General features: G+C 35.5%; 13 protein-coding genes and 1 long non-coding RNA gene across 18 annotated transcripts; 5 read left to right on the top strand and 9 right to left on the bottom strand.

The window, feature by feature from the left end:
- The first annotated feature begins 4,515 nt into the window (after window positions 1-4,515).
- LOC114745019 (exocyst complex component SEC8) lies at window positions 4,516-32,075 on the top strand. Of its 3 annotated transcripts, none has more exons than XM_028933164.1 (28): window positions 4,516-4,842; window positions 5,635-5,698; window positions 5,987-6,093; window positions 13,176-13,388; window positions 15,525-15,698; window positions 16,254-16,358; window positions 17,159-17,268; window positions 17,964-18,119; window positions 18,717-18,870; window positions 18,966-19,072; window positions 19,816-20,123; window positions 20,213-20,376; window positions 21,252-21,367; window positions 22,206-22,276; window positions 23,095-23,225; window positions 23,558-23,607; window positions 24,014-24,120; window positions 24,617-24,729; window positions 24,940-25,047; window positions 25,261-25,458; window positions 26,920-27,005; window positions 27,670-27,847; window positions 27,916-27,993; window positions 29,282-29,383; window positions 29,511-29,585; window positions 31,386-31,481; window positions 31,567-31,616; window positions 31,730-32,075. In XM_028933164.1, the coding sequence occupies exons 3-28, from the start codon at window positions 6,052-6,054 to the stop codon at window positions 31,815-31,817; spliced, it is 3,180 nt and encodes a 1,059-aa protein (XP_028788997.1). In that variant the 5' UTR covers window positions 4,516-4,842; window positions 5,635-5,698; window positions 5,987-6,051; the 3' UTR covers window positions 31,818-32,075. The 3 variants fall into 3 exon arrangements, with proteins under 3 accessions (XP_028788997.1, XP_028788998.1, XP_028788999.1); XM_028933165.1 differs by having other exon boundaries at window positions 5,645-5,698; XM_028933166.1 differs by lacking the exon at window positions 5,635-5,698.
- A 469-nt stretch (window positions 32,076-32,544) lies between these two features.
- LOC114745013 (pentatricopeptide repeat-containing protein At5g66520-like) lies at window positions 32,545-34,413 on the bottom strand. The gene has a single exon (XM_028933156.1). It carries the CDS (start codon window positions 34,411-34,413, stop codon window positions 32,545-32,547), a length of 1,869 nt encoding a protein of 622 aa, XP_028788989.1.
- Window positions 34,414-35,300: 887 nt separating this feature from the next.
- Window positions 35,301-39,558, bottom strand: LOC114744985 (putative ribosomal large subunit pseudouridine synthase SVR1, chloroplastic). Of its 2 annotated transcripts, XM_028933122.1 has the most exons (10): window positions 39,073-39,558; window positions 38,563-38,642; window positions 38,276-38,376; window positions 38,112-38,184; window positions 37,851-37,944; window positions 37,706-37,754; window positions 37,437-37,587; window positions 36,752-36,808; window positions 35,986-36,041; window positions 35,301-35,880 (listed from the first exon to the last, which is right to left on the bottom strand). In XM_028933122.1, the coding sequence occupies exons 1-10, from the start codon at window positions 39,548-39,550 to the stop codon at window positions 35,829-35,831; spliced, it is 1,191 nt and encodes a 396-aa protein (XP_028788955.1). In that variant the 5' UTR covers window positions 39,551-39,558; the 3' UTR covers window positions 35,301-35,828. The 2 variants fall into 2 exon arrangements, with proteins under 2 accessions (XP_028788955.1, XP_028788956.1); XM_028933123.1 differs by lacking the exon at window positions 35,301-35,880 and having other exon boundaries at window positions 35,982-36,041.
- Window positions 39,559-40,355: 797 nt separating this feature from the next.
- LOC114744982 (glycerol-3-phosphate dehydrogenase SDP6, mitochondrial) lies at window positions 40,356-45,481 on the bottom strand. Its single transcript, XM_028933119.1, has 6 exons — window positions 44,912-45,481; window positions 43,812-44,285; window positions 42,846-43,177; window positions 42,353-42,513; window positions 41,870-42,128; window positions 40,356-40,836 (listed from the first exon to the last, which is right to left on the bottom strand). The coding sequence occupies exons 1-6, from the start codon at window positions 45,282-45,284 to the stop codon at window positions 40,537-40,539; spliced, it is 1,899 nt and encodes a 632-aa protein (XP_028788952.1). The 5' UTR covers window positions 45,285-45,481; the 3' UTR covers window positions 40,356-40,536.
- Window positions 45,482-46,250: 769 nt separating this feature from the next.
- Window positions 46,251-51,193, top strand: LOC114745006 (protein FLOWERING LOCUS D). Its single transcript, XM_028933153.1, is given in 7 exon segments — window positions 46,251-48,130; window positions 48,132-48,186; window positions 48,261-49,031; window positions 49,140-49,185; window positions 49,288-49,412; window positions 49,769-49,829; window positions 50,930-51,193. Coding segments are annotated over 6 exon segments (2,727 nt in total). The 5' UTR covers window positions 46,251-46,432; the 3' UTR covers window positions 49,801-49,829; window positions 50,930-51,193.
- On the bottom strand, window positions 50,992-51,688 carry LOC114745007 (uncharacterized). Its single transcript, XR_003740156.1, has 2 exons — window positions 51,200-51,688; window positions 50,992-51,067 (listed from the first exon to the last, which is right to left on the bottom strand). It is a non-coding gene; the product is annotated as an uncharacterized LOC114745007 (long non-coding RNA).
- Window positions 51,689-53,388: 1,700 nt separating this feature from the next.
- Window positions 53,389-55,644, bottom strand: LOC114745017 (uncharacterized). The gene is made up of 2 exons (XM_028933159.1): window positions 55,459-55,644; window positions 53,389-54,606 (listed from the first exon to the last, which is right to left on the bottom strand). The coding sequence occupies exon 2, from the start codon at window positions 54,568-54,570 to the stop codon at window positions 53,818-53,820; it is 753 nt and encodes a 250-aa protein (XP_028788992.1). The 5' UTR covers window positions 54,571-54,606; window positions 55,459-55,644; the 3' UTR covers window positions 53,389-53,817.
- A 6,506-nt stretch (window positions 55,645-62,150) lies between these two features.
- LOC114744990 (protein MOR1-like) lies at window positions 62,151-84,082 on the top strand. Its single transcript, XM_028933128.1, is given in 57 exon segments — window positions 62,151-62,548; window positions 62,704-62,809; window positions 62,928-63,051; window positions 63,717-63,796; window positions 63,885-64,062; window positions 64,147-64,211; window positions 64,470-64,552; window positions 64,665-64,750; window positions 64,909-65,022; window positions 66,524-66,643; window positions 66,861-66,963; window positions 68,390-68,526; window positions 68,968-69,033; window positions 69,116-69,233; window positions 69,321-69,361; window positions 69,853-69,924; window positions 70,007-70,114; window positions 70,215-70,320; window positions 71,566-71,678; window positions 71,783-71,870; window positions 72,047-72,147; window positions 72,853-72,960; window positions 73,074-73,179; window positions 73,256-73,335; window positions 73,423-73,575; window positions 73,711-73,786; window positions 73,990-74,114; window positions 74,206-74,316; window positions 74,386-74,535; window positions 74,656-74,730; window positions 74,826-74,904; window positions 75,006-75,121; window positions 75,200-75,298; window positions 75,389-75,463; window positions 75,559-75,654; window positions 75,759-75,860; window positions 75,960-76,061; window positions 76,249-76,431; window positions 76,513-76,624; window positions 76,899-76,975; window positions 77,052-77,131; window positions 78,281-78,352; window positions 78,444-78,581; window positions 78,764-78,875; window positions 78,990-79,067; window positions 79,166-79,178; window positions 79,181-79,323; window positions 79,430-79,588; window positions 81,145-81,242; window positions 81,364-81,520; window positions 81,598-81,615; window positions 81,617-81,682; window positions 81,684-81,719; window positions 82,518-82,624; window positions 82,737-82,804; window positions 82,944-83,213; window positions 83,303-84,082. Coding segments are annotated over 57 exon segments (6,072 nt in total). The 5' UTR covers window positions 62,151-62,388; the 3' UTR covers window positions 83,566-84,082.
- A 793-nt stretch (window positions 84,083-84,875) lies between these two features.
- LOC114744989 (uncharacterized) lies at window positions 84,876-88,634 on the bottom strand. The gene is made up of 8 exons (XM_028933127.1): window positions 88,430-88,634; window positions 87,913-87,986; window positions 87,512-87,553; window positions 87,086-87,127; window positions 86,321-86,404; window positions 85,825-85,912; window positions 85,308-85,405; window positions 84,876-85,226 (listed from the first exon to the last, which is right to left on the bottom strand). Exons 1-8 carry the CDS (start codon window positions 88,602-88,604, stop codon window positions 85,209-85,211), a joined length of 621 nt encoding a protein of 206 aa, XP_028788960.1. The 5' UTR covers window positions 88,605-88,634; the 3' UTR covers window positions 84,876-85,208.
- A 991-nt stretch (window positions 88,635-89,625) lies between these two features.
- On the bottom strand, window positions 89,626-93,549 carry LOC114744986 (serine carboxypeptidase-like). The gene is made up of 9 exons (XM_028933124.1): window positions 93,199-93,549; window positions 92,809-92,977; window positions 92,067-92,186; window positions 91,565-91,708; window positions 91,334-91,487; window positions 91,141-91,229; window positions 90,456-90,714; window positions 90,197-90,330; window positions 89,626-89,981 (listed from the first exon to the last, which is right to left on the bottom strand). Exons 1-9 carry the CDS (start codon window positions 93,528-93,530, stop codon window positions 89,853-89,855), a joined length of 1,530 nt encoding a protein of 509 aa, XP_028788957.1. The 5' UTR covers window positions 93,531-93,549; the 3' UTR covers window positions 89,626-89,852.
- Window positions 93,550-94,689: 1,140 nt separating this feature from the next.
- Window positions 94,690-96,939, bottom strand: LOC114745015 (probable cysteine protease RD19D). Its single transcript, XM_028933157.1, has 4 exons — window positions 96,469-96,939; window positions 96,150-96,287; window positions 95,816-96,059; window positions 94,690-94,988 (listed from the first exon to the last, which is right to left on the bottom strand). The coding sequence occupies exons 1-4, from the start codon at window positions 96,937-96,939 to the stop codon at window positions 94,690-94,692; spliced, it is 1,152 nt and encodes a 383-aa protein (XP_028788990.1).
- Window positions 96,940-100,558: 3,619 nt separating this feature from the next.
- Window positions 100,559-106,022, top strand: LOC114744987 (glycine-rich RNA-binding protein RZ1C). Of its 2 annotated transcripts, XM_028933126.1 has the most exons (5): window positions 100,559-100,693; window positions 100,867-101,001; window positions 101,917-103,893; window positions 104,455-104,948; window positions 105,397-106,022. In XM_028933126.1, exons 4-5 carry the CDS (start codon window positions 104,458-104,460, stop codon window positions 105,638-105,640), a joined length of 735 nt encoding a protein of 244 aa, XP_028788959.1. In that variant the 5' UTR covers window positions 100,559-100,693; window positions 100,867-101,001; window positions 101,917-103,893; window positions 104,455-104,457; the 3' UTR covers window positions 105,641-106,022. The 2 variants fall into 2 exon arrangements, with proteins under 2 accessions (XP_028788959.1, XP_028788958.1); XM_028933125.1 differs by lacking the exon at window positions 101,917-103,893 and having other exon boundaries at window positions 100,561-100,693.
- An 11,970-nt stretch (window positions 106,023-117,992) lies between these two features.
- On the top strand, window positions 117,993-121,171 carry LOC114744994 (uncharacterized). The gene is made up of 2 exons (XM_028933132.1): window positions 117,993-118,515; window positions 119,408-121,171. Exons 1-2 carry the CDS (start codon window positions 118,116-118,118, stop codon window positions 120,841-120,843), a joined length of 1,836 nt encoding a protein of 611 aa, XP_028788965.1. The 5' UTR covers window positions 117,993-118,115; the 3' UTR covers window positions 120,844-121,171.
- Window positions 121,172-129,355: 8,184 nt separating this feature from the next.
- On the bottom strand, window positions 129,356-131,501 carry LOC114744995 (uncharacterized). The gene has a single exon (XM_028933133.1). The coding sequence runs from the start codon at window positions 131,298-131,300 to the stop codon at window positions 129,510-129,512; it is 1,791 nt and encodes a 596-aa protein (XP_028788966.1). The 5' UTR covers window positions 131,301-131,501; the 3' UTR covers window positions 129,356-129,509.
- Window positions 131,502-142,032: the final 10,531 nt, after the last annotated feature.

Here is a 142,032-nt window from a genome sequence, read left to right on the forward strand (position 1 = left end):
CTAGCATATTTTTTATTTGAAAAAAATTAAGCAATTATTTATGTATATTATATCAAGTTCTTTAAACCAACGTGGCCATAACTATTTTTTGTTTCATATGAGTGAATAATTAAATACTATTAAATGTTAATATTTTAAAAATAGAACACATTGTTATGTATGGTTAAAGAACTTGACATATAATAAATATAAAGAATTTGATATAAGTATTATCCTATTTATTTTAGCTGAGTAATAATAATTATCTCACATTTAAAATTTTGCTCTGTTTTTTAACTGGGCAAACCAGTGGCAAAATTATGAGTGCGCGCTCACGAATCAATTAATTTTTGAGATAAAAAAGTTTAAGGGGAGAAATCAATCAACAAGCATATAATCTATGATAATTTATGACAAACAATTAGTAACAATTTATTAGCTGTATGTTGGCCCCAAAAAAAAAAAAAGAAAAGAAATTTGTAACCTGTGTTGATCAAAAAAAACTCATGAGCTGTAATTTGTAGTGTATTTTTAATTAATCCGGGTCATAATAATTACTACTTCTGGTCTTTAATATAAGAGTTAGTTTAACTTTTATTTTGATCATAAATATAAAACATCAATTCACTTTGTCCCTCATATTTATCTATTTTTTTCCAAAGGTAGTATTTGCAATAATAGTAGTTCTAACCAATATATTTGAATAGTAAGAATATTTTATAATAAAAATAATACCTATTTATTATAAATAATTAACTTAACTAATTTTTTTAATATATTCTAATTACTCGGCTAATTCTTATATTAAGGATCGAAGCTAATATCTAGTATTTTAATTTTTGTTCTTTTTGTTGAGAAAGTCAATGGTAAAAACAAGTGATCATAAATTAAAGGGAAAATGACAAATAAAAAAATTGAAAAATGTAATATTCCAAATCAGATACCTAACGCTTCAAAATCCCAATTAAAAAAATGGTGTCTGCTCTTATATTTTGCAAATAATGGTTAAACAACTAAAATGCTCTTATAAAAAAAATTTATTAACAAGTTATAAACTAACATAATGCTTTATCACACAACTAGTAATAGTTCATGAGCTGTATGTTGGCAAAAAAAAAGCAAAGAAATTTGTAAACTGTTTGTTCGTCAAAAACCTCATGAGCTGTACTTATCTAGCGTATTTTTTTATTAACCCGAGTCATAATATTTATTTAATAGCTTTTTTTTAAGTCTGATATAAAGATATTTTAGTTATTTAACTATATTTGTAAAATATTAAATTAAGCAGTACTTCCTTCTTTTTAAGTACCTGAACTGAAAAATGATAACTTCAGAGTATTTTTCCTGAAATTTTTCTAAATTAAACAATTTTTTACTTTTTTTTTGGTGGAAAAGGTTATAAGAAGATATCAATCAATAATCAATAAATATCTAATATATGATGAATTTTAACAAAACGGCTACTAATAGCACATGAGAAGTATGGTGGCTAAAAAAATTATATGAAAAATCATTTCGTATGTACTTATATTTTTTCAATAAGTTTTCAATTTGTTTTTTTTTTAATTACATCTTTTAGTTTTGTTTTGTTTCGAGAGGCTAACAGTGTTGACAGACCAAAAGTTATATGTTAAATTGAGGAATGCACCTAATTCAAAGGAAGGGCGATCATTCAAGGATACACAAAAAAAATGATGGGAAAAATAAATCAATTGAAAGAAGAAAGAACATCCTCACAGAAAACACCTACAAGAGATAAAATATTCTTCATATAAAGTCTCAAGTATGAAAAGTAATCACTAAAAAAATCTTAATAACAACGTAGCAGTTTACAGTGATAAGTTATAGACTACGTAATGACAACTATTCATTTGGTATTGAGATTCATTGATAATTATTTTCTCCCTATTTTATATTTTAGAAATGGGATACAACGGGGATATGTGAATTTCATCATTTTTTTTTGTATAACTCAAAGTATTCTCAAGTCACTTTGATTTGAAATTGATCTCTGTAGGGTCAAAAACATTAATGTTAAAATTCTTCCAATAAGTACACTTTTCAAGATTCAAATTTATATTTTTCTTCTTACAATATGATGCTGCTTACCATCTTAACCAAGAGTCTGTTGATAGTAAACTTCATCCCTTAATTCTATTATGTTCCTTAATTACTATCTCTAGTCCTTGATATAAGAATTATTTTGACATGTAATTTGATTCTAAATATAATACGCTAATCTATTTTGTTTCTCGTATTTATTTATTTTTTTAAAAATAGTTTTTATAGTAGCTGCACATGTTAAATATTTCATTACATGGTAATTCTAACTAATATATATGATTAATAAAGGTATTCTAGAAAAAATAACAAATATTTATTATAAGTAACTAACTTAATAAATTTTTTTAATTTACTCAAATTGGTTAATTAGTTCTTATATTAAAAGATTGGATGTAGCATTAAAGAAGAACAACAGCGAGAAAAAAATATGGGAGCGTGCTCAGCTCAACTGGTCATCAATCAGCCAATTTTGGGGAAAAGATCAATCATCATTAATGCAATTAAGGAAAAATCAATCGATCAAATCTAACATATGATCCCAATTTTTTTTCTGGGGCCAAAATATACGATCCCAAATTAAATTCATGACCAAAGGTCCATGATGATTTCGGAGTTGTAAATAACAATCTAACGCTTATGATTTTGTTTTGTTCGTAGTTATAAATAATTTTTTAATTATGACTTATAAAATATAAGATAAGTATGTAAAAAATTTTATCTCGATTTATATAAAATATAATATCAAGTAACTGTTTATTATGCCAAACATGACCATTAACCCAGGAAAAAGACTGAAACTCATCGAGTGTTGCAATTATGACCAACGGCTAGCACGAATGGCCGTACGTTGGGGCAAAAGGGTTCATGAGCTGTAATTATTTATTTTTTGGGCTATCTATCATGAGCCGTAATTACTTACACAGGTGGAGTATTTTCACCCCCTGATATCAGGCATTTTATTATATGAATATTCAATTTTATTTCCTGTCTATTATTTTTTCCCAACCTCTAGTCTATTATTATATCCACTGTTATTCTCTTATAATATATATAAATTAAATAAAATTTAACCTGAAAATTTGTTTCATAGATTTTTACTTACAGCATTGGACACCTAAATTTTTTTTGGTGCAAATTTGCCTCAAAAATTTAAATTTGTATCAATATTAACCACTACCACTAAAATATTAATAATTAACATTACTATTTTAATAACGACATTGTTGGTTTTTTAATGATAAAAGACAAACAATCCTCAACCTTTTTAATGTTAGCAGGTAACATTTATATGAATTTAAGCTTTGTAGGCAAATTGGTATCCAAAAAGCCTTTCTAGTGACTGACGTTTTTGAATAAAAACTTTCGTGATAAATTTATACCTTAACTTGTTAATTAAATAAATGTAAAATTAAAATATTAGTGAAATTTAAATTTGAATTAATAGAATTTAAGATTTTTTTAATTTGGATAAAATGTGCTCACGCAAGAACAATATTTACGACAAACGGCCAGTAGCGACTTCTTGTGACTCGTGAGTAATTGTATGTTGTCTAAAATCAAAACTTTTTAGGGAAAATCGTCAATCATATCGGAAAAAATAAATCAATTTACAATCTTTTTTTTTCTCTGCCAATAAATCAATTTACAATTTAATATAAACGCATGATACTAAAATTTATAACAATTTTTTCCAACAAATTTATAACAAGTTAAGCTATTAGTAACTCATAAAATGTATCTTATAGGAAAAAATGCTCATTAGTTAAAATCATAATCATGAAAAAAAATGAGCGTACTTATGAATTGATTAAACAATCACTAGCAATAAAAAAGCCAATCATCATATATTCGCCTACAGCCTCTTGGCGCCTTTTGTGCCCACAGATATACGAGTTGGATCTCCCCCCAATCAGTAGCTTGTGCTTTTTTTAAAAAAAAAAAAAGAAATTATCAAATATTCATATGAAACAAGCTTTTTGGCCAATTATCAAAAATACCAAATAAAAATAAAATATAATGTAAAATTTATAAAATTGTAAGGAAAAATGTTTTAAATTGTAGTTTCAAGTTATAATGCGTGAACTTTTTCTAATCATGTTTTTATAATACTTCCACCTTAAAAATATATCTAAATGAGCATAAAACCCTTAAATTTAAATATGATCTATATAGCTTTTTCCGCAGTTAAAAAAAAATTAAGTAATTAACCTTTATCCCTAGTCATAATTGTTCCACGAACTGTCAGGTTAAACAGTTTACTCCCATGAATATATTAATAATTTTTTCTCAAAAAAATTACGGGCATCATTTAGATAATGGCGCTTTTTGTTTTGGGAAAAAAGGACTATAAGGGCTTAATTTCAGAATTTTGGAGATTTTTTATTATTAAAATTTCCCCTAGTTTTGATTTTTTTATTGAGACTTTTCGATCCAATACACGCGCTTAACATTTTCGAGGGTCAGTCTCCTTTCAATGTTTAATTCCCAGTCAATTCAGATTTGGGCAGCTTTAATCGAGCTCTCGTATTCCTTCCTCACGCGCTCACGCCCTCCGCTGCGACGCCCATCTGTGCTCAGGCCGTCGTTAACCGTGTCTCTGAAATCCTCACCACCCTCCGTTGCATCTCACTTCCATCGCCAACTTCACTTGGCCCACTGTGAATTCCGATTCTGCTGCGCGTGCCACCCTCAAACCCACAATTTTCTTCATTCGCCGCCATTTACGCACTGCTTTCACAGTGGGCAACGACGGTGGCATTGGGTTTTTGAGTTTCGGCTCCATCCAGCTTCCTTGCACGAGTAAGATTACATTTGCTGTATAAATGTATTTGATTAACGCAATCAATTGTTTGATTTGACGTGGATAATAAAAGGAGCGTCTTTAAATGAATCCGGATATGAAGTAAAATTCTCGTGATCTTTGAAGTGCAATGTATATTGAATTTTTTATCTGTGTAGGTTGTGAATTGTCAAATGCCTATGGAATTATCGGGAATTATGAGAGGGGGCGCATAGGAAGCAGTTTTGTGGCATATTATGCTGGGCAGGGGAGGAACTGTAGGGAATGAACTAAATTACCATAGACCTCAACTAAGTATACGCATGAAGAATTAACATGGATTTATCTCTGCTTTTGATAGCAGAGAAGATTTTTGGCCCCTTTGGCAGGATTCCGTAATTATACATTGATTGTTGGAATCTTCGATTCACCGTATCAGGTTTTATCAGAAGCTAAATATGAGAATGAATAAATTATTATGCATGCAACTGCTGATAGTAATGTTATTAGAAAACCGAAATTTGTAAAGTTAAGTTTATTGGACGCAAATGATTGTGAAAAATTAACTGATGAAATTCTTGCCTATTCGCATCTTTTGTTTGAAAAGATACTTGGAAAAGACCCTTAATCTGATAATGAAATGTGGCAACAATACGTAAGAGAATGATGATTCTGTTGTATGTCGCGTAATAGGTATTCTGATGTGTTCAAGAATCTAATCAAGTTCTTTTTTTTTTTTTTTTTTTACATGTTTTAATTGGAAACGATTTTCTGTTCTTTCTTTAATAATCTCTTGATGCTGTTTGTTCCAGGTTATTGAAGTAATTTTATTTCAAGAAAATAACACTTCGCTGCAGTTGGAGCTGGACTTGGGAGGTATTCTTTTGAATCTTTGCATTGCTTTTCTTTTCTGGCCAAATTACTCTTTGGTTGGTGACTTAACCGTTTTAACAAGTGGAAGGGATATAGATTTGAATTACTGTATTTGGTATCATCTACCATTGCAATTTTAAACCGGAGGCGCATATTACATAAACATACATATAATTGAATTCTTTAGTGGTGAAAATATGCAGTGCCTTTCTTTTTGGCGCACCTGGGATTCTTAATTAAATTCTTTATTTCACTAAGAGTAGCTGAATATTCGTGTATTTTTCAATGCAGTTGGGATTCTAGATTTGCTAGCATGAGTTAATCTTTATGGTGTCTGGAGACGTTGAAGGCTCAAGATGGGACTTTTTGATGAATTGCCAGTTCCTCCAGAGAAAGAAGTAAGCTTTACTTTGTTACTTTTGATATTAGTATTTTGGGGGGTTCACAGCCTTCTTGCTGGCGGGATTCATTGACAGTGGTTCCTTCTATAGATCTTTTATGTTTGCAGCTGAGTGATTATTGAGTGTCGAGTGAAATTTCTCTTTTCTTGCGAGTTCCTTCTGTGTAAACAAAGTAACTTATGTTCCGAGGTAGGTGGCAGAATAATTTTTGGCTTGATGTTTCTATTGTTACTTTGTTAGCATGTATCATCTTGTTTCATCAGAAGGGTCATTGTAGATGCAGATACTTCAAATGTATCATCTTGTTATTTTTCTTTCTTTATGCCTTGCGTTTGATGCAATCACTTGCTTACATTATCTGTATACGGGTTGCGGACCCTCTGGGCTGTTATTTAACACGCTAGCTTTGGGGACTAACGCTCATTCCTGGTGGCCTTTTACTTCAGGAGTTGTAATCTGTAAAATATGTGTGTTTATTTTGCTGAATATTTCATGCTCATATCTTATTCCATATGATTGGGTTACAATATATAAAGTCCGGATGAGAAATAATATCCGGTTACAATCAATCAGTCATAAATTACATATATTGCAATATCTCAATAAATCAGGAAATATATCTTCTAGCTAATATCATGGGCAATTAATGGAGAGAATCAAGGGAGATAATCAGGGGCTTTCTAACACTCCCCCTCAAGCTGGAGAGTAAATGTCAACCATTCCCAGCTTGCTTCGAAGCCCTTCAAACTTGACTCTGGCTAAAGGTTTGGTCATGACGTCAGCAATCTGATCAGTTGAGCGCACATAGCTCAGGTTAATTGTGCCATCTTCAACCTTTTCTTTGATGAAGTGCCGATCAATGTCAACATGCTTTGTTCGGTCATGATACACAGGATTCTTGGTCATTTCAATGCTGGCTTGGTTGTCACACCAGAGGTTCATAGGTCCTTCATAGGAAATTCTCAATTCCTTCAGAAGTCTGATCACCCACATTCCTTCACATACCCCCAGGGCTACAGCTCTTAGCTCAGCTTCAGCACTACTCCTTGAGACTACTGTCTGTTTCTTGCTTCGCCAAGTGACTAGGTTTCCCCAAACATAAGTGCAGTATCCTGTGACAGATCTTCTGTTATCCACAGCTCTCCCATGATCTGCATCAGTGTAGACCTCTATGTTCCTTGTACTCCCCTTTTTAAAGAATATTCCTCTTCCAGGATTGAGTTTGAGGTAGGTCAGGATTCTGTATACTGCTTCCATATGTTCTTCCTGGGGTTGATGCATAAATTGGCTTACTACTCCAACAGCATAGCTAATGTCAGGCCTTGTATGAGTCAAGTAGATCAGTTTACCTACAAGTCTTCTGTACCTTTCTGAGTTGACTGGTACCCCGTCTGGTTTCACTTCCAGATTACATGATTCTTCCATAGGCGTCTCACTAGGTTTAGCCCCAAGTATTCCTGTTTCGTGGAGCAAATCAAGTGTGTACTTTCGTTGAGACACACTTATACCCTTTTTGGATCTAGCAACCTCCATTCCAAGAAAGTACTTCATTTGTCCTAGGTCCTTCACTTGGAATTCCCTAGCTAGAGCTTTCTTGAGTTGGGAGATAGAAACTTCATCACTGCCAGTTATGACTATATCATCCACATACACAATTAGGATCGTTACCTTTCCATTACTGTGTTTAACGAAGAGAGTGTGATCAGCTTGTCCTTGGACGTAGCCAAACCTTTTGATTGCCTTGGCAAACCTGTCGAACCACGCTCGTGGAGACTGTTTCAGGCCATATAGTGATTTCTTCAGTTTGCAAACTGAGTTGGGTGGAGCTATTACTCCATCTGGGATTTCCATGTACACTTCCTCCTCCAAATCTCCATTTAGGAAAGCATTCTTCACATCTAGTTGATGTAGAGACCAATCAAGGTTAGCAGCTAGAGACAGGAGTACCTGGATGGTGTTGAACTTTGCCACAGGAGCAAACGTTTCTTGATAATCAATCCCATAAGTCTGGGTGTACCCTTTTGCAACTAATCTTCCTTTGTACTTGTTGATACTTCCATCAGGATTGAATTTAGGGGTGAAGATCCACCTGCAACCCACTGCTTTCTTGCCCTTAGGAAGTGTGGTAATATCCCACGTGTTATTTTCCTTTAAGGCTCTCAACTCCTCATATGCGGCACGTTTCCAATTAAGATCTTTCATAGCCTGTTGAAATGTTTCTGGAATCTTCACCTGTGAGCTATTCACCACAAAGGTTTGCATTCTAGCAGATAAATTGCCATAGGAGACAAATTTTTGAATAGGATGCTGAGTACATGATCTTACCCCCTTTCTAAGTGCAATGGGCCATCCTAGCTCTTCAGGATCCAACTCTGGATTGGAATCATGTTGCTGCCTTGGAATGGAAGGAACCCTACTACTACTATCCTGCTCACCTGATTGAGGACTTGAACGCTCTGTCACCCCTGCATCAATTTCAGCATTCGTTTCCATTGGGTGAGTCGGGTGAGGAGTGTTTGTGGGGTTTTGGTGCTCTAGTGGAGGTGTAGGACTAGGGGTTTTTGGTTCCGGTTCAGGGACAGTGATTTCTTCTTGTGGTATGGCAGGTTCAAGAGGGGTGGTAAGATGTGTGTTGGGATTGGTCATAGGTTCAGGTGTAATTAGCCATTCTACTCCATAGTGCTCCCCCTGAATGGGTAATTTGGGATAATAAGCATCATCCTCATAAAAAACTGTGTCTTTGGAGATTATGAGTTTTCTGGTAGTGGGACAATAACACTTATACCCCTTTTTGGTGGAGGAATACCCGAGGAAAATACATTTTTCTGCTCTAGCATCAAGTTTGCCCCCATCATGTTTATGAACAAAGACGACACACCCAAAGACCTTTTGAGGGATGGTATTGATGATAGGTGAGGTGGGGTAGGTCTCGAGGAGTTTTTGAATGGGGGTAGTGAAATGGAGAATTTTTGAGGTCATTCGATTGATGAGATAAGCAGCGGTTAGCACAGCATCTCCCCAAAACAGACTTGGAACATTTCTTTCCATCATAATAGCTCGGGTTACTTCTAGAAGATGCCTATTTTTCCGCTCAGCAACTCCATTTTGTTGAGGAGTATAGACACATGAGGTTTGGTGATGGATTCCTTCCTGCTCAAGAAATTCCCTAAAGGCTCCACTCACATACTCTTTGGCATTGTCACTTCTCAGAACTTTGATGGGAGTTTGGAATTGGGTTCTCACAAAAGAGTGAAAGTTTTTGAAAATTTGTAAAGCTTCGGATTTTTCTTTCATAAGGTAAACCCATGTGACCCGGGTGTGATCATCGATGAATGTAATAAACCACTTTGTGCCTGTTCGGGTGTTGATTTTGGCTGGTCCCCAAATGTCAGTATGAATCAATGTAAACGGGGCAGTAGGTTTGTAAGTATGTTTGGGATAAGAGGCGCGAGTTTGTTTGGCAATTTGACACGTTTCACATTGGAAAGGAAAAGAATTTTTATTGAATAAAGTTGGAAACACATGCTTCATATAATCAAAGCTGGGGTGGCCTAATCTTTGATGCCACAACATTACATTTTTATTCTGAGAATTAGAGCTAACCATAGCTTTCTTTGCTCCTGCAGTCTTCATATCTTTTCCTTCAAAGTAGTAGAGTCCATCCCATTCTTTAGCAGTCAAAATCTTCCTCCCCGAGGTCGAATCCTGAAAAACACACTTAACATCATCAAAGATTACCCGACATACTTGTCCTTTAGTCAATTTGCTCACAGATATAAGGTTGCAGGTAAGAGCAGGAACAAACAAAACATTATGGATTTCCAGATCATCAGATAGGGCCACAATGCCAACACCCTCAACTTTAGTATATAGTCCAGTTGCTACTTTTACCCTAAGGTTCTCATGGCAATATTTGAGGGTTTTGAAGAAGGACTTATTACCAGTCATGTGGTCTGTAGCACCGGAGTCAACAATCCAGGTTTCATCACTAGTTACCATTGCATTAAGGGCTATAATAGAATTACCTGACTGGATCAAGTTCACGTTGGGAACAGATTTTGATTTGTTTTGTTTTTCAAGTATCTTACGAAGCATTTGAAGCTCTTCTCTGGTCAACTGGTCTCCCTCATCACCTTTTTCTTCAGAGGAGGTGTGGTGGCTTTTTCTATCTTCCCGTTGTTTCTGCTTCCCTTGGGTTGGTTTCCCATGTAGTTTCCAACATTCGTCTCTGGTGTGGCCTTTCTTGTTACAGTGATTGCACCACTTGTTCCCTTTCTTCTCAGATCCCTCGAATGTTGGGGACCTCCTCGTGACTAATGCTGAGCCATCTACTGGGGTTTGGTTACCCTGAGTGAGGTGTCTCCGGCTTTCTTCAAACTTGACCATACTGAAGACTTCAAATAGGGAGGGAAGCGGTTTTAGACCCATAATTCTGCCTCTTACTTCTTCAAAGACATCATTCAAACCCAATAGGAAGTCATAGGTTCGTCCTTTTTCCACCAGTTGTCTGTAGTAATTAGCATCATCCATGTCCTTCCAAGGATGAACTTCAAAGAGATCCAACTGCTGCCATATCTTCGTTAAAGTGCTGTAATATTGTGTTACAGTTAAGTTTCCTTGCTTCAGATCTTTGAGCTGCCTCCTTAGATCCAATAGGGCTGCAGTGTTGTCTAGTGTGGAGTAAGTCCTCTTAGCAGCGTCCCAGATTTCCTTAGCTGTGCTTGCCAAGAGGTATCCTTCACTGATTTCAAGAGTCATTGAGTTGCACAGCCAAGACATCACCTGATTATTTTCAGCAAACCAGGTGTCAAATTTGGGATCATTATGTGAAGGTTGTTTTGCCTCTCCATTGATATATTTCTCCTTACGCTTCCCACGTAGATACATTAATACACTTTGAGACCATTGGAGATAGTTGCTACCATTAAGTTTGTGAGCCACCACCATAGCTTGATGTTCAGAGGTTAGGGATGGTTCTGGATCAGAGGCTTGAGAGGTGACTAAAGGTGAAGAGGAGTGCTTTGAGTATTTGAGGATGTACCGGACATAAGGGCCATTGGAATATTACGAACGGACCCAAAAAGGGGTGGCAATTCTGATGGGTTCATTTTCTGGATCTCTGGGAGGCACTGTTGGTTTTCCGGCGGCGGCGCGTGCAATTCACGCGCAGAGGCAGTGACGGCGCGTGGGCTTCACGCGCGGAGCTTGTGACGGCGCGTGGGCTTCACGCGCAGCTCCGTTCGACGTCGTCTTCAAGGGATGCGCCGATCTGAGGGCGCCGGTGAGGACTGGAGGGGCGGTGTCGTCCACGGTCTGCTCCTGGCTTCAGATCTGGGACGCCTCACTCTCTCTCTCTCTCTCCTCGCGTTCTCTCTCTCTATCTCACGGCAGCAACGCACGAAGTTTTCTGGGTTCAGGAGGAACCCTACGCTCTGATACCATGTTTATTTTGCTGAATATTTCATGCTCATATCTTATTCCATATGATTGGGTTACAATATATAGAGTCCGGATGAGAAATAATATCCGGTTACAATCAATCAGTCATAAATTACATATATTGCAATATCTCAATAAATCAGGAAATATATCTTCTAGCTAATATCATGGGCAATTAATGGAGAGAATCAAGGGAGATAATCAGGGGCTTTCTAACAATGTGCTACTATTTAAATTCAATTCTATCAGCTAATTTTCAGAACTTATTCATGTTCCCCTTTCCTTATTTTCTGTTGATGTGCTTTGGTACATGGAAAATTCTAATACTTATAGGACAAAAATGATTGGTACCAATTAAAAGGTATAATTTAGATGATAAATAAATTTAATGGAATTAATCAACATTTTCCTCATCAACCTCTGCTTGAAAAAAGGAGAAGTAAATGCCAGTAAAACTATTTTCCAAATCTGCTCTTGAGAATTTGTTCCCTAATAGCAGAAGGTAATTTATAATGAGTATGATTTACATAAAATAAGTTGGATGCCTACTTGATGCTCTCTGCATCTTATATAGGCATGGAAATTTATTTCTTTGGGTGATGATACATTCCTTCTACTAATTTCTTTGAGATTGGGAATTGGTCTTCTTGTAAGATTTTTGGAGTTTTCTGGGTGGGGTTGCCTCCTTTATATTCTAGATTTAAATATAGCTTGCAACTTTCACTTTCTTTGGAACCCTAGCAAGAAGATTGCTTCGGACCTTAAATTGCCTGAGCTTCTCTTAGGCTCCACTCATCTTCCTCTAATAATGGATAGGAGAATTTGGATATTTAATTCATCTGGTGTCTACTCTTATTAGCCCATGTTTCAATTTGTTCCTTATTCTCTTATAGTGATAGGCTTCTTATTAAGAAATCCATTTGAAATATGTGGTCTTTCAAGGTCTAGTTGTTTGTTTGGGCTGGGTTACTCTATGGTTAATTCTAATGACTGTTGTATGTTTGCAGGCCGCAGAGTGTTATTTCTTTTGATGTTATAGCAATCAATCATGTTATGATACATTACTGAATAATTTCCTTCATTGGGGAATTGCTGCATTTATATGGTCTAACATATGGAAATGTATCCATACAGATAGTGCCTGAAATTGCATTCTTTTAGTGCAATCTAAATTCAGTACTGCATCCGGTCTTAAACGCAAGACATTTGTTGGGGTGTTTTGGTAGTCCAAAATATAAGACGCTTCCTGGGTCTTTAAATTATTTTTTCCCCTCAAATGCCCCTTATTAAATAAAGTACGAGAGAGAAATCTGAGATTCATAATGAGAAATGTCAACTATTAATTGAGAGCAAATTTGGAAAAAAATATGTTTTGCTACAAATTTAATTAGCCGAACCTACCTTGTTAACCAGTGTGGGGTAGGTACTAGTATCTTACTTTCTTATATTTGAGACTGGAGGTAGTATATTGTTTTACATAGTGAGCCTTTGAGAGTGCTTTGACTACAAATACACATAAATCTGAAGTCATGTATCTGAAGTTTTCATTAATGGCTTTCTACTTTTTAACCACCTATATAGTCATGCACACCATGTATTCTATATTGAATAATGAACCTATGTGCTTCATTTGAGTGCAGTATTTGAGGGAAGAGCTTTCTAGAGTTGATGAGCTTTGGGCAGCTGCTCGTTTTGATTCTTTACCTCATGTTGTCCACATTTTGACATCAAAAGATCGTGAAGGCGAGGTCCAATATTTGAAGGAGCAAAGTGATGTTATTGAAGAAGTTGTTGATGAAGTAGTACACTCGTATCACAGTGGCTTCAACAAAGCTATCCAAAACTATTCCCAGGTTTCTGAAAATTGTCACTTTTCCATTGAAAACAATGTGATTGTTCGTTTTGATTTCACTGGATGTCATTGTATGCTTGGGCTGTACAAAATATGTGTAGTCAGGTGATTCCTTTTTTTTTTTTTAAATAAATTTTCTCCAGTTTTTATGCTAGTTTAGACCCCTGATAGTGGCTGCTCATTCCACTGTATAATGTTGTCCCTGTGGCATCTCTATTTGATAATTTATTTAGTCCTTTTTTATTATTGCAGTTACAGTTTTGTATTTGTTCTCTGTCAATAATCATTTTGATCAAAAATTTTAACAGTTAGGGGAAGGCCCACAAATGGTTTTGACATTTGACGCATGCCTCTAAACCGACCTATACTTTCTAATTCTAGCCCTTTCGGTCCATTTCTCTCCATTTCTTTATGTGAAAATCCTTTAAGCACGAAGCAAGGATAAAACACAATTTCATTTCTCCTTATACTGAAATTTGATGAGAAGAATGGGGGAGATTGAACTGTTGATTGCTTGATCATGAAGGCTGTTAAAAACATATTAGAGTGATTTCAGTGCAAATGCTAAAGATGTTGAGGGAAGGGCCGGGAATTATTGATATATATATATATATATATCTGTCAACAACAGCTTCATTTTAGCCATTTTGTTTATATATTTGCTTATTGTAACCCATTCTATATTTTTTCACACCTCTTCTACATTTGCAAATTATAATACACTAATGCTTGCCTTTTCGTACTATGTTTCTTAGCATTTAATGTAGTCTTTTGTTAATTCCTGTTTTGTAATATCTTCGTTACAATCTTAAGAATATTCCTCTCATATGATTTAAAGTGACAAGTTGAAAAAAGGGATAAAAGAAATGATCTTGGAAGGGTGTTCTTTGTTTTTTATGAACTTCAAATTGATAAGGTGTGGTTAGATGTGCATGGAATGAAAAGCATTTATCTTTAATCTTCTTTGACTAGCAATATCTTAATAGCTATAACTGAAACTGTTTGTGGTTCCTAACTTTGATTTTTATATTTAAATTTGTACAATGTCCATGATTATTTTTCCCTGATTCCATTGTTTAAGTACTGGAATTTATTGGCTTTTGTTGTGATTTAAAATTTTTGATTGGAGCAAAATGATGATATTCACAATTGTGTCTCCTTGTCCTTTGATGCCTTGTTTATTGGACAGCAGAAAATTTATTGATGAGAAGAGAGAATAGTATGAAAAAGAAGCAAGAGGTCTGCCTCAGTCAAAAAGGGGGAAAACACTAACTGAAGTGCTTTCCAATCCCTCATAAGGAACATCCCCCTAAGAAAGCCATCCATTGATATCCACTTGGAAGCCATGAAATTAATCCTTACCTGGAAAAGACGATGAGAAGGAATAAATGTTTGATTCAAAATCTTGCATTCTGTTTTAACCAAATGCATCACTATCCTGCTACAAAAGCTTGCTGCCTTGAACACCTATAAATTAGCTGGACAAATCCAACTCTCGTTCAAGATGCCAAAAAACTTGTTCCAAAGCCACCAAGCCACTTTACCTTGCAGAAAAAAGTGACTATTTGTCTTTGACGATGTAGTCATGTAGAGCTGATTGGGCTAAAAGTGCGATGGTATTATTCACAGAGGAATAGAGGTTAAATAGATTACAAGGAGGAAATCCTCAATGATCACTATGGGATTTGAAAGAACTATCCCATGATACTCTCTGCCATCGTATCCAACATATACTCCTAATATCTTCCTAAATATAATTATTTACATAATTACTATATTTACATAATTACCACAGACGAACTGAAATACGTCTCTCAAACTTCGGGTGAAATAGCCACATTGAGCAGCCGTTATGTTTGTGGCTTCTGTTTGGTGTTTGGCTCATCTTTTCAAAGGGAGTTTCTTTCTCTGTTAGTTATAGAAAATGATTGTACAGTTCTACTGGATTTTTAAATCTGTGCTTGATTTTCTTGTGTTGTCATTTCTTTTTCTTCCCTTTGGTTTTCAAAATTTATTCCCGCAGGATTAGAATTTCCCATAGTTTCAGTCTTTTCCAAAAAAATTTTGAAATTAGAAAGTTTAAGATTGGCCCCTCCCTGTGATTTTGCTTTTTATGATTACTTGTCTTTCTCTGCAGATCTTGAGGCTGTTCAGTGAGTCCACTGAAAGTATTGGTGTCTTAAAGTTGGATTTAGCAGAGGCAAAGAAGCGGCTTAGTGCACGCAATAAGCAATTGCATCAGTTATGGTATCGGTCAGTGACACTGCGACACATAATCTCCTTGTTAGATCAAATTGAAGGCATTGCTAAGGTCTGTCTTTTGGTGTTATGGTTTAATACAATTGCAGATTATAGATTTTTCTTCTGTTGTGAAGAAAGATAATTCTTGATTCAGCTGCAAAAGTTTAGTCAGTTGGTGGGATTCATGCAATCTCATTTCCTTTGTTTTAAGATATTCCGGTTTATGCTTGATCTTTTATGCTGGAGTTCGTAGCGAGGAACTAACGACCTTCGCCAACCATCTTTTAATATAGGGTCAAAGAACTACTTGACCTAGAAGGTTAAGAATTCAAGATTGTGAATTTAATATGAGGGAGAAAAACATTTGCATGCGTACCACTAAACTATTGTTATCGCTGAAATATCTTCAAGCCCAATCAAATAATATGGAAGAATTCTGGCATTTTAATCTTTATTGGGATTGTAACTGATGGGGTTTAAACAAAGTTCCTTCAAGTCCAAAGATCCCTAAGTGCTTGACCCTTGTAGGGCCTCACCCTTTTACTGCTTACTTCTGGTCGATTCTGTTTGAAGACATCTGCATGTTGATTCTGAAGATCTAACTTTTTGGTGAAATTTGGTGCAGGTTCCAGCTCGTATAGAGAAGCTCATTGCGGAGAAGCAGTTTTATGCTGCAGTTCAATTGCATTTGCAGTCAATGTTGATGCTTGAACGAGAAGGTCTCCAAACTGTAGGATTTCAACTTCTTCTCATTATCCTGTTTGATTTGTTTCTAATGGTCATCACTTCTCATTGTAGGGTGAAACCTATGAAGCACAAAAATATAATGAATGAGTTCTGTTTGTGTTCTACATGTGTTGCACAATCATATTAGATACAGTTGGCACTTCAAAGTGAACCTACATGCTCCAAACTATTTCACGTGTGTTTGTGTGTGTGCGTGTTTTTTTTTTCCCCTCTTTATTTTAATATTTTTAATCTAACTCATTTCTTAACTTCATGGTAGCATCCGTTTTTCTCAGCTTGAGCATTTCTTAATTGGTCTGCTGATGAAGCGGAGTTATAGCTTTATCAAAATTTTAGTTTCAACTTTTTTCTGCAGTTTCCCCCCTTTACAAGGATTCCTTATCCCCCATGTGCATGTATTCTCTTTTCTCTTTTCTTTTTTTTTTGACTGAACTCTTCTCTTGTTTTAATAGGTTATAAAAGTGATGTCTAACCCAGAATAAATTTTTTCTGTTGTGTTGAAGATTTTTATGCTCCTTTGTGTTTCTTTTCTTTCTATTTTACTAATAATTATTTTTGATAATCAAAACATGAAAGGTCTGTATTGTTGTTACACAAATGTTGGGTTATCCCCCCCCCCTAATAGATTTCAGTATATTAAGAGTTAGAAAAGGAGTCTAAAAAATGTGAGCTTCCAAGTACTAACTGCCCTATTGTCCATTATTTCACTTTTTTTTTTAAATGTGAAGGAGGCATTTTGGCGTGCTTTTTATGCGGGGTACTTATTTTCAACATGTGGCTCAGGTTGGCGCACTTCAAGATGTTCGTTCAGAGTTAACAAAGTTAAGGGGAGTCCTCTTTTATAAGGTTTTGGAGGATTTGCATGCCCATTTATACAACAAAGGAGAATATAGGTATCTCTTTTCCACCATGTTCTCTAACTTTGAGCATGCTATGAGGCACTTGAATATGGAGCATGAGGCTGTTTAGATGTGCTTTGAAAATGCATTTTAGTTGTTGGTTGCTCTATGTACCTGTTTGTTATGGCATGGTATTCTCATTGAAGCCTATTTTCTCCTTTTCTCCATTTTCTTCTTTTGATGTACATGGAAAACATGTTTCTAATCGAGGGTGCTCCTGTTTGATTGGGTTCAAAGGCTCTGAATGAACAAAGGGTAGCAATGCTTTATTGCAATGTACTGTTTTCGATGCACTTAGATGTTGTTGTTTTGAACATGAGCAGTTACGTTTTCAGTGCTGCGTCTTGATGCCTGTAGATGTCTTATGTGATGAGCTTTCCTTTGTGGCCTCTTTCTTGCATCTTGATTGTGCTTTCATTGAGTGCATGACCCTGTCAGTTATGATGAGGGATTTGGAAAATTACTACATGTTTGAGATGATGGCTCTATGCTTTGGCTACACATTTTGCTTTTCTTTAGGAACATGTCTTAACCTCTGTTCATGAATCTCTTTCTCTTTGTATGAAAAAAATGAATGGTCTTTCTGGAAATGTAAAGTTAATCAATTTTTTGAGAGCTCAGTTTAAATCCATACTCATCAAGCTGTGATTTGTTTATTTTTTATATGACTTTGAACTGCTATTGCACAGCTCTGCTGGCTCCACCATGCTAGACAATGATGATGAAGTACCGACCACCACAGCTGCTGCACTCACTACACAGAACTCACAACCTTTGTCACGAAGAACAAGGTTACTCAAAGGGGACAATGATGGACCATATAAGTCACGGTCCATGGATGGAGGGTAATACTGATAAAAGCAATTCGTCACTGTTCTTTTATCTTGATTGTTTTTCTAGAAAACTAGTCACTGTTTCTGTTATCCTAACTGGTGCCTCAACAGCTTTCTTTGCATATGTCCGAACCATCTTAAATGATTTTTTACCATTTTCTCCTCAATAGAATCAATAATAGCATATCTGATTCTAAATAAATCAAAAACTAAAACAAAACAGTAAAACTAATTGAAGCATGTGAGAAACACATGCTGGCAGTTGGGGGGGGGGGAACTCTAATCGCACCAAGGTGCAACGCTTTCTGCAACAGTTTACAAGGTTTCAAGCAATTACTGAATATTTTAGTTGTTCATTAAAGGACTGGGGAAAATTTTGGCCAGTTTATTAATCTTTTGTTGGTGTAGTGTAACTTTCTGTGCCTGATGTGTTATTATCCTCATTAGGTCATGCCCTCTTCGCCTCTGTTTATAATTTTAAGCGTATGTTATTCTTCTAAGGGATTATCAACTGTTTTCTATTGAATATGTACATTTACCTGTCTGCTTTGTATTTTTGGTTGCATAATATACTTGTTTACATATATTATAGATGATCGAATTTTACAGATCTTTTGATGGCCATGAAGAGGAAGGTACTCTAGAAATAAATGAAGAAGCTACAACATTGAAGGTCAATGGCGGTGATATAACAAAGGACACAAAGACTGCTCTTTCGCAAATGCCATTATGGCTTTCAAATGCGACACCTGATGAGTTTCTTGTACTAGCCACTTCAAGATATTCACATTGCTTCTTGAGCTTAGTTTTGATATCTAGTCTATTAACTAATGTTCTGGGTTAAATTATTGTGCTTAGGAGTTAATCAGAAAAAGTGATGCTCCTCTTCATGTGAAGTATCTTCAGACAATGGTTGAGTGCCTTTGCAAGCTTGGCAAAGTAGCAGCTGCAGGTGCTATAATAAGGTTTGTTTTCTTTCTGATGATTTATTCTTTTTGCTAGAAACTGTTTGAGAATTTCATTTCTCCACAGGCATTTCTTAGATGTGACTAGTAGTGCATATGTGGATGCCAATACTGTCTTAATCTGTAAAAGGATTGGGCTTTGCCCAGTAAATGATCTCTTATACTCCCTGGCAGAGTTGTGAATCTGAAATTCTAATTGGTATAGTGTTTTGTGGACTCTGTTGTGTTTTTGTTTTACGTTAAAAATATCTACCATCTGGTGCTCACTGGTACTGCATGGTGTATTAGTCTACAATCTCCAGTGCTGGAAATTAGATGTTCGGTGTTGTTCTAATGGCCTTTAGTTGTCTTGGTAAAGCATTTAGCGTTATTGTGAATGATTTTTGTCAATTATAAAATGAAGGTTGGTGTTCTCTCTCATTACCTCATATTTTGGGAAAGGAAAAATTGGTGTTTGGAGGGGAAGGGGAGAGACAACACTATCACTCCTCTATTTTTGAAACTTACAATGGAAGAAAGTTCCCTTTCTATAGATTTTCCTTTCCATTCCATGGATTCCCTTCCATCCATATATATTATTATGTTACTGGGGGACATGCTACCTAAACCCCATTATTGTGGTTGGAGGAGGGCGCCCTTGGCTGTGCAGATCTAGCGCTGTCTGACTTTTATGCTTTCTTTTCTTTTGTCAGATTTGCAAGTAAAGATGTTGTATTAACTTTTCTACTTTTCTTGTGTACCAGCCAAAGATTGCGGCCAACAATTCATGAGATTATGACATCCAAGATCAAAGCTCATGCAGAACATCAGAGTTTGTCAAGGGCCAGCATCAGCCAGGGTTCAAGAGCTGGTACAGGAGGGCTACACTTCATAAAGGGTCAACTTGAAGTCTATCAGTTGCCAAAGCAAAAGCATCAGAATGGAATATCCATTGCTGGGACTCTAGTGACTGTAAGCCCTGTATCACCAGTTATGTCTCCTGGTGGGAAAGCGCAGGTTGCTGCAAAGGATCTTCTTGATTCAATTTTGGATGCCGTTGTTCGGATATTTGGTCAGACACATTATTCTTGTTGTTGTTGTTGTTATTTCCTCCTTTCTCAATCAATAGTGAATCCAGTAATTTTGATCTCATGACTCCAGAGAATCATGTTGTTGTGGGGGAGCTTTTGGAATCAAAAGCCAGCCAGCATGCTGACATGAACACACCAAAATCAATGCCAGCAGATGTGAATTGGAACCTCGATTCGGAAGCATCTCAAGCCACTGGAGGTTATAGTGTAGGCTTCTCCCTGTCAGTTTTACAGGTAGTCTCTATGAGCAATTTAGTTGCAAGATATTAATATATTTTGAACGAGCATTGGTAGTATTACATATTTGTGCTCTTGAATCTCATCTGCAGTCAAGCCATGTTTCTCTTCATCACGTGCAATGAAATGTCTCTTAACTACCCTTTAGTAGTAGGTGTAAGAGTAAGGTAGATGGAATTACTGTGAGCCATTGAGATATGATATTGGATTTGCATGGTTGAAAAGGAAAACCTGCTTTCTGAGGTGTCCACAAAAGAAGTGGAATATATAATTTAAAAGATTTGTGAGCACCAGGTTCTGGGGTTTTGTTCTGTTATTTCCAACTTGTGCTTTTGGTTTGGTTAATTGTATTTCATAGATTTGTTTTGAGTGCAACTTGTTTGGTATTTTCTCTGCAGCTCACATTTTGTTTTAACTATGTCTCATTTGATTAATGTACGCTGATGAAAGTGTTATTGAATGTGAAATGCAAAATGTTTTGTCCTATACTTTCAAGTGCTGTTTAGTCATTTATGGAAGAAAGTGTTATTGAATGTGAAAGAAGGTCGTTGGAGGCTCTAGTGAAGAGGATAGAACAGACAGTTGTGTCCTGTGAAGAAGGGTAGAGGAAGATCAAAGAGAACACTCAACGAAGTTGTTGAATGGGACCTATTGGCTAATGATATATTAAAAAATCTAGTCATTGATAGAGCATAATGGTGTCTTCAATCTACATAGTTGACCTCATCTAGTAGGGTAAGACTTGTTGTCGTAGTTAATATGTATAAACCTAACCTGAGGAGTTTAAAAGTATGTTTCACTGTACATGTTGGGTGGATACCTCATACCATTTATTTTATACTTTAACTCACTTATTTTCTAACTTGTTATAGAGTGAATGTCAACAACTAATTTGTGAGGTTCTGCGGGCTACCCCTGAAGCTGCATCAGCGGATGCTGCTGTGCAAACTGCTAGGCTTGCAAGCAAAGTCCCTTCCAAAGAGAAGAGGCAAGTGTCCTGAATTCTCTTTTCAATTTAAGATTTAATATTACTCTCTTCTGTTCAAACTTTTGGTCGTTTTGAAATAGTGAATAGGGTCCTCTGGCTACATAAGAACTAGTACACATAGAATTTAGCAATACACAGAAGAAGCTACTGAGGCAAATTCTTATCTTAGAAATCTTCTGACCAAGAGTGGGTGTATACAAAGGTGTTCTTTATAGATGATTAACTTCATGTGTAAATCCTTAAAGTTAAGGAATTATGATCTATATGGCTATTCACATTTAATACACATAAGTTACATTCAAGAGGAAATAATTACGATAAATGCAAAGATATAAGAGATGAATAAAAATATGACTTTCCGCATAACAGTTAACTCTCCTGTGGGTATACATGAGATGCAAGTCAGCCTAGTTTCCAGTTTTTCCTTAAATGCTTATCAACCTTGACATGTTTTGTTCAATTATGCTGAATTGGTTTATGATCTATGTTGGTAGCTGATTGATTCTTGCTTATAGTTTCCTTAGGGCCTCCCGTGTAATTTTCAAACCTTCTAGAATATTCTTCAGTCACAACAACTCACACATGCCCAATGCTGTTGCCTAAAACTCTACTTCTGCACTAGATTATTTCACAATTGATTCTTTCTTACTTCTCCATGTATTTCAAGCAAACCATCATTATAACGAACTGTCTTTAAGCTCCACTAGCAATCTGTAATGATTGAGGAACATATGGTTGTTTATTACAATTTACAATTTGCAAAGTCAAATGTATTGATAGTTATTAATTTATGTAATCATGTTTGCTTATCTTATCATCATTTTCAATTGAATTACAGGGATGGGTCAGATGATGGTCTCACCTTTGCATTCCGCTTCACTGATGCTACTGTATCTGTTCCTAATCAGGGTATGCAGAATGTGATTAAGTGAGGAAAATAAATATTGTTACTTATTATTAGGATAGAATTATAGGTGAGTTTAGTTAAATTTAATTACTTCTCATCCTTTATGGGATGGAATAGTATATCTGGCTTCTAGATGGGCTGAGCTCAGAGGTTTTTTAAGTGTGATTCTCTAGTGGATTTACAGCCGGATTGGAGAATTTTTTGAGGATGATTTTTTGGCGTATGGGAGAATTTCTTAATCCATTTATCCTCCATTTTTGTAATTCTTTCATTAATCTGAACAAACTCTCCTTTATTATATACATAAAGTGAAGCTTGCATAATTTGGAAAGAATTGGGTGTAGTTTATGAAGAGATTGGACAGCTCTGCTATGCTAATTACCTTCATCCTTTTTGTTTCACTGGCCCCCCCCCTTTTTTTAGGTTTATTTTCTGATTTGAGGATCTCTTACCCTTAATACTTTCTACTTTCTTGTCTCTCTTCCTTTGTAGGTTCTGTTATTAGCAGTATATTCCATTTTGAAAAATCTTTTTGATCTTACCCGAGCCTATCATATTTTTTATGATAGACTGCTTGGGGGAGTTTATTGTAGCATCATTATGACCTTTTGTAGTTTTTCTAATTTATTTGTCAAGGTTTTACTTTTGATTTTTTTTTTTTTACATGAGCTTTTTCTGGGCGAATTACTTTTATTTGCATGGCAATTTCTTCTGAATAATTTTTGTGGATTTTCTTTATTATTTATTTTTTGCTGCTTTCTTAGCTGCTAGTTTATTTTTTTATTTTTCAACGCCTATGGCTGGTTTTGTTAATGTCCAGGAGTTGATCTGATCCGACAAGGATGGAGTAGAAGGGGTCCAAATGTGTTGCCAGAAGGTTATGGATCTGCAGCCGTTTTGCCTGAGCAAGGCATATATCTAGCAGCTTCTATATACCGACCTGTGCTTCAGGTATTATATTTTGGACTTGCATCTTTTCCTATCAATAAGTACCAAGGATTTAGAAGTCTCGTAGTTCTCTGCTATCTTCTAGTTAAGGCTTAGCACTAGATCAGCTTACCATTATCTGGAGGATTGATCATCTTTCTTCTCGTTCATCTTATTTTTCCTTGTTTTTTGCTATCCTATCTAAGAGTATGCATTTGGAAAAGGGATGCAAAGTGATGAATCCTTCCTTATCACCAAGTCACTGTTTAAACTAAATCATAAAAATCAACGTTGTAAAGTATACATTAAGTTCCTTCTACATTTTGATTTTCTTATTGACCTGACTTATTATGCAGTTTGCAGATAAAATAGCTTCAATGCTGCCTACAAAATATTCCCAGCTTGGGTAAGTTACAAAACATTGTGATGCCTTTTTTTTTTTTTGGGTCATTTTGTTCTGTAAGAGTGAAATAGAAAAAGTTGCCTTGTGTGCATGGTGATAGTTGAGAAGGTTGAGGCCTTAGAGGAACTGTCCACCAGTTGCTTAAACACACAAACACGCATGCATAAAGGTCATTGTTGCTTCTTTAATTATCAATTCACTGAACTTTAGAAAGGGCCAAATAATTTTTTCGGTGTATTATTTTTACCGAACTTTGCATTCTTTTTTGAGTTATTTTACTTATTATGCATGGTATGCATATTTTGTTCTTGTCGATTTACTTTAATCAAATTATGGAACAACTTGTGCTAAAGCATGATTGCTTTCCAATTTACTGGAAATAACGTGTTGTTTTCAACTTCCTGAGCAGAAGAAGGAATGATGGGCTGTTAGCTTTCGTGGAGAACTTTGTAAAGGACCACTTTTTGCCTACTATGTTCGTGGACTACAGAAAATGTGTACAACAAGCCATATCAAGCAAGTCTACAAACTATTGAGATCCGTTCTGTTGATATTATTTGAGCTTGACCACTAATATATTCATTTTTTCCATCTCATATCTTGAAACGTCTTGGTCATACTGTATTGTTTGTAAGCTGTTGGTTTTCTAAGAGGGGAAGGCTTTTTTTCAATTGAAAAGCTTAATTATAACTATCTTAGTATGCGTGTGAGTTTGTATGAATAAATTATATCTTGCCCTGCCCTTCATATGGGCACAAACATGCAACAATAAATATGAAGCTACAGAAGTTGCGAATAACTTAATACGATGACATGGGTTATTAGGGTTACAGGGTTGTGAAGTTTTAGTTCATTGATATATTTTTCTAATTCTTCCTGCATGTGAGCTTTCTTTTTAAGGACTTCTTCTTCTTCTTCTTCGCATTTTGGTAAAAGTCCTTGGACAGTTTTGTTAATTTTGACTCTGGCGTAGAATTATTGAAATATTTGATATTTGCATATTATCTTTCAGGTCCAGCTGCATTTCGCCCAAGGGCACACTTGGTTACTGCGTACACTCCATCAATTGAGAAGGGTCGACCTGTGTTGCAAGGGCTATTGGCTATAGATTTCCTGACAAAGGAGGTAAGTTTTAACTTTACTTTATAAAAGGCACATTATGTATATATAATTTTTATTTCTATTTTATATTCTGGAAGTTATAAACACTGGCCTCATGAGGTTTGGACTTCTTTTTATTGAATCTGTCTGAAATTGAATCGCATCTTTAGGTAGAGAGCATCTGGTATTGTGGATGTTCTGCCTTCTAGATTATGGCATCTAATTAATGTGTAGGTTCTTGGTTGGGCGCAAGCAATGCCCAAATTTGCCAATGACCTTGTGAAGTATGTGCAAACATTCCTGGAGCGGACTTATGAAAGATGTCGAACTTCATACATGGAGGTATCTTTTCTTCAGCATTGTTATTAAGCCATCTAATAGTAGACATCAATAATTTTGGTATACTATTAAGCCAGCTATATTTTCCATTGCTAATAAAATGTAACTTTTCCAGCTTTTAATCTATTCAGGTCATTGGATGATTAAACACTGTTGTCTTGTACTCCATGTTCTTTGTAGTAGAGTTTCCTTACAGGTTTGACAATGATTTTTTAGGCTGTCCTTGAGAAGCAGAGCTATATGCTCATTGGGAGGCACGATGTTGAGAAGCTGATGAGGATTGACTCCTCAAGTGCATATTTGCCAAATCCGCTTGGTGAGCTTAACACAGAAAATAATTTGCCTGATGCTGAAACAATTGAGGTTGAATCAGAGCTAAGTGATTTACTGCTGAATTTGCGGCCCATTAAGCAGGTTTGTGTGGAGCTGTCTGAACTGACTAGTTATTTTTCTTATTGATTTTCTGTATTTCGGCTGAGTTGTCAGAATTGCCTTTGGATCTTCTCCATTGATGCATTCATGCATCCAGAGAGTGATACAAGAGAATGTAGCTGTGTATGGGGTCTACATCTCATAATTACATTGATCCACTTCTTGATCTGGACCACTCAGGGTTCTGTATCTCTGACTTTATTTATGCCATGAAATTAGGGTATGAAGGCAAGTCACGTGGTGCCTAACTCAACCCAACAAGCAACAAAGGAAGTTATAAACACAGTAAAACAACCGATTAAGTAAAGAAACATATAATTGAAAAAAAATGAAAATAAAAAACACATGATTGGCTGGCCAGAGAAGCTGATAAGACCCAGCCTCCTACTACTACTAGAACGTACCCAGAGGGATATGGGGGAGTGGCAAAAAAAATGAAAAAGAGGGGTTAAAAGGGGGTGATATTGAAGGGGTTCAGAGGCTTGTCCTATGGATCTTGTTTGTAAGCAAAAGCAATTGAATGATCTTGTGATGCGTTAGGGTCTCTAGGAGTATGTTTAGACTTCTTTTTAACTTTTGGGTTTTCAAATCTTCCCTGGGTTCAGAGAGAAGGCAGTTCAGTCTTTTGGTGAGTGAAATGAGTCTGGGAGAGCACTGGCCTCTCGAAAGTCCAGTGGCTTCTATTCTGGATTTTTATGTTGTGTAATCTGTGTTGTTCCTTGTCCCCCCCGGTTGTTCATGGCCTATTTCTGGTCTGTTATAAGTTTATTATAGTCGAGGTTCTATCATAAGCACAACAACCAACACTTGCTTCTTGCTGGAAGGTGGAGATTTTGCATTTCCATCTTGCTTGTCAGATTGTCAATTTTAACTTCTAGCACAACTTTCGCCAACAGGTCTGCTACCTGAAATTATTAAGTGTGTGAAGAAGTTATAACCAAACTTAGTGTGCCACCCACCTTTTTAGGATGGATTATTCTCTAATGGACAAGCTGCCTTACTTTATTTCCATCCCCCCCGAACCAACAGCACCGAACCTGATGACCACTCTACAAATAATGTCTCCTTTGGGCATATGGCCTGCAATGACAATAGGGATAGAATATCAGAAAGTGTGGATGGCAGAGAATGTGGCGGAGGATGAGTAGAAGTGGTGAGAAATGACCAAAATGCTTCGATAACATGTGTATTTTGGCTGAATAGTCAGATTTCTTTGGCTCTAAGGGTACAAATACAAGTCAATTGGCTGCTAAATTCAGTCCTGTATTCCTTTTCTGCTTTTTCTTGATCCCATTGCATGGAAGCGTTTGGAAATATAATATCAGAATTGTTTGAAGATTTTATTTCCTTTTCCAAATTTTGGTCCACCTGTTCTTTGGCTGCTATGGAGAAACTTCTATTAACAAGACAAAAGGAACCTTGTTGACAGTCTCTCTGCTTCAGGAAAATCTAATCCATGATGATAACAAACTTATTTTGTTGGCATCTCTCAGCGATTCATTGGAGTATGTTGCAGACTCTATTGAAAGGTGAGTTTATCATCCTCTGCAATCCTGACAAGAATGTTCTGTCTTGTTCAAAGGAAAGCTTATATTTGCTGGTAGGAAATTCATGGTAACTGTATGCATATCTTTTGCTTTCCCATGAGGTACTGAGGAGTTTAATTTCAAGTTTGAACTTGAACGAAATAAACATCTTACAGGGGCATTATACATAATTATTTTGAGACCCAATCATTATTTTGAGAACAGTTTGCTGTTTTTGGTCTCTGCCTGTTGGGCTGCTTTTGTGGGCTGGATTGTTTCCTGTAAGGGAGGTCTGTTCTGCAACTTCTGATAATTGGTTAAGGGGACCCGTGTTGCTTGATTCATGTTATTTATTTGGGTGGGAAAAAATTTCAACAGGCATAAAAAAAAAATTTTTTTTTGGGGGGGGCTTTGGGTCAAATATCTGTTTCTGTCTTTATGAAATTCCATTGATGCTGCATTGTATGGATGTGATTTACTTTTGTTAATATACCTGGACATTCTTGAAGTGCTGGGTATCAATTGTCATGGGAATTTCGGTGTTGGGCTTGTTCTTTTGTTTCTTGATAGAATAGTGAAGTACAGTATCAGATACTCACGGACATATCTCTTTTGAGCCTTGTGGCATTGTTTTTGATGGTGCATTGGATCCTGGTGGAATTTGCAGGCTCGGACAGGCTACACAAAGAGCACCAAATCAAGTAGTGAATGGAAAAGTCAATCCCACGCACACAGACAACACAAAGAATTTGGCATCATTTGCCCAAGAGTATAGGAAATTGGCAATTGATTGTCTCAAGGTTTTGCGTATAGAGATGCAGATGGAGACAATATTTCATTTGCAGGTAGGTCTTTATTGATTTGATTGTCTCTAATTGTCTTCAGTTGAACTGAGTCTCACAAATATGAACAGGGAATGACAAACAGAGAATACTTGGATGACCAAGATGCTGAAGAACCAGATGACTTCATCATTTCGCTCACTGCACAGGTGTCCTTTTATATCATTTGCTTCTGCTTGGAATTTTAATGGGTTTGTGCTCCTAGTATGTGCACGTCATTTAAGGAGATTATTACATAAACCTCTCACTATTGAAGTATTGCCCAATAGTCAATATTAGAAGTAGTCGATGATTTGCAGATGTTTGTTCTACTCATTTAATTGCATACTCGTGATTTCTGTTTTTTATATTCCCAGAAATCAAAACTGAATTAAATGCTTGCATATCAATTTGTTTAGCATCCTCTGGTTAGTTCTCTGCTGTCCCAATTATCACTGGTGTCTAGAGAGAGTTTTTAATGCAACATGCTTCTTATGTGGCCCCAAAAAAAAAAAAAAAAAAAAAAAGAAACATGCTTCTTATGGAGAAGCCTTCCTGTTTAACTGGTTTTCTTTAAGGAGATTCAATACAACATCTGCACACAAAAAAAAAAAAAAGCTTTTTATAAAGTGTCTTTTTAGTTTGTTGTACCCTAATGCCGTTGACAAAAAATGCTGATATTGAAATTTTAAATGTCGACAAAACATTCATAAATGCTAGATATTACAGTCAATGTTGTCAAAACATAGGGCATTGAACTAGTTTTGGCACCAACCATGGTCGGATTGGTCTCAATTAAAATAATATTTTTTAAATAATACGTATAAAAAAATAACTCACTCAAATATTTATTCATATGTTGTCATACACGCCCAAAGATTTTCTGAAGTATTTGGCTATCTCAATCTCGTACATGTCAAACTAACATCATTTCATACATGCCCCACTTAAATAATACAAATTTGGATAATTGAATTTAAAAAAGAAAAAAAAAAAGAGAAAAAATGACTGCTCTGTTTTCCATTGGTTCTGACCTGTTTTATTGGTTTGCTTTTCCCCCAGTTTTGGTAGATGTCTGGACCAAACCATAGGCCAGTTTCCAGTCAAACTGGCTGGTCTGGTTCGATTCCAACAACCTTGATTAAAGTTGTCTAAATTAGCACTTATAGAAGCTTCCTAAACGTAATTTTACTACATTTAAATGTCTAAAAAATTCTAAGCAATTATGATTCAGCAGAGACTGAAATTTACAATAAACCCCAGTACCAAAACAAAACCAAATCACTGAAATATTTGATCTCTAGGATTACTTTTTTGGATGCTTACTGTATGTTTCAAAAGCAGTTAACAATGTAGGCATGGCATTTAGTGCAGCATGCTGATCAGTCTTAGTTTATTTCATCCAAAGATATTTCATGGTTACACAACTCAAACCGATTTATCTTATGGTATCTTCAGATCACGCAAAGAGATGAGAAAATGGCTCCTTTTGTCTCAAATGCAAAGCGGAATTACATATTTGGTGGAATTTGTGGTATTGCAGCGAATGCATTTCTTAAGGTACAGACAAGTGTGAACAGTTTTGATGTCAGAGTTTTGCCTTTCTATATTTTTGGCTGTATTGCCAGTTAAATCATTTGGATTGTCTCCATTTTCTGCACTGCTAATGAGACGATGCACTTATTAGGCTTTAGCGGATATGAAGTCTATTAACCTTTTTGGGGTTCAGCAAATTTGTCGAGACTCTATTGCTCTGGAACAGGTGACTTATTTTGCCATTCTTTTCTCTTAATTATCTTAGATACTCCTGTATATTTAAACAGAGAAGTTTAGGGACTACAGCTTACCGTAGGTTTGCATGTATCTTGTTTATGGGGCCAGTGGGATGGGTGCCTGGTGATAGAAGTAATTCTTTCCAAAATTAGCTGGTTGTTGAGCTCTTAATTTTTTTTATTTAGCTATGCTCCTTGAACTCAATTTTGGACGTGAATAGTCATGTCAATAAATGATAATGCAAGCTTGGGTATACTACTATAAACACTCATTTACCCCTAATAGTCAAGGTAGATTTCAGACGAGCCTGGCAGGGAGTCGCATAAAGGGGAAGTCTGATGCAATGGCTGGAAACCAGAAACCCAAATTCTGTTCGCTTCCAATCTGATTCTCAATATATGGAACTATTGTGTAATATATTCAAGGACCTATTTAGAACAAGAGTTCGTTGCTCTGCTGAATATTGGTGCCTCCACCGCCCTGACAATGTGCAGTCCCACTCATCACTAAGGTTGCCTCAGCAGCTTACAGTAATCCTGCTAATCAACGAAGACAACCCACACCCCCAAAGACATACATAGACAAGCCACACCCACAATGACACAGCCATACATCATATAGGTGACATAAAACATAGATATAAAGCATAACAAACATTAAACACAAAAACACATAAAAACGCATTAAAATATCAGCTAAGACGAAGGAAATGAACTGAAATAAGTAGCAGAAATCAATGTTGGCTCCATTGCATGAATACTGGGGTAGATGAGCAACCGGGAAGGAAACTAAGACGCCTAATGGCTAGCTAGGATTCCATGTCATTATTGCTACCACAAGAATTTGCTTAGTTTCTACTCCAAGTGAGAACTTTCCTGCAATGGTTTGAGGAGTTAACTCATCAGTCCTGAATGGGATTAATAAAAATGAAAAACTAGCATTGCCCAAAAGTGGGAATATGGGGGAGAGGAAGGTATTATTTAATGACATTTTGAGGTCCGCGGAAATGTCGAAGGAATGGAGGAGAAGCACTTTGGTGCCTATAATACAAGAATAAGGGGGATATTCAAAACTATGAAAACTACCAAGGGATAAATCCTGCGAGCCATACTATGAAGTTATGAAAAAGAGTGATTGAGCACGTGTTAAGAAATGAGACTTATATTTTAGAGAACCAATTTGGATTTATGACAACATTGTCTATAACCTAAGGGGGCTAACGGAAAAATACTAAAGTACAGAGACTTATGTATGGTTATGATCGAGTACCGAGAGAAGTGCTACAAAAAGCCCTGAAAGGAAAGTTTTTTGTGTTGTGTATGTTAAAGCCACATGGATATATATGAAGGGGCAACAACTAGTGTGAGGACACATGGAAGCGAGATGAAGGGATGCATGTAGCCAACCTTCGCTGCTTATTGTATCCAAAAGTAGGAATACGGTTTGAGGTGTCTCGAATATTAAAACATGTTTAAACTTGGTACCCTTGCTTCTTTAGACATCTGGAATTACCCATTATTTATGGAAACTTGTCTTTAGGATCTTTGGGATTGAGGTTTTACACTGTGATGGGATGCAGTGATTCTTTGGGAAACTTGTCTTTATGGCTTATTTCTGATGGGAGAATCGTGTCTGTGCTTCTGAAGCTGCTTACTCATTTTTCTATGTAATCTGTATTTCATTCAGCTATTGATGATAGCCACTTGGAAGGATGCCAGTTGTTAGGGTTTTCCTTGATCTGATTATCTTGACAGCTTCTCATATGCAATTTGGGATTGTGTGATTACAGGCACTGTCAGCTATACCATCAATTAGTAGTGAAGTTGTTCAACAAAGATTGGATAGGGTCCGCACCTACTATGAACTGTTAAACATGCCATTTGAGGCAAGTCAACTGAACTATTGGCTTCATGTTGTAGTAATTCTCGTCATGCCATCTCATTTCATTATTATTAATCTACCTGTTTCAGGCTTTGCTTGCCTTCGTTACAGAACATAAGCACTTGTTTACTGTCATCGAGTAAGTTGATGCTAATTGTAGTTCTTCTACTTTCGTTTTTTTTTTCTTTTTTCTGGCCCCCTTATTTTCCCTTGTGGATCTGACTTCCTTCAATGATGACTTTGTTTCTACAGGTACGGTAACCTTCTAAAGGTCCAGGTCCCAGGGAGGGAGATTCCTCCTGATGCACAATATCGTGTATCTGAAATTTTATCACTGTAGTATATGCATTCATCTGTTTATATTTCAGAGTTTGTTTCGGACTTGATGGGTTCTGGCATCAAATGAATTTCTGATCCTATTTCTCAGTCGGATGCCAAGTGGATGTATATGTCATTTTTGTCCCTTTGAAGCCGCAGGTCACTGTTTAAGAGATGATCATGTTTTTGCTCTCGATGATAGTTGTTCCACTGTTTTGCTTCATTTGTTTGTAATGTAATGTAATTTAATGAGAAATGTCAATTTTGGATGCTTCTGCTTTCCCTTTGGGTTGGGTATATCTTCCATGTTCAACCTAACTATGCTGACCTCCTGTGAGTACTTGACTATGTTTAGGGAGACGATATTTAAAATGAAATGCGTATAAATTGCCACGATAGAAGATGGCCTTTCTCAATAAACCTGGTTCATATGTTTAGCTATTTAGGTTCGTCCAAAGTTTAAGGACATATTTGACAATAATATTCTAAAAACATAAATTAAAAGTTGATTATGTGCGCGCGCGCGCGCGCGATGATCTCAGTGCAATGGGGCAAACCAGAAGCCGAGGGTACATCATCCCTCATACCTGTTTTGTAATTTCCAGAACCTCTGAACTCTTCTTTTTTTTGGGCGTGTTTATAAAGTAACAGATTGTAGGGCATAGTACAAGCCCTTTGAGCCAGGGATTAATAACTATGTTTTCAACTCTTACACGGATACTTCACTTTACTAAAGCGTGGTGCTTTAGCTACCAGTAATCCCTGCACGTACAAGCCCCCTTTTTGAAACAATGAAATCTATTACGATCACGCACCACAATATTTCGATTCTCCATGGCTGATATTACTTTAAAAGCAGCATGGCAATCCTCACACATCCGAAGGTTCTTCATTATCCTAATTGACATTCCAGGTGGCAATTTCATCAACCCAAAAACAAGAGCCAATTTTTCACTATGGCGAAAAAGAAACTCTTCCTTCTCTCCATCTTCCACGTCAAGAAGAACAACTGAAGTATTTGGTACGTAACCCTTTAGCTTCATCTTAACAAGTAACTTTTCCCACATTCCAAATATCTCTTCAGCTTCAGGATGACTCTCGTCTCCTGCTACAAACTCATGAACAATCCCATCAATGGTGATTGAACTCCATCCCGGAGTTTTCTTCACCCCTCGATGTTTCATCAGCTTTCTGATTCTCGCCACTTTTTCCCATTGTCCAGCTTCTGCATAAACATTCGATAAAACAATATAATACCCGTCATTGAGTGGGTCCAATTCAGAAGTGTGTCTAATTGCCTCCTCGGCCAATTCAATGTTCTTATGAACTCTGCATCCGCCAAGCAGAGCACCCCAAATGACCCCATTGGGTGCTATAGGCATGTTCACAATGAACTCGTGAGCCTCTTTTAGAAGGCCAGCACGACTATATAAATCAACCATACAACCAAAATGCTCGATTTTAGGTTCTATCCCATAATCTCTAGTCATCATGGTAAAAAGCTCACGACCCTTGTCTACTAATCCCAAGTGACTACAAGCATGAAGTAGTGCAACGAAAGTTACATCGTTGGGTTTCATTCCTGATCTAATCATTTTATCATATAGTTCCAAAGCCTTCTCTCCTTGTCCGTGCATTGCAAGCCCTGCAATCATAGCTGACCATGACACTATAGTTCTTTCTCGCATGGCTTCAAAAACTCTGTAACTGTCTTCCAAGCACCCACATTTCACGTACATATCAATCAGGGTGTTGGATATATGGACATTTTCATGAAACCCACTTCGATTTGAGTATTCATGGACCCTTCTGCCAAGATCCAAAGCACCCAAATCAGCACAAGCTGAAAGAACGGCCACTACTGTCACTTCATTTGGCCTTAGACCTTCACTCTCCATCTCCAAGAATAAACGAATGGCTTCCTTTGATCTCCCATATTGGACAAACCCAGAAATCATTGATGTCCACGATCTTACATTTCTCTGAGACATTTTAGAAAACACATCATGAGCCATATTGAGATCCCCCGCCTTGATCCATTGGCTTATCATTATGTTATAGGTAACAACGTCTCTTTGAGGCATTTTGACGAACAGAAGCCGAGCATCACTCATTGCACCGCACAGCGCGTAAAGATGAACAATCATGTTCTGTAAAATCAAGTTACTCTGAAGACCAAGTTTCTCCAGATAACCATGAACGATTCTGCCATTGAGAACGTCCAATAAATTCGCACACGCCTTGAGAACAAATGAACACGTGAAATCGTCAGGTAAAACATCGACCTGACGCAGGTGATAGAAAAGGAAGATGGCGTCTTGAGGTGAATCTCCTTCAGCTAAGGTCTTGAGACACGAATTCCACACAACAATTTCTGGCTTTTCGAGGGTCTGGAAAATCCGTCGGGCGTAAGCAAAACTGGGATTGAGAGCACAAACGAGGCCGACTCGAGTGAGAGGAAGAGAAGAGAGAGGAGTGTGGTTTTTAATGAGAAGGGCGTGAACCTGTTTGAGCTCCAACGGCGAATTGAAGTTTCTGAGAAGATTGGTTTTGAGAATTTCAGGAACAGGTGAGTGAGAGGAAACTTTGGGTGGGGATGCAGAGTAAACCTGAAGCATCTTCTATTTGCCAATCATTTGATACGAGGATCGGGTTCATAGACATGTCAAGTTTACACGCAGTTTTGTTAATATAAAAAAATACCCTTGAAAATGCCAAATATCAAATCATAGAAGTTTTTTTTTTTTTTTGACCAGAGAAATCATCGAAGTTGGATATACCAAACCAACATAATTGGATTAATTCAGTACTCTCACGTTCATATAATGTGATTTATATAGTGTAATTTTTAGTCTTGTGTTTAAAACTGAAGGATAATTATGAAATGTTGCGAAATCGCGTCACGTCCCTCACCTTTTTTCCATTCTTTAGAATGTCATTTAAACACCCCTCTTCGGCACCAGTGATCCCTCCAACAGCGACCACTGGAGCTCCATGCTGGTATGTCGCTGGGTTTTGTTGTCAGATATACATTGATGATTTCTCCCAAAAAAAAAAAGAGATATTGATTAACTTTTTCTTTTCCCTAGTAGTTGTTGATTAACTTAATGGTTTCAGAAGTGTTTTTAATTATGAAGTAAATATGTGGAGGAGATTATCTCGTTTCGAAAAAGTGCTTCTGAAACCACGGTTTAGGGATACCCAAACAGGCCCTTAATGAATAATTAGTTGAATATCCTAATATCCTAATATGCCACCAAGCCCAACGTTTTAAATGGCTCTATGAATAGTAACTTTATGAGAGAAGCCATATTAGGATTACAGGGTCGTGGCTTGGAGGTTTTGTTTTCCAAGATATATTGACTGAGGATGACTGGTATAGTGGCGTAAATGTATGTTACAGAATTCAACCCAGAAAAGGCAAAAAGAATGTTACAGGGAGAAGAAAGATATATGGGCCAAATGCATGCTCAACAACTATTAATCTTAAACTCACAGCAGACCATTGCATAGGATCAAATTGTTTTTTTATTTATTCAAGGGCCAACATGTACAAGAATAATTTGGAATACATGGATGATGATTTCGTGTCCCTCTTGAATTGCACTGTATCACTACAGTTCCCAACATTAAACATTATAGTTCTAGGTTCAACATTATGTATACAACCACTAGGCTCATCATTTGTGGTATCTTCAATAAATTAACATCAACACCATGAATACAAATTTACAAACAGGCCATATCACTTGGTCTAAAATCCTCTCCAAAATCCTCTTGGTATATCCCTGTTTCGAGAGGCTAAGAACGTCTCATCAGCATCACGGTATGAGATATCAAACACTTCAGAGAAGCAGTTTGCTCAGTCCCATTCCCAAAACAGCTTCCAGAAAGCCACCAGGATTCATACCTCAACAACTTAAATAATCAGCAAACTCTTGAAATATTAGCTTCGGAGCTGCCTTTGCCTGAATTGACCTGTTGAAGCAATGTTTTAAGCTATAACAATTAAGGAGCAGCCGTTTTAACTCCTTCACCCCAATGCCTTCAGATCTGTGGGTTTTAGTTCGATGTGCTTCCCTATCCTGAAAACACAGGCAATGAAAAATAATTCAAATGGCAGTTGCATGCCGCTATGCATGCTAAAGAATGGTTTGGTTAAGAGCTAAAATTTAAAACGTGGTTATTACCCGAGATCTGATGGTAGTTTAAAACCACCAATGCGTACTCGCTTTAATGAATGAATCTGGAACAGGAAACAGAAGTTGGAAAATAAGTAGGGAAAATTGGTCGTAGCTCCCAAGAATTGGGGCAAGAGTTCATACACATAAACTAATGAATTTTATTCAGATTACAGATGCCTCTTCTTTCTTTTCGAAGTATACCAAATCATCCTCAAAAATCAGAAATTATTCGAACTTAAATGGGTTAAATCTGATTAAAATTTTTCCTCTAAAGATTCTCTATAAACCTAAATACATTTTTAAACTAAAATTAAATGAAGGGTATTTTTATCTTCTGAAAAAATTGGACTTAAACGTTGGATCCATTTAGTTTCAAGGAAAATTTGTGCATTCAACGAAAGTCATGAAAAGTATGTGTAATTTACTTTAAAATAAATAGATTAGACATGTCACATATGATGTCTTTCTTGGTAACTTTGGATGAACAGATGATCTTACTGCAACTAATCATATAAGTCCATTAGACTAGCATTTGAGGTTTGCAAGGCTTCCCTATTTCGGTCTTTTTAATTTTTTTCACCTGATAACGATATGTTATCCACCTTTTTTCTCTCTCTCTCTTTTTTTTAGCCTCCTGTTTATAACTCTGCTTCATCTATAGCTAAGTAGAACTTAAAACTGCAGATAAACAATTCAGTCATATATTTGCCACTCGCCATGGTACATATAACCCGTGTGTTTGATGAATCTCATATTATTATTTAAAGCTAACCTCAAGCCCAGCACTCTTCACAAGTTCACGAACTTCATGTTTCCTCCCGTCATGAACCTACAAAAATTCCAAACAAGGAAGCAGAAGAATTAGGTTCAGGTTTCTTCATCTTCATAAAAGTAACATGCTTCAGCAAGGAAACAGAGCAAAATAAACCAACGGTTGCCAGTGAGGCCATCTTGAATAATGACGATCTCTGTCTCCCGTTTTATCAGTAAAGTCCAACCAGAAACCCCATGTCACATACAGATATATACAGCTTGCCATTGAGGGCCAAAAGCCCAAAACGAAACCATGGGTATGGCTTAAGAGGCCTCGTATTGAGTGTTTGGCATAAAAATGAGCAAGCAATATAAGAACAAGACGAAAAAAGGATTTGCTAATAATCAATTCAGGTCATTCATTTTGGAGTTCCTTCGTACAATTGTTTCAAGAAGAGAGGCTGAAATTATTCAATATTGACTAATTATAAAGAGTTTTCAACTGAAGACCCTAGTCCAAGAGAAGTCGGAATGATGCATATGATAGAGAGTAAATCATGGGTCACTGTGTCAGCTAAAGAATAGTTAACGACTAAATATTGAAGTTTCAAATACAGTTAGCAAATTATATGTTAAATATGTCAGTTTTAAAAATGATCTAGTGATCAGGAACAAAACCAAAACAAGAGGAAGAATAAACATACCACAATGCGAAGACGAGCTCTAGGTGCATCTGGCTGGTGTGGAAGCAACTCCACAAAATCAGGTACACAATGAAGGCCCTCAATGGTTATTCCCTCGCTTATGGCTATTAGATGCCGCTTACGTACTGCACCATCAATTGTGGCAATGTATCTAGCATGACAAAATGTGACAATATTAGAGACAAAGGAAGGGAGAGCTTCTTCATTCATGGAATTATAATATAGAGAAAAAATGATACAAGAAGCAAAACCCATGGGCAGACACTCACTCCTTTGATAGATTAGATGATGGGTGTGACAGTCTCTGAGCAAAATCACCTGTAAATAAGAGGCAATGTATATGCACTTAGATGGAAACTGTTGAAGTTTGGATTTGATTTATGACCAGAACTAAAATGAACTTGCTTTACATACCATCATTAGTCACAATAATTAATCCAGTAGTAGCAACATCAAGGCGCCCTACAGTGAAGAGCCGAGGTTTAGGTACTCCCGGACTTCTTTTACTCTGGAAATAATTTATTTTATTTTAAATATCAGAGATGCTTAGAACAACAAAAGGAGAAACCGCAGCCTCCCATATTTGATGGTAAATTAGAATTCATAAATAAGACTCTAATCATAATGCACGAAACAGGCGCTACAACTACAAATAAGGTCAAAATTTGCACATACCCAATTCTTCAAATAATCATCAAATAGACCTATTACAGATTTAGACTCCTTCTCCCCAGATGAGCATATGTACCTATCAAGGCACAATTCTGTCAAATTGTAGGAGGGCATAACATGGACCAGAATCATAAATTCGGCCAAACAACAATCTTCATGCAACATACCCTTTTGGCTTGTTCAAGGCAAAATACACCTTTGGGGGCTGCTTTTTAGGGAGACGGTTCCCATTTACATAGATAACATCCTTTGCAGGATCAACTCTAGTCTGCGTTTCAAAAGAAATGCTATAAAACCACTAAAATTGAGTATGACGTGAAACATAAGACAAATACTAAGAATAGCTTTTGCCACAACGCCATTAAGAAAACAACAAATAAAATATATTGATGAATCATTTCTTCTCTCCTGCTCAAATTTTGAGGACACCGTAGTTGACGTAGAGGAAACAAACCTGAGGAGTATTACACACAGAGCCATTAACAGTAACCTTGCCTTCAAATATAAGCTCCTCACTATTCCTTCGGGATGCAACTGAAAACAAAAATATAACCTGACAAGTGTAAGACACAGACGCATATAACTGCATGAAGTCAAGAGCTAAGGACCACCGTATGATATGCCAATTATAAATAGAGTTTAGAAACTAAATGTATATGTTCGGCCTAAAATGCTCCAACATAATTGGGCCTGGGATAAAACCAGACTCCAGCATTAATAAATGGCCCGAGTATGGAAAGAAGTGTCCTGGTCAAAACAGAACGATGATGTTTTAAAGCAGAGGGTTTTTTTCCGCCACATGAAGGCTTTAGTTTGGAATGCCTTACCAGAATTCGGAAAAGAACTCAGTAGGGATAAATACACACGTGATCAGAGATAGCACTAACAAGGGAAACGGTCGAATTATCAAAGTTGTATTGATCTTCATGAGTCCATCTGAAACAAATAATGACAACGAAATTACCTCCGGCAGCGGCAAGAACCTTACTTAGCCGCATTCCCGAGTCTCTGAAATTCTCATTGTAGAACCTTCGGGCTGCTTTGGAATGCTTCGGCTCCGCAGTACTCTTTTCAGCTTTTAGCTTCTTCTTCTTAGTACCAGTTTCGGAATTGGCCACAGCCTGAAGAAGACTCGCCGGAGGATGGGCTTGGAGCTTGAGGTTTCCATCCTCGCCACGAACAATCCAGGGAATAAAGAGCTGCCCGGCGCCTCCGGGAGCATCATCGTCGTCAGGAATTGGTTCTGCCTCAGCGGGCTTGGGTTCAAGCTTGGGCTTGGGTTTAGGGGGCGCAAATGAGATGTTGAATTCTAAGGAAGACGCAGAAGAAGAAGAGGTAGTAGATAAGGAGCAAGTGAGACGATGAAGCGTGCGAGAAGATGAAGTGTTCGTGAGGAATGGTTTGGCGAGGTAGCGAAAAGAGAGGGACGACAGTGCAGCCATTGATGTTGCCACTGTTGAAGAAGCCATTCTCAGTTGAGGATGATGATGCAGCGCGAAGCTAACGCAGATATGAACCAAATGGGCTGGGCTTTGGTGTGATTATGGGCCTCTTGATCACAAGTGGGACTACTGAACCCAAAAGGAAGCCGAAAAGAAACAACAAAAATGTGATTTATTTCGTTTTGAAATATGAGTTATCTTTTATCTCCTTTCTCCTTCAACAGCTCAAAAGGGCGGAAACACATAGACACAGAACCAAAGAAGCAACGTGAAAATGATTACATACTAGGCAGGAAATTGAAATGAAAATATAATAAAGCACCAAAGAGAGGTTACCAATGATGCATGCGCTGATGGACAACTGCGAGAGAATCTTTAATTTGGCAGGTAACAGGATGACAAATTGTTTATCAACTACGAAGTCAATTTGTCGTCCTATGCTGTTTACTAAATAATAAAAAGCATGGCTTCATTATTCAATAATCAATACCACTTATTGCATTAGCAATTTTTTGAAAAATGATTGACACACACCACCGACCTTGCTTCATAATCTGTTTCAAGTCTCGATTAAAAAAAAAAAAAAAAAAAGCTATACTAGGCCCTCAATAATCAGAGTGAGAATTTAAAACTTTGTTGAATCTCTGTGACTGACAGGTATAGTTGGTGAATTCTGACAACAATAAGCCTTACCTTATTAGATGGATAAGGCTACATGATTGCACGAAACAATTCTTGCAACAACTAAGAGCATAACACACACACACACACACACACACACACACAGAGACAAAAACTCCCAAGAAGTTCAAGAACCCGAGAAATTTTATTAAATGATAGATCATTACAATTGTTCTTGTTTGTCCCTCATGGACCCAAGAAGAGATAGACTCGGTGATGATGAACAGAGAAATTTCTGTATGTGATTAAGGGGCACGAAAATTTCTGTATATGGTTAAGGGATAGATAACGAAAACGCTCACTAATTAATTGTGTTTTCCATCATGGAACTGAGCATTCTTTGAGGATTTGAAAGTCTCTAAGAATTCTTTAGCCTTTTTCAGCTCTTGCTTCTGCCTTGACCTGTCCCATTTGTGCTCAGCAGCCAATATTTCAATAACGCGAGGTAGTGCCCGTCCTGCAGCATCAGTGTCAAGGAAAGCGAGACGAGACCTTCTTGCAATGAAGTCAACAGCAGATTCGCAATATTCATGACGTGCACAGTAGGCCACTTCTGCCTCCAGAAACGGGTAGCCATGGGCGAGTCGCTTACCAAGATTTTCATTCTACCATTAAAAGAAAAGAGAGAGAGAAAATCAGACACAATATAAAGCCATAAAACTAAGGAAACTCATAAAAAAAAAAGGCATGATGCACTGTAATAAAGGAGATATTCTTATCATGTAAGATGACATAATTAAAACCCCATGGCTTCTGAACTTCAACTCAACTAAACTAGATCAATGATCTCACAACATCTCGGTATACAAATCAGTTTATATCACAATAGGTTTATAATTTATATAATGTTGATTCAGATTTTAGTCACAAGGGCTTCAGGTTATCATAAAATGTAGCAAGGATCCAAGCCAGCACAACAACAGTGAATTAAGTATAACTCCAAAAGAGTTCTCTATCAATATAAGACCTCGAAGCTCAACCCTGAATAAGAAACAGTGGTAATTCTTTCAATATACGGTACAAGTGCAACAAACTAAGATAGAATTCTAAAGTACAATTGCAACAAAAATAATTATTGAATCGAAATGGGATGAGTTTCTGACAACATCATACATTCAAAACATGCTTAGTTCAGAAATATAGAACAATGAACGGATATATTGTTGTACATGATAAGCAGATCAGTTCCACATTGGAATTTACTAATTTAAACCATGACCCCATCCCTATAAGGAACAGGTGGTGCCATTCAGGCAAAATCAGTCGCCCAATTTATAAAGTTCTAAATAGAGACATATGAACTCAATCGACGTTGGAAAAATCATCAGACGAATTTCAAACTAAACCTTGGCTGGCCAAGGTTATAATATGACAATAGGTAAAAAAAAAAAAAAAAAAAAGCAGAAAGCAATGTGTTTTTATCAGAATGAGAGCGTTTCAATAGTGATAGCTGCAATTTCTAAATAAAACTGGTGGTGACACCAAAAAATCAATGATGCTGACAACAAATTGGTTATGCTTGGTGCTCACGATCTTACAAATCTACATAATATAACTGACATAACATAAGCAACAAAAAATACCAAAATTTCTTTTCCAAATACAACTAAAGACAAATATACAGTAACACAAACCAACCTGAGCTATGGCAGCCACACGTTCAGCCAATATTCCATATGCACGAGACAAGTGCTTTGCAGAAGCAGTGTCCATTACTCCAGGAACAATTTTACCATTATGTGATCTTTTCATGCGCATATATTGTTGCGCAATAACAGTAAAATGTGCGGGATCCCACCCTTCACCACCAACAAGACGCAGGTTGCTGGTCACACATCCACTAGCAGCATTCAGCTTTCCAGCCTTAATAGCTGCATCAACTGCGTCTTCTGCCATGCTGAAACATATGGAAGTAAGCATACTATTTGGGTGTAACAAAAATGTTAGATGCAAGAAAATAAGGATGAGAAGGGAAGAAAATAACAAGGGAAGCAGGAACAATACTTGCAAAATGGAGTTACTAAGCGAACAATGCAACTAAGAAAATGACAACCTAGGAAGTAGACGCATCAAAACAAATGTTCAACAAAGATATGTCAGCTCAGCCCATTCAATATTTACCTGCGATAGGTGGTCCACTTTCCACCAGTTATAGTGACCAAACCAGGATAATCCTCACAAACAACATGATCCCTGGAGATACTCTCGGTATTTTTTGCTGATGGATCCGTTGCTAATGGGCGAATTCCACTCCAAGCAGAAAGAACATCTGTGCGTCTTACCTAAATTTTCCCACCATTTTTTAGTCTAAACACAAGCAGGCTGCGTAAAAAAGTTTATAAAAGGAATGACTCATAGATTGAATGGTTCCTCACTAAAATTTTCTTCCTTGAATGTGATCAAAATTTAAAATTCATGACCCAGAAAGGGGGGTGCTTCTGTTATACGAATGGAGCCAATGAATATCAGACACACATTTTCATTTTCCCACCAATGATGATGAAAAATAGTTAGCCAAAAATGTATGTTAGACAATGAGTCCAAATCTAACATTAGGCACACAAAAAAAGGAACAAAAGAAATTTAAAAACTTTGTGTTACAGGGATACCATACTTTAACGTTAAGGTAATCAGAGATGGCATCCAAAATGAATTGTATTTCATCTTCATGTGGTTCTGGAAGTAATGTAATGGGGGTGTTGGAATCTGTGGTTCCAGCCACAGTTCTTCCCAGCCATGGTAGCATGAAAACAACACGGCCATCCTTAGTTTTAGGAACAATTAAGCCCATTCCTTCAGGAGAATAATAATCAGGAAGTACAATATGTACACCGCTGCTGGGACAGATGATAGCTCTGGCATCCTTGTCAGCTAATTTTCTTACAGAGTCACAAAATGGCCCAGCCGCATTCACAATTACTTTTGCATACGTATCAAACTCTTTGCCTACACAATTTGAAATACATCTTAAATAAACAAAAGTAACCAAGCTTCAATAAAACATTCTAGTTCTGAGATTAACACTCGCAAAGTCCAGAGTGCTCAGTCTAACAAACCCACTTAAAAAAAAAAAACCGTTCATTTTGCCCAATAACCCTCCCCGGGCCGCAACCCCCCCCCCCCCAACACAGACATATCTCTTTCCATTTGCAAGATATAGTACATTAATTGCTCTGACAACAGTGCATAATTTCTTAGCAAGTGAACCTTAAGCAAATATAAAATAAAATAAAAGAAAAACAACATTCAAGTAAGAACTAATGCTTTTAATAACTGAGATGCAAAGTTCTACAATTCTATATTCAATAATAAAATAAAGCTAATTGTTATGTCTCGCCAACTGATATAATTCATTGCTTCTGGAGTGAGGATGTGCATGTGGAGGGAGGTTAGAAGTGAATGTGCAATAGAATAGCCATGAGCTTATGTCACATAGTGATCATCCTTTAAAATAAGCGATATTCCCCTCAAACACACTCATGTCATCTTAATGAATTTGGGATAGACAAATTGTCAATAATATAAATAAGAGATGTCCCAAATCCCTAGTAACTATTTGAAGTAAAGGGATGTTAGTTACCAGATAGATTGTCTCGGATTCGTGCCCCAATTATTCGCTCACCAACATCATCCTTCAGAAAGGAGATAACTTCTGCATGATTCAGTACTGCTGCACCAGCTAACGCAGCAGTACAAGCCAATCCAACATTAAGTCTTGAATCATTCATCTGCCCATCATAATAAACTACTGTGCCCCTCAAGCTTCTACCTTTCCCCTCCCTTGCTAGAGTAGGGAAGAGTTCAGCAGACTCTTTTGCAGAATAATATCTTGATAAATGCAAGAGTCGTGCTCCTGCGACCAAATCGTACATTTTCAATCCTATCCAGTAGTACACTACCTCAAACCAGTCAAAACATGGTGTCATGCAAGGCAAAGCATTGCATAGGTGTGGTGCATTGTCAATAACCTGTTTACGCTCCTCAAGTGCATGGAATACTAACTTCAGTTGCCCATAGTCAAGGTTAAAGACAGCTTTCTCCAAGTAACGGACACCTGATAGTTTTCAGAAACAATGAAAGATTAGAACAACAACTATTTGGAATGAGACGGGGGAAATAACATGAAGAAAAAGCCCATGCATAAAGGAAATTGTCAGGCAATTGGTATCTAAATCGTGAAGATGCAAACAAGCCTATATAATAGTTGTGCTGATTCTCATGGGTTTAACTTGATTTTTAAATCAATTCCTCAAGCTTCAAAATCACAAGAACCACTGACCTTCTCTGACTTCTCCTTTTATAGATATTAATTTTATTAACCACATGTCATAAGTTATCATTTATCAATGATTGTAGTTCTACCACAACTTTCTTCTAGAAAGTGAGATCAGTGTAGATCGTGCAAACAAAATGCTCAAAAAAGGACATCCAGAATGCATGACTAAATCGACTTACTGGAATGAGCATTCATGCAAAAGAAAATTCGCAGGCAACTTGATTCAGAATAAAATAGGTGCTTAAATTTCGTTAGACTTTCAAAGAACCAATGCTTCAAAAAAAAAAAAATCCAAGCGTTGAATTTACTCCTTTAATTAAGCATCCATTACCACAAAGTGTTGACCAAAGTTTTATCGCCTACGATTCTGCAATATACACAAAAACACGTCCGAACATCTGTACCTCCATGAATGAGCTTCGTGGAGCGGGAAGAAGTTCCAGAAGAAAAATCCTCTCTTTCAACGAGACCAACCCGGAGTCCTCGGGTCACAGCGTCGAGTGCCACACCACTACCGGTGGCGCCACCACCAATAACAAGTATGTCCAGAGGATTGGCCGAGCTGGCACCGATCAAGGCCGATTGCTGGACGTCTCTGGAGGGAACAACGGCGTAGGGGTCATAGATCTTCTGCCGAATGGCGGCAAGCTGAGCAGGGCCACCTCCATGATCACTGGCAGAGATCGGAGGATGAAGAAGAATCGAGCCACCGTAGGCGGTAGCAACGGCGGCTCCGACGGCCGAGCCGAGTCGCCTGAGGCGCGCAGAGGAGGTCATGGGAAAGATAGGGAGGAAAAGTGGGCCTTCTTGTGTACTTTTTGGGATGGAATTACTGTGAACAAGACGTTCGTTCCCTCGGGAAGCGGTCCCGAATCACGAGTGGTGGAATGGAATATTTACCAAAATCAAATGTTGCGACGACGCTACCCAACGGAGCATCCGCTGCTATATAAACTGCTTTTGCGGTGCGACATTGATAGTACTAATAAGTCACAGAGCGGTTTGGATCAAAATCAAGTCATGGGAAAAATATTACGTATTTGAATTTGAAACTGGGAACTTTTTTCCGTGTTTTGACCATTTGAATCTGCAGAACTAGATTCATTGTACCGTTTATCAATTAAAAAAATTGTAAGACTTTACAATTTGGTATAAACAGTGTTTATTGAGTCAAAGAAGAATAGGAATTAAGTGATAATGAGCCAAAAAAATTACTAGCATAATAACTAAAGATTGAATTGTTCTTTTTTTTTTTTCCTTTGTATATCGGAAGAAAAAGATTGAATTGTTCTCCCCAACAGTGAGCCAATAAATTAAAAAATATATAATGACAAAAGAATATTTTTTTCCATCCAAAAAAGTAATGAACATATGACGAACCATCTTAGGCCAAAAAGTCAAAGGGCCCAAAAAGTCAAAAGGGCTTAAATTCTGGGTTAATTGGAGGTGATTTTGTTCTGTTAATTAAGTTAACTAAAAACAAAAAAGAGTGTTCTAAAAATTTGATCCTTTTTTTTTGCCGTATCAAAATTTGTTTGATTTTTACATTTGTTAATTTGTTAAATTAGTAAAACTTTGTTCTTTCTTCCCTTTCTTTTTTTTGGACCAGTTGCTTCCTTATTTTGTTATGCCCTCATAATCTAACCACGTGAATATGGTCTAAATTGGCAAGATAATAACTTAAAATCTTCCTTAGAAATTACATGACGGAAAAAAAAATTGAAAATTTTGCTCACAAAGAATCTCTCCCCTCCGTGTCATCCGACGAAGCCTTGAGACTCCTGAGCAAACGACGATGATGGCACGGCGAAGGAGGCTCGCGGGCGTGCGTTTTCGGCCGAGTTTCGCAAGCTATATAACCATGGTCGTTTAAATTCTATTCTACGTCCTATCTTCGCCGAAATCACAGTGAAACCTGCACCCACATGGATCCCCAGATCCAATTTCCAGAACAACTCTCTTCATTTCCTCCTCCGCATTTTGTTCCCTGCCCTCCCCAGCAAGACCATAATGTGTTCCCCGACCCTAACGCTAAATCGGTCACAAATTTGGTTGAAAACCCTAACCCTAGCTCCAATCACTATCTTTCTTTCTCGGTCCCCAAGAAGAGAAGGCGTGGCAGGCCCCAACGGAGTCCCGCGTCCTTTCGTGTTCCTGTAGTTTTCAATGGAGCTATGAACGGTAATAACAATGATCTCTCCCCCTACGGTTCTTCTTCTGCCACCTCAGTTTCAGTCAGTAATCCATCGGGTATAAGACCTGTCCCCGATGTATCTGATGAGATTATTGTGATAAACAAAGAACCCAAAGCTGAGGCCTTGATTGCTCTCAGTGCTGGTTTTCCTGCCGATTCACTTACTGAGGAGGAAATTGAAGCTGGTGTTCTCCCCGTCATCGGAGGAATCGAACAAGTTAATTACACTCTCATTAGAAACCACATTATTGCTAAATGGCGTGAAAACGTGACGAATTGGGTCACTAAGGAAATGTTTGTTGATTATATACCTCAACACTATCACACCCTTTTGGACTCGGCGTATAATTATTTGGTCTCCCGTGGATATATCAACTTTGGAGTTGCTCCCGCCATAAAAGAGAAAATTCCAGCTGAACCCAGTAAACCTAGCGTTATTATTATTGGTGCTGGCCTTGCAGGGTTGGCTGCTGCACGGCAACTAATGCGCTTTGGGTTCAAAGTGACAGTTTTGGAAGGTAGGAAGCGTGCAGGTGGGCGGGTTTATACAAAGAAAATGGAGGGAGGGAATAGGGTGTCCGCGGCTGCAGAATTAGGTGGTAGTGTTTTAACGGGTACTCATGGGAATCCTCTTGGAATTGTGGCTAGGCAATTAGGTTATACGCTTCACAAGGTTAGAGATAAGTGTCCTCTTTATAGCGTGGATGGAAAGCCAGTTGACCCGGACATGGATATGAAGGTAGAAACTGCTTTTAATCGATTACTAGATAAGGCAAGCAGGCTTAGAGAGTTGATGGGTGATGTCTCTGTTGATGTGTCCCTTGGTGCTGCACTGGAAACATTCAGACAGGTTTATGGGGATGCAGTGAATGATGAGGAGATGAACTTGTTCAATTGGCATCTTGCAAATTTGGAATATGCTAATGCTGGTCTGCTATCAAATCTGTCACTAGCATTTTGGGACCAAGACGATCCATATGATATGGGTGGGGACCACTGCTTCTTGCCTGGAGGAAATGTGAGGCTGGTTCAAGTTCTAGCTGAGAATGTGCCTATTTTATATGAGAAAACTGTACAGACTGTTAGATACGGTAGTGATGGAGTTCAAGTTATTACAGGAAATCAGGTCTTTGAGGGTGATATGGCATTGTGCACAGTCCCTTTAGGTGTATTAAAGAAAGGTTCTATCAAATTTATTCCTGAGTTGCCTCAGAGAAAGCTTGATGGAATAAAAAGATTAGGTTTTGGTCTGCTTAACAAAGTCGCCATGCTCTTTCCTCATGTGTTTTGGGAGACAGATCTGGATACATTTGGCCGCCTTTTTGATGACCCAAGTCGTCGTGGAGAGTTCTTTCTGTTTTACAGCTATGCAACAGTTGCTGGTGGACCCTTGTTGATTGCACTGGTAGCAGGGGAAGCTGCCCATAAGTTTTGAGAGCATGCCTCCTACAGATGCAGTTACCCGAGTGCTTCAAATTCTCAAGGGTAATTACTATATGTGCACTGCCTAAATGGTATAATAAATATTTCATGAAACTAACAGCTTTAGATGTGTTCAGGTATCTATGAACCAAAAGGAATCAATGTCCCTGAACCTATTCAGACTGTCTGTACCAGATGGGGTAGTGATCCATTCTGCTTTGGTTCTTATTCGAATGTTGCCGTTGGAGCTTCAGGAGATGACTATGATATTCTAGCAGAAAGCGTGGGAGATGGAAGACTATTCTTTGCTGGAGAGGCTACCACAAGACGGTATCCTGCTACTATGCATGGGGCTTTTCTTAGTGGTCTAAGAGAAGCTGCAAACATGGCCCACTATGCTAATGTTCGGTCCCTTAGAATAAAGGTTGATAGGACTCCTTCAAATGCTCATTCTTGTGCTTCCCTTCTTACAGATTTATTTAGAGAACCTGATATAGAATTTGGGAGCTTTTCAGTCATTTTTTCCCAGAAAAATTCAGATCCCAAAGCTCCAGCAATTTTGAGGGTGACATTTGGTGAGCCTAGGAAGAAGACTCATGACCTTTCAAAACAAGATCAGCAACACTCGAACAAGTTACTTTTCCAGCAGCTTCAGTCTCATTTTAATCAGCAGCAGCAGCTTCATGTTTACACTATGCTATCAAGACAACAGGTTCTTCAGCTAAGAGAGGTAAGAGGTGGTGATGAGATGAGAATGAATTACCTTTGTGAAAAGCTGGGAGTAAAGCTGGTGGGGAGAAAAGGGCTGGGACCTACTGCTGATTCTGTCATTGCTTCAATTAAAGCTGAGAGGGGCAATCGCAAGCCTATTCCAAAGTCTATTTCAACCTCCGCAGCTCTTAAACCAGGTAAGCTATACTATAACTACTTGTTTTCTTACTTTCTCTTTATACTTTGTCATCTGAAATGCCTAACCGTTAGAGGACTTGATCAGTATTTTTCATGATGTGCAACAGGGATGTCTAAGCTGAAAGCTGGTATTATGAAGCGAAAGATGATCAGGTATGAGATGAAATGGGATCAATATTTCTGCGCATATAAAATATTGTGCTTCTAAGTGATATGAAATTTTAACTTTGTATCCCATTATCTCTGTCAACACAGAAAGGCAAAAGTGGTACACAAAAGTCATGGGTCTGTACCTCCTTCTAGCACAAATTTGGGGGGTGACAAAGTATCAAGAGAGGTTAGCATAATGGATCAAAATCTCCCTGATGTGCTTGGTGCAGGTATTGTTTTTTTACTGGAAAAGAAACATTCTCCTAAATACTGTCTTCTTTTATAACTTTGTTACCCTTAGCAAATATGCTTTTTCAGTATGATTATTTCCATTATTTTTCTGTCAGCTTGTTATTCCTACTTGTTGCAGTTAGATCTTCTCACTTTTAGATCTGGGCATATGCATGTATTTCTATTTTCCAGTAGTAGCAGCTTGTTGAGTTAAGAAAAAATAAATAATAACAGGAATTAGTATGAGTTAACTATGCATGTATTTATATTTGTTATTGTATTTAAAATTTGTCCTCCGATGATGCAGTTTGCCAGGATGGAATATGGTGCTAATTTATAATATAATTCTTTCTAGGGAAAAATCCTACTGAAGCGTCAAAGCAGTGAATGAATGGCTTTTCTTCCATGGCTAAGAGGTGAGAGTTAGCCAACAACTCTGAATTTTGAGAGAATTTTGTGCCTTACATATTTATTTTATTTTAGGTTTTACAAGAAGCTATCACTATGCCATTCAATAGGAAATGCAAATATGCACTGAGCTTTTGCCTTTACATAAACAATCTTCGTATCAAGTAGCACGTACAATAATCTAGGTCAGTTGGTCCTTGGATGCGGTTCAACATTTTAACCAGAGCCCGCAGCATTTAGTCAGTGAGAGGAGTGTATTCAGTTAAGATATAACCTCATTTTGTTTGAAGAATGCAACCCTTTCTTGACTGTGAACTGTATAAGCTGTGGTTAGCTGGAAACTGGATGTTAATTTACTTTCTGCCTGGGCCCATTAGGACTTATATTTGGATAGGTAGAAAGGATTTGGGAATGGGTGAAATTAATCCAGCTCAGGCAAGATAGGATAATTGAGGGTGCAAACATTTTGGTTGTTAGCAGAGAAAGAAGGAAGTTTAGAGAATGATGGTACGGTTCCATCTGTGTGGGAGGAAGGTAGCCTATTGTGTGATGCTTGGGAGAGAACTTGCCTCTCAATATATAGAATCGCTATATAGCATTTCTTTTTCATGCAAGAAGAAATTTTATTGAGGAAAGAGAATTTTCTGAGAAAGGAAGAGGATAAGATATCCTCCTCCTCGCGAAGGAAGTAGGAAAAACCACACATCAACCTGCAATAAGCTATCCTGTCTCACCACAAATCCAAATAACGCAATAGGAAACCCCTAAACTTCCTGCTATATCAAAACGGTCTTCTATTTTGATCATACAGTTCAATTATTAATTTGCACTTCTTTCAGGTCTTTCAGGTACCCTTATATGTCATTATTTCGTTGTGTCCTTAGTAAGATATTCAATGTTTTTAACATTTAATTTTTGTATAGTAAGTTTTTTTAATCTGTTCTAGCCCTCCCCCATTCCACACACGCCCACCTACCCCCATACCACTTGGGGGGATTCGATCCCACAACCTGCTCCATTGAAGGGGTTGTGGGATGTCATATGAGCTACAAGTGAGTTTTAATTTCTTTGGGTTGTATAAATGAAGTTATTATTATCCTGGATTTAGGACCAAGACATCGATGGCAATGTTCCAGGACCTTGGTAGTTGGCAGTTGGCACAATCTTTTGTCAAAATGACAGTGGGTGTTGCCCGTAGTCCATATTTCATCCCTGATGTAGCCGTCACTCTGTAACATGCTTACATCTTTGGCTCAAATATTCTTGGTGTTTTCGATGGATAAATTATAGGTGGATTCGTTGTTTGTTTAATATTTTGGTGCCATTCTTTGATGCTGTCCCAGTGATGGATGCCATATCATGAACTCTGAACAGAAACTTTGTCAATTGTCTTGTTCTCCACGACTGCCATCCTGAGGTGCCAGTAGTGGGGTTTTGATGGCTACCCAAGAGCTTAACTTGTGAATAAAGCACCAGTGATTGGTTTCTTGGTGCTTATTCCTCTTGCAAATCAAGAGAGCTCGTGTCGATGCTTGCACAGTGCAACTTTAAGACGGAAGAGAGGGAGAAATATTCTGGAATTCTCAAGGAAATATTATTTATTTTGAAGTTGAGGATGATTGAGGAGGGTATTAATCTCAAGTTGTGACATCGCTGTTCTTGAATGATGCAGCTTAAGTATGTGCCTACTGGAGTTATTGTGATTTCGATGCCTTTAGTCGCAAACGAGAATTTCATAATGTATGAGATGTGACCAAGCTTTGTAATTGTATCCAGTGAAATTCTTGAAAGTCGAATGTATATTTCGTGTCATTGATCAAGTTACTTTATCCTTTTTCATGTTAATTGCTTCAACAGCTAAATCACTTGTCTTTTTTTTCTCTTTAATAATGCCCACATCAATCTTCGAAAATTCTTTCGTTGACTGTTGGCGTTTAAGTAACTTATTTTGGTTCGTGTTTTATTAATAATAAAAAATAATTATTTAATTGGCTGAAAATTGATAGGTTGTGGGGTTTAAAAAGGGATAGAGAGAGAAATTCTATTTCCCAAAATAATGCTAAAATCTGAAAAAACTAATTACCCCAGTAGACCATGGAGGATCTCCAAATACAAAGGTAAATCCCAAAATTAAAGCCTGTTATATCATATTGTTCTTATCTTTGGAAGTTATGAAATGCAACTGCCATAAGAAAAGTATGTGCGCGTGCATATATTTAATTATATAAAATCAAAGCAAAAAAGATGTAAATTTATAAATTAAGATAATTTTTTAATTTACACTCTGTCAAAAAATGGATTTATAAATTCAAGTTAGACGCTTTACATTTCATCACAGGGTGAACGCAAAAACTCAACCCGCTAGATAGGCAGCTCCCACTGCAACAAGAGGAATGCACCTGATATCGTCCTCTCTCATAGCTGAAGTGGGAGACCAATATTAAAAAGAGCTGCTGGACTAGACTGCATCAAGGAAGAGGAAGGAATCTTTTGCACAAAACATTAAAACGCTGTCACATTGAGCACAGCCGGATGCCCTATTTCCCTACTTCTGGGGGTGTTTGGATGAAACCAAACCATGGTTTGGAGAATAGCTTCTAAAGAATAGATTCTGAGGAGAATAAATTTTGTGAAGAATAGATTTTGTGAAAAGTGATTCTGAGAAGTGAGAGTATTTGGATAGTTATTATCAAAAGCACTTTTTATATGTACAAATTACTAAAAAGGATATAAGTTAATATGATAATTACATAAAATATAGATTTTATAATTCATAATATATTTTAATTTGAAGGAACAAAATTGTTAATAATATATTTTTTTACCAACATAATAGTATATAAGAAAATGTAATTAATAAATAATTAACATATATATATTTATAAAATATAAGATTAAAAATGTTTCTGGAAAAAATAAATATTTTTTACCAACAGAAAAATATTATTTTATTTTAAAGATTATAAATATGAAATACCATGATATTTTTCGACAAAATTAAATAAGCACACATTAAAACAATTTATTACTTATTATAGTAATTATCTTTTCCTCTTTATGATTCTTTCAGGCTCGCTCTCTTGCTACGTCTGGAACAAGTGACCGTAGACCATTCCTCCACGCCAGCAACACAAGCGAGTCAAGGGACATTTTTTATCCAGATAATTTTTGACAACCCAACAGCGAAAACTTCAGCATCAGAAGCAAGAAAATTTTGCTTTCCACAGAACCATGGTTTTAGAGGTTAAAACCATGGTTTCACCTGGAACCATGGGTTCAAAATATTAGAGTCTGTTTGGATAACATTTTATCCAAACCATGGTTTTGTCTTCCAAACCATTGTTTTGGATATCATCCAAACAAGCCCTCTATATATGATCCCTCCATGATCTCCTTGTAACTCTCCCTAAAAGCTATTTTGAAGTGCCAGAATAACTACCAAATACCGCTGGCAATGATACTGATGGCAAAATTTAAATTTTTATTACCCCTTGTCCTAACTATAAGACTTTGTTTGTAGACTACAAAAGAGATCTTATAAATAGTATTAAACAAAATAATGCCAAATTTTGAAAACACTGATTGCTTCAATAAACCAAGAAGAATCTCCAAATACAAAGGTAAATCACATGACTGAATTCGACATGCATCATACTGGTACCATATAGAAAAGATACATCCAATGCAACTGCCATGCTAATAACTGCATTACAGTATAGTAACTGCTCATATAATACCATAATAACCGCAACAAACTACCACTAACCACCCCAATACTCTAACTTCCTCATAAATTGTTTCCCAATTCCCCACTGTTGCCTTCAATCCTAGCCCTCTTTCTACCCCTGCTGTGGGTGAGTAGGGGCATTGGGCTTTATCAGAAATCGACATTCAAGTTTCCGCAGGAGGATTGCTGCATCTTGAGTGATTAACCTTATAATCTCAAGAACTGTATGTACAAGTTGAAGTTTTGTATTCCAGTGTTCTGCATCCAAGCTAAAGCTTTTCTGCATCATCTGCTTGGCCATTATCATCATGGTTGCCAGTCCCTTCCAGCCACTTCTGTAGCTGAGCTTCTTTGATAGCTTTGAAGTCATTGTACTTTTCAGATACTTGGAGTAGCTTATCGTCAGTCTGTTCATGTTGTTGAGATTCATCTTCAACCGTGGTTGACAAGGGAATCTCGTCTGTTTCCATACTTTGCAGAGCCGAAGCTGTGCTTGTAGATGCGTCTGATAGCTTTGAATTCACTGATCTCCTATCATCAAGTTGTGGCCGCAAGAGATTTCTAGACTTTTGTTTTGCTGTCGTAAAAACACTTGAAAAATTGTAACCACTTTTCTCACGGGCTTCTTGGGAATCAAGTACAGGGCTACCCCAAGATACCATTCTTTCTCCAAGGTTAGTTGAGCTCAACTGATTAATTAAACCTCTTTTAGGTTTTTTAGTTGTCACAGTTACCAGAGATTTTTTAACGTCTCGGATCATCTCTTCAACTATGGGAAATCCACACTCTTTCATTGATCTCATCATTGTAATAGAGTCCTCCAAATCTTCTGCATGCAAACTTGTTTCACGAGCCTTCTCAACAACGGATTTCTTATGTGTTGTCACATTAGGCACTGCTTTTTGAGTATGCTGTTGGATGAAGAACAGCCCAACAGAGGGTTCGTTAGCCAAGTATTTGATCATCTCAGCCAAGCATTCACTTGTCTCCATAAAACCATCAACGGCGGAGAATCCAAGCATCTTCCCAAAGGCAAAATCTGCTGCTCATTACTAAAACTGCAAGAAAAAAAAAGAAAAAGAAAAAAATCATTAAATTATTTATACTAGTGAGCATCAATTAAGACGGTCATATGACAAATAGTAAAGGGCAAGTCCCACATGCAGTAGGCCATTTACACAACAACTACGGGGGTGTTGACACAAACCCAAAAGATCAGCGATGAAATATGAATCAGACCATTAATGCAAAAATTTTAATTTATTCATACCACCTACCGTAGAGGGAAAGCTTTAGCCTTAAGGTGGCCTTTGGTACATCTGAACAATCTAATTGTGTCTGAAAACGTGTATAAAAATTTGAAGTACCAAATAAAATTGAATTTACTTACAGATTGTTGTCTTGCTAATTCAGAAAAGCCTAAATAAAAATCTCAATAAACTTATGAACATTATACTCCCAAAAAAATAAGTTCGAGGAACAACTTGTTACATTATATATACTAATCTACATGCACCCCATCATTCTAATTGACTGGTAAATCAAAATTATGCCCGAGCTGAGCTCCCGTTTGTGAAGGGGATGAACTACGACTCCATACTCATTTTGAATACCCAATCCACTAGCCCAAGGGTCGCTAACGCAGTCAATGCCACCATCGGCATTAGAGAAGTGAATAGTCTGCCTTCTCGGGCCAAAATTTACTTGTAAAACACTTGAGCTTCACCATATTAAACAAAAGATACATGATTTTCACATTTGCATACATGAATATCTCATAAATTTCATAATTGAGATTATGGCCAATTACATGAACCAAAGTCTAAAAACTAGGTCTTGGAAAAATCAGCGTCCTTATCGTCTAAGATTGAAACAACCAAATCCGAAGAAGAAGTAAGAGGAGAACTAACCCGGCAATCAATACATGATCGGATCATCATCAAGAGCTGAGATTTCCTTGATTTTCCTTCCCCCTCTGTCTCTACCTCCAGAGACAGACGCGTATTCCGTCTCCGACCTCTCGTTACCGGCCGGTGAAAGGGTTTCAGGCAGCAGGAGGCTCCTATTGAAGTGGGCCGTCGTCGCAAGATGGGAACCACGGGCTTCGCTTTGTTACGCACGGGTGTATTGTTACTGGGTAGTTAGAAGAAATCAAACTATAATTTTTATAATTTTTAGAAGTAATTTTACTTTATACAAAATAAATATCTATAGTATGAAAATATATTTTTAAAAAATATTTATGGGGATATTCCAGCACCTTTTTAGTTGAGAAAAGATTAATTGGTAGAAACAGCTAGTATTTCATAATGTGCAAGGTTCAAATTCTTATTAAGAGATGTGTCTATATTTAGTATCTGATAGTATTTTAAACAAGATCATTTTCAATATTTTTAATAAGAGAATATCTGTACCTAAACAAAAAATATTAATATAGTCTTTGGCCTTTTAAATTTATCTTTGTTTTGATCTTAATCCTTTATATTTTTATCATTCACATTATATATTATATAACACTTTGATAATATCTAACGTTTTTTATTATGAGCTAGTGACGCCAGTAAGCTAAAAAAGATATACATATATAATAAGATATTTCTTTACCATTGTAGTAATAGTAAAAAAAATTCATTAATTATTTATTCGATAAATTACTTTATTATTATGTTCTTTATTTATTTAAAAATTTAGAATCCACATTTCTATTTTAATTTTACACCACGGTACCACTCTGATTTCACATAAGTCACTTTCAAAATGTTTAATTGAAATTAAGAAAAACTCATTTACTCTTTTGAAAATTTAAAAGGGGTCTAACTTTATTCCGGTTAAATATAAATACTTTAAAATTTAAATAACACATACAAACGGGTAAATGTGTGAAGTAATAAATAGAGTGACATTGCCTAATGGCAGAAAAGTCTTCTATCTGGTACGAGTAGAGTTACAAGTTCATGTATTTCAACCTTTCTTCCATCTAGTACTATTTTTTGTTGAAATGCATGGAGCTTTTGAAATTTGCCCATGTCAGCACATGGCGATCTCCTTGTCGTATGTGCATGTGGGTTCCAAAAAAACAAATTTTGCCAGCCCAAAAAAAACTCTCTAGGTAATTATGAGTTTGTTTGATTTCTTGTTTTGAAAAAAAAAATTTTGTTTTTAAAAATAGAAAAACAAAAAAACTTGTTTGGCAATTTGTTTTTACTTGATTGTTTTGAAAAACAAAAAAACAATAATCTGTTTTTAAAAACTAAAAAACCAAAACAACTTTTATATGTTTTCTTGTTTTTGTGTTTTTTATTTTTTGTTTTGAAAAATTGGAAAAATCTTCTTCTGTTCTCTTCTACTACCTACTACTTATCAATACCAGTAATAACTACTAGTTGTTAAAGTGTAATTTTTTATATATTTTTTTAAATGTGATTTTTTTTAAAATTATTTTCCAAACAACTTGTTTTGTTTTTTGTTTCCAAAACTTGTTCTTAAAAACAATTTTATAAAATTGCTTTGAGAATAAGAAAACAAAGAACAAAAACAAACAAGCCCTATATTATCGTCTTGTGTTTAAAATATATTTATGTCAGGAAACCTTTATTTTTTTGAAAAGAAAAATGGTTGTTGAAAGAGTATTCTGTCTTGCATGTACATTTTTGGCCAACCTTTGTTGCATATTAATAAAACCTTAGTCATGCATTTGGTACAAAGACACTGCATATGATGAAATAGGCTAGGATGTACGGCTATTAATTTGCTCGTCAAATTTAATCATATTATTCGCACCCGCATAACTTACATATAACCTACATTGGGAATAAATAAAGTTATTGTTGAAACGAAAAATCATACAAGCTGGTGGCAAGAAGAAGGGGAAGATTTATCAGTCACCCGAGTTACCAAGTGATGGAACACTATTGTCCAGTCGTGACATCAGTCAGATAAGATTCCCAACTCAAGTGTCATATTGACTCATTTGTACATGCATGTGCATTTAATTGCATTGTATATTATAAAAAAGTGATAGAATACTGTCACTTTGAATCCGATTCTTATTATAAACTTTAAATAATTAATTTACGAGTAACAAATAATTAATTAAAATTAATTAAAAGTAATAATTATGTTAGAAATATATTTTTATTTTTAAATATGTCTTTGTAATAAATAAGAAAAAAGAAAAAAAAATGTGTGGAAAAATGTGATGAGAGAAATTACAACAAAAAAAAGAGAATGAATAATTAAAGGTAAAATTAAAAAAGGTGCATCAAATATTAAGACAAACACTAAATTAAAATTTATAAAATGGACCACACTCTTATTTCAATTTGAAGCTTGTAAATATTAAACAAGTGGGAGGAGTTCTGTGGCACAAAAGACTTGGAAAGAGTAGGTGACATTCTATGCAGTATGCAACTTTGAAATGGCATATGTAGAAATGGATAGATGAAAAATTCTATTTGGAAGGACTTCCAATTAAATTATTTTATTTTTATTCTCTATCTAATTTCATTAAATTGGTCTAATCCTTTTTATAAGGTTTAGTTTGAAATTGTCTAAATATTAAATGTATTTTTATCAATTTTATTCATTATTAATTGTATTGTCTTTTTTCATATACATTATGTTCTCTTTTTATCTTTTTTTCTCAATATCTCTTTCTCACACCCCCCTTGAATAAATAAGAGCATGTTTGAAATTATTTTTTTTAAATCTATCTATTAGTTTTAACTAATACTAATGGATGGATGGATGTCTTAAACCATGTGTAATTTGGTTAGTTGGGTTTTATAAAAAGTACAAGAGGTTGTATTTTGTATGGGTTCCCGAGTTGGTGAGATTTTCACGAGTTCCTGCGTCTTCAATGAAGAGTTAAAATGACGCTATTTAATAAAAGTTAATGAATGTATTTATGATAGCATTTGGGAAAAACTTCCTTTTACACGTGACGTCGTTATTCTCTCTTGGACAGTTTAATGACTTCCAAATCTAAATATTCACTTTAGACAAAATTGCAGATCCTTTGCCACCGAGTCTTTTTGGTGTGTTTGGTTCAAAACAGGGGAAAATTTGAGGGATTTTAATGGAAGGAAATGAAAGAACGGAAAAAAAAGAGATTTTAATATTATTTTATTTGAATTAATAAGGGAAAAAGAACGAGGGGAGAGATTTTCTATGATCTAATACATGATCCAATAAGAATGTAACAGTTACTATTCTTTTCCTGTGTAATATAATATCAAAAGGGTAGTATGATAAGGCTAAAATATTACTACATCTAATTCTAAATATAAGAGTTAATTGAGTAATTTAAATAGATTAAACAAATTAGTTAAGTTAGTTATTTGTAATAAATAAGTGTTGTCTATTCTAAAATATCCTTACTAATCAAATTTATTAGATAAAACTATCATTATTAAAAGAACTATCTTAAAATAAATAAATAAATATAAAAAAATGAATTGAATCTCGTATTTATGATCAAAATAAAAATCAAACGATATTTTATATTTAAAAAGTAGTATCATGTTCTTGCAAATCTCCTCAGTGTGGGAGGGGAGGGTTACAAGGATAGGGGAGGAGAAATTTTAAAAAATTTTCTCTCCCATCCTAAATATTTTATTAATAACCCAAATAAAAAGAGGAGAGTAAAATTCCTCCTCTTTGGCTAGCTCTTCTCATGCCAAACAAGTCCTTTCGGAACAAATGCGAAAATGCTTAAGCGGATTCTTGGTACAAAAAGTAGAGTAACAGACTGAACTTGGGAGACGAAGACTCTTTCTTTTTTGTATCAAAAAAAAAAAAAAAAGACCCTTTTTTTTTTATATAAACCATCCAGTATCCAACCGCGCCTTTTCTGGGCCCCAGTCTCTTTGGGTCAGTTGTACCCGAGCGATCGACTAGTCCGGATTCGGGCCGGGCGACAAGTAAAGCCCTCCCCGGTACCCTTTTTAACAAGTGAGGATTCGAACCTCCGCCCTCAAAGAGCAGAGACTCGCCTCACTTATGGCCTAGCCAGTCACCACTAGGCCAGGAGTATTCGGGTTAATGGCCAATAGGAGAGGAAGACCCTGAGCAGGAAAAATGTGACTATTGGGCAACTATACTGATAGTTAATGGTTTCAAAACGCTTGGTTAATAGTGATTATCGGTTTAAGGCTATTAAAATTGGTTAATAATAAAATAAAACAGACTAATTAAAATGTATAAAAGCTCCATCAAATAGCGCTAATTGCTGACAGGGTAATACCCCGACACGAAGAACATCTAAATTTGTCACAGTGAGTTCTCCAAAATAGAGGCATATTCTAATTATGTTTTAGTGAAAATCAATGAGAAGTTTAAGATATGTTACATCCGATTCTTAATATAAAAGCTAATTTGACTTTTAATTTGGTTCTAAATATAAGACCTTAATTCACTTTATCTCTCATATTTATTTATTTATTTCAAAATAGTCATTGTAGCAGTTGCATATGTTAAATGTTTCATCAAATGATATTTTTAGCTAATACACATGATTAGCAAGGTTATTTTAGGAAAGACAACATCTATTTATTACAAATAACTAACTTAACTAATTTTTTTAATCTACTCAATACTAACTCTTATATTAAGGACCGGAGATGATATATTTTGTATTGCAAATGTTTTTTTGTTGTGACAAAATTTTAAGAAAAGGGTTAGGTTCGCCTACAATTCAAAAATAAGACAATTAACCCTTGACCCCAGCCATACTTAGTGTTGTGAATTTATTGGGAGTTTAGGATGGGAAGAGCCTTACATGAAGGATCATCACATATTATGAGCCAAGACCTTGGCTTCGGAGAGGCTTCTCCCAATGTCACGACGTGCTTTAAAATCAAACCTCCTCTTTTAGTGAGCTTGTCCAACTTCTTTGCGTGCTAACGAACGATGTGTTATATATTGCAAAGTTGATCAGCTAAAAACTGCAATTAACTACTGTTTTTAGTCATTTGGCCATTAAAAGAACTATAAACATAGTATAATTTTGAAATAGAATCACGGTCTAAGAATTTTTTTAATGAAATTTAATAATTTTATGGAAAAATCAACACACTGCAATTATGTAAAAATATTTAATAATCCGACTATACAGCTATGCTCTTGTAGTTGTAATCTAACGTATGAAAAATTTTAGCATGATTACTTTGGACGCATTGGGAGAGAGAGTTAAATTAGAGAAAAATGACGAGGGAGAAAATCATGTATAAATTTTGATCCCGTAAGCTAGGAAGAGAAAAACAACAAATTTTTTTTCAAGTATAGGTATTATCCTATTAGAGGACTAGCACCTTCTGCTAGACTAAATTCTCGTTAGTAACAATAAATTTGTTAATAGGCAAAAAAGAATAGATACATGCCCCTTTTCTCTTAAAAAAAAATGAATAGACCCGAATACCCATATGTGCAACCAAACAAGCCTCTAAACCATTTTTTTTCCGGGTAAATACACAAATGCAATCTAATCATTTGTATTGAAAATCCATCCAATGGTGTGCTGTTCATCATTACATTTTTATGGATAAGTGAGTGTTTGGATAAAAATCAAATTAAAATTTTAAAATTAATTTTACGATATACAAAATAAATATATAAAAAGAGCTTTGTTTTAGTTAACATGTAATTACATTTTAAAAATATTTTTATTTTACCCAAACACCACCTAAAATGATTTAATATCAGAATAGGAAACTAACCTTGGCTTAAAAAGGAAAAAAAAAAAAGAAAGAAGGAAACTAACGTTTGAAAAATTATATCAATGCTCACAACTTTTTTTGGCAAAAAATGCTCACAAATCAAACTGTGATATTTTCAACAATCATAATTACTAGTGTAAGATACGGTTATTATTACTAGTACATTACAACGGTTAAATACGGAATAGGAAACTACTCTAACGTTCTTTTTCTTTTTTGCTAACGAACTACTCTAACGTTTAAAAAATTTAATTAATGCTCAAACAATCACAAATCAAACTGATATATTCAACAATCATAAGTAATGTAAGATACTGGCAATTATTTCTGGCCAAAGAAAAGAGACACGGTCATTAATTTGCAACGGCACAAAATTTAACATCATGAGTTGGCAAAAAATGGCGAACTAAAAAATTAACCATAATCTTGAAGATAAATAAAATAAAATAGACCGTAATTTAATGTTAATTTTAATTTAATTTCGATTTTAATACAAGTGCCACGTCTCTCTTCCCGCTCCTCAGTCCCCCACAATCAGACCGATCAGGGGCGCTTTCATTCCCTCCGAACGTAATTTTTATTAAACCGGCCCAACTAAAGTACCACCAAAATCATGATCCTTTCTCCGTCAACGCGCAAGTGCCCTCGCGTTACAAATACGCGCTGACTAAACGTTCTACCGCACAATCTACGTCGTTCTTCGAAATGGCCGGCGGTCCTACTCTCCCGAGCGTGATCACGAGCTGGGATCATGCGATTGGTTTAATGCGGGATCAAGAACGTGAATTTGAAAATAGCACCTCTGTTGCCCAAAAAAATTGAAAATAGGAAACTAAAAAAAAAGAGCTCCCTCGCTCATTCTCTCTCCTCGCCACACACACTCTCTCCCTGTTGTTGTGTTTTTGAAGCGAAGATAAAAAGGCGTTGAGAGGTTCCTTGTTTCCCCGTTTTGTTTATTGTTCCTCTCTCGCCGGCTATCGGCTGAGACTGCCCAAAAAAAAAAAGAAAAACGGAAACACTCTCCGTTTCTCCTGTCTCTCTCGATTTTTCTCTCAAGAATTTTGTCCGCATTTGTAGAGATCGTTAAGGTAGGGGTGAGTAGATTCGTTGATTGTGTGATTAAAAATGTCGGAGGAAGAGAAATTGTTGAAGGAGGCGAAGAAATTGCCGTGGGAGGATCGGCTGTTTCACAAGAACTGGAAGGTGCGGAATGAGGCCAACATCGATTTGGCCGCACTCTGCGACTCCATTTCCGATCCCAAGGACCCTCGCATCCGTGAATTTGGTGAGTTTTTGTTAGGGTTTTCATCTGTGATTTCAATGGGAGGTTGATTTTCGATCTCTGCGTGGTGGATCTAGGTGTGTTCTTGAGTGCAGTGAGTAGGTGATGTTTTGCATTTTGGTATGGATTTTATTTAATTTTTATTCTTGAATTTGCAGGTCCGTTTTTTAAAAAAACTGTGGCCGACTCCAATGCCCCGGTGCAGGAAAAGGCACTTGATGCATTAATTGCTTACTTGCGAGCAGCTGATGCGGATGCTGGGAGGTATATACGATGGTCTTCAATATCTGCTCGATTTTCTTTCTCTTGCATGCCGTGCTATCTGCAGTTTTTGCTTATTAGCCGTTGTTCTGGCGGTAACGTAAATTTGAAAATTTTATAGGTACGCTAAGGAAGTCTGTGACGCCATTGTGGCAAAGTGTTTGACGGGAAGGCCAAAAACAGTGGAGAAAGCTCAGGCATCTTTTATGCTGTGGGTAGAATTGGAAGCAGTGGATGCTTTTCTGGTATTTTTCGTTCGAATGTGCAGCTGTCATTGAATAGTTATCTGTCTGATTTATCTTACAATTTGCTTCAGTCCTTGGGTGTAAAATATTCAATTTAGTCCGTTCAGTTAACCATATATGCACTATAAATAACTGCTGACAAGTTTGTTCTTGAAGTATGCAAAAACCTTCTTACACATTTTGTTCAAGGGCAGGAAGGAATACGTAACTGTTCCATAGAACCTCTTAACTCGGGCTAAAAAATTTTTAAAGAAAAAAAGAACATCAATATTTTATAGCTCTCCTGCATTATTACGTGACTCCTAGGGGACCTCCGTCCATTATCTATGGACTAAGCATTAAAGGTAAGGGGAAAAAAGCTTATCTGTCGGAACGTTTACAGTGAAATATGTAATCCACATCCTCAGAATCTTCATGAATATGAATCAACTCATGAGTTGGACAGCTTCACATTTAGTTAGTCTAAAACGGAGGTTCAGTTCTTGTCTACTTTCAAAGGCTTACTGTGGAAAACTTTTATTCACAATATAGTTTCCCCATTTTTTGTAAGCCTTTTGGTGTAGGTGTGAAAGTTGGCTCTTGATTAGCTTACTTGGGAATATCATTTTATGCATTAATTTCTTTGCACCTGCTAGCCATATTTTACCGTTTTTGGTATATTTTAGGATGCTATGGAGAAGGCAATTAAGAATAAAGTTTCTAAAGCTGTGGTACCTGCGATAGATGTCATGTTTCAGGCATTGAGGTTTGTAACTTCTTTGTTGCTGAGTTGGCCATAGTTTCTTTCTTCCTATGGGTATCTCATAAAGCTGAATCTTTTGACATTCTATTAGTGAATTTGGAGCAAAAGTTGTGCCCCCGAAAAGGATTCTGAAGATGCTTCCTGAACTCTTTGATCATCAAGATCAAAATGTCCGTGCATCTTCTAAAGGATTGACTCTTGAGCTTTGTCGCTGGATTGGCAAAGATCCTGTAAAGTCAATTTTATTCGAGAAAATGAGAGACACAATGGTATGTAAAATGATTTTTTTTTCTTATCTATGCTTCTTCATTTGTTCTCCTGTATGGAAATTATGTAGTGCTTTCTTTCTGTAGAAAAAAGAGCTGGAAGCTGAGCTTGTAAATGTCACTGGAACGGCTAAGCCTACACGCAAAATAAGGTAGTTGTCTTTGGATTTTACACACTGGTTTTCCAATGCTTAGGACTTCTAGCATCTAGGTATTAGATTGTAGGCCTTCTCATTTCAACATTTATGATGATATCTTGGAGCCATACAATTTATGAATCGAACAACCAGAGTTTATTGGTGAAGTTTTTTCTTTTGGGCACCCTTAGCAAATGCAACTGATATGGCATCTATTCAGCATTATAGCTTGTGCCATTGCGAATTTGAAAAACAGTTTCCCCTATTTTACAGATCTGAGCAAGACAAGGAACCTGAACCAGAAGCAGTTTCTGAGGTGGTGGGCCCTGGCCCTCCTGAAGAATCTGCGGCTGATGGTATGGAATTGGATTTGGACACTTGAATATGGTTTTTCTCAATCATTTCTTGCCTGTTTACTGAGCCACTGATCATATGCTTCTGCTTGTTCTCTAATCTGTTAAATTTCAGCTCCTCAAGAAATTGATGAATATGAGCTTGTTGATCCTGTTGATATATTGACTCCTTTGGAGAAGTCTGGATTTTGGGAAGGAGTGGTTAGTTTTCTCCCCCCTCTGACTAATCATACACTTGTTAATGAAACCTGCTTTTTTGCCCCCCTGGCAAAGGAATACAAAAGAAATCTGTGGTTTTTGAGTCTTTCAAATTTTTTCTGCTGGTCCTTGTTTCTTATGTTGTCTTATGAAAATTTTAGAAAGCTACCAAATGGTCTGAAAGGAAGGAGGCAGTTGGTGAACTAACCAAGCTTGCATCAACTAAAAGAATATCTCCTGGTGATTTTTCTGAAGTTTGTCGGACTTTGAAGAAGGTATTTTTTATTTTTTAGATACAGCGACTTAGCATATACGTTTGATACTTGGATGATATTGATGTACTCACTCGAAAATATTTGAGGTTGCTTTTGTCTCTCTCTCACATTTGTGAGAAATAACTTGAAGATGGCCATAGCAACATTTTGAATCATTTTTGTTGGTTAATTGCTATCCATTTATCATGCTATGTTTGTGAATTTTGGTTAGCTGGGAGGGGATCTGATGCATTTTATAACAAATACATTATTGAAACAATTATCAAGAGTATATGCTTTTGATGCATCAAGGGAAACAAAGGAGGGAAATTCATGCGTTAATTGCTTAGAAAATAATCTTTTTAGGAAAATTGTATACTGTACTTCTATATTTCCTTCTGTCGTAAATTAATAAATATAAATTTTTGGTTAAAAATATTATTTACATATTTCATATTTGCATCTAATTACTCAATACATAGACTTAACTATGAGACTGTTATTTTAGGAGGTACAGTGCATGTTTTTTGAAAGGGGAGTTAAACATGGATTCTTTTTGGACACGTATAACTTAGGGATTCATTTTGGACTGGAAGTTGAGAATCATGGGTTGAATGATTTGCATATGTTTGATACTGGAGCTGATAGTAGAAAGAGCAGATTGAGGAACTTGTATTATGCTAAAGGTTTGAATAATAACACATTCCCCATGATTTGATGAATTTTATCAAATTTAAGTTAGGCTTGTTTGTGCGATGCAACACACATGGAGGGTATCTGCAGATAAGCTGAAGTTTAAGGGGCTTACTCAAAATTTATAAGAGTTACTCTGACAAAAATAAAGTCGGATTCATTGTAAGTTAATGGATTAAATAACATTAGCCAGTTATTCTACCCAAGTTGGAAAGTATATGAGGGTTCATTGCTGTGTTTCAAATATCGGGGGACTTATTATGCTAAAGGTTTGAATAATAACACATTCCCCATGATTTGATGAATTTTATCAAATTTAAGTTAGGCTTGTTTGTGCGATGCAACACACATGGAGGGTATCTGCAGATAAGTTAAAGTTTAAGGGGCTTACTCAAAATTTATAAGAGTTATTCTGACAAAAATAAAGTCGGATTCATTGTAAGTTAATGGATTAAATAACATTAGCCAGTTATTCTACCCAAGTTGGAAAGTATATGAGGGTTCATTGCTGTGTTTCAAATATCGGGGGACTTATTTTGCATCTGCCCAATATTTAGACGGGTTCTGGGCAATTTAACCTTTATTTTTATGCTGAATTTGTTGACACGATTAGTTTATCAAATTGCTTATGAAAAACTTACTCCATATAACTGCTGGTAGCCAATTTTTCCTCCCCTGGCCCTTAGATTATATTTTAAACATGTGGTATATGCATAATTATGGTCCTACTTCCTGTGAGCTTTGTCGTTTTAGCTACTCTTTTATGCACCCTGTAGTTGTTTAGCCTACTAAAGTTGAACTTTGGTTTTTTTTCCCCTTCTTCTTGTAGCTGATTACAGATGTGAATATTGCGGTTGCTGTTGAAGCAATCCAGGCTATAGGCAATCTTGCTCGGGGATTAAGAACCCACTTTTCTGCCAGTTCTCGTTTTCTATTGCCTGTGCTACTTGTAAGTTGTATTTTATAATAATTGTTTATTATGGCTGCCAAGTTTAACGTGCTCATAAAAACGTTTCTAGTCATAAACTTGTTTCATCGCTGGAACTGAATATAAGGTTTGTGCCATTGGTTTTATTGGCCCAAAGTAATTTTTGATTGAACATGACTCAAATGCTATTTCTGATGTTGGAAATAAGGCTTGCCTAATGCACCTATTTGTTGCGTAGGAAAAATTGAAAGAGAAAAAACCTACCATGACTGAGGCATTAACACAGACTCTGCAAGCAATGCACAAAGCTGGATGCATAAGCGTGGTAGACATTGTTGAAGGCAGGTTTTCTGACCATTTTGTTATTGAGCTTCATATCAGGCTTGGATTTAAAAGGCTATAATCGAAGGGTTTGAGTTTTTGGTTAATTGATAATCAGAACATAGATTTTTTGTTTATTTTTGTCGATTCCTTTTTTAAATTTGTTGCGTGCATCCTGATTCAATATCTATGCCTTGTATGGTGTTTTTTCTGCCAAATCTAGTATATCTAGTTTCCAAAGGAAATATTGTTTTCATTTTGAATAATGGCAGTAGAACAAAGAAAACGTTAGTTTCGCATCTCGTCTTTTCTTAAAATAGCATCTGATTCTGATGGAACCCACTGGAACTCTCGTATTATTTTTATGGAAGAGCTGATAAACACCTCTGAGTCAGCCTGAGCCCATTTGTTATTGGCCCCTTGGGTTCTTTTATTGGTTGTTTCCATTTGTAGTATTGGAATTTCTGGTCATAACCAAAAGATGCGCAGCCATAAGGCTTGCTTGTAGTGCACACAAACCTCGAGACTTACAATCTCTTTCCCTTTTCAAACCAAAGTAGGTAAGTGTGATCATGAGTGATAATCTTTCAAGAGGTTGACGGCTCCAAAAGATCTTGAGGTGATAACTCACTCTTCTTTTAGCATTTTCGCTTAGTTTGTGAGATTTATCTTTGAAATTTGAGCTATTAATAGATTTCTCAACACTCATCAATGCCAAACTGCTGAAGATTAGATGAGTTTCACCTTGTTACAAATAAACCCCGATTGAAGAGGAAATAGCTGGCTCAAATAATGGACTCAATCATTGTGTCCAGACTCAAGATCCTTGGATACTAGTACTCCTATTGATGAGGGTACAAACAAGTTACAAAATTTTATAACCCAATCCTTCAACATGTTGACTTTGTGAACAAACGGCAGCTTCTTAGGCATCAAAATGACCTGTAATAAAGAACTGCTAAAAAATGGCTTAATCCACAAATGGTCACTGGGCATATTATGCTTTTTGAGGATCTTGCTTTAAAAGTGGCTGGAAATGTTGCAAAGATGCATAGCCAATGCTGATGTCACTGGTGTGGTGCCTGACTTCGGAAAGGTGATACTTTCAAGTGAATACATAGTTTGCTCTTCAAGAGGATGACATTCCATATGCTGTTGATGTGATGACTGCAAAATTCTGCATGATAATAAATTCTGTTCCATATCACCCCCACTTTGCCAGAATCATCCTTAAACTTTATAGGTTTCTCACAGTGTTATTCAGAATTCCTTTGATGATTACCCGCCATTACTTTATAGTGTCCTTGATCTCCTCTTAGCATTCATATGCAAGAATGCGGCTACTGATTGATATTTCACGTTTTTTTAAGATGTGGTTGGTCCCTTTATTGTGTTATTGTCATATATTAATTTGTTGCATGTCGGTTTTTGGTTGGATATATGCAGATGTCAAGACAGCCTCAAAAAACAAAGTTCCTCTTGTGCGATCTTTAACCTTAACATGGGTGACATTTTGTATTGAAACAAGTAACAAGGGTGTTGTACTGAAGGCGCACAAGGATTATGTCCCTATCTGTATGGAGGTCAGTGTGCTCTTGCTTGTTGGTTTTGTGTTGTCATTTTGTTTCAAAGTTGAGAAATTTGAAAACTGATTGAAATTAATTAAGATTCTTGTGTTTTTTTGATTTACAGATATATATTTTTTAATTTCTCTTGTTTTAAATATCTGTATCGGTACATGGTGCATCTTTCCTTGTGTTAGGTACACGAGTTCCTGAGATAAATGGTTTATATCTCAGTTGTCCCTTCATTCCTTAGGCAGGGGAGTAGCCTAGATCAATTAAACTTGACTTTGAAGTGAATTTGTTTACCTTGCTGATGATTACTGAGTTGGCAAATGTTCTAGGATTGTTTGATGTCAACTTTGTTTCTCTAGCGAGCCTCTTGGTCCTTGGATGATTATCATCTCTATTTCTTTTGTTGCCTTTTTTCCCCTTTGGAATAATACCATTTTTATCTTGCAGTGCCTAAATGACGGAACGCCAGAAGTGAGGGATGCTGCCTTTTCAGCACTGGCAGCAATAGCTAAGGTAACACTTGCAGCAATTGAAAGCTCCGTGGATTTGGTTTTGTTTGTTAGTTTTGAGGGTTACTTTCCTCATTCTTTTGCAGTCAGTTGGCATGAGACCTCTTGAGAGGTCAATTGAGAAACTAGATGACGTCAGAAGAAAGAAGCTTTCTGAAATGATTGCGGGTTCTGAAGTTGCTCCACCTACTGGTTCCACGACAGGTTTGTATATTTGAGCTCTTTTTGGAGGTGAATTGCCCTCAAATTTGAGTTTCTAGCTTTTGCTGACGTTTTATGGTGTTTTGCCAGCTTCTGTGCAAAATATCCGTGGGAGCGTATCTTCTTTAGAGGTGGGGTTATTTGTTTTTTCATGGTTTATACCTTTGTTTAGTCTAAGAATTCTCAGTTCAACTTATTCTCTTGTCTCACTATAGACACGGAGTTGACTGATTATCTTGTTTGCGTATTCTGTTGGTTCAATTGATGTGATTAACTGAATATAGTAGTCTTGCAATGTATTTAATGATGGTGGTGATTAAAATGTAGTTCTTTGTCATCCTCCTGTCTACTCTTTGTTTGTTATTCTTTTTCTGGTTATTATCCCTCAAAATTTGTAACCCTGAAGGAATTGTAATGTAAAGGTTTGCCTTGAACATCATAAGTGGAGAATCTGAGCTCTAATGACTTGTTGGCCAGTAACTAGTTCATCACCCTAGAGGCATTTAGAAAATAAATCTATTGTGCAAAATAGTGGGATTTTTTCACTTATGTATATTTTTATTTTTTGACTTTTTTTTTTTTGGGGGGAGGCATTGACATTTTTTCCTTATTGGCGTGTCAGAACTCAGAAAGTGCTTTTGTTAGAAAGTCAGCAGCAAGCATGCTAAGTGGAAAGAGGCCTGCTCAAGCAGCAGTATGTATACATTTCCTTGATTGTATGTTCTTGGTTTCGGTCATTATGTCTGAGTTGTTACACTGAGCTTTTCCAATTTCAGCCTATCCCCAAGAAGGGTGGCTCTGTGAAGTCTGGGACTAATAAGGCTGGAGATGGAGGTGCACAGGTGAAGCCTTCAAAATCGATTGAAGTCCCTGAAGATGTTGAGGTAAGTTATTATCTTTCTCCTGGACTTGATTTGAATGTACATTTTTAGCTATTTATGTGATTTTTCATGATGGCATATTTCCTGTTTTACTGAACTTCAGCCATCTGAGATGAGTCTTGAAGAAATTGAGAGCCGAATAGGTTCTCTGATACAGCCAGAAACCACTACTCTTTTGAAAAGTACTGTGTGGAAAGAACGTTTGGAAGGTTGGTAATTATCTATAACTTAATTTGCTGGTCTTCTTTTGTAGAGCTTTGGTGGTTTTGGACTTGGGAATTTGCTTAACTGTATTATTTGTTTCCCTTCTTCATGTATTTGTCTCTGTGATTTCTACACACAACCTGTTATTACATCCCCTTCTTTTGTGTTGCTTTATTTTCTTTTATCCTTTACCATCTGTGTCAATTTTTACTTTTGTTTTGACATAAGATTACCTGGATTGTATGTGTATATAGTCCTTGTTTGAGGATGGTTCTGATCTTATGATGAGTTTAGTTTCTAAAGTCCCAAGGATTACCTGGATTATTTGACTTGTTCATTTTTGCATACTGTTGATATTCTAGCTACTAGTATAATGTTTAAGGATGGTTCTGGTCTTATGTGTAGTTGGCAGTTATTCCCATGTGTAATTTTTTGTATCTTTGGCGTCTCTATTTTTGTCATTGCTATTATTCATTGTACAGGGTTGTGCAATCAAACTGATAATATTTATTGCTCCAGTTATAGGCTGAAAGTGGAAGAACTTGTGATCACAGATGGTTTTTATCGTTGGCTTTATATAGGTGTCGCTTTTAGATTCTATGTGCATATAGTCCTTGATTGATGTGATAAATACTGCTGAAGTGATCGGTCTTTGAACTATATTTAATAACAATGCTGAATAGATTTTTACATGTTATTATCAATGCATAGCAGTTGTGGCATTTGCAGATTCTCAATTTTTCTGCTCTTTTTGGGGGGATAATTCCCCATATTTCTCTGTACTTTGGAATTTAGGTCGTGTTTTTGAACCCTTTTATTTTGTCAACTGTTTTAACTTTTACAGTCTTAGAAAATATCATTGCTAACATTTACTTAAGGTTGCATGGTCGTCTCCTAATGTCATTGTCATTGGTTGTTCAATCTATTTGTCTTGTCTGGAAATGTTCATTTTAAGAAGCCAGCGAATATTCTTATGTGCATAAAATTTCATACTTGTTTTTGCCTTGATATTTTCCTTGGTCGTTTTTATATTTTATTCTGGTAGTACCTTTGGTTATTGGTATAGGGACCATGAACTCCCTGGGCTCATCTTTCTTCCATAATTACCACTTCATCCTCTTCCTGTGGAATTAAACCTTGTGGACTTGTAATTGGAATACCCAGTAGTCAATTGTTTGAGGCGTACGGATGTAATGTTAGTCTGGCGAAAATTGTTGATGAATTTAGTTTCTAAAGTCCAAAATTTGCAGGCATTTCTTCATTGAAACAGCAAGTCGAAGGCTTACAGGACCTTGACCGGTCAGTGGAAATTTTGGTTCGTTTACTTTGCTGTTTGCCTGGATGGGGCGAGAAGAATGTTCAGGTTCAGAACTAGCTTCTTCTGTCATTTGGTTGATATTTCTATTAATAATTGGAAAACAGAAGCCATTATCAGAGGCAATCAGTGATTTCAATCTCGTCAAACAGGTTCAGCAGCAGGTTATTGAAGTGATCACACATATAGCATCGAAAGCAACTAAATTTCCAAAGAAGTGTGTAGTACTTTGCCTCTTGGGTAGGTATTGTGGTTTGGTTTGATTAAGGTTTGCTTTGGCTTTTTCATGGCCCATAACTTTTTACCTCTTTTCAAAATAATAGGTGTGTGTGTATTTATGACTTATGAGCAAGTGGCAAATTTACCCCGTACCTCATCTCTTTTTAATTTCTTTTTTTTCTTTTTAAATTTTATAGGACTTAGTGAACGTGTAGCGGATATCAAGACTCGTGCACAAGCTACAAAGTGCCTCACTACTTTCTCTGAAGCAGTTGGTCCAGGATTTATTTTTGAAAGAGTAAGCATTGTCACATTCTATTTCTACATATTCTCATCATTGGCCAGAATTGTGTACTTTGTCAGTGTCTGAAGATTATCTGAGGAGAGAGAGTTGGTTTTGTCCTCCTCATGAAAATATGTTAAACTGGAGTCAAGGGGGGCTTTCAATATCTCACTTTCAAGTTGGTGTCTTGATCAAGTTTTCATGTCTCAAATGAGTTTCAATATTCCTGATCCATAACCCTGTGGTGATTGTTTATGGATATACTGCAAATATATGTTTCTGTTGGCAGCTTTTGAAGATTTCTTTTAATATATAGAATAAAGGCAACTTTCAAAATATATGTGTCTTTTATTGGGCACTCTATTTGCATCCTTTTTTTGTAATTTTTAAAATTAATAATACTCATGTTCTCTTGCTGAAACATTACATTTATACAACGATATGTGTTTATTTGCAGGTGAATAAGTGTAAATTCTTGGAGTTTTAAATTGCTAATATTTTGTGTTTGTGAGTAAATACAACCTAGATTGTCTCAAGCAGTTTGTTAATTTCAGAGTGTAATTTTATCTGGGATGATTTTCTGTTAATTAGGTTAGTACTGCATTTGTGAAATGTGGGTGTTACAATTTTTATACCAGTGGATGCTTTTTCCTTGTTTGCCTGTGGTTATGTTAAATCCTTGCTTGTGTTTTTTTTTTTTTTTTTAAATTTCTTTTGTAGCTCTACAAGATTATGAAGGAGCACAAGAACCCTAGGGTTCTTAGTGAGGGGATTTTGTGGATGGTTTCCGCTGTTGATGATTTTGGAGTATCACATCTGAAGCTTAAGGTGTATTATCTAAATTCTTATGTTGTTATTTCAGAATTTATCATTGTTATTGTTGTTGTTCTAACGCTATCCTGGTTGAACTTGCTAAGTTTGATGTAACTGTAATTTTGTAGGATTTAATTGATTTTCTCAAAGAAATAGGACTTCAGTCAAGTGCGGCTGCTACTAGAAATGCTTCAATTAAGCTTTTAGGTGTTCTGCATAGATTTGTGGGTCCAGGTGACTTTTCATTTTATGTTCAAAGGTCCTTCTGTGATTCCATTTATATAGGTTCTCAAGTTTTTCCCACATGCAGACATCAAAGGGTTTCTTGCTGATGTCAAGCCTGCTCTGCTTAGTACTCTAGATGCAGAGTATGAGAAGAACCCATTTGAGGTAACCTTTTCTTCCTTCTATTGTTGAGTTTTAAGTACTTTATGTGCTATTCTTTTATCTCTTGTAGTTCTCACTTGTTTACTTCAGGGAGCATCTGCTGCTCCCAAGAGATCTGTAAAGGCATCAGAGTCATCATCATCCGTGGGGGCTGGTGGTGGGCTTGATAGCCTGCCTCGTGAAGATATCAGTGGAAAGATCACTCCCAACCTTCTAAAGAGCTTGGAAAGTCCTGATTGGAAGGTTTGATTCATAATTGATTAGTCAACCAAATTTTTCATTTCTTTTGCTTCATTTGATTTTGAATCTTGAAATATCGATGTAGAATGACTTTTCTATGTTATGACATATGGGTCTGTCTACTTTTCCATATTGTAGGTTCGAATGGAGTCTGTTGAAGCTGTAAACAAGATATTGGAAGAGGCTAATAAGCGTATTCAAGCAACTGGAACTGGTACCGTAGTAGCTCCTTTTTTACCCCTCTAGAAACTCAACACTCTTTTTCCTTGCTCATGAACTGCTTCTGCCCTGTTTCACTATCAGGCTATTGTTTTCAATTGTGCTGTTTTGTAGGAATCCTACAACTTCTGTTATCATTACCGTTGATTTTGTTGACTTTTTTTTTTTTTTTATGGCTCCTTAATTTTCTTTTACCAGTTGAGTTATTTGGGGCCCTGAGAGGACGGCTCTATGATAGCAACAAAAACATCGTCATGGCAACCTTGACTACAATTGGTAATGTTGCATCTGCAATGGGACAAGCTGTAGAGAAGTCAAGCAAGGTTGGTGTTCTTTGTGCTTTCTCTATTTTTTCGTTTCAAATATCGCATTGCTGTGTTTAAAGTCAGGCTTTTGTGAAATGGTTTGTTGCAGGGTGTTCTGTCAGATGTTTTGAAATGTCTTGGTGACAACAAGAAACACATGAGAGAATGTGCTTTGAATACCTTGGAATCTTGGCTAGCTGCTGCTCATCTTGACAAAATGGTGTGCATTGATCCTCTGTTGGCATTCATTTATCTTGGCATGCATGTCTTGATTATGATACTCTTGTAGGTTCCTTACATTGCAACTGCTTTGACGGACTCTAAACTTGGTGCGGAAGGGCGTAAAGATCTTTTTGATTGGTTATCAAGGCAACTTTCTGGGCTAAGCAGTTTTTCTGAAGCTGCACAGCTTCTTAAGCCAACTTCTTCTGCTATGACAGTAATTTCTGTTTTCTATTGTTACTATTTTTTGGGCTACTTTATCTGTATCTTTTTATAAATGAGTCCTCAGACCACACACATAAATATGATTACAATAATATGCATGATGGCTTCTTAGGATAAATCTTCTGATGTTCGCAAGGCAGCAGAGAATTGCATCAATGAGATATTAAGAGTTAGTGGAAATGAAATGGTATGTTTGCTGCAAAAACAGTTTTTCTCATTTGTTCTTCTGACTTCCACATAAGGGCAAGCATCTGAACATGTTTTAAATTTTATGCTATTTAGATTGAAAAAGTTGCAAAAGAACTGCATGGACCAGCTCTGAATATAGTTCTTGAGAAGCTAAAGCCATACGGATTTCAAGGTAAGATCCTTGACATCATTACTTATTTGGTATCTGTCTTTCATCATGCTAACTTTCATATGTCTAATTTCTCTTTCCTTCCAATATTCATTTGTCTTCAGAATCATTTGAGCCTGTTAGAGCAGTTTCAGTAGGAGCAACTTCAAAAGGTGTTTCCAAGGGTGGGAGATCTGCTGCTAATGGTGTTTCAAAACCAGGAAACAGAACCATGTCTTCGGTACGGATAATTGTGCTTGGTTTGATCACTTTTGTATTAATAGATTTTTCTCACTCTGTATTTTCATCATCTCAAAAGAGGGCCATGGCAACAAAGGGCACTAGGTTGGAATCAATTTCTGTTCAAGATTTAGCAGTTCAGTCACAAGCTTTATTAAATGTTAAGGATTCAAATAAGGTAATTTCGCTGAAGTTTGGTGTGCCAAAAATTGCTTGTTATTTTAAATAATTTATGAATCATCTTTCATGTGGTTTGGTTTCCTTTCAGAATGAAAGAGAAAGAGTGGTGGTTCGAAGATTTAAGTTCGAGGAGCCACGAATAGAGCAGATTCAGGAACTTGAGGTGGGCCTATTGTATGAGCAATGAAACATACGTGAACTGAGTTCTGTATGATTATTGAATTATAATAAATGTGTCTGCATTATGCTTTAATGTAGAGTGATATGATGAAGTTCTTTAGAGAGGATTTACATAGGAGGCTCCTAAGTACAGATTTCAAGAAGCAAGTTGAGGGTCTTGAAATGCTACAGAAGGTGTTTTTCTTTCCTCGCATCCTTAATTAATCGCTGAATTAAGTTTTGGAATGTTGTCAATTATCGAATATTGTTGTATCATAAATTTTTATTGTGCATTACAGGCACTTCCATCCATTGCTAAGGAAGTCATAGAAGTTTTGGATATACTCCTTAGGTGGTTTGTATTGCAGTTCTGCAAATCAAACACAACATGTCTATTGAAGGTGCCTTTTTGTTTGAACTTATATTTTTGAGTATTTTCTGTGTGTAATGTTTCCTTGACGTTATTGGTCACGTGACTGCATTCTTATTGAAATGCATAGGTGCTAGACTTTCTTCCGGAGCTACTTGATACCTTGAAGGATGAGGGATACTCATTTGCCGAGGCTGAAGTTGCAGTGTTTCTTCCATGCCTTGTGGAGAAGGCCAGTATTTACCATTCAGTAAAATTTTTGCACCAGCATGCATGCTTGTGTGTGAATTGTGAAAATTTTGATGTTGGGTTGACCTTGAGATTGATCTGTTGATGATTCTGATTTCAGTATGAAATGCAAAATAAATTTGGTTAGCTCATGGCAAGTTAAGACCTTTTTTATTATTTAAATATTGCAGTTAGGACATAACATTGAAAAAGTGCGAGAAAAAATGCGGGAGCTTACCAAACAGATTATTTCCCATTATTCTGCTTCTAAATGTTTCCCATACATATTGGAGGGCCTGCGCTCTAAGAACACCCGAACGCGGATAGAATGTGCTGATCTTGTTGGTTTTATCCTTGATAATCATGGTGCAGAGGTAAAAGATAGTGATACTTCCCAGTGATGTCTTGTATTCCACGATTCTTTTAGATATTTACTATTCAGATTTTGTTGACAGATTACTGGGCAGTTAAAATCATTGCAAATTGTTGCAAGTTTGACGGCAGAGCGAGATGGGGAAACTAGAAAAGCTGCATTAAATGCCCTAGCTACTGGTTATAAGATTCTGGGTATGACTATTCTGCAGCTGTAGAACTTATTTTTCAATTCTAATGAGCAGGGTTACTTATACCTGGAGACTTTTTTTTGCCATATTATATTTTTGTTGAACACGAATGTTGTTTGTCCTTGGTTTTTTAATATAAATTGGCAGATATAGATTGATTGCTATTTATATGTATTAACTGATCTGTTTTGTCAGGGATTTTAGTGTAGGTTTTGATTTCTTATATCATAATATCTTGGAGCTTTGGTATAATCCTTGCCTTTGGTCACGTTATTCAGGTGAAGACATATGGAGGTATGTTGGGAAGCTATCAGATGCTCAAAAAAGCATGTTAGACGATAGATTCAAGTGGAAGGTCCGTGCATAATTTGCTTGCTTAGCGCTGTGTTTGTTTCTTTTGTACAAATATAAACTGATGACTGATTTTCCAGGTGCGGGATATGGAAAAAAAGAAGGAAGGAAAGCCAGGTGAAGCAAGAGCAATTTTAAGGCGTTCTGTCAGAGAAAATGGGTAAGTATCTTGTTTCTAAATACCCCCCTACGCACAAAAAAAGAAAAAGGAGAAAAAAGAAAGAAAACCTAGGGGCTCCATCTGTGCTGTGGGCACTGGATTGTATTTGAAGCTTGGATCATTTCATTGTGAGTTATGGATCTGAACAGACATGTATCTCTCTGTATCGTGTTAAATCCTTTTTATTTTTTGTAAATTAAAAATATTTTTAATTAAGAACTATTAGCTACATGAACAATTCTTATCCCACTAAATGAGGTCGATTACATAGATTGCATGACATCCTCTGGCTCTGCCAACACACTATTTGGAAATACCATTCTCCATGAGATGATGTTCTATAACTTCCTCAATTATCCTTCTAAAGCTAATGAAAAGCAAGGGAAATGAGTGGAGTGATGAGATTCCTGGTCTTTTTTCTTTTTTAAATACAATAGGCCTATAAAAATGACGTGAGCTGATGCTCCAATGAGAAGAATAGAGATTGGTTGGTGCTTGATGTGCTGGGATGGCTAAACAAAAAATGCTTGATCCTACTGTGGTCTGCATAATATGGCTTGGGGTTTTTGGGCTTTTATTCTAGGGTTCTTGATTTGTTGTTTCTTTTTCCTTTTTCCAGTAAGATTTAGGACTCTATGTTGAGTGAATTAGGATTTTTTTTTTTTAAAATTGAAAACCAAGTTGTGGAACTAAATGGAGGAAAATGGAGGAAAAGTAGGTCAGTATAATTTGGTAGGAAAAAGGAAGGGAAGCAATATATTTAATTGGATGAGGGAAAAAATTAGAATTCAGATATAATATGCAACTTAGTGAAAGTTCTGATTAAATGTATTTGGATAGAGAAAAAATAATATATTCTCAGACAAATATTTGAATGATTGTTCCAAAGACTGTTTTTTGGGGTGGGAGTTTGGGAGGAGATCAAGGACTCTAAACGTCCATGTAGTATGTATTTTTTGTTTTTTGTTGTTATTATTATTATTTTTTTAGGTGAAACAAGGATATCCCTGCATCACATTAGACTTGAGACTAATCCCTTTCGGCCTGGAGCGGTTAAGAATAGCCTTCCCAACAAATGCTCTTCCCGGATTTGTTTTGTTTGTTAATTTTGATTTTCTGTATATTCAAACCATTCTTTTTGATTATCAGGTCTGATATTGCCGAGCAAAGTGGTGAAGTTTCTAGATCTGTTACAGGCCCATATTGAGGTATAATAAAAAGGTTATCAGAATATTTTTCTTCTCAAGTCTAAAGAGTTCTACTGCTTTTACATTCATTCATGATCATTCTGATTTGTTCATATGCCTTTCAGGAAAAATTATGGTCATTCTGATCTGCACATAGACAGACAATCAATTGCCCATCCTTTACCTGTTGCTGGCGGCCCTGCAGATTGGAATGAAGCACTGGATATTATTTCCTTTGGTTCTCCTGAGCAGGTGGATGATTGGTTTCTTTTCATTGATATATGCATTCTTTATAATGAAAATCACTCTCACATCAAATGTTATACGTTAGAGTGCTAGCTTTATTTGTTACCCCTTTGTGCTCTCTCTCTTCCAATCCTTCACACTTTTTAAAAGATGGATGCTTATCTCCTGGCTTTCACAATTGTGTTGCAGTCTGTTGAAGAATGAAAGTTGTTTGTCATGAGTTGAATCAGGCCACTAGTGATCCAGAAGGTAGTGTTATGGATCAACTAGTGAAGGATGCTGATAGACTAGTGTCATGTCTAGCAAATAAGGCAAGTTAAATTATTGACTTGTTCCCCCTAGAAGAAATTCGCTATGCTTTGCCCCTATTTGTTTTTGGCGATTAAATTCTGAAAAGTGTCAATTGCTTGCTCTCCTGCAATTAGGTTGCAAGAACCTTTGACTTTAGTTTGACTGGAGCTTCATCACGGTCTTGTAAATATGTACTCAACACTCTCATGCAGGTGAATTTATGCCTGGCTTCTGTATTTTGTTTGTGATGATATTTTGTGGCATTTCTTTTGGTAATTGTATGTATATGCTGATGCTGTGATATTTACAGACATTTCAAAATAAAGACTAGCACACGCTGTAAAGGAGAATACTCTTGACAGTCTCATAACCGAGCTGCTTCTTTGGCTTTTGGATGAAAGGGTTCCTCATATGGATGATGGAAGCCAGTTATTGAAAGCACTGAACGTGTTAATGCTTAAGATCTTGGTTCGGAACCTATGCCTTTATTTGTTATTATCTTGTTAATTAAATCATTTATTTTTCTGATAATACACGCATCAGTTATAAAGTTATAACTATTGCTTGTATACAGGATAATGCAGATAGAACTTCATCCTTTGTAGTGCTTATTAATCTCTTACGTCCACTAGATCCTTCAAGGTGGCCTTCACCTGCATCAGTTGAGTCATTTGCCACGAGAAACCAGAAGTTTTCTGATCTGGTTGTGAAATGCCTTATCAAACTTACAAAGTTTAGTGCTGTAGGGAACAGTAAGAGCTATGGTTGGCATGAGCTCAAAGATCAAACGATTTCTTGGGGGTGTTTGGATAGAAACTAAACCATGGTTTTAAAGTGCTTTTACGGTATATAAGTAAATACGTGGAGGAGTTTGCTTCGTTTTATGAAAAAATGCTTCTGAGAAGCACTTTTGGGTGCTTCCAGACATCTCCTTAGTTTTGTTTATTTGCAATATTGAAGCTGATTCTAGTTCATAACCTAATTGGATTATACTGATTTCATTCCTCTGCTGTCTTGTAGTTTCATAATAGGGTCTTAAATTTGGGTGTTTGGCGATGTGTCTATACATGGGCTATGGTGATAACTTGAGTTCTTTTTAGATTGTACTTTGATGCAGTTCTTTATGCCGTTGTTACCAGGTTTCCACTGAAAACATGAAAAAGCATATAGTTTGATTGGAAAATCGTACACTTGTTTGCCAAATCCATGCCTATATGTCGTTTTCATTTGAATACCATAGACTTGTTGGCTTGTTAACTAATAACCTGGGAAAGTCCCAAAATAGGTCTCAATCAGTCAGGTGTCTACTCCAAGTGGCTTCTCGTGCCGTGTGCATTGTGAGACCATCTTTAAACGTCATCCAGAAACAATTCTGAATTCTTCACACAAGAGGAACCTGGTTTGACTAACGCTTGTGATTCCCTCGAATGCAAGCTGAGAGAGAAAGGGCTTTGAGGGGGAAACTAAGCATGCTGTTTTGGAATTGAGGGGGAAAAACGTTTTCTATTGCTTGCACAAGAGATTGTTACATGGTTGTGTGTTTACAGAGGAAAGAACTAGGGAATAAAGGCTAATCACGAGTAATAAATGCTAATACTTCAATTATGGAATTACCATTTCAATTCGCTGAGTTTCATTTTCCATGAAATGAAACTAACATTGTTAAGACCAAATGACTAAAAAGATAATTTACTTCAGGGACTAAACTAGAAGTTAATGTAAAATCAGGGGCCAAACATATACTCTAGCCAAACAAATATTTGCAATGAAGCAGAATATTCCCACACTTATTATGTTTTAACTAAGAATGAGATGAGATAGCATGTTGTGGTGACTGGGTTGTTTGTTTCCTGCTTCGATGCTGTCTTCCATTTGGACACCTGCATCTTACTTTGTTTGCTATTTATTTGTTTATTTTATTGGAATTAGTCAATATTAGTCGGTGATTTATTTTTCTGTGCCTATAAGCAGTTTTGTCCTCTGTACCCTAATTTCGAATTAGGTTTTGCCCCCTTTTCTGGGTTTTTAATAGTTATTTTTATCTGAATATGGTAGCTGGTTAATTTAACTTGTGCTGAGTGCTGGTCTGGTTGGACATTCAAATTTTGACTGGTCCTATCTTACCACACTTAATTATTGAGATGGAGACTAATTTGTAGTGTTTTGCTGCAAATTGTGGTAAACCTGAATTGATGTCCTGGCTAGGTTAAATGTCTTTCGCTTTATATTTTTTTTATCTTATGATTAAAGTATAGTGTAACGTTATATGTTTATTTACCTGTGCTGAAGGTGCTCCAGAGCACTATCTATGATGTAGACCTTGATCGCATACTCCAAAGCATTCATTTATACCTGCAAGACTTGGGGATGGAAGAAATTAGAAGAAGGTAAGTAGCCTATTTCTTTCATCCCATTATCGCATTAAATAATAAATTTTGTGCAGATTTGTACCTATTCAATGATGATCACTTGATTTTTCTTTGAAAACTTGTATAAAAACTTTTGCAGAGCTGGTGCTGATGACAAACCATTGCGAATGGTCAAAACTGTTCTGCATGAACTCGTTAAGCTTCGTGGAGCAGCAATAAAGGGTCATCTATCAATGGTTCCCATCGATATGAAACCTCAACCCATCATCCTTGCCTACATTGATCTAAATCTTGAGGTAGTCACTAAGATCAACTACTGCTTGATTATTTTACCTACATTGGATCTCTCTTATACTTACTATTTACTCTACAGACTCTGCTGGCTGCAAGAAATGCTGACTGCAACGGGACCTGGAGGGCAAGCCCATTGTGGGGTGATTCTGCAGCAAAATTACTCGGCCATCTGGCACACATTCAGCTGATGCCCAGTTGAAGGTATTATTGTACTATATTTCTCGATATTAGGATCTAGAAACTAGCTTCATTCTTGATGTTATCCATGGAGCCTAAAAGTATGCCACTATGTCCAAGCCAAATGACTGACTTGACTTGTGTGTATGTTAATTGATATGGGATGATGTGACTTAAGGATTGAAGGTGGAGGCTCAAAACAGTACCTCTGTCTTATTATTAGTCCTGGAATAAAGCCATGTACACAAAGGATGGGTGTGTGTATACATGAGCGAACGTAAACTAACCCCAGTATAATAGAACTAATCCTAGTATCTCATTTATTCTTTCAAGATAGGTGAGATATGACAGATATTAATATAGTACTACTTCCGTTTCTAATTATAAGACCCAATTGACTAATTTGAGAAAATTAAGGAACTTATTTAAGTTAGTTATTTGTAATGAATATGTGTTGTTTTTCTAAAATATCCTTGCTAATCAAGTTTGTTATCTAAAACTACCATTATTAAAGATTATCTTGGAAAAAAAATGGATAAATATGAGAGACAAAGTATATTAGGGTCTTATATTTAGGACCAAAATAAAAGTCAAACAAGCTCTCATATAAAGGATCGGAGGTGGTATATAATAACCATATCTAATCCTCGGATGTACATAACTAAAGAATTAATAACATATACTACAAAAACATATAAATAGTAATTAATGAATTGCTTAATACATACCAAACCAGCGCCTCTCAAAGGTGACAATAGTCTCTTTTCTTGTGTTTTGACTTTCGCTTTTTGTTTGCATCACCAAAACCTATGTATTCTTCAGCAAGAGCTGGCTGCAATATTTAAGAAGATTGGCGACAAGCAAACATGCACGATTGGTCTATATGAACTATACCGCATTACTCAATTGTACCCACAGGTAAGTTCTTGGTATGTTAATGAGTTCATGGTTCACATGAATTTCTATTTTTGCTATTGTCTGCATCAGGTCAATGTCTGAATGAAATTTCTCTGAATGAAATTTCTCTTGAAATATTGTCAGGTTGATATTATTTGCTCAGCTTCAAAATGCTAGTGAGGCATTTCGTACTTACATCAGAGATGGTCTGCTCAGGTTTTGCACTAACACTAATCTCTATTATTAAACATGCTTAATCGCCCTTGAACTTTAGGTGGACGATTATTAGTAGGAAAGAGTGACATTACATGTCCTTGCTGTTGTGTTGCAATAACAAGTTTTGACTATTTTGGCAGATGGAAAAGAATGCTGCAGCTGGAAGAACTCCTTCTAGTTTACCAATGCCTACTCCGCCACCAGCATCTTTAAATGCTTCCTCCCCTGATTTTGCACCACTATCTCCTGTCAATTCAAATCCATTAAATGATGCTAAATTAAATGTAAAACCTGAACCGGCATGTTTTAATTTGCCACCATCATCATATAATGAGGAGAATAGAGCTGTTACTTCGAGAGCATTAAATGCTGACTACACATCAAATGAAAGATTTATGGGCGGAGGTATGTCACTACTTCTGGTTGTTGTTTTGCTTTTACATTTCGAATTCCAATGAAAATTTTTACTGAGGAAGTTATATTTGGAATTTCAGTAACCAGTGGAACATTAGATGCTATCAGAGAGAGAATGAAGAGCATGCAATTAGCAGCAGCTGGTGGTGGTACAGATCCTGCTTCTAGGCCATTAACAAATGTTAATGACAACTTGAACCATGGACCTGCCCCAAATCAGACGTCCGACCGAGTTGGGAATGAGAATGCTTTGCAAGGAGTCCTTCCAATGGATGAGAAAGCATTGTCAGGCCTTCAAGCTCGGATGGAGAGACTCAAAAGTGGATCCATTGATCCTCTGTGAGGTTTGGGGTTATGAGGGATCAGAGACAAATGTTCGTTCACAAATATCTGTTGGGGGATTTGGTGAGGTTCTTCCAGTCAACGAGACAGTCACGACTTTTCAATCTTGGTGGCTTAGATGAATCTGTATAATAAAATCGACAAAGCTAATTCTTGGATTCAAATTGTGGCTTCGGACATCGCAGAGCATTGGGATATTTGCTGCTGTGAAGTCTCATTACAGTTGTTGCACCACGAGCTTTCATCACCATAGGGTATTTGTATATTGTAGGGAAGAGCTATTCCTTGTACAAGAAAATTTGTAGATGCGTTAATTTAATGCAGGCATACACATTTGTTATTGTTTTGTGAGCTTTACTTGGCTGTGTATTGAGCCATTTGGGCGTAGTAGAAATTTTGACTCGGGATTTATTGCAATCATACAAATTATCATAGGAAAATTTCTATTGGCCAAAAAAAAAATCCTACGAAAATGGTTATGGAAATTGAGAGTGGTTATGGAAACATCTTTTTGTGAATGATGCAGCGCATGGTATTTGAACGTGAGACCCACCGTGAAGGAAGACAGTGATCCTTTAACCCCAATGGTGGATGTAAGCTTAACCTCCAGTCATCTGCTAGTGGTGTTATTTATTGCTTCCCCGTCATTTTTGTTTTCGGTGGCCAGATACTTACCCATGCCCTTAAATGTAAACTACAGAGAGGGAATTTGTTATGATTCTAAAAATTTATACTTTTAAGATAACTAATTTATAGATATTGAGAGTCATTTAATTTAATTATTTGCAATAAATACGTTGGCTTTCTTAGAAGATTATTTTTACTGATATGCATCATAATTATCATTTAATGAAAACTCCTTGCACAAAGAATGGGGTATTTGGAAAAAAATTATAAATTTAAAAAAAAATTGAGATATTATATTTAAAAAATTAAAATAAACATATTTGTCCATTACTATTTTTGGAACTAGAGGTGATAGAAATTTTTTTTTTTTCTAAACTTTTATTAGATTTTTATTAAGTTGGGGTATTTTAATATATATATTTTGTAAATAATTAACTTAATTAGTTTCTTTATCTCTTCATCCAAATCTTATATTTAGAATCAAGGAAATATATATTGTGGCACTATTAAATGTTTGATTTAAAGTTGGGCATCACAAAACTATGGTATTGACATATGCATAACAATTTTGAATGTAAAACCAAATATGCTCTTTATTTTATTGGGTTTTTTTTTTTGGTCAGCTTCTAGATAGGTCTGTTCTACCTCATGTTATCAGAGTAACTATCGTCTGACATCCCCAAATTTCAGGTCATATATAAACTCAATTAAAAAAAAAAAAAATCAGTTCCTTGCAGCACGGGTTATCTCTTTTCCTCAGACCAAAAATATTTCTCAACCAAAATTCTAAGCAACGCCAAAGCAAAATAACAGATTACATTCTCAGTGAATGAACAATATTGGCCGTCGAAACTGAGGTATATTAACAATATATACCACTTCCACAAGTTATGGTGAAGACATCAGATTTAAATTTACAATGCATTCTGTGCATGATACTGTGGAAGCAAAGTTTGCCTCAACGAAATCAGACTGTCATAGCAGTTAGATTCTGCAATCCACTTCTGGGTAGACTCTTCACATCGTTTCACCAGTCTTCATGGGAAACAAATCGAACTCATCAGATCAAAGAGAAAAAGAGTACTAAAATGCAAAGAAATAAATATAAACACGTACCAGCATCTCATGGTCACCCATTATTTCTTCTATCAACTCCTGAATTGGTTTGTTGGCACTGTTGGGAACAAGAGCCGCAAACACGGCTGGTTTAAGTCCTGCATCAAAGGAAAGAAAACAACATGTGAGCTTCAAACTACAAGCAATCTTACCTTTATATCAAACAGTCGATCAAAAACCTAACATTTTATGGCAATAGGGGGTGGAAACATCATCAAAAGAACTTATCAAAAATGATTTTTTTTTTTTTGGGTTGTATTTTGGAACCAAAAAAGGATTCTTCCAAATGGGATAAATTGCTTGGTTTCCATTTCTGCCTCAGTTGAATAAGTCTCAGCTAAGCACAAGATCTCTTAAATGCTGGACGATGGTGAGAGGAACCCCAAACTCTGCACCTTGGGATGGATTAACATTTCTAGATGCCAATTTTAGAAGATCTTTCAATGGTACAAATATTTAAGTGACAGAGAAGTTTTCACTAGTATCATAATTGAGGATGTGATGAAAATTTCGTTACCGGTTTCAGGGAAAGCGTCTATGAACATCATCATCTCCTCCCCACTTAAACCAGATAAGAAGCATATCCGAGGCAGTGATTTATCAATCTGCAGGGGACAAAATTCTCAAACCGTGCATTGATTATGACAAGGAGTATTTATCCAGATAAATATTGATATGCATTTTGCTTCAGTCAATAAGAGTGTAGTGACGTGAGAAAAACCCTGAGGATATTTCTGTTCAGCTTTAAAAATCTGATGCTGATTGATGCAAAGGTCAGGACACAGGTGGAACCATTGAGGTTATCCACAATTCTGTCATATAAAGAAATGAAGATTTGTAGAAATTCTTAAAAATCTCAATTTAAAGCTTATTCTTCAAGCACACCAAAAGCCATCCAAAAACAGTTCTTCTGTTGATTATTGTTCCTTTGCCAATACCACTTATTCATGAGCATATAAGAAGAGTAAAATGACATGACGATGCTATATCCATTAGCTACTTGACAGAAATACCTCGTCTTCTTTCAGATTGGATTGTGTCGTATGCATTGCTTCCCAAAGAGAGCAAGTGACCATGCCTTTCGTACAAAAGATAACCTACAATTTGACACATCACCTTTACAACTTTATGTTCTATAAAACAGCATGCACACTCTATATTACAATCATAAATTAGTCGTATGAGGAAAATATTGTTAAACATTTCTGTAATTTTTGATGCAGCATCTATAATTGGTTATGCCATTTAATTGGCACTATCATATATATGTACTGATAAATTCCATGAAAGAGGAGCTTACTAAATATACAGGTTGGACTAAAACGATGAGTCACTTCTATCTTACTTGAAGAGAATAAAATGATCGTTAATTCAGACGTGACCATCTCAGTATTTGTAAGAAATATAAGACCAGATAGAAATTAAAGCACTCCTCCTTTACTAAATATTTTAGGGAAACTAAGTTGCCTTCTGCACGGAAAGATTTTTGATATTTGAAGAAACCCCTCCCTCATAGTTATAATGAGTAATCATGAAATCCAATTTTACCAGAACAACTAGAGGCATAATACCATGCCAAGGAAAAAGCTGATCCATGTGGTGGATTCTCCAGGGAAATTGAATAATTTTTATCAAAATAAGTTATCTTGTTTTATGTAAGAAACAGAAGGAAATTAAAACCCATTTCTCTCTATATCATTAACAGGAAATTTACTCCATTGATATGTCCCGGTATCCCAATAGGGTGTTAACTTGAAAAACATCACATAAAATATTACCTTCAGGAATTCCCCATCTAACTCTTTCAGCAGCTGTCGAATCTGCACAACGCCAGAGTGCCATTATATTTTATTAAATGGCAGATATAAGTATGGAAGTATAACTTTGCTGAATTAAATTCTAAACGCAGCTCTATCAGATTTGTTATTGGCCATATATTGATAGTTCTATTATAAGGTGGTATATTGGCTGTAATTGAACACACTTACTAGACCTTCGGAAGTAATTCGCGATCAGTTAATTCTAACAGTAACTCGGGTCACCATATACAGAACATAAACAATAATCAAAGAATAGGATATTCTGAAGAATAAAGTACACAGAATGCCAAACCCATATAGAGACAGAGAAGATACCAAGCAGATGAACAATCAGAAGTAATTCTAAAAGCGTTGTCAAATTCTATTAGATGGATCATAATGTACCTTTGAAGCCTCGTTTACTTCAAAGCCCAATAACAGTAAGGCCTGCAGAAAGATAGAAAATTTATATCTTACATTCATATGAAGTCAGAACAAAATATAGGTTGACTCATCGTTAACAACTTAGACCACTCTGATTTCCAGGTGAAGTAATTCCCTCTTACAGAAGTGGGCTCAGATCCAGGGGAAAATAAATGGAACATTTACAGTTTTGTGAAGAAATTGAATCTCTTATGTCCCAGGACAGTTTTGAACAACTCAACGTAAGGCGACTTTTAGAATCAAAATTACATATTTAAAATGAGTACATGTTGGAAACTATGCACTCATGGAAGAAACATAAAAAAGCAGATTAAGTGACAAATAAAATATTATACGATGGAGACAAACTAACCATGACTTACAGGTGGACCATAATTAGGGTCATCAGCTTTCAAAGGAACAAACTTTGAGTCTTCAATCAACTCATTGGGAACTCCTGCAAGATGAAAATACATTATTTAAATAAAATGAGCATTGCCACTTCGAAGGATGTGAGGAAATAATAATGTGTAGCTTAGAGCCTCCACTCTCCTGAATATACAAGAGCCGACAAGTGGAGACGACAGAAATACATAAATATATCCAACACTTCTTCAACTCCGGAAATACAATTTTGTACTCTTGTCTAACTTTCTCGGGTCACCCAATTTTGTATTCTGTCTGGGATTTGAAGTTAAAACAATGAGCCACAAAAACAACTCCAGACGCTCCAACCCAAGAATTTACCAGCAAAAGCGTAATTTCCCACCAACAACAGTCACAACATTGAACATCACAGAGAATAGCAAGACTCAATTAAACGAAGACGCATGTCCTAATTGCCTCATTCAAGATGAATCCGACGCTGAAATTTAAAAATGCAGAGAAAGTCAACTTCACCTTCAGAGGATGCTCTGTGAGAATTCTTGAGCTTAGATTTCGAAACCCAGTTGAAGAAGGAAGAAGATGACGTTGAGACATGTGAGTTAACAAAGGAAGAAGCAGAAGCTAAGGAAGGCATTAGCGCAAAAGAGGACAAACGATAACTGGGAGAGAGCCTAACAAAGGATAACATGATTGCGCAGAACTGTTTCTTCTCCTACTCTACACTCTCGTGAGATATTCTTCCAATGCGCACCCCCTGAAATAATGAACACCGCAACTACGAATCATCTTTTTTTCCTGGGCAAAGATTGATGAAATAAAATATTAATTGATAAAATAAAATACTACAAATAACTGGTTCTAAGTGGGGCATCAGTTCATTTTATCTCATGTTTATTTATTTTTTTTCAAAATATTAAATTCTCTTAAATAGTAGTTCTAATTAATACATATGATTAACAAAAATATTTTAGAAAAGATAACTCATATTTATTATAAATAACTAACTTAACAAACTTTCTCAACTAGTTCTTATATTAAGCATTAGAGGTGGTAGTAATTTAAAAACATTTTTATTTTCAAAATTTATATTTATGAACTTGTTTTATAATAAAATAAAATAATAATTTGGAAACATTTTGTGGGAACGAATTGGAGAGAATAGGTATTTACCCAAAATGAATTCCGGCCATTTTGTTAGTGTACTGTGCACATAACGGTTATATAAATAAATATCTTTTTTTTTTTTTGCCAACATGTAAATAGATCTCACACTAGTAGACTTGCTTATTATTTATCTGCAAATTATTTAAACTCTTAAAGTTATCTACATAAAAAGTAGTTTATAGGAAGTAAAAAAGTGATCATTTATAGTTATATACATAGAATTAAAAGTTCAAGAGAATTTATTACGAGGTCTTAGAGGTTAAGAAGGCTATTTATAGATGTCATAAGTTAAGAAAATTTTATACAAGTTAACCTTATTATTCACTATAATGCATCATTATCCGGCAAAATAAAAAAATAAGGCATCATATACTTCCAATGTTCTTTTTAAAAAAAGAAAAAAAAAAAAAAAAAAAGGACTAGACCCCTCCACATCTGAGGGTACTCTGCTTTCAATCGGAGAAGTTATCGAAGATGCATTCTTGGGAATCAAACTCCAAAACCTTGATTAAAAAGATACAGCCCCTGCCAGGTGAACCAAGCACTTGGTATAATCCCACTGTTTCTGTTTTCTAAATGAGCCACGTATAATTTTGGATATGACAAATACAGTCCAAGAGTACCAAAAGTTACTTTGGGAAAAAAAAATCCGATATTGCGTAATACAGGTTTCATATATACATGTATTATTGCACAAGCTACTCAGTCCAACACTTTTTGTTTCAATGCTCCTGTACCCTTTTCGCTAAGACTAACGAGGCAACAAAAGAGATCACATCTCCGCAACCAATTTTCCCATGTAAGCACCAGATTGGGAAAGGGTCCCCCGAGTCCACCTCTTCAGCATCTCTAATGAAGCCTTGGGCTGATCCATTGGAACCATGTGACCCGCATCATGAACCTGGTTTTTGTTGAGCGTAATATGCAAATGAATCAGTATTTTCTATCAACATTCAACAGAGCAAACTATAAAGCAATCAATTACATCACAGTTTCCACAGCATTTGCAATACTTTGTGCTTTAGTGTTTTCTTCATTAAGAATGATAACGATTATCATCACGCCTAAAGCATGTGTGTCGTGTAAGAAGAAACATAGGAAAAGGTGAAGATAGACCTTGAGGAAACTTAAAGGTCCATGACTCTTCAACAATCCAGCTTCTGAGCCATCCACAACAAAGGGAGCTTCAGGTGAAGCTACAAACTCCTTCTGGCCAGACCATTCCATGGCATTAACCCATCTCGAGTTACCTATCCATTGAAATAATACCACCAGGTCATGTCCATCAATGCATGCACTTCAATATTGAACTTCTTAACAGAATATATATATATAAAAAAAAAAAAAAAGGAATAAGCTCTGATTGGTTACATACCCAGCCAATTGCAGATAAGATCATATTCGCCAGCATAAACAAGCAAATTGATTCCGTCCTCAAGAAGGGTAGGAATACCAACTTCAAGATTCCTCATCCAATCCATAATCATAGCCTGATAAACTGAAGGGCTACAAGACACAAAATCAATGTCGCCAACCGCAAGAGCATTCCGAACAGATTCTAGATTCAGAAATTTCTCCATCTTTGAAAAATCATAGCAAAGACTTCCCACGCATTTCTTTCTGATATCATAGTACTGCAGTATAAATAAATGCTGGTTAAAATCTTAAATCTACCAATGTTCCTTCAACACATTAGAATCTTGTTGCAGAGAAAAACAGGTATTTTTGCGGTACAAGAACTGAAAAACTATATCATCTAATTCTAATATCAGGAAGATAACGTTATTCAAGACATTTCTTAACAACTACAATTGTTTGTCGAGTAATTCTTTGACATGTTATTTGAGCTTTCTTGTGTGAGCGGGTCAAATCTCAATCTCTTCGATGGATATGTTGCTCATGCATCATGCTGAATGCATTTTCATTCAAGGGGGTTCGAGTTTACTGATAGTTAGTCTTTAGTCCTTGCCTATGAACCTATGCTTCTCCAGAGATTCTCAGTATTATTAAATCATAACTGGCATATCTACCATACAAAGAGGGAAGTAACTTCTACCCACATTTGCATCACCAGCATGTAACATGATGTCACTGAATATGACATTACAAACAAAATATGAAGCCAAGCAAGAGACCGTCCCGTCAGTACCTGAAAGGATTAAGAAAAGTATTCATGAGAAGACCCCAGACACACAATCATGATGGAAAAGTTCATAAAGATAAGAGGATGCAATAGTGTCACGCATAAATTACCACATAGCTTGATTCCCAGTTCACAGGCAGGCACCAGCACTTTGTTGAGGCGGTCATGGGTGGCTTGATTAATTATGCCCATGTCCAAAGCATAATCTGGATAGGCTCGATACTGAATTGCTGGATCAGTAAGCCCATTACCAATGGCAAATCCCTGTTCAACCAATTTAAATAATAAAATGAGTATGTCACTTCACTCTTCAATTTAATTTGGAGGGTCATGTGACAAACCTTCAGATTTATATGGATTCCTTCTTTAGCTTTGTTTCCCTTGTGGACTCGAGCTGCAAGGGCAGGAATATAGTGCCCAGCATACGATTCACCCGTAATGTAAAAGTCATTCTGTTGATATTCAGGGTGCTCAGCAAGGAAGGCCTGCAATGTTGCACACAGAAAAAAGACCCCGCTAAGTCAAAATAATACTGGCATGACTTGGCCGAGTATATTAAAGCAAGTGGTCGTGCCAATCTTAGTAGTAGCCACTATCAAAGAACTATTAACTTGGTGAAATTTATAACATACACACAAAATTCACCCCAGAAAGGCAGAAATAATAAATGGTACGGAATATTTGTGAGATATGGATCCAATACACAACAACATTCTCTTGTGCTGCTCACTATCCAAATGCATGAATGCAAGGGAGAGGATTCAATTTGAATAATAAATGCCTTATGATAAAGGAGCATTGCACTGAGGCTCTATAACTAATATTTGCAGCAAATATAAGCACCTGCAGGAAGTCATAAAGGTCATTGCTAACACCCTCTTCATCATGCCGAATGTCACGCTTATCAGTACTATAACTAAAGCCAGTTCCAATTGGTTGATCAACATACAGAAGGTTCGAAACCTGCAGGGATCATCAAGAAACCAGTTAACTACAGCACATAAATCAAGCAGAGAAACAGCACCACAGAATGAAGTTGCTACCAGAAATGGCTATACTAATTAAGATATCTATCATTTTGCTCAAAAAAATTAAGATATCTATCGGATCTTCTTAAATCCAAAAGACAATTCACAATAAGATAACCATATCCAGAGATAAAAATAACTGAAAAATATTATAAATAATTTTACAGACTAATTTCAATATCAAATGTAAAAAAATTTAAATTGAAATATTAGAAAAGAGACAACATGAAATATCAAGTTTATTTAAAAGAAAAGGTGTGAGAAAATTAAATTTGCTTCTCCACGTAAAAGGCTGAAAGCCCGCATCACACCTTTCCGTTTAAGGCACAGCAGTGCAGCACTACAAACAGCATGCGTTTGCTAACACTCACCAAGTTACTATGTTATAAGCTTTGCTCTATCATTTGTTATACATATTGATATGCAGCAAGAAAATCTTGAATACACATGCGCCCTGCCCATGACCCTAACCTTGCACATGCACAATGCAAACAATGCAAGCACTCCCAAAGAAGGACAAGTTAACCACAAAAACTCATAAAGAAAACAAAAGATACCTTATCCCAACCATAGTCATTCCACAAAAGGGACATGTTGTCCGCAATTTTGAAAGGGCCATTTTCATAAAACATCGCCATTTCGCTGCTACACCCAGGTCCTCCAGTCAACCAAAGAACAAAAGGATCCTGCTTGCTGTTGCGAGATTCAAAGAAGAAGTAGAACATCCTGCCAGATTCGACCCGCAGTTAGAAATAAATAAAAACGATTAAAAAAGAGAATAGAACAGTTTTATTGGTGTGCTACGAGAATATCCTGCTCATTTAAACCAACAAAAAACGATAGTCAAATTTATACATCCAAGCCCGCTTTGCATACTGTAACCTTCAATCATCCTATTGGGAAAAAAAAAAATAACATCGTAGTTCTTTGAGCATTAAAAAACATACTTGGCTGCATGAGAATGCTCAATCGTGTAATAGCCAGCATGATGACCCAAGTCCTCGACAGAAACCCCAGACTCGGAAGCCACTAAATTGGGGAATCTAAGTGGCCTCTCAACGATCTTCTTGGGTTCGACCGAAGGATTCCCACCGCGCACAATGTTGACATCCGCATCAGGGGCCAAATTGAGCTGTCTGATGAGCTTCTTGGCCTGAATCGACGCAAAATCGGACGGCACCTGGCGAGGATCATCAAGTATCTTCGCAGACGATGATGGTGAAAAGACGAAGAGAAACACCGGAAGAGACGAGAAGAAGATTGACCAAAAAAGCCCCATTTTGTTGTGATTCGCGAGGAAGTAAGGGTTTCGTCTCAAGAAATGAGTATATATAGATAGCGAGCGAGCAGTGTTTTGTCGGTTCACATGGGAGTGACAGACACACGCAAGGTCAGGGCGCCGGCCACGACGGCTAAAATATCTGGGGCCTTGCTTTTTCCGTTAATCACAGTTTCTATTTCATTCTAATTAAAAATAAAGAATATTTTTATTTTATTTTTTTTAATTAACACCAGAAAACATATTTATATATTTCAAATTTTCGATATTTTTGTACCTACGATTTAATTGAATTTTTTAATTTTTACAATTTCAAAACTTTAACTAAGTCCTAACCATTTATAATTTCTTTTCATTTAGTCTCCACTATATGAACGTTGTGTCACTATTTTTTTATGTTAAAATTGATTAGAATAACAGATCATATATATTACTTTAGTATTTTAAATATGAATAATCTATGGTAATAAAAATTATTATAATAGATAATAAAACATGATTAATTCCAATACACAGAGAAATATTAGTAAAAATATTATGTGGGTGGTTTTTGCTACTATTAATTAACCCGTGCTTTTCTTTCTTATATTTTCTTTTTCTTTTTTTTCTCACTCTTTTGAGTGGGGCAAAAATGCAATTGGATCATTGGACCCAAACAAATAGATTGGAAGATATGTTTTAAGATAAAAGTCCAGTTAAAGGGCTCTTCAGAATTAGCTATGGTATAGATAAATGTATAGTGAAAGAGCTCTTCAAAAGCAATGCTTTAATATTTGAGCTCTTGTGCGTTAAAAATAAAATATCTACAACATAAATATAAAACTTTCATAATACCAAAAGGAAAAAGTGATTTTGTTCTTCTATAAGAAGTTATAGTCTTCTACTACATGACAGAAAACTGGAAACATATCTCGTAAATTGCCTAAACTAGCAACCTAGATATAAGTAAACTACAGCCTTAAATCCCGAAGCATAAACTAAGATCCACAAACACACATATTTAGATGTGCCTGATGAAAGACCTGATAATTATATTGTAAGATGTAAGTCCAAAACCTATTTTATAGTGTAATTTGTCCCATATTATAGTACAAATTACACTACAAAATGAGTATTACATTTAAGAACTCGGAGAGGGTATGTTGTAATGTAAGATCAGCTAATAAGAAGCAAGGGATTGAGCAGTGTGGATGGGAGGGACCATTGCGGCGGAGACCATGGTGTTCATGCCGCACATGGTGTGGCCGCGGCACAGGCGATAGTAGCCATGCTCGCCCCATTTGTTTCCCCATGAGTTCTTGATGATCCAATAAGGTTTGTTCTTCAGCCTCAGAATAGAGAACCCTTTGGCTCCATACCCAACCAGCAACACCCCATGGTTCAACCTTCTCTTGCTGCATATAAGAGGACACGACACTCCCCCTATGTATGTTTGCATGAACACCGAATTTATTCCCACTGCACAATTAATCACTGTCATCATTTTACTCATAATATATCATCAGCTCCATATATACATATCTACCTAACACTACTTATCAGAATCTATACAACAGGCATCATGCAACATCTAGACCAAACAACCATATGCAACAAAAGTCACTCTTATTTCCATTGATGCACAATCATCATCATTTCACTCCATAGATATATATACACACATATATATGTATCTATACATAACAATCATGAGTTAATACGTTTACTGTCATTTATCACAATATACATATATCAGGCAGAAGCTAGATCATATAACGTTGATCCATATGGAACAAAACCAATATATTTGCAAAATCATAGAATTCACTCCAATAACTGCCAAGTTTTAACTGTACTATAACAATATTAGATTATAGGTGGCACCGTAGGGACGGAGAGCAGAGTCGGTTATGGGTAGAAATCAAGAGGTCGATACAGCACACTATCATACATGCCACAAAATATATATATTGATATAGTTCATCTAGTTTGAGTTTGAAATGTTAGAGTAAAAGTATATGCATGCAAGAACACAGAATTTAATCCAACCGTGCATAATTTTACTGATATAGGTGGATGCAACAGTACTGATCCATGCAAATATGCTTTTATAGTTTATCCAACATGTTGGAATTAAGCATAAAGTAACTGCAAATTTTGAATCTACTGATAAATTAGACTAAAGTCCATTCAACACTGAGAGATGCAAAATGTATTTGCTCTTGCAGGTTGAGTAGAACATAGAATGATGAATCTCTATATAGGGAGTAATAATGAAACAAGTATGAGACTAACTAGCTACTTACTGGCAAGAGGGCCATGGTGGACTAAGTAGGCAGCAATTTGAGATTCGTCCACAGGGATGTTGGTGAAGTTGGAGACCCTAACGGCTATTTTCTGAGGATCGAACTTGCATTCGCCTCGTCTTCCAGTGTAGGGATAAGAACTCTCTTCTTCCAACCCACCTGCCTCCATTAAGTACCTATACGCATTTGTCATCAGACCTCCTCTGCATCCACTGTCGCATTCTGTCTTCTCTTTTATATCACACTGACATCAACAAAAAATCCAAACAATCAATTAATCAACTAACTCTGAATTAATCATTCCAGTATATTGTTATACATACATATATTATACCTTGTTGTCGCAGTCTACAAGCTGTTGTTCACTAAGACTCACAAGCTTTCCGGTTGCGATAAAGCTTTCCGGTGCGATAAAATGGACTCCTTCTAAAGCTCCTGCGGTGCTGAAAGCCCAGCATGATCCACATGCGCCCTGCATCGTAAATGATCTATGTAAAGAATCACAAGCTACTCGATTCTAGTTAAGAAATCTTGTTGAGAAAAAAGTGGTGACCTAATTAAATACATACATGTATATGTATATATATTTCGAAGTCGAGAGAAAACTTAATTTTTTCATTGATGCTTTGTTAATAAATTTGTGCTTTGATTACCTGCGTCTTGACTTCAGTAACGGCCCCTTTTTCTCTCCAGTCAAAGTTCTCCGGCAGACCTTCAACATCCAAGAGCGGTGCTTCACCGCCAGTCCGGCCGTCGCTGAGCCCATTATTGATCCCGAAGCCACCTTTGAGGCCGGTGTACATCTGCTCAAACTCCTCCGACGATAAATCAGAGAAGGGCGTGACGCCGTGAACAGCAGTGGGATCCAAGGCCTGGTGCTCCGCCGCTCTGATCAGGTTGTCGGCGAAAATCCTCAGGCGGTGGAGGTACTCCTCTCTGCTGGAGTACTTCTTCTCGTAAGTTTCCATGAAAACTCGGAATTTCTTCTCGGCTCCGAGAAGATCGTTGTCTCTGAAGCTGATGAGCTTCCCTCCATCTGCGAGGAGCAACGTGGACAGAGTGAAAGCGAAGAGGAAGATGGAAGCACGTGCCCTGCGCGTGAGATCCAGGCCTGGATCACCCATCTTCGCTGTGCATGCAATGGCCAACCCTTCAGCTCGGGTTCTTCCGCTTAAATCGAGCCTTTTCGCGGATGTCGAAATTACGTTTTTGACCTTAGATGGACATCCTGCGGTCAAGAGAGGGAGGAAGGATATGAATGTAAATGGAGGAAAGTTTGGGAAGGTGGCAGAAGCCTATAGTAGAGGTGGGTGATACTTGACATGCAAAGCAACACGTGGACAGTGGACTATACAATCATATCTAACTTTTGGGCAAAGTTGAAGGGATTGATATTTGATAATCACTTTCTTGTCCTTATACTTGCAAGTCCATAACAAGCAATGGAATATCCGATCTTTCTTAACGCTTTAAAGCAATTAGAAATTACTCTTTTCTCATACAAAACAAATTAGTTATAGTAAATATGTTAGTTATTTATAGTAAATATGTTATGATTTTTTAAAATTGTCATTTTAATAATATTCATAAAAACTGCCCTTAAAACTATTTTCATTAATTACTCGAGAGCTCATCAAGACCAAAAGAGATCAAAAAGTAGTTATAAAAATATTCACATATCATGTACTAATAAAGCTTTTATGTTAGCAATAAGATTTAAACTTGCAATCTTGTGAGTTATGAACCAACTCTTAGTTAACTGGAGCATCTTTTGTTAATAAAAAAAACTTTTTTATAATATGCACAATCAATAACATTGTTTGAAAACGAATTATACAGCAGTAGAATTTAAACTCACGTCCTTCTTAGCTTTGATTAGTGGTGGCTAGTTTAGAATGCTATTTGAGATCCATTAGATGTTTTTGCTTGGCACATAGCCATTGTTCAATCTTGGCTTTGTCTTGTTCATTGGTATATATGAATGGGTGTTTTTTTGCAATTATGGGATCCCCTCGTGGCTGCTTTTCTACAACCAATTTGGTTGCATCCTTACTAGTAAAAAGGGTGGGACCTTAATTCTGGGTTCTCTCTGAACCCCACCCTTTAAAATGGCTTTGCTGCCAGTGGTCTTTTTTCTTTTTTGTGGATTCCATTAAAGAGGTGGCAGAGGTTTTTGTATCTTTTATTTTAATTTCTTGTGGCCAAAGGATTTTTTGGTACGAAGGAAAATGGAAGGAAAATGAGGGAAGGTAAAATTTTATCATGATTCTGATTTAAAAAATTTTAATTAATTTTTCTTATTCTTTTATTTTGCATAGTCTATTTATTACATTTTTATAACCCTACTTCTCCAATTTTTTAAATCAAATTCATAAAAAAAATTTCTCCATCTTTTTCACTTCTCTCATAGCAAACGGTTAGTTGAATTGAAACTCTTTTATTTCTTGGTAAATAAAAGACATGCTCGATCAATATTTAGGACTTACCATTATGAAAATAGTGCCTTTTGCTATATGCCACCTTCCCCAAATCACAACGCACGATTGCTTTCTACATGTTTGTGGAATTATAAGGATGTGATTGATAATGCGTGGACTACAGAGACCAAAATTATAATTGAATAAAAATTTGGGATTAAAATTTTCATTTTCCCCACAATTAACAATCAAAAAGCTACATACATTTCCACATAAAAGCAAGTAGTAAGACGAGTGAAATATGATTCGCCTGGGGTTTGAAGTTTGAACACTTTTGGTATACTAATGTCTTTAATTTGGTGTTATTTGTTTTAGTTTGCTTAAAAAAATAACGAATTAACAATGTTAATGACAAAATTTTTAAATTCTATCGAAAAAAATCATCCATAGTGAAAGGCAACAACAAAGACGAAGACAGTGGGATAAGCCACAGTAGAAATGTAAGTCCACGATGACATCTTGTAAATTAAGCCTAAGTTATTGCTAGAAATCAATGTATCAAATTTTGAAGTTCACATGTTCCCATTCGTGACAAAAAATTTGCATTAAACTTCTTTTAACTCAAACACAAAACAATCTTAACAATTAACAAGCAATATTAAACTGTTTTTAATTTTCGTTTTGTCAAAATTTGTAAATTCTAATTTGGGTATTAATGATTTCTTTTAAAAAGGTTATTAGTGATGCAGCTCAGAACATCTCCTGTTCCCTTCCCATCCTTTTCCCTTCTCTTCTTTTTTTTTTTTAATCATTAGATTAACATATTTTAACTGTTCAAATTTAAATCTTTTTAAAACTATTACTAAAATATTAAATTATAAAAATAAATAAATAATAAATTACAAATAAATTAAAATTTAATTATAATGGTATGCAAATGTACTAAGCATTTTTAAATTCTTTTAGTAAATAGTTTATAAAAATAAAAATCTCAACCATCGAAACATGTTAATCTAATTGTTAGAAAAGAAAGAGGATAGGAAAGGAAAAGAAGAGGTTTCGAACCAATTAATGAAGTAACCAAAACTACCTCTAGTCTCTAATACTACCTACGATCCTTAATATAAAAGCTAGTTGACTAATTTGCATAGATTAAAAAAAAAGTAGTTAAGTTAGTTATTTATAATAAATAGGTATTGTCTTTCCTAAAGTATCTTTGCTAATCAAGTGTATTGGTTAGAACTACTATTATTACAAAGACTATCTTTGAAAAAATAAATAAATATAAAAGATAAATTGGATAGGGGTTTTATATTTAGAACTAAAATAAAAATCAAACGAACTTTTGTATTAAGGACCGAAAGTAGTATAAGAGCTAGTTGACTATTTTGAGTAAATTAAGAAAGTGTGTTAAATTAGTTTTTTGTAATAAATACTACTCTGGCTCTATTTATAAGTTACTGGCAACATGTTTCATACAAATTAAACCAAGAAAAATTTTAAACGTCATTAACTCTCATTTAAAATTCAACAACTTTATAACTTTATCCCTATTTAATATACACTATACTTCATGCAAACAAAATAAACATAATAATAAATGAAGGGTAAAATTGTACATCTATACAAAAAATTTCTCCCAGTGCCTTATAAATATGATAAAAAATATCTTCTCTCTTTGCCCTATAAATAGAACCAGAGGAGTATATGTTGTCTTATCTAAATACCCTTATTATAATCATGTGTATTAGTTAGAACTATCATTTAATGAAATCTTTAACACGTGCAACTATTACAAGAACTATTTTTAAAAAATAGATAAATATGGGAGAAAAAGTAGACTGTAGTCTTATATTTATAACCAAATTAAAAGTTAAACTAGCTTTTATAGATAGTAATACCTCCAATCCTTAATATAAGAATTAGTGAACTAATTTAAATAAATTAAGTTTTTAAAATTATTTATTTATAATAAATATGCATTATCTTTCTTAGAATACACTTGCTAATCATATGTATTAGTTAGAATTATTATTTGATAGAATATTTAACATGTGCAACTACTATAGAAACTGTTTTAAAAAAATAAATAAATACAAGAGACGAGTCTTATATTTAGGATCATATTAAAAATCAAACTAACTCTTATATTAAAGAATAGAGGTTATTTAAAATATTTTTTTAATATTCTATATTTTAATATAACCATTATTTAATAAAAGTGTGGAAAATTATTTCGGACCTCTTTTGCCGGGTACAAATAAAATTATTTTTCCTATATTTTTACGCGGCTCGGACGATTCTCCCCCCTTCGGGAGCAGCACTCCAAATCAGTCGCTCGCTAGAAAAGCCACGAATTCGATAAATTGGTCGGTGTTTCGTTCGAAAACCCTAAATATTTTCCCCGTAGTGTTCCTCAGAGACTCACTTTGATCTCTGAACCACAGGCTCGCTGACAAGGGTAAGCATCATAGTCTTCATATTTTTCTAGTTTCAGAGTATTTTCCCTGAAATCTCTTTCGGCCCAAGTTTACCCTTTAACTTTCATTCCTTGGGCTTCGGTTTAATGGTTGGTTTTTTAGTTTGGATGCTTCTGATTTCTAGAATTTTGTGGTTGTGTTTTCGTTTTCCTAGATTTAGAGTGTTGGAGAAGTGGCGATGGCTGGGAAAGAAGAAAACCGTATTTTTGTGGGAGGCTTGTCTTGGGACGTAACGGAGCGTCAGCTTGAGCACGCCTTTAGTCGTTGCGGCAAAGTTATTGAATGCCAGGTACCTTTTTCGTTGAATTTTGTTTTCCCGTCTTGATTTGGTTCTTCAAAAGAAGGGGCAATAGGTATTTCATTTGCATATCTTCCTTTGTAATTGCTATTATGGCCGTATTAGGTAGCTACGGTGGAATTGGAACAAGTTCCCTAATGTGACAATGTGAGATTTGCAGTTCCGTGTCATTCTGTTAATTCAGCATTGAAAGAAAAAGGGCGAGTGTGCATGAGCGCCTGCTAATTCTATTGTGTGTGAAAATGATTACTTAACAATGACGGGTGCAAAGGAAATTAATCGATTTGAGCAAAGATTGTTGGTAAAATTGTTTGTTACGGTGTTCTTCATTTCCTTAGCTCAATTTCTTTTTGTCGCAGCTTTGAATTATTGAATATTCCTGTTGGTATAATGATATTAATTTGTAGTAGCATGTAAACATGAAGGAGAAAGTATTGCTCTTTGCCTGTGACTGATGATGGGAGGTCCTTGTTTGTGCCTGGGTTTTCTACTTGAGGGGCTACTTGTATGAGTGTGTTTGTCCCATTGAAGATTTCTTAGTCTCTTTTTCATGACTAAAAGTAACCAAGTGTAAAGTGTGATTTGGTAGATCTTCCATGTTAAAGTTTCAAAGCTATATCTTTCTTAAAGTTGATTCAATGCAACAGAAGCACTTTTTTGAGTAGATGGTTGCCTTAAAAATTTGTTTTTTTATGTGAAATTTTGCAATTGTTCATGATTATTTGTGGATATCTCGTTGTAATATTCCACTAGTCGTAATTTGCTGTCTTTTGTCTGCTATTTATGTGAGTGTATTGTGTATTGAAATCTATGGTTTTGCTTGACTGGCAGCTTTATCTCCAACAATGAATTTTGTCTTTATGTAATTAATCCTTTCTTTTCTTTTTTGGGGATACTATGATCCAGCCAGCACTCACACTTATGTACAAGCAGCATTCACATTAATTCTTATTATGGTGAAGTTGAGGCTGAATATGAATGTGGTTTTGGATATGTGAAATTTGGTGCATGGGAGAGATCTAAGAAAATCAGACTGACCTGTCTAGTGTCTGTGAAAGGGACTCCTCATGAGTGATAAATGCCAAGTTTGAGATTCATAAGTGAATTCATTATAATGGGAATGGCTATTCAGTGGTTAGGTATGCTGATCAGTGGACAAGTTTAATATTATAGCATGCTTGGCGCTGCTCTCCCCTTTCCAATCAAAAGAAATCAATTCCTTGTCTATACATTGGCCTCCATCCCATTCAGTTGGTTACTTTTACGTGGTACTGATGATTACTGATATATGAGACGCATCTTGTGCTGTATATTTCTCCTTTGAACTCTAGACTTAGATTTAATGTTTAATAAAATTTTAATTAGATTATAGATTCAGAACAGAAGTTAAAGTATTATTGATGCTGCTAGCTTTGCTGTCAGTTTATTTTCTCCCTTGATATATAATATTCACATTACGAGAACTGCTTCCCTTATGTTTGATTACTTATTATAGAGGCAGGGGCAGCAGATATGCCAGCTTACATACTCACAATAGTTCTGGTGAAATAACATTTTTAGTGATCTCTGGATTTAAGGTGGCATTTCCACTTGTACCTAAGTGTTCGATTGATATATGGATTCCCTGCTGACTAATGTGACAGGGATAATGCCTGGGGCCTGTGCTTTTTGTTTCTAAGAGCTGAATGGTTGACCGTACTTTGCTTAATAATATCCTTTTCATAGGACCTTTCAAAAGGTGCTAGGATTATGTGATACTATGTAGATCAGTTGAGGTGGTTTTTTATGCCAGTTCAAAGAAGTTTTGTGTGTTTGAATTCATCCGAGGAACCTGATCTTGCCTGAACTTGGTGAGTTTATAACATTTTCTCAATGGAACCTAAAACACATTTAATCAGAAATTTTCTCTAGTCTGGAAAAGTTGATGTTACAGAGGTTTATTTGAGGTCCTGTGGGTACTGTGGTACCATCAAGATTTTCCTAATTATCCGTGGTCCTTTGGATGCTTAAAGTGCTGGAGGTTGAATGCCGTTGATTTGGGCATTACTCAACATTTGAATATAGTTAACTGGTCAGAGAGGTATATTTTGATTTTGACTGGTTCTGCTTGTGTCGCTATGTTTTTTTATTCAAGCTACCCAGCTCCTGCATAAGACTGACTTTTCTGCACATTGCTGGTGTGCCAACTAAGTCAGTAAAGAGACAGAAGAACTACCTACATGTTAGGCATATAATCCGCCAGAACGAAAACCTATCAATGTTACACTTTTGTCTCACATATGCTCAAGATTATAGCTGCATAAGATTGACTTGCCTTTGAATTCCTGGTTCAGTTAATCACTAAGTGAAGAAGGAAGCTGAATTTCATACCGAGAAAAGGAATGATCTCCAGAGCTAATATAGTCAAGATTGCACCTCTGTCTTGATTGTTGCCAATTCTGAATTTTGGGAATTTGATTGCTGCCAGGGAGATTTTGTTTTGCGATATCTTATGTGATATTTATCATAAATTGGATTTGGGACGGATTGAACTGGTGACTGCAGGAATGGAAGACCCGTTTGCATTTTGATGATTCGTTGCTAGTTTGGGCTACCCATTGTTTTGTACTTTCCTGTTTTCAAGTGGGAAAATAATAATGCCTATTATAACATAGGGATTCTGATTGTGTGAGTCGGATATCATTATTTTTTATTAAGAGATGGTTTAAAGGTCCATCAATCAATGAAGTTCTGAACTGCTATGGGATGTGATGACATTGTTGACTGGATTGAGAAGTAACTGTTGTATGAGGTACTTTGGTGTCACACAATTATGGGTTTTGGATGAATTGAATTTCTTAGCTGTGTGAATAATCTTGCAGTGCTTTGTCATCATGACTCAAAGTAAGTTGTCTGACTATGCTTTCTTCTTGTTAAATGATTCCAGCACATGTCACTTTCCCTGAACTATCCTTTTAGGTGAAAGACTGAATCACTGAAATTAATTTTTCAAGAGACAACATTCTGCAATTAGATTTTGCTCATCTATGTTTACATCTCATTCTATTTTGAGTGGAGCTTCAAACATTATAGATGCCTGTTTTGAATATCAATGACATTGAGTGGGATGTTATGTAGCAATTTATTTCTTAGTTTCTAGTTTCAGTGCTATAAATTTATATACAATTATAGTAGGTCCAGATATGCTATTAGCTTATGCAGTTTTGACCAACATTCTAGTTGCCGTGTTTCTTATCTAATTATATCTGCCTAGTTAATTATGTGTTCATATTCAGCATCTGTTGTAAGTTATGTTTAACTAATATATTTTCAATATGGTTTTGCAATGGTCGTGCACCTACATTGAGGTTGTTTGTTGTCATAAATGCGATTGAATTTATTAGCGTTAGTTGCACACACTGCTTTATTGCTTGGCATGAAGTTCTCTACTGGTTCAACCTGTAGATCATGTTGGAAAGGGACACAGGTCGTCCACGTGGATTTGGGTTTATCACATTTGCAGATCGTAGAGGAATGGAGGATGCAATCAAGGAAATGCACGGACGGGAGCTTGGTGACCGCATTATCTCTGTCAACAGGGCCCAGCCCAAAATGGGGTCAGATGATCTAGACCATGATTACTCATCAGGTGGCAGAGGAAGTTACGGGGTGGGAGGCAGGGTAGGACAGGATGACTGCTTCAAATGTGGGCGACCTGGCCATTGGGCTCGAGATTGTCCTTTGGCAGGAGGAGGTCGTGGTGGGGGTGGGGGTTCATATTCTTCCCGTCCTAGGTTTGGAAGTGGTGGTGGCCATGGGGATCGCCTCGGAGAACGTGATCGATTTATTGATGATCGTTATGGTGGAGGACGTTTTGGAGATAGGGAACGCTTTGACAGCCGGGATAACAAATATGGGGATACTAAATATGGCGACCGTGATCACTACTACAGTGACAGGCATGCAAGCTACTCTCATCTAGTTATTTTTTTGGAATATCAAAATTACCCTTAATGAGAGTCATTAGTTAGAAAGATTTGGCTAATTAGTTAGTTAGGGATATTAGGTGAAAGAAAGTAATATTCTAGACAAAACATGTCATATTATCAAACATGCTTGATATCCTTATGATAACTGATAACTTGATAAGGACGGAGTACTACACTTTGTTTGCTGCTTTGTTACTTCTCTGTAATTTTCAAGCCTATACGTTCAGCATTTAACAATTTTCCTTTGGTATTGATGATGTTGCATTTTGAAATGCCATGATTGCATGAGCATGTGCTTAGGTTCCTGATTGCATGTCTAGTGGAAGTGTGGGTGCACGTGTCCTCTATTGATCGTTGCATGACATTTGAGTTCTACATATGCATCTCTATTGTTAAAACTTTGTTGTAAACCTTGTAGGTACCGGCCTAGTGGAGATCGGTTTGCAAATGATTCCTATGGTGGTTCAGACCGTTACCCACAAAATAGTTATGGGAAAGATAGAGCCTATGACAGGTATCCCAGTGCAAGAAATAACGATAGGTTCGGAAGTGGAGCGCCAGCACGAGACCAAGGCAGGAGTTTTAGGGGTGGCCGACGTGGTGGTCCTTATGACCGTCCAAGCGGCAGGGGTGGCCGCCCATCTTCATTCAACCGTTACTGATTGTTTCTTGTTGGTGTGTCAACCAGATGTTGAAATCTAGATGCTGCAATAGGGGCAGGGTTTTTGTTTTTTTGGGCGTTGATGACCCTCTGAACATCTAGTTGCATAGATTTCAGTATTTATTAGGTTTTATTCTACTCTTCAGAGCTTATATATCCTAGTGGACGCATTTCTCTGTTGTGTTTAAAGTGGAGGAGCAGCTCCCTTTTTCAAGGTTGCTAATTGCAGATATTGTGCGGCTTATATGGTCACATCTGTACGCAGTTGCTTTCCTCAAAAAAAAAAAACAAACACAAAATGGTGTTTATTACTGATGTCTGTGCAAGGACCAATTGTAAAATTGTTTTCTCGAAATTTGCAGAATCGGTGAAACTTGAAAACCCTAATTTTTGCCATGCGGTTACTGTGCTGGAAACATCCTGCCTTGCCTTGGCCCTTGTATTGCAACAACGTAGCAGAAGCAGAAGACGTAAGCACAATATGAAAAATGGAGGGTAAATGACGTGGGCGGATTCCCTTCTTTTCTTTTTTTTTTTGCTTTTTACTTTTATACGTATACATCTCTATTTTTATATATCATCTGGAATTTGGTTTCTCTTTTTTAATACCTGCACAAACTTTTCTTAGAACAGCAAAATAACAAGTTAAATTTAAGGATGATTAGATAAATTGAGTAAAATCATTATGAGACTTGTCATGTTATATAGTCGTGAATGTTGGCTTTAAAGAAAAAACAAGAGTCTAAAATTAGGGTAGTAGAAATGAGGATATTAAAATGGATGTGTGATTATATAAGAAAAAATAAGATTTAAAATGATAATAGTCATTGTATTGAAAATCAAACTGGACTGGCCAGGTTGGATGGGAAACTCGTTTGTGATAAAGCTAACCTGGGGTGGCTTGAAGTAACCCAGACCAACTTGGTTAACCTAATTGATTTGAAGGGTTAATCCCGTTGCCTCTTTTTTTTAGAAAAAAATTATTTTGATGATTAGTGATTGAATAATGGCAAGGTGGAATATTTTGTTATCATATATTTATTTTGATATTTTGCTAGGAACAACATTTAGTGATTTTCACAACTAGCATGATATTATGATTTCGATTTGTTGAAGGAATAGTAAAGAAGATTTTTTTAAAAAAATGTAAGTATATGATTATTATATTAGTGATTGAAGGTACTAAATTGATATTTAGTCTTTGGATGGTATGATAAGATTTAAGTTTTTTTTTTTTATTTCTCACCGGTTTGACCTCTGGGTTGACTCTGGTCTGACCCACTGTTTCGAGCAGTTCAATGATCAATTTGGTTTCCAGTATCTTGATAACATTAGAGCAAAATTAGGTATGGTGCCTATCTAAGAGAAAATAGTTGAATATTATTTGAAGTGGTTTGGGCATATGTAGAAAAGGTTATTGGAGGCGCAGGTGAAAAGGGTAAATGAGACAATTTGGAATTCTTTTAAAAAGGGCAAAGGAAGACCAAGAAGAATGTTCAAAGATATTATTGAATGGGACTTTTTAGTTAACAACTTATTTGAAGATTTGGTTGTTGATAAAACATAAAGCTTGCTATTGTATAACTTAGAACATGTAGGTAATTAATTTTTCATTGGAGACTGACTTATAACTGAGGATGGAGTGCCTAGCATTTCAAAAATGCATGTTTTTATTTTTGGCATGGCTTGGTTAGTTTTTGTCCATCAAAATTTAAACAGTAAGTTATAGTTTCTTAAGGGATAAATTGGTCTACGTTTTTATTAAATTACAAAGACTAATATTTTAAATGGAAAGAAACTCGAGAAACTATGATCTATGATTGAAACTTGATAGAACAAAACCAAAATGAAAGTAAATTTAAATAGAAAAAATTGTATTAACCCATATTAAATTATGATGTTATCATTGGTAATTACACAAAAAAAAATTATCAAAAGGCATGCTTCTGCTTTGGGAATCCTGTCGATGCTGCCGGAGCTGATATCTTAAGGATAAGAAGGAATAGGACGGTGTTTATCCTCTAGAAATGATTCAAAAAAGGAATTAATAAAAATATAACCCAGCGAATCTTTGACCGGAATCAAAATCAATGTTCCGTTGCTTGCGTGAGAGTGTTGAAATTTTGAAGGAGTAATTGCATGTTTGACTTTGACCGGCGCTTATATCAGCGGGCCCTACAAATAGAGAAAAATGCCAGCTTCTATTCTATCACTTCCCTCAATCTTCACTTAACAGTCTTTTCGGCCCCATTCTTCCAATTAAATGCTCTGCCTTTCGGAATCTGCAACTCTTGACGTGCCCCCCACTGATGATGTAAAATAAGAATTAAAAACGAATAATAATCAATCAAAGAATGACATCTTGGCTAGGGAGAATTATAATTAGATTTCAAAGAAAAAAATAATTGTCAGTAAGTCTCAATGAGAAGTAAATGATTGTGATTTTCTACCATAAAACTACTTATTATAGACTGATTTGTTGTCACTAGAATTTTTTAATAATTCTGTTTCTTTTTTGAGATTTTTTAACAATTCTCTTTTTGTATTATACATGTGTGAATTTCAGTCCTAAATATAAAATCTATTTTGTAGTGTCATTTATATTATAAAATAGATTTTATATTTCAGACTGGATGAGTAATTAGTAACTAGTGTCTAACATATTTATAGTGGTCCTAAGAATTGAGAAATCACCCATGATAGTTTTTTTTTGTCCCTAGCTTATGGTTTTTGCAAGTGTTGGGGTAGAATTTCACCATAGTAATACAGGTTGTTTCATTAAGCAGATAAATTGTTGGAACGTTGTATCTCTAGTTGAGGTGCGCTTTAATATGAAATTGGTCCTTCACATTTATTCTCATTTTAATTTTAATCTTTTAAGTTATAGATTATGGATTTTAGTCCTTCAAATTTTTTTTCCGCCTAAATCACTAGTTCCTGTAATTTAATAAAAAATGAACTATTTTACCCTTTAAAACACCCAGACTCATGATTTGCGATGTTGGTCTTTGCGATCTTCTTAGAATTGGCACGCATAGCATGCCCATGCCTGGGGTCAAAGTTATCAATTTTAGCTAATTTTCTGCCACTTATCAAGGAATGTTACAAACGAATGCTTCCCGCTTGTCTTCTTTTTAAAGTATAAACATCGTTAATGTCATTTTACTAATTAAAACACGTGTCATTATTTGGGGAAGATGCCCATTCTTGCTGGCATGAGTGTTTCTATAATGCATTTATTAAAATCAATTATTGGAAAATACACGTAACTACTTTTGGAAAATAAAAATAAAAAAACACTCCATTATTAATTCAAAAGTTGATTAATTAAGCTGTAAGATAAATTGCAATCATATCAATTTATGGTTTATGCCACACAGAGAGTACTCCTTCGATTCAATATCTATGGAGTATTGCTGGTTTTTTCCCCTGGAATTTATTTATTTTTTAACTATTCCCTGATTTGATTATTATTATACTCATGACCTCCTTTTTAAGCAAACACAAATTTATCTTCTAATAATCTTATATCTCCTTCTCTCTTTCAAATGGAGGACTTAAAGATTAAAGATTCCTCAATAAATGTGAGGGTGCTCAAATTAATGTATTGAGTTGGGAAATAGTGTGTTATTTCATCAACTAAAATATAATAATCAAACATTTACTTAATTAAAATTATTGATCTCTCTCTCTCTATCCCTCCCCCCTCTCTCTATACATATATATATATATATATATATGTCTGTATATAATACGAATATACTAAGAGAAGAATGTCAATGTCAATTATTGCATGGTTTGAAGGTTACAATGTCTAAAACTTTATAGAAAAGATGAAAAAGAGCATCTAGATGAACCCTATAATATAAGTAAAGTCAGTGACTGTAATATTCGCGGTTGATTAGCTAAGGTTGAAATGATTTATCTGTTTGTTTTTTGTTTGGTCATTATTGAAATTGAGATTTTGAGGAACATATTTATATTTAATTGACAAATAGTTAATAATAGGACAAGGAAGAAATTTGATTGTAGGGTAATCATGTTTTAATTAGTCATAGCTTATGTGGCAGTGTGAACTTATTAGATGATTACGAAACCAAAAAAGATAAAGAATAGTGATCCCGTGTGTTTGTGCGTCTGTGTGTGTATGATATTACAAAAGCAAAAGAAAAAATTGCATGTAAGTGATGAAATTAGCAACAATAATCAAGTTTGACATATTTAAGAAACAACGACGTAAGAAATAATCTGTTTTATCTTATATGTACACACACTTTGACCTGTTGTGATTGATGATGATGTATATCCAATAGTGCCCAAGAGCCGTATCAAAGTATAGATATTTATATTACATCTCATCCTTAATACCACCTCCGGTCCTAATTATAAGAGCTAGTTGACTAATTTGAGGAGTATAAAAAAATAAGTTAAGTTAGTTATTTGTAATAAATATATGTTGTCTTTTCTAAAATATCCTTGCTAATTAAGTATATTGGCTATAACTACTATTGTTAGGAGAACTATCTTGAAAAAAATACATAAATATGAGAGACAAAAGAGATTGGGGTCTTATATTTAGAACCAAAAAAAAATCAAACAAAGTCTTATATTAAGGACTAGAGGTAGTATAAGAGTTAAATAGAAAATATTGAATTAATTTGGTTATAAATATATGGTCTTAATCTATTTTATTATCTCATATATATTTTTTGTCTAGAATAGTTTATTTAACTTATAAGCTGATATATATACTATCTCCAATCCTCAATATAAGAGCCTGTCTGATATTTAATTTGGTCCTAAATATAAAAATTTAATCTATTTTGTCTCTCATATATATATATATATCTATTTTTCTCGATGTATATTTATAATAACTGTACATGTTAAAGATTTCATTAAATAGTAATTCTAACTAATACATATTATTAGCAAGAGTATTTTGAGAAAGATAATATTTATTTATTACAAATAAGTAACTTAACTATTTTTTTTAATCTACTTAAATTAGTCACCTAGCTTTTATATAAATGACTTTTTTGTAATAACTAACTTAACCAACTTTTATACAAGGGTAGTATGTAGGGAGATTTTGTTACATTTGCTATGATTAACTAATTTAAAATGAATTTTTTAATCTATCCAAATTAATTAAGTATCTCTCATATTAAGATCCGATGGAGTCCATGTGCTCGAGTGATTACTGATGAGCTGGAGATGACAATATGAACGATATCAATAAAATCAGTTTGAAACGTGCAAGTCTTAGCTTAATTTGGACAAAAAGCTGAGGTTCCCCAGAAAGTGATTTTTTTTTTTTTGGGTTATATTTAAGTAAATTATATATCAAAGTAGTGTTTAATTAATTTTTTTAAATTATGGATACAGCACGGTGTGAATCCAAAGTATAATACTGAAGAAGTCAAAGGAATTATTGGGCATAATCTTCAAACTTTAGAGATTCATTATTGAAATGATGGTTATCATTTTGGAGTTTCCTATTATTATTAGTCAATTTGCTGTTGCTGTATTTGACCAAAACTGGTCGTTACATTTGAAGAACAGACAAATTTGAAAGTTCGACATTCTTATATTTTCTTCCAATGTGGAGTTTGAAATTATTAGCAATTTGTCAGCTAAGGACGTCTCAGTCTCAGTCTGTCCTTTTTGATATGTACAAAATATAATAACTCTATAAAAAAATGTTTTATATATTCACATAAATTTAATTTTTTTAGCCAATATATGTATACATATATGAAATAAGGTCTTAGGCATCGATAATTTTAAAAATAATTTGAACAGAACAAAGTGATAAAATAGGACTTTTTTTTGAATGGACAAAATATAGAGAATACATTATGAGCCAAGGGATTTAAAACGCTAAAAAATGAAATTGATTATATCTCACACACACACACACACACATATATGAAAACGTCTCAAACAGTCAAACTAAACTTTTTACCCCAGAAAATTCCATGCATGTGGTCCATCGATCGAGTTGAAATTTATTGGAATTTAATATATGTGTGGATATATATTGCGAAGTAAGATGGTTATTGTATTAAACTTTGTTGACTATAATATTATTAATCATAACATTATTCAGGTCAGGAGGAGACAAAAATGAGTCGATGCGTTTATGAAATATAAAATAAAGCCATAAAAATTGAAAGACGCAGTAGAAAAAATTAAAATAATTAATTGTTTAATTGAAAATTTCATTTGTTTCTAACAACATTTTCATAATTTAAAAATGTGATGACTTCCACATTTTTGTTCTTGACTTAAGATTTTGAGTTCTACAAACCCGATTTCATAACTAACAACTTATTTATAAATATTCTTTTTTAAACTTTGGCCACAAAGTCTCCTATTATTTACAACTAGATTACAATTTACAAATGTACACACATTTCTCCACTTCACCAAATAATTCAACATCTAGAAGCAACAAATATACAACTAGCTGCGAGAAAATTAAATTAAAATATTAAATACCGAATGTTTAGGTAGTGGCTATAAATGGCAGGTTCTAGGTCTCTATGGATTTAACAATTTCACTTCACTTGTACTCCGTTGATCATTGGTTGCTTGAAAAAAATATTAATATGTCGGCAACCTTGAATACAACTTTAATAATTTAATATTAAAATGTGTGGCGTAATTCAAAGATGAGGTAACTCTAATACTATTTCCTGTCCTAATTATAAGATCTTGTTTGTAGAGTATAAATGAGGTTTTATAATTAGGACCGGAGGTAGTATAAAACTTAATTGACTAATTTGGAAAGATTGATGAAATTATTAGTTAAATTAATTATTTATAGCAAATAGATATTGTATTTCTTAAAATACCGTTATTAATCATATGTGTTTGAATCACCAATTGAGAGTAACTCCTTAATACATGTAACTTTTATAGAAATTACGTAGGGGCAAAATAAATAACTATTAGAGACAAAGTAGGTTGTGGTTTTATATTTAGAACCAAATTAAAAATCCAATTAGCTTTTAAAAGGATAGGAAGTAGTAACTTTTTTTTAGCCTTGTAGCTATTTTGCATGGTAAAGTATTTTTAAAGCTTATATTTAATTAGTACCAAATTATTCTGATAACACTCTTCTAATTCTTGATGTAATAAGAGCTGCTTGCTTAATTTGGGTAAACAAATTATCCAATTCTAACAAATGTAACATGATGTTCCTAGAATATTCATATACAGTATTATATCATTTATCAAGAGCCTCTTGTCAATACTAGCTACAATATTGAAATTTTGTGGGGTTATAATTTATTGCTAGTGACTTATATTATAACCTATTGTCACTGTGTGACATTAATTAGTGCTTAATCTAAGCAAGTTTACAGAAACCAAAACCCAGTCTCTCTTTTGACGAACAAAGTGTGCCAATATCAATTTGATCTGATTTAATTTTTAAACTTGTAATTAATTTCATAAACAAAACGCAAACAACTTGCTTGCTTGTTTATATTTGAGCTAACTTAGAGTTAGAGCCTAGGATTCACTATCAATGTCTAAAATCATAAAATTCAAATCATCTGCCATTTCAAATTGAATACAGTAGTATACTTGCTGTCATCAAATCGACGTCAAAGTTCTCTCTCTCACCATATTTTAATATTTTTTTTTTGCTCCCTCAATATTTAAACTAATGAATATGTGATGAAATAATATTTAATATATATTTAAAATCATTACATTGATTTAAAGTGTTGTTTTACAATAATAAGTCAATGTGAAATGAGCTTAGTAAAGAGTACTTTAAACATCATAAATTCATATCAGATGAGATAAATAATCTGCTTTAGAGGAAAATAGCACGGGCCTAAACTGAAACCGAGAATATCAAAAATTATTTTTGGGAAGCAGAGAAAAATTACTTCAGTTAATTCTCCTTTCACTTGCATGTATATTAAGATTCATAAAGTTAATATATTTGTACTCTTTTATTTATTGATCGAATTATATGCATTCATAAAAAACGAAATTTGGAATAAAGGCGGCTAGCTGCTGGTCCAAAAAAAAAAAAAGGAAAGAAAGAAAGAAAGGGAATAATGGCGGCTGGGGAATTAAATAGAGAAGAAATTTGGAGTCTTTTAAGTAAATCACATAGTTAAGTTCTGTAAATGAGAAAGATGTAAATATAAATCCATAAGTAAGCTTAGAAGATGTCCTTTTAGGAGTGACGTTTTAGCCAAAATTGCAGGCATACATTAAACAGCACACGGTGGTTGCGCCAAAGCCATGGGAAATGGGAATACCTTGCCGGTGAGGGCAGTATCACATAAATGCTTAACACGCTAGTTTGTACCGACTCTTTTAATTTTATCTATAAAATATTTTCAGCATGTTTCATATAGATTAAGAAAAGCTATAAACTATATTAATTTTTTCTAAAAATATAGTAATTTTTCATCTTTAATTTACTCCTATTTAATATATGTACATTTTTTAAAATAAATATAACTATCAACACTACATTTAAAAGTTTTAGTATTATTTTTTTCTTTTTAGTTTGATTAATTATTAGTTATTCTTTCCATATTATTTATCCTATTTACTTTTTTCCCCTCCTTCACTCACTTTTCTCATAATAGATAAGAATGCTTTTTTTAAAAAAAAAGTTATATTTTTTTTACATATTTATTATATGTTAACTAATTTTGATTGGGTTTTTTATTTATGTAATTCAGTTACTTGTATTTCATAAAAAGAAGCTGAGGGAGAGTATCTAGGCATTCTCTTTATATAGGCATCACAGAATATATATACTTCCCCTATTGTAACACCTCACATAATTATACCAATATACTCGATAAAATATTTAATTTAAAAGTCCATACATATTTTTAATACTGCAAATAAGTCAAAATTTCAACACATTTCTAACATAACTTAACAACATAAACTATTAAAGTCTTATAGTCATGGCAAATAAAAATATAACATAGCATGTGCTTGAGGAGCACAAAAGCCTTCACGGCTCACTCCATTGGTGCCTTCCCTTGATTCCTACTAGATCCTTCGCCTGAAAATTGTTAATATAGGGGGTGAGATCTAACGTCTCAGTAACTACTGAAATTCTAACCTATACAAGCAAATCATATATGATAAACCAAAAATCTGTTTATATGTGTGTATATAAATATATTAAAAATCACGGATTTGAGACATCCAATTCAATTTCATTTTTTTTTTCCAACAATATACCAATATCATTTTTCTAATATATCCAAAAAATAATGCAATATGCTACCTCCCTTATATCACCGTCCACCCTTATACCGCTGACTGGAGCCATAGGCTAACACATAGTCCGATAGGAACTAATCCATTTTACTGAATTATTCCAAGCTCACCGATACTAGAGATATATCCGGCCAAAGATATAGAGCTCAAGCTCGGACTATGGCTCCCCTCCTTTGTGAATAGGGAGGTGTCACATGTCCCACAGCTCCAATGAATTCCCGGCCAAAGGAAAACATGGAAGAAGGGGCCCTGACAAGTGCCATCCACTGTGCACCGAGTGATGGCATACCACGTGGTAATTTCATATCCATGCAATCTCCTTCTATCCTTAGCCCAACAATGCATGTCATATGCCAATAATGTTACATCATAAATACGTCCTCAAATATTTTAAAGATAAGATAGCAATAAAACTTATATACCATTTAATAGCAACTCATGACAAATCCTTAGCCATCAATATATTTAAACATTGATCATAATTAATAGCAATAAATCTTGACAAAATCAAATAACATTCCAAAACATTCATTTGAAAAATCACAATATTATATTTCAATATATGAAAATACAGTAAATTCATAATACAATCATACACAATTCACATGTACAAGAAAGAATTTTCAGAGTTACCTGGTACTCTTTAGCTTACAAAAATTCACACAACGATTACTCCAAAATTCTCAAGTCTACAAAATTGCACATAAATATTTATTAATATAAACTCAGAATTACTCCAGAGCTACTCTAAAATTCTAAGACTACCCTCTAAACCAAAATTTCATAAACATATTAACTCTCCCAAATCTAGGCATTTATAATAGAATTATTTTGAAAAATAATTTACATATAAGGCTATTTAAATTTAACAAAAGTATATATATATATATATATATTAATTATAAACAAACTATAGCTTTATTTAATTTTACAAAATTCTCAATTTATAATTTTTCAAGCCTTCAAAAATTATTTCAACAATATATCTTTAACTTATTCAATATTTAAACCGATTAAAACCTCAATAATATATTAAATAACTCAAATAAATTATTTAACTCAAATTTAATCGGTAAAAACATATTACAAGTCTAAATAACAAACTTTTCAACTAAAATCTTAGTTTAAAATTCTCAAAATAATCATTCAACAAAAATAAACCGATTAAAATTCCTTAATAATGTATCTTTAAATTTCTACGGTCATATATTGTCAAAACTCCATATTTACTCTATACCCAAACAGTAAAATTTTCTCTAAACATTATAATGATACTAATAATATAAAGTTCTAAATATATAGGAAATGTTCATAAAGAAAATATGATAACAAGAAGTAGTTTTGTGTACCTAAATGATCTCTAAAACCGTCAGGTACTCTGCAACTCGACTCTCTCTCTCTTTTTTCTCTATGCTTCTCTCTCTGTTTTTTTTTTCTTTTGCTCTCTTCCTCTTCCGCACTCTCTTGCTCTTGCTTGAAGGAGATCACCGGGGGATGATATATATATAATACCCCATGTTTCATTTTTCCACGGCTCATCTCCCACTTTTCCACTTCCACCGTCCTTTCCCCCTCTCTTTCTTCCATCAAATTTCTTCCTTCATTTATTACCTTCTAATTTTTTTCCAACCCATCTAACACTCCCCCTCAACATTCCTCTTTCATTTAATACACCCCCCTCAAATTCTTCTTTGCCTCCAACTTTCCACTGATTTGGTGGAAAGTTGTCCCCTTTTTTTTTTTTTTTAAATAATAAAATATTATTATATATATTATTTACATTTTTTTTTTTAGTATGTTACACCTATCCTTATTATAAGACACACTCTGGCCAAAAAACAAAAAAAGACTTTCGTTATAATAAACAAGTGGGGTGTTACTTTTATTTTTTTAAAAGGTTTTCCCAATTTAAAATCTCATTATCTGCATCTTTTATGACTTTTTGGATGTAATTCATGATCTAAAATATCAATAAATTCAATTTTTTCATTTTTAGATAAAATTAATGCCTTAGCTGTATATCTTTAATTTCTTTTATCAACCTCCTTTCTTTAATTTGGATGAAGTGGTTTGAGGTACCTAATGGAAGAAGCATATATGGGTTACAATTATTTTAATTAGAAGTAGTCAAAGACCAACGTAACTCTCACAGTCCCCTCCACTTAAATGTGCCTCCACACAACAAGCTAGGATTTGAATCCTCTAAAGATAAATGTAACTTTCAACATCAAATTTAAGTCCATATATTTAACCTTCTTAATGCTTGATTAGGTATTCAATAAAGAAATTAACAATGATATGCCGAAATTATTGAAGCTAAAAATATAACCAAACCCAAGTTTGGTAGTAAAAAAAAAAAAATCTCTGCTATATATAGCTGCTAGCTAGAACAAACCAAACCTTTTTTTTTTTGGATTGAATAAACCAAGCTTTTTATATATAGAATGGTCACGGAAGCTTGTGAGCCAAATTATAAAATCGCCTCTCAAATTTGCCAAAAAAAAAAAAACAATATTCTTGACAGGCAGTCAAGTTTATACATTTCTCATGGAAGAAAAATAATAACCCATTCAAAATACGCACCTTATCACTATAGTTACCAATATTAATTAATTATATTGGGACTTTTCTCTTTGTTAAGCTTTTAATTTGCACTCATCGCTTTATATTAATATTTCTTAAACCTGAATCATATATATATGTATATATATTTCACATGCTAGCTATTAATTTTTTATTTCTTTGATCCAGTAGCTCTAGAAATATATAATTTTGAGGATTTATATCTCATCTCCAGATCCAGCTAGCTAGGAGTTTTTAAATTGTAACAGAGATATTTATTTTCAATTCCCCACGCTGAAATTTAAATTATATAATTAAAATAATGTATAAACGACTGGCACATGTGTGGGCAAGTTGTCATCCCCAAATCATACGAGTCAACGATCCATGAAAAGTCCCACGGCTAAGTCTTTTTTTTTTTAATTATTTATTATTGTCATTATTATTGGTCCAATACACTCAAGTGTTTCTTACTCTCTCTATAAATCCATTCGGCCATTCCAACTCTGCAATATTATTGGGAAGAACCAGAACTTCAATACTCAATTGGTGGGAGAGAACGCCGTGTCGTTTTAGGGAAACGACCACCGTGCGTCTTTTTACCCTGACCCACACCAGAACAATATCCATATATTAACATGGTGGTTGCCGGAGGAAGCCCTGTCGGCGGCGTTCTAGGTTGGTCGGACATGAAGGGTCTGGCCGTGCAGGTGATAGCCAGCAGGTGGTTTGTTGTGTTTGCGTCGTTTCTGGTCATGGCGGCGGCGGGAGCCACCTACATGTTCGGCCTGTACTCGCCGGACATAAAATCAACTTTGGGCTACGACCAAACTACTCTCAATCTCCTGAGTTTCTTCAAGGACGTCGGCGCCAACGTGGGCATCCTCTCCGGGCTGATCAACGAGCTGACGCCGCCGTGGGTGGTGCTGGTGATCGGCGCCGTCCTCAACTTCTTCGGCTACTTCATGATTTGGCTTGGAGTGACCCAAAGAATTCCCAAGCCCAAAGTTTGGCAGATGTTCCTCTATATCTGCATAGGTACGTCCGTATATATGTATGACCAAAATTAGCATTTTGGCTCCTTAATTTTATTAAATTATTTTATTTCATCCAATCTTCTCCCCTACACAAATTTCAAATAAAGTCTCTTCTTTCTCTTTTTTGCCATGATCACATGCAATTTCTTATGCTACTTTTTCAAAACAAAAGGTGCATTTCCTTAAAGAAAAGATAAAAGAATAATACTACCTCCGGTCCTTAATATAAGACCCCGTTTGACTTTTAGTTTGGTCCTAATTATAAGACCCCAATCCATTTTGTCTCTCATATTTATGCATTTTTTCCCAAGATAGTCCTTCTAATAATGATAGTTCTAGTCAACACACTTAATTAATAAGGATATTTTAGGAATGACAACACTTATTTGTTACAAATAACTAACTTAACTTACTTCCTTAATCTCTTCAAATTAGTCAACTGGGTCTTATAATTAGAACCGGAGGTAGTACGTTAGAATTTAATTTATTGTTTTTTTTTTTTTTACTTATACTGCTTTTTGCATCAGTTTGAAAAGGACATCTCATATACAAGTATATAACTCATTAACTCCACCTTATTTTCGTTAAAGCCTAAGAAGCTAAAGACAAACTCTTGGGAGCTGGATAACGGTTGGCTTGTATTTATGATGTACTGAACAGCGATAATATAATAGGGACCCATGAACAAACTAATGCCTAGTGTTCGGAGTTTATGGGATTGATCTAAAATAATATCTCCTTCTTAGTATAAGAAATAAATAACTAATTTAGAGAAATTAAAAAAAATTAGTTAAGTTAGTTAATTATAATAATTATATATTAATTTTTCTAAATTAGCGTATTTCATTGGTAATTTGTTTAGTGATGATGAATCTGGGTTTGCATTGTGGCAGGTGCGAACTCTCAGACGTTCGCGAACACAGGGTCTCTGGTAACATGTGTGAAGAACTTCCCAGAAAGCAGAGGCGTTGTTCTGGGAATTCTCAAAGGCTACGTTGGTCTGAGCGGAGCCATAATAACTCAACTATACCACGCCTTCTACTTCAACGACACTAAAGCTTTGATCCTCCTCATCGGCTGGCTTCCGGCCGCCATATCCTTCGCCTTCCTCCGTACCATCCGCTACATCACCCCCGTCCGCCACCCCAACGAACTCAAGGTCTTCTACAACTTCCTCTACATCTCCCTCGGCCTCGCCGGATTCCTCATGCTCATCATCATCGTCCAGAAGCAGACCTCCTTTAATCAGTCTGAGTACGGCTTCAGCGCCGCCGTCGTCCTCTTCCTCCTCTTCCTCCCCGTCGCCATCGTCTACATCGAGGAGTTCAAGCTCTGGCAAGCCAAGCGCCTCGCCCTCGCCGAGCCCGTCAAGAACATCGTCGTCGACGACCCACCGCCGGAGATAACTGAGACGACGACGGATGCTCCTAAAAGATCAAATAATTTTGGTGATATAACAAAAGCAAGACGAGAAGGTCGGCCAGAGATTAAATGGTGGCAGAATGTCTTTAACCCACCAGAGAGAGGTGAGGATTACACTATTCTTCAAGCCCTTTTCAGTATCGACATGATTATACTGTTCATGGCCAGCATTTGTGGGATTGGCGGGACGTTGACTGCGATAGACAACTTGGGTCAAATTGGGGGATCCTTAGGTTACCCGAAGAACAGTATAAGCACATTTGTGTCCCTCGTAAGTATTTGGAATTACCTAGGACGTGTCTTCGCAGGTTTCGTGTCTGAATATTATCTGGCCAGGTATAAATTCCCTCGTACTCTCATGCTCACTCTCACTCTAATAGTTTCATGTGCGGGACATCTTCTGATAGCCTTCAACGTTAAGAATGGTCTCTATGTAGCTTCTGTGATCATTGGATTTTGTTTTGGAGCTCAATGGCCTCTGATTTTTGCGATCATATCTGAGTTATTTGGGTTAAAGTACTATTCAACTCTGTACAATTTTGGTGGTTCTGCGAGTCCAATTGGGTTGTACATTCTTAACGTGAGAATCACTGGTCATTTGTATGATAAAGAAGCTGAGAAGCAATTGGCAGCTTTAGGGTTAAAAAGAGAGGAAGGAAAAGAATTGAGCTGTGTTGGGTCAGATTGCTTCAGGATGTCGTTTATAATTATCACAGCTGCAACTTTCTTCGGTGCCCTTATATCTCTCATTTTGGTGGCCAGAACGAGAAAGTTTTATAAAAGTGACATCTATAAGAGGTACCGGGAGGCCGACACTGCAGAGCCGGCCGAGAATGGTGCCGGAAGTAGCGTCGCGGCCGGGGCGGGAGAGGGCAACCGTGAGAAGGAATTGGAGGTGAAGGGATAGGGAATAGGACAACTCATGTAGATATATATGAACATTATTTAAATCAAGAAATTTTCTTTGGGTTTATATACTTGATAATGTTCTACACGTTGGTGTAAAATATAGTGAACTTTCCGTTGGCTTTCACACAAAGTTACAAAATTTTGCTATTTTCTTTCTTTGTAGCTTAGCTTGATCCATATTCTATTCATCAGACTTGGAATAAAATATGGCAATGATGGGTTCATATTGTAATACTAATAATTGGCAATTTTTTATGCATGTTTTTCTTTGTTTGTCTTTTAACGTAAGACTTGTGGTCGGCTGATGCTCGGCGGATTTGACTAAATTTGGTTTTCTTTTCCTCTGCTCTGATATTTTTTATTTATTATTAAACGTATTTAGAGATTATCATATCGGGTATCAAATGGAGGAATCCACATATTTTGGATATTCCTGTAGTATATGTGTGTGTTGATGATTGGAACGACGAAAGCTCATTTCTTTTCTAGTTATATTTTATATTAAAAAAATCCCTGAACTCTTGACTGTTGAGATTTTTATATTTCCCTCGCTAAAGAGAATCTGGATATAAAATTATAAATTAGGGATCTTATTGCTATGTTTTGTGGGCTACAAGTCAATGTTGATTAATTTAAGAAAATAAGAAATTGTGTTGGCTCGAAATCCCAAATCCCTGCTTCGTAGAAAATAGAAGAAGGACAAAATGGATGGCAGAGATCCACAAACTTTTGACTAATTAATTAATAATTAACATGTATCTGGAATCTGTTTAATCTTAGCTTGTGCTTCAGTTAACTATTAAGTTTGATCAAGCACTGCTTAAAAAAAGGTTTTTCCATGAACGCCCATGAACTAATTTCTTTTGTTTTGGTTTTTTTTTGGGGGGGGGGGAGTATTAATTGATTGAGATATGCGCAAATTGAATCAAATTAGTAACTGAGGACCCTGTTCAATTTTAAGTAATGTAAGAATCAATTGTGGACACGAGTATTAATCACATTTTTTTTAAATGTTGTCCCTGTTTTTTTCAAAAAAAAAATTGTCTCTATTTAAGGTTTGATATAATATTTTTTTCGGGTAATTTACAACCTTAAATAAATGTAAGTTTAATATTTTTTATTTTCAAGCAAATTTAATTATTTAACCACATGTGCCTCACAATACTCGAGTCAAGTGGCTTCATGTATATCATTTTGTTAAGAGAATCGAAGCAAATAAGAAATCCATCCAAGTGGGGTCATATTTATATATATAACGAAAATGGCACATGGGATATAGTTCGGTGACTTGGGCAAAACATATCCCTGTAATTAATACTCATTTGGTCATATTTAGCTCGAAATCCCAAATCCTTGTTTCGTAGAAAATAGGAGAAGGACAAAATGGATAGCTTGTGCTTCAGTTAACTAGTTAAGTTTGATCAAGCACTGTTTTAAAAAAGGTTTTTCCATGAACGCCCATGAACAATTTTTTTTTTTTTTTTTGCGCCGGGGGGTGGATTATTAATTGATTAAGATATGCGCAAATTGAATCAAATTAGTAATTGAGGACCCTGTTCAATTTTAAGTATTGTAAGAATCAATTGTGGACACGAGTATTAATCACATTTTTTAATATTGTCCCTGTTTTTTTCCAAAAAAAAAATTTATTGTCTCTGTTTAAGGTTTGATATAATGTTTTTTTCGCATAATTTACGACCTTAAATAAATGTAAGTTTAATATATTTTTTATTTTCAAGCAAATTTAATTATTTAACCACATGTGCCTCACAATACTCAAGGCAACTAGTTTTTATATATATTATTTTGTTTAGAAAATCGAAGCAAATAAGCAAGAAAAAAACCCGACTAGACCGACTGCTTCAATTGAAAAACCGGTGAACCAGTGGTTGGTCCAGTCTAATTTGATGAAAAAACCGCCTCCCAAATGAATTGTTTAAAAATCGGTTCAACTAGGAAACCGGTCAGATTGATGGGTTGCCCGGCTTAAAGTTTTTTATTCTTGTCCCCCCGCCGATTGAGCCTGCCGGATAATAAATGCTCCTCACCTCTTCTTCGTCTTCTTTTCTGGCCGGTGAGTGGGGCTCCGCTGAAACCTCCTCAGTTGAAGCATCTGGCGTCGAGCTTGCCTGATTGCACCTATGGGGACATGCCTCTTTCGTGTGACCATAGCAGCCACAATGGAAGCAAACAAGTTCCCGACCTTCGTATTCAGCAGAGAAAACAACGTTTCAAATAATAAACCTCTGTTTAACCTTTCTACACGAATCGATCTCAATACTCATTCAAGCAAACCTTCCCCTTTCAACATTGGACTTCTTTCCCTGACCTTGAACCGGAGTGTCCATTTCCACCCTCAGTGACGTCCCAATCTTGTTCCCTAATCTCTACAGGAAGAGCCTTTATTATATTTTTTTTGGGTAAATGCGTAACTCTCACTCAGATGATCATTTTCATAGGAATCTCCCGAATCCTGGGGGTGAAGTTAGGGATCCACCGCCGCACCGCACGATAATGTCCCATGACGAACCAAGGACCCTGCCGTAATACCTTGTCACAGTAACTATCTTGCTTGAATCTAATTAACGACGTAATAATCATTTAGAATATCAATAAATCAAGACCAATGAATAAACGTCTATGTGAATGAAATCTGAAAGTAGAATAGTCAATGTTTGCTTGGTACAGTTAAACAATTAAGCTACTTTTGTAACTTTCTTTTTTTTATAGTTATTATTATTTATAAATTTTGTTCTATTTTAATGTTGTCAATTAAATTGTATTATTTTCATATGGCCGGTCTGACTAGTGACCCTTGATGTCTTGACCGGTTTAGTTTCCAGTCCAGTTTTTCGTTCCTTGCAAATAAAAAATCCATCCCAGTTGGGTCATATTTATTTGTGCATGCGTGCGCATATATATATATATATCTCGATTTTTAATATAAAAGTTGATTTAACTTTCATTTTGATTCTAAATATAAGATCCTAATTCATTTTGTTTATCATATTTATCTATTTTTTTCAATGTAATTGTTATAATAATGATAGTTCTAACAACTACACTTGATTAGTAAGAATACTTTAAGAATGACAACACATATCTATTATAAATAACTAACTTAACTACTTTTCTTAATCTACTTAAATTAGTCAACTATCTCTTATATTAAGGGCCAAAGGTAGTAATTGGGTGATTGGGCGAAATATATCCGTGTAATTAATAAATGTTGTTTCAGATTTTAGGTTCTTATTAACTTAACATCATCCTCAAATTGTACGTAACAATGAGGAGGGGTAGAAGTGGAAGTTTGTCTTTTTCAAATATGTAATTGAGCTTCTTCTTTTTTGCTTTTTATGTTCTATTTTTATTGATATTTATTTGATAAGTCTGACGGAATTTTATTTCTATAATAATGTGTTTAACCTTCAATATGTTTTTTATATCTAAATTTAAGAATACTGATATGCGAGAGATTCAATTGAGAACATAATTTTATAAAATTAAAAGGTCCATCTTTTACAGAGCAAAATGAGGTTCTAGTCCATGTCGTGAATTATTACAAAAAGCAATAAGTGGGTATCAACTATTAAGCCGAGTTAATAGATGGCACAAATTAAATCTGTTTCGTTCGTTTTATACACATATCATCTGTTTGGGTCAGCATTTATGAGAGGAAAAGTGCTTCAAAATTTGTGAAACTGACTTTTGGAGCTTAGCTAGGGCTAATGGATCTGCTTTTGGAGAAAACCTTGGTAAGGTGGAATGTTTCAAGATCTCTAGATAAAAATTAAATCATAATTTTAAAAATAATTTTACGATATACAAAATAAATATATAAAAAAATTTATTTTAATTTATAAAAAAATACTCTCGGGAAGTGTTTTTTTTGTAATGCCAAACACCCCTTTGGAAGAATCACGTGGGTGCGTTTAAGAAGTCAATTTACCGTTAAAATAGCATTTAATACTCGTTCAAAAATGCAACTACCAGATTTGCCCTTCTCTCTTCTCTCTCTTCTCCCTCACTGTTCTGGAAAAAAAAAATCCATTTTTTCTCTCTGCATCTTCGCCCTTTCTCTGGTCGAGTCCAGCTTGGCCCTTTCTTCAACCGAGTTTTAACCGTCTTCTTCCTTCTCGTGGCTATCTAGTGCATGCAAGGGGCAAGTGGTAAGGTGGGGTTAAAGTCTTTGGATCCAAAGGCGGTAATCCTCCCCTTTTTTTTCCCCCAAAATATCCTTCCACCCTAAACTGATCTATCAGAGTACTGTTTGGCACCGTAACGGGGACTTCTCCCAACAATGTTTTTTTTAGGGTTAATTAATCTGCAAGTCCTTATAGTTTCAACCAATTTTGAATCAGGTCCTTATAGTTTTTTTTTTATTAGGTCCTTATTCTTTCACATGTTTTTAATTAGGTCTTGCATTTATTTTTCTTTTTATAAAGTCCTTATAATTTCCCTAAATTCTTAACCAGGTCCATGTTGTTTTAATTTTTATTTATTAGTTAAATATAAACTTAATTAAGTAGATTACTGAAATATAAAATACTAATAATGAAATGAAATTAATATAAGTAATATAATTAATTAATTCAGGAATTTTTTTTACAACAATTAATATTTTCTTGCTGGCAAAAAATAAAATTATTATAATAATTCATTATTTTTAGAATATTATTGTTTTATAGACTAATATTAAATAATATATACTATTGTATGATTATAGAATAATATTATTAGAATTCATAAAATAAAGAGTAAAAAATTCAGGAACTTAATTAAAAATGAGGTGAACTTATAAGGATTTGATAAAAAGAAAAGTAAATACAAGGACCTAATTACAAATATGTGAAAGTATAAGGACCTAATAAAAAGAAATAAAATTATAGGAACCTGATTCAAAATCGGTTAAAACTATAGGGACTTACAGATTAATTATCCCTTTTTTCTATACACACAATCCCAAGGATCAAACCGAAGACATAATATTTAAGTGTCCAAGTCCCTTCTACCTGGACCAGCATAAGCTGAAAGGCATGTGAGAATTTCCTTTTTGAGTTTAAATACACATAAGATTTTTTTTTTCCCGGTACATAAATGAACATGAGAATTTCTATCGGGAGAATTGACAAACAAAAATTGGGCTTCAAGAACAAGCCATTCATATATTATATTCCCGGTCAGGGCCCAAATCATCAAGTCCCGGTCATTGGTAAGCCGTCTTTGACACAAAAGATTTTAAAATTTGTAACAAAAAAAAAAAGGATTTTAAATTTTTGGATTCTGAACTCAAGTCATAGAGTGCCCAATAGGTATTCTAAATCCTTTTTTTTTTAATTATGCATCTCAATAAAATTCTATTTTAATTTTAAAATTTCAAATCAGCCTGTGTTTTAAAAATAATTGATTTACATTTGAGAAACAAATGGCAAAACATTTTTATAGGAATTCTTGATTTGACATTTTGAAATCTAAGTACCATTTTTTTTTGGAATTTATAGCTAATTAATTTGCTTTGGGTCATTTTCTTTTTAACTGCTGGGAAAAATTAATTACTTCACCTTTAGTCCCTCAAATACGAACTCTATGACCCTATAAATCTTCTAACATGCAAGCAATAGTACTTTACATGCCTGTCTTCTGGGGACGTGCACTTGCGTTTTGATGCCTAGTTGTGTGGTTACGTAGAAAATTAAGGAGAAAATAATGTAAAATTAGGTTGCAAACAAGGAACAGAAAATAAGTTAATCACTAATCTTCCAATTTCATTAATAAGTCATTTTCAACATATTTCGATAAAATTAAAAAAAATTTTAAATCTCACTAACTCTAATTTAAAATTTAACAACTCTTTAACTTTACTCTTATTTAATATATACACTTTATTTTACTGAGTCACATGGATGAGCAGTTTTTTTTTTTTTGACCTGAACATGGATGAGCAGTTGAATGCCTTTAATTAGGTGCTTTATGTGTATATGTGTGAAGGCCTATTGGAACATGCAAAGGGTCAAGATATCTACCACTCCGGTTCAAAATATAAACTAAACTATTTTAAAGGGTTTGGTTTTTTTTAAAAGATAACATTCACTTTTATCCAAGCATTTAATAAGTTTTTTCTAATTTTACCCTAATATATTTTATTTTCTCTTTAATTCATTTATTGTATCTTTTACTTATTCTCTTCATTAATAAGAGTACGTTAGGAAACAAATATATACTTTACATATTTATTGTTTTAAATTGATTTTAATTAGTTTTTTGATAAACGTAAATGAATAAAGTTTAGTTTATATTTTGAACCGGAGAGAGTATTTAATTGGAATTCCCAATCGCCCATTTCCACACGCGTTAGCAACCCCTTTCACAAAATTACAAGAAGATCCAAATGAGGCTAAATGTCTGTCTACATTAATACTCCTTTCTTTTTTATAAATATAAGGCATTAATTTTCACTTAGTCCAACCTTAAAAAGAGAAATGATTGGGTAATTTAGGTCCCCATTTGTCTGCCATTTTTAAGTGCCAATAATTAACTATTCTTGTTTGTAATAGAAGGTAAGTAATTTTGATACACTCCTAAAGAATTTGAAGTAAAGAAAATATTAATTGCTCTCAAGTAAAGTTTCATAAAAATCCTTGCACATATTGAAACACGAGACTTATTTTAAAAAATGTCTTAGATTTAAAATGGACGGAGCAATTAGTGATATTAGATAAACTAGCTAGTGCTAGAGACTAGTTCAGAACTTTGCGAAATCTAACAATAATCAGTATTCAGAAAGTCAACAAAACATGAGATGTAGTCAATTGTCAAATCCAACAAACGCTATTTGCGCAGTCCTTTTGGAAGAGGGAAAGTCGTAAATTCTACGGGTAATTGTCCATTAAAAACAAGAGGAAAAAAAAACTATGTTTGGACTTATATAAAACAATAGCCTTATGTTTTTCCAAAGGAAAAAAACATCACTATAATTCCAAGCTAGGGCATATATGCAAGCTATACACACAAATTAGTACTGCCAGTATTTAATATAAAAGCTCATTTGACTTTTTATTTTGGTTTTAAGTATAAGATCATCTCAATTCATTTTGTCTCTTATATACTTATTCTTTTTTTCTCAAGATAATCTTTGTGATAATGATAGTTCTAACTAATATATTTGATTAGTAAGGATACTTTAGAAAAAATAACACTCATTTATTACAAATAACCAATTTAACTAATTTTTTTTAATCTATTCAAATTAATCAACTAACTCACTAGAGATAGTATAACGCAGACGTTGATTTGTTTCTGCCTCTTTAGACGTACAAGGAAGTCCTACGAAGTTGTTGTTTATAAGCTTTTAGTTTTCCTTTTCAAAACAACTCTATATCTTTGAAAAGCATGTTCTAAAACTTGTTTTCCTTTGTCTATTTTATTTTCAAAGAAAAAAAACAAGCCTCTTATTAATTTGTTTTCAAAGCATTCATTAACGTCGGGGCAGGGCCAGCTAGCTATCAATGGGGTCGCGCAATTAATCAGGATACTCCCTCGTCAGCTCTGTCATTGATGCGGTAATGCCACAAGCCCCAAGTCAAAATTGGTGGGCTTCAGATTTTTTTCGGTTTTTAATATAAAATTTATTTAACTAATTTGATTAGATTAAGAAAATCAGATAAGTTAGTTAATTATAAAAAATATGACATGTTTTTTTTCTAAAATATCATAATTATCTTTCTTAATATCCTCCCTCCCTTAATTATTTGATTATGGTTGAGAGAGTATCTATGAAGATAATTTAGGGAAAAAATGACAAAAATAAGAAATATGTGTTATATTTAGAACTAAAATTAACTTAACAACTAGATCTTATGTTAAGGAGCGGAGAAGTATTTTTTTTTAAGTATCAATACATTAAATGAGAATAATCATATGCGAAGGACTTTTTTTTTTTTGTTAACTTAATAACTTTTTAATAGTGATTTACGGAATACAAGGCAAGTACGTGAGAGGAGTTTTGTGTTAGCTTACGTGAAATGTGCTTATAGAGAATTTTCATCGTGATCCCAAACAGACACTTGGAGTATCTCAACTTAATTTAGACTTAAAACCAATCTTTATCATGTAAGGAATTTTAAGATTAAAATTCTCCCAACAATGTTTCCTAAAATTTGAATTAGTGTTTTCTCCCTCACGAGACGGCTAACCATCTCATAAAGGACTTAATTGCTGGTAGGTAACAGTTTGATTATCTTCAAGAGAGAAGATCAAACTGCACAAGTCAAAATCTTGGCTTGTGCTTTTATTGTCTTATCTCTCACGGTTTGTCCGATATATAGAGATGTGAAACACAACACCGTACGTAGCATTTAAGATTATACGATATATATATATATATATAATTTGATGAATCTATGTCAATACATCTACTCAAAAATGTTAATAACTTGATGTGGACAATTCCTTATTTCCTGCTGAACAATTCCAAAGTAGAACACCTGTTAAAAAGATCAAAGAAAAAGGAATTCCGAAGAACCAATATAAAGGCAATCATTTATTTATGTCAAACTATGTATTTTCTGTATACTTCTACGTTTCTATCCTTGTTCAAGACCTACACACACTAATGGGAAAGCATGATATATAATTTTACAGTACTACCCTCCATGCATCAACTAGCTAATTTGCACTTGGTGGTGGTGGTCGTCCAGTTTCTTTGTGAACCACACCCATTTCTGTCTCGTTATGATTGTCTTCCTCTTTTCTGAACTTCTTGTAAATATCACTTCTGTAAAAGCTTCTTGTCCTGGCCACCAAAATAAGGGACACCAGTGCCCCAAACAAGGTCACCCCTGTGATAATAAAGAAGGCCAATCTGTAACACTCATTCCCCTTACAGTTCAGTTCCTCTCCTTTCTTCCTCTTCAAACCCTTCTCACCCAACTGCCTCATGGCTTCCTTATCGTACAGATAACCAGCCACTCTCACACTCATCAAGTACGACCCTATAGGGCTCGCCACTGACCCTACATTATAAAGCGTCGAGTAGTATTTGAGTCCGAAAAGTTCAGAAATAATGGAGAAAAGTACTGGCCAGTTTGCTCCGAAGCAAAACCCTATAATTATTGAGGCCACGTACAGTCCATTTGGGACGTTGAAGGCTACTAGAAGATGGCCCACGCATGAAAGGACCAGAATTAATGTGAGCATGAAGGGTCTTGGGAATTTTAGCTTTGTCACCATGAACTCTGAGATCACCCCTTGTACTATCTTCCCCAGATAGATCCAGATCGCCATTAGAGACACAAACGTTGTTATGCTGTGTGGTGAGTAACCTAAGGCTGTCCCTATTTGGCTCAGGTTGTTCACCACTGTGAGGGTACCTCCAAGCCCACATATTGTTGCAGAAAACAGAATCGCCATGTCTAGACTTAGAATTGCTTGCAGGATTGTATAGTCTTCCCCTCTTTCTGGTTTCCTGAATATGTTTCTCCACCATGAACAAGACACAGAAGAAGCTTCTCTGTGTTGTTCTTCTTCAGGCTTGTGCTTCGTCTTCTCGTACTCGAGATTGGGCTTTTCTGTGGCTATGGTGATTACTTTCTGAGGTTCTTGTAATTGTCTGGCTTTCCAAACCTTGAGCTCCTCAGTGATTACAACGACGAAAGGCAGGATGAGAAGGAGAAGCATAAAGGTAGATGTAAGATAATACTCGTTCTGGGTAAATTTGAGACATTTTTCCAGAATGATCATGACGAGAAGAAAACCCGCGAGAACAAGCGACAAGTAGACGAACTTGTAAAAATTTCTTGTGTCGTTTTGCTGTTGAAGCCCTTTATGGTGCTTTATGACTGGAACAAACAGAAGCGAAGTTGCCGTAGGAAGCCAAGCCATGAGCAGAAGAAGAGACTTGGAATCGTTCCCATAAAAAGCGTAATATAACTGAGTGATGATTGCCCCGCTCAAGCCCAAGTAGCCGCTCAACATTCCGATGACGATGCCGCGAGAGCCGGGGAAGTTCTTGACGGAGGTGACGACGACGCCGGTGTTGGTGGAACAGTGAGAGTTAGCGCCGATGAAAACATAGAAAGCCATGAGAGGGACACCAGGCGGGTGGGGAAATTTACGATTGACGGCGAGCCAGATCATGAAGTAGCCGAAGAAGTTGAGGACGGCACCGATGGAGACGACGACGAAGGGCGGAGTAACCTCGTTGAGGAGGCCGGAGAGGATTCCGATGTGGGAGCCGAGGTCTTTGAAGAAAGAGAGGAGGTTGAGGGTCGACTGGTCGTAGCCGAGGACGGACTTGATGTCGCGAGAGTAAAGAGCGAACATGTAGCTGGCGCCGGAGAAGGACATGATGAGGAAAGAGGAGAATATCATGAACCACCGGCCGGTGAGAAGCTGGAGGGTGAAGGACCTCAACGGTCGGAGGCATGTGGGGGTGTGTGGTTGTGATGAGACCACCATGTTTGGAGCAGAGGGAGTTACAGGAAGATGATGATAAAAAGTGGGCCACCAAATTGTGCGATTTTGTTTGGTTCGAGGAAGATAATGATCGAACGGCCTGGGCAAAATTAATTGTGTGCGAGATAAAGGTTGCTGGCTAGCTATGTGGAGTTATATAGTGAAATTTCAGTGCAAGCAGCACCGTTATATCAACCGTACACCATCTCCGGGTTTGAATTTGATATGAACCATATATCAATTTCCTTACTTTTTGTGTTACTTTTTTTATTAATCTGAAGTGTTAGTTAAAATGTTAAATCACTGGGCTCACTTTGCATTAATTAATTTGTGTAAAATATGGACACCTTACAATTTTTATAATATATATATGATTTAATCAGAATTCATATCTTAAATTCCATGCTAATAATTACTCCCTCTATTTCTTTCCTTTTTTGCCAAAATTAATCCCTCTATTTAAAAAATGTATGTATTTCTACAGGAAAATTTATAAGCCTTTTTAGAAATTCAAAACAGTATTTATTATTATTTTTTGTTTTTCCTTTATTTGCTTTTAATAACTTCAGTTTATTTAACACAATACTGATGTTTTCTTCTGGCAATAACACAACGATGCTTTTAATGATGGGCAGATTTGATGGTTTAGTTCATACTTTTATGTATTTATTGTACTTTTTTTTAATATGTCTGATTTGTCCATGGAAATCTATCCTTTGAAACGAATGGTACAAGGCAGTTATTGTATCTTTGACGAGTTTTGAAGCCTTAATTAAACATTAAACTCAAATCAGGTACTCATGAAACTATAAGAACAAAAAGTATAATTTGAAATTATAGGAATTAAAACCAAACTTCAATTGAACTATAGCAACCATAATATATTAACTCATATAATTAATGGAATGTCTCTGTTCACACAGACGCCGGCAATATGAGGAAGTTAAATTGAAATTGTTAATGGGAATAACCAAGTTGAGCAAGTGTTTGGAAGCAAAGGAAAAAAAAAGAGAGGCACTTTTGTATGTTATGAGAACAAACCCTCCTCTTATATTACCTCCATCCTTAATATAAAAGCCAGGTGATTAATTTGAATAAATTAAAAAAGTTTGTTAAGTTAGTTTTTTGTAATATAAGTGTTATCTTTCCTAAAATACTTCTGTTAATCATTGTATTAGCTAGTACTACCTCCGGTCCTTAATATAAGATATAAGAGCTCGTTTGACTTTTGCTTTGGCTCTAAATATAAGACCACAATCCATTTTTTTCTTATATTTATTTATTTTTCTAAAATAGTCATTGTAATAATAGTAGTTTCAATCAATATATTTAATTACTAAGGATACTTTAAGAAAGACAATACCTATTAATAAACATATATTTTTCTACTTTAAATTCACATCTTTAATCAAGTGATTTGCGCAATTTGGCAAGTTAAAGAGTATCAATTTTGATTTAAGTATCTTCAGGAAGAGTATGGGAATTATTCAAAAAAATGTCATGTTGAAATTTATTTGAGAATCACTTGGTTTTACTTGGTGTAGGTTGAAGTACTTGGAATTAAAAAAAAAAAAAAAAAAGAAGAAGGGCACTTCTGGAAATTGGGAGATTCGGTCAAGCAATCTGTTGGAGGCGGAAGAGGGGGAAAAAAAAAGAAAATTTTGACAGAGAGACATTCGTTCCGTTTTCCCGCCGAAGTTCATTGAAGAATTCATGGATTCCTGGATCCTCTGGGGGCTCTGGAGAAGTTCACCATTCCTTGGGTTTGCAACTCCCGGCTTTGTCCTCTGCTGAGCTGAAATGGCGTGCAGATACAGACCTGATGAAGCGCGACCACAATCCATGAGAGGCTAGGCAATTCCCGATCTCTTGGAGAATCTACTGCAGCTGGAGCTTTGCACTTAACAGGGAGTTTATTGTGTTTCTCTCCGATTCCACTTTATTTTCCTAGATTTAGGTCTATGGATTGTATTCGGATTGATTCACTCAAGCAGTGCTTACTGTTACCGTTTGATCGCAAATGCTGTTCATTGTGATTATAGTTTGCTTAACAGAGTCTTCTGAATTTCATTGATTGATGTTAATTGGTTTATTCTTCTGGACCAAATTCCATCAAGTGTAGCAATTCTTCTTTAATGAATCCGATTGGATAGTTAGAGTTAATTGTTGCATTTGGATCTGATTGATAAATTAGATCTTTTCTTCTGGTTCGAACTCCATAACCTGAATAGCAATGAAAGCTACGTAGAGGATCCAAGGGAACGTTCATCACTGCAAGTATTCTCTGTTTTGTTCTGTCAATTTCGCCTTTCATAATCCATTTCATAAAAAAGAAATTGAATAAACATGTTTCTGGCATACTTTTTTTCCTTTAATTCGAACCAAACATTAGCTTCTATCTTAATTTGTCTACACTCTTTCGATCAGAAGGTTGAGTAGTTCCCCTCCCTGTGAATTTGACCTAGGTTGCATCACTTTATTATATATTTTTTGCATCTAGTAATTTGATAAGCTCTGAGACAAAGTTTATCATCTATTTATTACAAACAACAACAACAACAAAAACCTTATCCCACTAGGTAGGTCGACTACATGAATCACATGACGCTATTGTACTTTGTCAACAACCCAGGTTTTAGATATGTTGTTGACTAGAACGTTTCATTCAATAATCTTATTGAGCGTTCTTCTCAGTCTGCTTCTACTCTTTTTTGTAGGACTCCATACTATCTAATCTATCCTCCTCACCGGGGCCTCCAATGGCCTCTCTACACAAGTCCAAACCACTTTAAGTGATATTCAACCATTTTCTTTAGGATAGGCACCACACCTATTTATCACAAATAACTAACGTAACTAATTTTCTCAATCTACTTAAATTAGTTAACTAACTCTTATATTAATTAAGAACCGAAGGTAGTACTACCATTTGATGGAACTTTTAACATATGCAACTATTCAAAGACCACTTTAAAAAAAAATGAATAAAGATGATAGATAAAGTGAATTAGGGCCTTATATTTAAAACTAAATTAACTGTTAAACAAACTTTTGTACAAGAAAGATATGAGGTAGTATTTATTTTTTTGATATCGTAAAATAAGTTACTCTATTGATTCTATTTATAGGCACTTTCAATATATTTCATTTTGAGTAAGGAAAACTTTAAATTGCATCAATTTTTTTTAACGTATAACAACTTTTTAACTTTATCTTATTCAATATATATACTTTTTAAAAAAAACTATTTACACTGTAAAAAAATAAAAAACAAAATAATATATTTATACTAAAAATTTAATAAAATGACTTTTATACAAAGCACATAAGAAACATGAAAAAATTACAAATAAAGACTTCTGAATATGTAAAATTATAATTTGGAACTCTAAATTTGAAAAATAACAAATAAGGACCAGGTCTCACTTTTGCAAATATAAAATATGGGTGAAATGTTTAAAATAGCTCTCAGTCAAATGACAATTTGACTATGAGAAATGACAAGTTCACTTTAGCTAATGACAACTTCAGTAAATCAAATCACAATTTGGCTGGGGATATACCAAATCACATGTGACAACTTCAGTAAATCAAATCAAAATTTGACTAAGAGGCATTTCAGACATTTCACCCACATTTTATATTTACAAAAGTGAGATCGGGTCCTTATTTGTTATTTTCCCAATTTAGAGTCCCAAATCACAATTTTACATATTTGGGGGTCTTTGTTTGCAATTTCCCCAAGAAACACTCTCTCTGCTACGTAAACACGACAGTATGAGAACGGCTTCAGCGGCGCCGTCGTCCTCTTCCTCCCCGTCGCCATCGTCTACATGGAGGAGTTCAAGCTCTGGCAAGCCAAACGCCTTGCCCTCGCCGAGCCAGTCAAGAACATCGTCGTCGACGACCCACCGACGGAGATAACTGAGACGACGACGAATGCTCTGAAAAGTTCAAATAATTTTGGTGATATAACTAAAGCAAGACGAGAAGGTCAACCGGAGATTAAGTGGTGGCAGAATGTCTTTAGCCCACCGGAGAGGGGTGAGGATTACACTATTCTTCAAGCCCTTTTCAGTATCGACATGATTATACTGTTCATGGCCAGCATTTGCTGAATTTGAGGGACGTTGACTGACAATTTGGGTCAAATTGGAGGATCCTTAGGTTACCCGAAGAACAGTATAAGCACATTTGTGTCCCTTCGTAAGTATTTGGAATTACCTAGGACGTGTCTTCTCAGGTTTTGTGTCTGAATATTATCTAGCCATTCCCTCGTACTCTCATGCTCACTCTCACTCTCATAGTTTCATGTGCGGGACATCTTCTGATAGCCTTCAACGTTAAGAATGGTCTCTACGTAGCTTCTGTGATCATTGGATTTTGTTTTGGAGCTCAATGGCCTCTGATTTTTGCGATCATATCTGAGTTATTTGGGTTAAAGTACTATTCAACTCTGTACAATTTTGGTGGTTCTGCTAGTCCAATTGGGTTGTATATTCTTAACGTGAGAATCACTGGTCATTTGTATGATAAAGAAGCTGAGAAGCAATTGGCAGCTTTAGGGTTAAAAAGAGAGGAAGGAAAAGAATTGAACTGTGTTGGGTCAGATTGTTTCAGGATGTCGTTTATAATTATCACAGCTGCAACTTTCTTTGGTGCCCTTATATCTCTCATTTTAGTGGCCAGAACAAGAAAGTTTTATAAAATTGACGTCCATAAGAGGTTCCGAGAGGCCGACACAGCGGAGCCGGCCGAGAATGGTGCCGGAACTAGCGGCACCGCCGAGGCGTTGGAGGGCAACCGTACGTGAGAAGGAATTGGAGGTGAAGGGATAGGGAATAGGACAACTCATGTAGATATGTATGTGTGTGTGTGTGTGAACAATATTTAAATCGAGCAATTTTCTTTGGGTTTATATACTTGATAATGTTCTACACGTTGGTGTAAAATATAGTGAACTTTCCGTTGGCTTTCACACAAAGTTACAAAATTTTGCTATTTTCTTTCTTTGTAGCTTAGCTTGATCCATATTCCATTCATCAGACTTAGAATAAAATACGGCAATGATGGGTTCATATTGTAATATTAATAATTGGCATTTTTTTTATGCATGTTTTTCTTGGTTTGTCTTTTAACGTAAGACTTGCGGTCGGCTGATGCTTGGCGGACTTGACTAAATTTGGTTTTCTTTTTTTCTGCTTTAATATTTTTTATTTATTATTAAATGTATTTAGAGATCATTATGTCGAGTATCAAATGGAGGAAACCCCATATTTTGGATATTCCTATAATATTTATGTGTATTGATGATTTGAACGACGAAAGCTCATCTCTTTTCTAGTAATATTTTGTATTAAAAAATCTCTGGACAGTTGACTGTTGCGATTTATTGTGAACCCTCTCATATATATATATATATATATATATATATATCTCCCTCGCTATAGAGAATCTGGATATAAAGTTATAAATTAGGAATCTTATTGCTATTTTTTCTGGGCTATAAGTCAATATTGATTAATTTAAGAAAATAAGAAATTGTGTAAGCTCGAAATCCCAAACCCTTGTTTCGTAGAAAATAGGAGAAGGACAAAATCGATCGATACCAAAGATCCACAAACTTCTGACTAATTAATTAATTAATTAATAATTAACATGTATGCGGAATCTGTTTAATCTTGGCTTGTGCTTCAGTTAACTACTCCATGAACGCCCATGAACTAATTTCTTTTTCTTTTTTTTGTGGGGGGGGGGGTTATTAATTGATTAAGATATGCGCAAATTGAATCAAATTAGTAATTGAGGACCCTGTTCAATTTTAAGTAATGTAAGAATCAATTGTGGACACCAGTATTTATCACATTTTTTTTATATTGTCCCTGTTTTTTTCAAAAAAATATTGTCTCTATTTGAGGTTTGATATAATATTTTTTTCGTGTAATTTACGACCTTAAATGATTGTAAGTTTAATATTTTTTTTATTTTTAAACAAATTTAATTATTTAACCACATGTGCCTCGCAATACTCGAGTCAAGTGGCTTTATGTATATTATTTTGTTAAGAGAATCGAAGCAAATAAGAAATCCATCCAAGTTGGGTCATATTTATGTATATAACGAAAATGGCACATGGGATATAGTTCGGTGACTTGGGCAAAACATATCTGTGCAATTAATACTCATTTGGTCATATTTATGAAGCAGAAAGAAAAAATATTTTTTTATTCTATTTATAAAGTACTGAAAGAAATTTTTTGTATAGATGTACAATTTTACCCTTCATTTATTATTGTTTTGATTTTGTTTACATGAGGTATAATGTATATTAAATAGGGATAAAGTTAGAAAGTTATTAAATTTTAAATGAGAGTTAACGAAATTTAAGATTTTTTTTTATTTGTATGAAACATTTGAAAATAATTTATAAATAAGGCAAGAGGAGTACATGTTTCAGATTTTAGATTCTTATTACCTTAACATTATCCTCAAATTGTACGTACTAATGGGAAACTGCTGAAGGATCTATTCTCTCTTATGGTGAGGGCGAAATTCTCTGCCTTGTGAGAGCGACCATTCTCCATCTTTGAGAGCTTCGTTGCTTGGTCTCTCCAAGCTTGAACTCTTGTGCTTTGCATTGGCTATTCTTTTCTACTCTGCAGGTTTGATTCATGGAGGTCATAATGGGAGATCCAAATGAATGTGACCTAGATTGGGAGGATGAAGAGTCAAGAAATGGGGGATTTGTGTTAGTCAGTAAATTAGTGTCACCCTGCCCAATCACCCGCACCACATTTCATAAAGCGGTTGATCATAGCTGGAATGTGAAAGGGAAATTGGAGATACAATTTTTGGTTGACAATGTTTACACATTTCATTTTGGTTTGAAGCAGGAATATGAAAGGGTTCTCAGGGATGCTCCGTGGGCTGTTGATGGCTACCTGCTTAACTTGCGGCCATGGTTGCCTCTATTAACGGTAAGGGAAGTGCTATCGAGTAAGTGCATTTACTAGGTACAAATTCATAATCTACCACTGAGGGTTATGATGAAGAAGAATATCCTGAAAATTAGAGAAGCCATAGGGGAGGTTCTCTATTTTGAGGATCCGAAAATAGATGATATAATCTTCTATAATTTCATTTGTGTGAGAGTAGAGGTTGATCTCTCCAAGCCGTTGCTTGCAAGACTATCGGCTCCTCGTCCGGGAATGGATAAGGTATGGATTCATTTTTGATATGAGAAGTTGCAAAGTTTTTGCTATAATTGTGGTAGAGTTGGGCATGACTATCGAAGCTGTGAAATGGAGGAGATTATGTCTGAGGTGGACTCTTCTAAACCAATGTTCACGGCAAAGATGAGAGCTAATCCTGTCAAAATCATGTCTACGGTGGTGATGATTCGAGATGACAACTCTGTTTCTGTACAAATGGCGTTGACGCGTGAAGCTTCCTCTTCCCATAGGAGTGTGAATGAATCATTTTCTCGTGTGGGTCAGGAAATCAATGCGACGATTACATAGGGTGCGAAGAATAAGGGGATGTGTCAGAATGATGGTGGGGAAGGTAAGGGCAACATGAACAACTCTAAAGGATCATCTGCTAACGGTATCATTCACTCGGTAAATGGGTTAGAAAGTAAAATGGATGAAGATGAGGTCTCTAGCCTGCTTAAGGAGTATATTTGGGCTAAAGCCAGATACAAATGTCCAAAAAAGCCTAGTTACACGTAGGAAAACTCTCAATCGAACTTTTGTCTCTTTGGGTGAGAAAGAGAGGCCTCTAGTTAGCAAAGTAAGAGGCTCAAGTAAGGGTAGATGCAAAAAAGCCTTATTTCAATCTTCTCCCTCAAATATCATCTATGAGCAAAGGACACCCTACATAGTTGAGTTACCGGAAGACAGTGACAAGAGTAAAAGCCAAAAATCTGCAGAAAATAAGCGTGCTCTCACACAATTAACATATGAAGGAGTGCTTGTTCAGAAATTTGAGAGAGTTAATCTAAAAAGAGGATTGGAGGAAGCTAAAGAAGAACAAGTTGCAAAAAGACAAAAAGTTGCTAAACTGGAAGCTGCTCCGTTAGAACTAGATAAAGAGAATCAATTGGCTTTCTCAGAAGGTAAAAGTTTAGAGATAGCTAGAAAAAGGAAGAAACGTCCATCCAAACTCTTTGTTAAGGAAGACAGTTCAAGCCTCTTTGAAGTTTCAATTGTGGAGGATGCCTCTATTCCTAGGAAAGTCCTTGCTGAAAACTCTGAAAATTTGTCTCATGTGTTTGCTACTCAAGGGCTTGGTGGCTAGCCACAAATGGCCACCGGGTCATCATGAAGCTTTTAAACTGGAACTACCAAGGGTTGGGGTGCCCCTTGACAGGCAAAAATTTGAAATTTCTATGTGATAAATATAAACCCCCTTTGGTTTTTCTTATGGAAAGGGTTGGGGTGCCCCTTGACAGGCAGAAATTTGAAATTTCTGTGTGATAAATATAAACCCCCTCTGGTTTTTCTTATGGAAACTAGAGTTTAAATGATTAAAATTGAAAGATGGAGAAGATGATGACACTATCAAAATAAGTTTTATGTTGAACCTATGAGTATTAGAGGTAGGTTAGCGATATGGTGGAAAGATTCAGTTTAGTTGGAAGCTGTAGTAGCTGATAAAAATTTGATTCATATCAAAATTATTGCTGGTTTAGACCTAATTACTGGATATATGACATTGATTTACGGTCCGTCTAAGGAAAGGTTACGTAGTGGTTGGTGGAGGAGACTGAAGGGGTTGAACCCTGGCTAGGATGCCCCTTGGCTCTGTTGTGGGGACTTTAATAAGCTTTTGTTTGATTTTGAAAAAGAGGGAGGAAGAACTCGGTCTCTATGATGTTTTAGTGACTTTCAGTCTTTTATGACTACTTGCAACCTGATGGATCTAGGTTATAAAGGAATGACATTCACTTGGTCTAATAACCGGTTGGAGGATGATAATGTCATGGAGCAAATTGATCGTGTAGTGTGTAACAGCTCTTGGTATAAGGCTTGCCCGAATGCTCAGGTAGGTAATTTGGAACCTTTAAGTTCTGATCACTCTCCCCTTTTGATCTCTCCTCATTGCTGTGGTTTTGTGTGACAACCGTTCTTTCAAAACCATTTTAGATTAAATCTAACAATTTATTTGAATGATTAACCATGATAGAAAAGAAGAAACCTTAAAATTTTAAAATCGCTATCATGGTTAAAAGAAATAAAATTATATTACGAGCAATATCGATCGTCAACTTAGGCCTTGGACTTCCCAAGTCTAGAAATATCATTCAACCATTAGCCCAAACCAAACTTATATTTTCAAACATACGAACTAATAAATCATTTTAATATAAGTCATGGAGCCTATTAGTCAAAAGTCAACATTATCAAAAGAACGTAATACGCAAAGTCTTAAATATCTCTGGCCTTCCAGCAACCCCCATATCAGATAGTAGTAATTAAAAGTATTAGTTTACAACATTAGAGTAGATGAGCCCTATATGGCAATATATAACAAATCAGCACATATAACAAAAGTCAGGAGGCTATACAAGCTATAACAGTACACTATGCCTCTGGAGCCTTCCTTGATGGGTCACCACCTGAACTATCACCTGAAGATAGTAAAAACCACGGGGTGAGACAAACGCCTCAGTAACCAACTTTTCAACTCATCATACATACTAACATGTGCTCGTGAGGTGTCAAGTGGGACAGTTATTAATTCTCAAAAACATGGATATATAATTTCAATCATCTAAACCCTCACTATGGGGGCTAACACACAAGCCACATAAGTCTATCCCTCACTATGGGGGATGAATAAGAAGCCATAAAGGCCTATCCCTCACTCTAGGAGATGAAGGAAGAACCCAACCAATGTGCACCAATGGCGGCCTTACCACGTGGTAGGATATCGCTCAATCCAAAATCCAAATAACAACCAATCATTCACAATATAATAAAAAATATCTCAATCTTATCTCCGTATAATCCATAAGATATAAATCATATATCTTTTCCAAACTTCTCAATCACAATTCCAAAAATCCCACAAGACGATTTTCATAGCTCAAAAGATATAATATATCTACTCGAATTCTAAATAACAAATATTATTCAAAAATAGGAAAATACTCACAAACAACATATTAGCACATATAACAAGTGGAAAGTGGTTATCTCTCACCAAAGTAATAAAAAGGATTACGATAAGGTCAATCCTTTACTCAACCAATAATTAATCTAGATGATCCCCAAAGCTTGTATTACTCTTCAAAATGCTAAACCTTCTCTGCTCCTCTCTCTTTCTTTGATTCTTGTTCTCTCTCTTTCTCTTTGCATACACTTCGTCTTCTGCGTCTCTTCTCCCTTTCTATCTCCCTTCTTTTAACCACCCGGCGCAAATTTTCTTCCTGCATTTAATTCTCCTTCCCCCAAAGTCTTCATTCCTCCCCCTAAAGTCTTCTTTCTAATCCAAATGCCTCCATTTTTTTCCACGCCTCAATTTTCCACGGTTCAATTTTTCAACGGAAGTGTGGAAAGTTGCTCCCTTCTTTCTTTTTTTTGGTATTAAAATATTATTATTTTATCTTTCTTTTTAAAAAAAAATAATATATTAGGATATTACATTTTGGAAGTGATAGAGTTTTTCAGTTTGAATTAAACTGGATTGATCATTGTGATTATGACTCCTTAGTTGCTAGTAATTGGGAATC

The sequence above is a fragment of the Neltuma alba genome, unplaced genomic scaffold (genome assembly GCF_004799145.2).
Source record: "Neltuma alba isolate B1F8T4 unplaced genomic scaffold, ASM479914v2 tig00004508_pilon, whole genome shotgun sequence".
NCBI lineage: Eukaryota > Viridiplantae > Streptophyta > Magnoliopsida > Fabales > Fabaceae > Neltuma > Neltuma alba.

Coding starts and splice junctions, on each gene's coding strand:
- LOC114745019 (XM_028933164.1), top strand. CDS start 6,052: ATGGGACTTTTTGATGAATTGCCAGTTCCTCCAGAGAAAGAA. Junction 15,699..16,253: donor AAATTGAAGGCATTGCTAAG/GTCTGTCTTTTG, acceptor AATTTGGTGCAG/GTTCCAGCTCGTATAGAGAA. Junction 31,617..31,729: donor CACTTGTTTACTGTCATCGA/GTAAGTTGATGC, acceptor TTGTTTCTACAG/GTACGGTAACCTTCTAAAGG.
- LOC114745013 (XM_028933156.1), bottom strand. CDS start 34,413: ATGCTTCAGGTTTACTCTGCATCCCCACCCAAAGTTTCCTCTCACTCA.
- LOC114744985 (XM_028933122.1), bottom strand. CDS start 39,550: ATGGCTGCACTGTCGTCCCTCTCTTTTCGCTACCTCGCCAAACCATTC. Junction 38,185..38,275: donor GCCTTGAACAAGCCAAAAGG/GTATGTTGCATG, acceptor GTGCCTTGATAG/GTACATATGCTCATCTGGGG. Junction 37,588..37,705: donor TCATCTAATCTATCAAAGGA/GTGAGTGTCTGC, acceptor TTGTCATGCTAG/ATACATTGCCACAATTGATG.
- LOC114744982 (XM_028933119.1), bottom strand. CDS start 45,284: ATGACCTCCTCTGCGCGCCTCAGGCGACTCGGCTCGGCCGTCGGAGCC. Junction 43,178..43,811: donor AATCCGAGACAATCTATCTG/GTAACTAACATC, acceptor CAAATTGTGTAG/GCAAAGAGTTTGATACGTAT. Junction 40,837..41,869: donor GTGTGGCTGCCATAGCTCAG/GTTGGTTTGTGT, acceptor TTTTAATGGTAG/AATGAAAATCTTGGTAAGCG.
- LOC114745017 (XM_028933159.1), bottom strand. CDS start 54,570: ATGCTTGGATTCTCCGCCGTTGATGGTTTTATGGAGACAAGTGAATGC.
- LOC114744989 (XM_028933127.1), bottom strand. CDS start 88,604: ATGTTATCCTTTGTTAGGCTCTCTCCCAGTTATCGTTTGTCCTCTTTT. Junction 87,128..87,511: donor AAGTAAACGAGGCTTCAAAG/GTACATTATGAT, acceptor GGCGTTGTGCAG/ATTCGACAGCTGCTGAAAGA. Junction 85,913..86,320: donor CCAATCTGAAAGAAGACGAG/GTATTTCTGTCA, acceptor TGTCCCCTGCAG/ATTGATAAATCACTGCCTCG.
- LOC114744986 (XM_028933124.1), bottom strand. CDS start 93,530: ATGGGGCTTTTTTGGTCAATCTTCTTCTCGTCTCTTCCGGTGTTTCTC. Junction 91,230..91,333: donor ACTGGGAATCAAGCTATGTG/GTAATTTATGCG, acceptor TAATCCTTTCAG/GTACTGACGGGACGGTCTCT. Junction 90,331..90,455: donor TCTTATCTGCAATTGGCTGG/GTATGTAACCAA, acceptor TTCAATGGATAG/GTAACTCGAGATGGGTTAAT.
- LOC114745015 (XM_028933157.1), bottom strand. CDS start 96,939: ATGGGTGATCCAGGCCTGGATCTCACGCGCAGGGCACGTGCTTCCATC. Junction 96,288..96,468: donor TTACTGAAGTCAAGACGCAG/GTAATCAAAGCA, acceptor TTTACGATGCAG/GGCGCATGTGGATCATGCTG. Junction 96,060..96,149: donor TTGTAGACTGCGACAACAAG/GTATAATATATG, acceptor TGTTGATGTCAG/TGTGATATAAAAGAGAAGAC.
- LOC114744987 (XM_028933125.1), top strand. CDS start 100,891: ATGGCTGGGAAAGAAGAAAACCGTATTTTTGTGGGAGGCTTGTCTTGG. Junction 101,002..104,454: donor GCAAAGTTATTGAATGCCAG/GTACCTTTTTCG, acceptor TTCAACCTGTAG/ATCATGTTGGAAAGGGACAC. Junction 104,949..105,396: donor GATCACTACTACAGTGACAG/GCATGCAAGCTA, acceptor TAAACCTTGTAG/GTACCGGCCTAGTGGAGATC.
- LOC114744994 (XM_028933132.1), top strand. CDS start 118,116: ATGGTGGTTGCCGGAGGAAGCCCTGTCGGCGGCGTTCTAGGTTGGTCG. Junction 118,516..119,407: donor GTTCCTCTATATCTGCATAG/GTACGTCCGTAT, acceptor GCATTGTGGCAG/GTGCGAACTCTCAGACGTTC.
- LOC114744995 (XM_028933133.1), bottom strand. CDS start 131,300: ATGGTGGTCTCATCACAACCACACACCCCCACATGCCTCCGACCGTTG.